This window comes from Rutilus rutilus (assembly GCF_951802725.1).
Source record: "Rutilus rutilus genome assembly, chromosome: 14".
Classification (NCBI taxonomy): Eukaryota; Metazoa; Chordata; class Actinopteri; order Cypriniformes; family Leuciscidae; genus Rutilus; species Rutilus rutilus.
In genome coordinates this window covers 16,383,755-16,527,933 of record NC_140219.1, presented here as the reverse complement: position 1 = coordinate 16,527,933, position 144,179 = coordinate 16,383,755, and the positions used below count along the sequence as shown (strand labels likewise).

The following is a 144,179-nucleotide window of genomic DNA, read 5'->3' as shown; positions in this document are numbered from 1 at the left end:
CTGAGCCTGATGTCTATAAAAGCTTTTATTGGACTAACAAGGTAGTTTTCAGTTCTGAAACTTACAGGATATTATTATAGTATGATGATCTCTTATATGTCAAAAGCTCAAGGAAACTTTGATTTCTCAGTTCATCACCCCTTTAAACGAAAGGTGATTTACTAAGGTTTGCACTAGTTAATTTACTGGTATTTGCGCCATTATTTACCATTACCACCCCAAAAAAGTATGTCTTAAACCTGATGCTAATTTGCGTTGTTGTTGGTAGATTGCGTTAGTCATTATGGAAATGATCCAGATTTGTCAGTGTTCTTTAATTTGCGCGTTGTTAGTAGATCAAGCACAGAACTTTCCACTCCCATTGGCGCTTTTTGGGAATTGCACTGTCAAACTAATTTGCCCTGTTTAGTAAATCTGGCCCTAAATCATTTTGGTGACAGACTTAGACTCAGACATTTCAGACTGAATAAAACAATGTAGATGGTTTGGAATGTGATTGGAGTTATAAAAAGGGGGGCATGGGAAGGCTAAGGGATAGTGTACAGTCACCAAAAGAAACCTCTTTTCAGGGTGATACAAGACCCCACGGTGAAATGATGCTGCTTATTATGCAGCTACTTGCTACATTATGTAATTATGTAAATAATTAAACACAAAAAAAAAATTTTATATTATATAATTTTTTTTTTTTTTTTTCAAGATGACTTGCAGTACCTGCTTGAGCAGTCTTTCATTACTTGTATTTGTTCTCAAGGAATAACATACCACTAGACGGCACGATTGAAGAGTCAGAATTGAGTATTACAGTGAGATGTGTAAAAATATCAATGAATAGTTCTGCACTAAGCATGGACACATTTCTGAAAGAACTGCCAGTGCCATGTAAACGTAAAGCAGACGATGAATCTACTTCAAACGTCACAACTACCCAAATAAAGTGTCTACACCAGACTTGAGTGGCGGGAAACAACAAAAGCAAATAGAACCCTTTTTATTTTATTTGTATTTTTTTGACACTTCCAGTGTAGACAGCTTATCAAGTGTGGCACGACAACCATCATGTCTGGTGAAGACACTGTTTTAAAGACAAGAAAATATGACTAGGCCTATCTCGGCCTCGAATTCACCAGTACAACGTTGGTAATGAAAAAAGACCAGTGTGTTGTGGGTCTCAAAATATGAACTTCTGACAGTATGAAGCCAAACAAGTTAAGATGGCACTTAGAGACTTCATATAGCCAACACAAAAGAAGCCCGTTGCAGTTGATTAGTAGTACTGTATCGATTACAATGTTTCAAATAAATCCTATAGGATTTTCCAAGTAAGGTCATGTCTGTGAGTGTCTTTATGTTGGTGCATGCAGGTGGGGGGTTTTCAAATATGTTTCTCTACTACAGCAGAAAAACCAACCTAATGTGCAACTTAAAATGTTGTAATGCTTCATTTTGACCATTCTTTAGCACAGTGGTGTTTTCACAGTTTGAACTGCTACATTGGCCAAATAAAACTTGTTTTGTCTTGTGAATGCATTGGAACAGTTTGCCCTGATTAGATATTCAAGATCTAGAACATGCAAGTTTAATTTAATACCTTAATCTCTACTTACTATTATCAATAACACAAAAATAACAAGATACCATATCTGAGACAGCCAATAATTTCACAGTTACCAGCATTTTTGTTTCTCTCTCACAATCAGTCTCTTGCTCTTATACTTTCAGGAGACACACTATTCATTGTTTTACGCAAGCAAAAGCTGATCTTCCTGCACTGGTATCATCACATCACAGTGTTGCTCTACTCATGGTACTCCTACAAGGACATGGTGGCCGGCGGGGGCTGGTTCATGACCATGAACTATCTGGTGCATGCCGTCATGTATTCTTACTACGCTCTTCGGGCCGCCGGCTTCAAAATCTCTCGCAAGTTCGCCATGTTCATCACCCTAACGCAGATCACCCAAATGGTGATGGGCTGCGTGGTCAACTACCTGGTGTATTCGTGGATGCAGCAAGGCCAAGAGTGCCCGTCCCACGTGCAGAACATTGTGTGGTCGTCCCTCATGTACCTCAGCTACTTTGTGCTCTTCTGTCAGTTCTTCTTCGAAGCCTACATCACAAAGACCAAATCCATCGCAGCCAGGAAAAGCCAATAAATCAAGAAAATGATTTTGAAAAGTGAATCAAGGAGAGCAAAGTGGACCAATGAATGGTTAGTGAATGGATGAGTCTTTACAGTTAGGGCTTATGGACTTGCAGAAGAAAGAAGAGAAGACCATGAGAGGCTACGATCAAAGCTTGTGCATACTGTACTACTAACATATAGAGATAAATCTCCCTGCCACTAGGGGTGCTCTATTGAGTTGCACTGAGAAATCATTATGATTATATCAGTTGAACAAAAAAGAACAAAAAAATGTGTCTTTATGTGATGTTTATGTGCCCAATTCAATTCTCTGCATTTAAAAAAAAAAAAAAAAAAAACAATTGTATAGATTTAAAAGGGATGCAAAATAAATTCAAACAGAATTAAGGAGAAGTTTAAATGGACTGGGACATTTGGGAAAAAAATTCAGAGAAAATTATATGGATAGAATCAATATTTGTGTGATTATGTCTAAACATTAAGTGTTACCGTTGCATTTTTATTTTGTATTGATTAGATACTAGAGTGTGTATGATAGTTTTGTATGAAAGCCATGTCAATGGATGACTGGTCAATGTTGAGCTAAAATTGCCACAGTGTGTTCAGCATCACATCACCAAAATCCTCTCAGGACTTAAGAGTTTTCCATTTGATGTTCATATCATTTTAGAACAAAAAAGAAAAGACATAAAAAAGGGCGAAATAGTTAAGGTAGTCAAATAGGCCTGAAATGTTTATGCCATTGGATCACACATACACAAGCAACCACACAAGTATTTTAAAAAAAAGAGAGAGAGAAGATAGAAGACAAAGACCAGTGAAGGCCGTTTTGAGAGGACATTTCAGCCAAATGATCATCAGAAGACCTGAGGCCCTTGTGGAGTATGAATCATCGGACCTCTCTGAATCTGTGGTTGTTCTGACCTCTGAAATGCCTGGCCTTCTTCCCATGGCTTAAGCTCATAATTATCATCTATTCCAAAGACCGACGGCATACAGAGTCCAAACAAGCCCTGTCTAAAGGACCATGAAGGCAAGCATACTTACACAAAATGTCTATATTCACTGTAACAAACCTGAATAACTGAATGGTGTCTATCGTGCTCTTGTGCATTTGCACTGTATACATGTAAAGCATCTATAGACGATTTTAACAAAGAGCCGTGAGTGCTGAAATAAGTGTCTGTGTTTTTTAATTCCATTTCTCCTTGTTTACCTTGGTAGGACTGTGAGATATTCTTTGTGGTACATATTTTGCTATCATCTCTGCAGGAAAGACATATGAACTGTCACTCTTGTGGTGAACAGGCTCAGCAACATGCCAGATGGGAGCACTATTGCCTCAGCAACAATGACATAAGACATTACACATAAGTTTAGACTGTCCTGCTTTCTAAAGCCATACTAAGCAGCATGTTGGGTCTGCTGACTGGGGTTGGGCAGTAAAAATGTGAGAAGGAGTGACTACAAAAGACATTTAAACCTTATGGAAATAGTGTTAAAAGTACTATGAAATGGTACAGAGCTGACAAATTTACATCACATAATGCCATATTTGCCTAGAAATCTTTGGACAGGAGATAGTGCAATAAAATGCTGTCCAATAAGAGTTCAAATTTAGTTATTAAAACAATCACAATATTACCACAATCTTACTTAAAATACTACAAATGTTATATAAAACAAAGATGCACTGCATTAAATTGAAAAACAATTGATGACACCAAAAGTACCAGAGGTAGATATCAGTTCTTCGAAGATTGTCTCAGATAAAGGCTCTGAAGTCAAAAAGTTTGAGATTTTGCCATTTTAAATGAACATCACAATTATAGGCCTGTGTAATAAATCAAAACCACCCACCTTTAAGTAACAGTTACAGTATGTCACTTCAAGAAAACATTTAAATGCTAATTAACCATTCCAGTGATGTAGACACAATGAGGGTATTCTGGTGTGTGCATAAAACTGTGTGAATTAACTTAGAATTAACTTCAATTTGGGTTGTACAAAATCAACTGAATTAAACAGATTTCATACATTTTTCTTTGTACACATTTTGTGTGTTGTTCCAGTATGTTCTACCTTGAGTCATCAGCAGGTTCTTTACCGTTTTCATTTTCTTTTTTTCATCCCTGCATGCTTATTGCTTCTCAAACAAAACAAAAAAACTGGTGAAAATTAAAAACAAAATGTGTCTGACATGTTGAAAGTTCAGCCCTTCCGGACTGTTAACACCCTTTCAACCAATCACTGGCTACAGGAAAAATTCCTTGTTACTACAGTGCACGATTTGAAGTATTCAGCACCGGGGTGGGGGTTGGGGAAGGGTTGGGGTTGGGGAAGAAGTAAAGGGTTGGGAAAGAAGTAAACCAGTCTCATCTAGACATAGACATACATTATATACTTCCTCAGACAATAATATGTTCTCTGAAATCTAGTGTCACTGTCAACTGAGTTATCTTCCCTTGTGACACCAAAGTATTTCATTCATGTCTTTGCATTACAGTCACGTGTAAGGCAATGAACTTGATTTGACTCACTCACTGCCCTATGGAGAATGCCACAAAAAGCCTTAGGTCAGATGTGCCATGCTCTGTCTAGCTCACAAAATATCAGTTATCATTTTGAAAGGTCAAAGACTCCACAAACTGTGCAGCATGTCAGTCAGGACTGGGACAGATTTAAAATTGAACTGCTTCCAGAAATAATAATAATAATAATAATAATAAATTGAATTTATATAGCGCTTTTCTCTAACTCAAAGTCGCTTTACAGGGCAGATAAAAAAAAATAAAAAATGTTTGCATAGTTATTTATAAGCGACTGTAATGAATGAAAACTACAAAAAAAATAACTAATTGTTTTACTAGCTACTTTTTATGGATGTAACTTTTTCTCGTCTTATTCTTGGCAAATGTAAAAGCCCTTTAACACCAAAAAACAAACGAATAAGCCTGCAGGCTGAAGGACATACAAAATCACAACTGTACAGTTGAGAGTGCAGCTCAAACAAACCTTTCAGTTGTACTGCCATTCTGGATTGCAGAAAAATAGCGTGCAGGAGAAGAAAGTTCACCACTCTTACTTCACACAACACCTCTTCCTCTTACCCCTGAATTCCCTCAAGGACTCAAGGGGTATCAATCTATAAATGGAAAACAAAGTAACTTGCGTTACTATTTGAAAAAGTAACTCAGATATTTTGTTGTAAATTTAAAAGTAATGCATTACTTTACTAGTTACTAGAAAAAAAAGTATTCTGATTACATAACTCGCATTACTTGTAATGTGTTACCCCAACACTACTCATATAAGTCAGAATAAATATACTTAATATACACTGGTTATGTACAGAATTTAAGAATATAGTTAGCTACTGATTAGTGTGCACTTTATACTGCTAATACAAATAAGTATACAAATATATGAATAAAAATTTGATTTGATTCATCCATCTCATTTTCTATTCTTGCATCCTTCCCTCGCCTCCTAACGGGGGTGGAGCAGAGACGTGAGGAACGGAAGTGAGGAAAGGAAATGAGGATGCACAAATAAAAAATGAGTTAGTACCCCAAAATAAGGTTTTTAAAGTAAGCATGCTACATTGCCACATGGCCATCATGCTCAATTTAGTGAATGAAATTCAATTACAATTTCCAATAGATGTTTTTCAATTTCTAATCAAATTTGGTTTAAAAATGTCTTAACATTTGCAGTCTGATCAAATAATGAGTAAAGAAAAAGAATCCCAGTTGATATTTTGTCTGGTTAAATCACACAGAAAATGGTATGTTGTGTTAATAAGCACACTACATTATGGAGTATGGTACACTGCAGTGTTGCACAGTGCTTATTTAGGCAAATGTAGCATATAGTTAAAGTTACAATTTGTAGTTTTTTTTCGCCACTAGGGGTCGCTAACCTCTTAAAATAACAAAGGAGTAGATTGATGACGCAGTGATAAGCGGAATGATGGGACTTGCTGTCATACTGATGGATCTAATAATGTTTATGGATGAGTGAAAACATTCATGCTTTTTAACATGACTGTGGTATGAAGCAGGTCGCGATTAAGAGACAAAATATCAGCGCCACACGCGAGTCCCGCGGATATGAAGTAATAAGGTGAATAAGGTTCAGCAAGTGCTGAATTACTACTCACACAGGTCAGTTTATTTGACGAATCAAACTTGAGTTAACGCAGCACTTTCATTTGGTCTAACGTTACACTATCATACTAAACAGCATTTGAGTGAGTTGAAAGTTATAATGTTGTTCTATGTGTTAGTTTGTTTGCTATATGAGACTAGCAGTAAGCTAGATCAACATTAGAATAACATACTGATCATACTCTAACATTTCATCATGTTGAGCTGTATAACTTTGATTTGTTTTATGTACATTTGCTCACCTGTCTAATAAAGTATGCAAGAGCGGTGTCGTGTCCCTGTCAAGTCGTGACTCGTGAAGCTGTCAAGTCCAAGTTAGTCGCGGACGTGGAGCTCTCGGCATCTTGAAAACGCCACGCTGATATTGATCCTGGTTTTAGTTCTCCTTTTGTCCTAAAGTCTGTTTGCCATGGTCCATAATGTTTGAACGAAACAACAGCTAGACGCCACGCACTACGCAGTTGTCCTTGTCCACGTCTGTCGCCATGGTTACTATGGCAGTACAAGCAGAAACCAGGGATAACGCGGATATTACGTCATTGACAGGCGACAAGTAAAAAAAGGGACGCGCACTTTTTAAAATTGTGAATTTCTCTGAATTTACAAATTCATGGAAACATTTAGGATAATGGAAGTACACAATTGAAAGAAATACATAACACTGTTCAAGTGATTTTTGGATATTTTGATACAAAATTCTTACATATTGCAGCCTACCTTTAAGCAATAAGGTAACTTACGAGAGGCTGTGCTGTATCGTGAATAAGTCACGGCTGAAGGGCGTTGTTAGGCACGACGCAAACCTCAACTCCTTTTAGCCATGACTTATTCATGATATAGCACTAGCCTCGAGTAAGTTACCTTATTGCTTTTATAAATCGGTTACCACACAATGTAAATATTAAAGTAAAAAAAAAAAAATTATTAGTGCAACTTTCATTAAGTAAAATCATTAAAATCCTTCCTTCCGTTGTCATACCTGACCAGAAGATGTTCAAATAAATGTCACATTAGACAAGGAAGTTGTAGGTTGTGTTTGAATAATTACGTAGGCTATCTTATTTAGCTGAGGTAAATTAAACAAAATTCTCACGTATCCTTGCTTGATGAAGAATGAGACGGCACAACGGTCAGTTGAAATTTAAAAGGCTGATTTTCGCGCTTCAGGGCAGTGACGAGTGCATATCGTCCAGTGGTTGCCAGACACCCAAGGCACAACCTTAAACAATGGCCCTGAACGGTGGTTCAATGTCAACACTGACAACGCTGTAATAACCTTCACCACACAACATAATTATAGCAACCTTTTGGCCATGTTGTTAAAACGTTGTTAGAAGGTTGGGTACGTTGTGCCAACGTTTTGTGTTTGCTGGGCGATACCATATAGCCGGTTTAGCCAGGTATGTTTCAGTTTAGTTTGCGCCAACCCTGGGTTTTAGGCACCATGAAAGTGGTTTGGCTTTTAGCAGTGTTTATCGCTATAGTAACTTACGCTCCACGGCTAACCTGGTCCGGCTATGTTCCAGGTAAGATCGCAAACCGAACTTGGACCAATCAGCTGTGAGCAAGTGACACATGTCTGATGCGATAAAGTCACTCAACCTGTTTCTACTCCAAATTAAAGGTCACTAACGTTACATAGCAAATGATATTTAAAGACAAAATCGTCTTTTAGTCATGCTTATTTAGAATAAAAATAGTGTTTGTCTTTGATATTATTTATGTAACTAGATGTACCGCATGGCGGTACAAAATATGACCGCCGCTCAGGCCTGCACGGGCTAAATAAATGACGTGGAGCAATTTGGCTGTATTGCGTGTTTATGTATATAAGTTGTATATTTTAAAAGACTGTCTGGAGTATTCCTGTGGATCATGGATAATTTAGAGATTTGTAATTATTTGCTATTACTATTTAAGTTTTATATCAAAAGTCATTAGTTTAGACACAACATCCGTAATGTGAAAATGTCACATTCATAACAGTGGTTTTCCCTACATAATGTATTATAAAAAATGATTTTCAAAAACACACTTATTGTGTTCAAGCAAGTCTTTTTCATGCTACATTGGTAACAACAAACAGCTTTTTAAACAAAAAAACTAACAAAATTAAACTCATTCCCACTGTACCAAGTAGAACACTTAAGTAAATGTCCCATTGAAATTAATGGATTTAGGTGAAGAAAGTGTACACATAATACATTTTGGTCTGTACCATGAAGAGAAAACTGATTCAACTATATAAACTATATATTTTCTGAAAGCGTAGACTCTCAGGATGTGATCTAACATGGCATGAAACATGTCCCACCCACCTCATTAGTATACTGCCCAAGCATAACACATTGGGTATTGGTAAATTGGGTATATGGCTGATACCTAAAAAAAGTAGTAGTATGTGCTTGTCTGTCTGTGTGTGTGTGTATGTATGTGTGTGTGTTTGTGTATGTGTGTGTCTGTGCGTGTATGTATGCGTGCGTACATGTGTGTGCACGTGTGTGTTTGTGTGTGTGTGTGTCTGTGCGTGTGGATGTCAGTGTGTGTGCATGCTTGCGTTTGTTTGTATTCCTGCATGTGTGTGTGTGACAGTATCATCCTAAACCAGCAACCCTTCGCTCAACACCAGCATCTACAGGCCGATGAGTGTACAGTCACTAAATGTGCACATAAATGAATTTATTTTATACCCCCCCATGGATGAAATTCTACGAAACTTAGCATACCCCCGGGGACCAAACGAAATTTTTCCGTAAAAGTCTAGTGGGGCTACATGCCCACCAAATTTCATGTTCCCCGGTGTTTCGGTGTCCCTGGTATCGTTGACGGAAAATTCAGTAGATGACGAAAAAAAAAAAACTTTGACAATCCCTATATGACCGCTTTCGCTAGCTACGCTAGCGGCGGTCATAATTATTATACCCTTAATCGATCACACATGCACAATTTTAGTGTATCAATTATTATTACGCGCAGTTTTAACAAATACATATATAAAGGTAATATAAATAGCGTTAGAATCAATAGATGAAGCTATAAAATGACATGTGAGCTTAAATGTTCAATTCTCTCTATACCTCTTAACTAACTTCACAACTTTTACTTGCACTGATATAGCAAGACTTTTTCTTTTAGTTGTCCTCTTTCATAGACAGATATTTTCTTCTTGCTGTGTAAATTTGCAGTTTCACTCTTTCTCAGCATGTGATTGGCTGTTCTGATGTCACTCCTAAACTCAGGATCAAAGCCTGAGTTGACAGAGAAAGTTGATGATCAGCATCAAGGTACCAACAAAGCCTGGTTGGATCGGTTTGGTTTTGTCAACTCGTAACTAATCCTGTAACACTGAGTTTGTTCAACAAACAAACATACACATTTAATATCCTACCTGTTCCAACTTCCACATGTTCCTCGATACTCTACAAGGGCTGTTACACATGAAAATGACTCACGCCACATCTTAATGCTGTTTCACATCGCCCTCTACTGGACAGGTGACACTAACGTATGCCTTCTCTCTCTAACGGAGAGTCCTTCTTCGGTTTTATGGCGGGTGGCATCAACGTTTAGGTGAATTATCTATTGTGTTGAAGTGTGGACCAGTTTACTCATTTCATAAAAAAAAACAAAAAAACTACTTAAATCTAAATTCTCTTAATTAGCTCTGTTCTCTTCAAATAATGAAATACACTCTCTGATCCATAAGTAAGTAGCCTATATTTTTAAGCTAGTTCTTCCACTCCACCTTTCTAAGTTTTCTCTTCAGTATTTCTCGTTCATACTTTTGACAGACACAAATAAGCAGTAGCCTATATTCCACAGAGCTCACATAATCCTGTTGGACGTTTATTTTCTAATTTTAAAGTTGTATTAAGCTTGATGTGCTCAATTAATTTGTTCATATATTTCCGTTGTACACTATAGGCTGTTATTTATTTCCTTTTCGGAGCCCTCAGTTATGCTTCAGTAACACAGTCCTGATAGTGCGTTAAAGGTGGACTCAATTCCCCTCATTAGAAACACCATTACATTTTTTAAATAAAATAAAAAGTTCTGAGAAACAGTTTTAAATTAGCAGCCTATAAGTTTTGAGATCGCATGACAATTTACCAGAGATGGGTCGTTTGTGACCAATTCGGTACACGTTGTTCAACTGTGCAGTGACAAATTTGGAACGAAAACGCGACCTTAGGTCTACTGTTGCTGGGTAAAGGCTAATGTTGCTCATTAATTACCTCAAATGTCCCTTGTGAATATTTTATTTATATTGATTGCATTTTATGTTGCAACGGAAGAGAGTAAAGGTGCAGGCACATTTGCGAAATTTCAGTGAAATTACATGGGCAAGAAGGTCAATTCTAATACGTAACGACATAATGTATGAAGCTCAGACAGAAGTCAGTTTCTGTTGGTCAATACTTCGTTTCAACATAAAATCCAATCAATATAAATAAAATATTCACAAAGGACATTTGAGGTAGTAAAAAGTTCCAACAGCTTCGTTTTCTGCCAGGGTTCTTTTTTCCTTGCTTCCGGTAGATGGTCAAGGCACTTAAATGATTTTCAGGTCTAGAAGAGGTTTAGTTGTTCAGCATACTATGCCAAGATCCCTGCAAAGTACACATTTTACTGTTAGTAATGTTATGAAAGTGATAACTGGGAAAATAATTTCCTCAGCCTTGTGATGTTCCAAAACTATTTGTCTTTCTGTCTGTAGAAACCAAAAGCAGATCTCAGGCATAATGCAACCCCAGTCACTATTCACTTTCATTGCATGAAACACAAGCAGGGGGAAAAAATGCGCAAAAAAATTAATGAATCCATTCTTATCTACACTCGTCTCATTCAATTCAATGCAACCGTTTATGTATTCTGTTGAGCTCCAAAAACGTCTAAGAAAAGATCCAAAGTAGCAAATGAATCCACATGTGTTGTTAGGCTAAGTCTTAGTCAGATTATGTTACTTTAAATGTGTAATGTAATGGATTGCATTACTAACTGCAGTTTTCTTCATGTAATTTGAAATCAGTAATGGATTACAATATGTAAGTAATCTACCCAGCACTGCTGACAAACATCCTCGTCGATAGAATTGAGCCTTCAGCACATGTGGCTGTGCCCAAATTCATGCATTATCCCTTGTGCTAAATCTACTCAAAGCCTAGCAAAGCAGCACAGCTCTGGGCAGGTCACAGGCCACAAGGGCTCTGCGCTGACCTGGAGGATCAACAACAAAGCCTTTGAGTGGGCATCTAATGCCTTATTTAGTCTCCTCATCTGTGCACCTTTTGCACAGACCAACTGCTTCCTGTCTGATGGGAGGGGAAAGGATGGGGGGGGGGGGGGGGTAAGAATGCTGTAAGCAAGACACTGATCCGTTTTCGCAGGCCAGCAGCAAACACCTTTGTTCAAACACTTTTCCTCTTTCCCTCTCTCTCTCTTATCGTCTTTCTCTTTCACTCTGAGGTAGATTAACTCTCTCATCCTTTGATCCCCCCATTTTAATTCCCTACAGCTGAGAGAGGGAGTGTGGCCAGATTGTTTCAGATCTTGATTCACATTTTGTCAGTTGGAAAAAGTGGGAAAACTTGGCTCGTTCCAGGGCATACTGAAATTGTTAGGAGGGATAATTATTAGGAGGGAAAATAAAATAAATGCATTGCTGTGATATCAGTTATTCTATAATTTAGGGTACATTTAATTTCCATTGATGATAATTATACTCTAAAAATTTTCTTTGCAGAAATCATATTTTATCCATTAAGGGAAAGCATACAATCTCACACAAAGATTGTGTGCACCTTATAATTAAGTTTGTTTAAAAATTATTTATTTGTTTTTTGCAGTGTCTGCTTTTGAAATGGTGAGTGATTCTTCGGTTCAAAATAATGAAAAAAGTCAACTTATATAAAATGTATTTCTAAAATCTAAATACTTCATTGAGTTTAAATATAATTTTCTTTAATTTTAGAAAAAAAAATCTTTGATACCAAATAACCCCCTGCAACTAGTTTATCACAACAGCATGTGACCAGCATAATATATAATATCGTTGGTGGGTTGAGACCATTGAAAAAATTTAGATGGTAAAATGCTGTGAGGTTAAAGAAAACAAGTCCACTCATTTTGGAGTCTCTTGGCTTTTGGGAGATGTATTATCAGAGAAACTGACGTAGGTTCAATTTCATCTCTATTACAAGCTCCATTCCCCCCACTTTGGAGTGCAACAGGGCTCCAGTGTTCATCATATCAGAGAGCAGTATATAGATAAGTGGACCCTCTCTGAAAATCAATAGATATGTGGGAAAGTGACAGCAAGAAAAAGAGATTAAAAGAGAGAGAGTGTGCTAAGTGTGTGGGTTGTTCTTCCCTCCAAACAAAAGGCTAGCTAACAGATAGATGACCTTAGTCAAGAGGTCAGATGTTGCTCATTATCTCCACCTGTACTTCTGCTGTAGAACATTAGTATGGTGGTGCTACTTGTATTGTGTTCTTCCTTTAATTGCTTCAGCTTATTTTCATTTGTATGCGCCATTGGATACAAGTGTCTACTAAATAAATAAATGGAATTGTAAATTTAAAAGATGAGGCTACCATATACACTTTGCATTAAAAAGAAATTCTTCTCTGTGAGTGTGTGGTTCCTGAAGTAATAGTCTGTACCAGTGTATTTATAATATACATTCTATGGAAGTAGAACAAGAAAAGAACTTTCAGTGAAATGCTAATGTGTTCAAACTCTCATGACCATTTGTTTCCTTCATAGATCTTTATTCCCTGAAAAAAGACATGCACTGATCAATTACACCAATACAGCAGCTGCAGCCAATAGAAGAAATCATCACAAGTAGGCTGACAATAGATGTTAAAGGGATAGTTCACCCAAAAATGAAAATTAGCCCTTGATTTACTCACCCTGAAGCCATCCTAGCTGTATATGACATTCTTCTTTCAGAGGAATACAATAGGAGTTATATAAAAAAATGTCCTGGCTCTTCCAAGTCTTATAATGGGAGTCAATGGGTATATTTTTTTGGAAGTACATCAAAGCGCATTCATCCATGATTAAAGTGCTCGAAACGGCTCAGCGGGGGTTAATAAAGGCCCAGCAACCAGCAATTTTGAAAGTTGCTGGTTGTCATCACGTTTGAGACACGGAATCCAAAACCCTTTCACAAAAAGTGACAAAGTTGTATTGCATACTAGCCATACAACTTGTCACTTTTTGTGAAAGGGTTTTGAATTCCGTGTCTCAAACGTGATGACAACCAGCAACTTTCAAAATCACACGAACAGGACCTTTAGATGACCTCAACACATCCAATAGCTCTTATATTTTGCACAAAACAATTTGAGGGATATGCGCTGTTTTTACAGATGCATGGCTCATCTCCTTACTTCAAAATGACCAGATGTCAGGGTCACTATCGTCAAAGATGATTAACAATAAACATACAGTTTGGATTGGTGGTATTGTTCTGTACTGGGCAAGAACTCCATGCAACCTAGCATCGATAAGAGCATGAAGTGCAGCGATAACACTCTTAAGAGTAAACAGAATATAATCAACATGTATTGCAGATATCATTAATGTTCTTAATGACAATAATTGAATGTGACAACACAATATAACTATCTGATTTGAAGAGGAATATCAGGACTGTGGAGAAGGGAGATCAGGCAACAGGATAAAGCTGCTGATAATACTAAATTGACCTTATATGCAGTGATAGGCGTTGTATTCCTATTGGTAGACGTGGATCAGCTGAGAGTCAGCATGACTGGTGTATTTATATCTGACCAGGAGTAACGTTTCACTTATGAAATCTGAAATGTGGAAACTTGTTCAACGACCTCATTTTGAACGCACTCCCACATTTGGCTGTGCTGTAACACTGAATGATAGTGACTTGAAAATTGAACGTATTGACATTAGCAGGTAATGGGTCAGCCTCCAATTAAGAATTTTTATGGTGAATCACTGGGGTGAACCCTGAGGGTCTTCTAAGGAGATGAGATAATCGGTGGTCTTCTCTGTAACCAGCAATTTGTGCACATCGCAGGATACAGAGCAGTTGGCAATATCCAGACCACAGTCGTCCCTCTGTAGCTTCTCAGTCTCTTCTGAAGCAAAACTGTCTCCTAGTTAAAAAAATAAAATAATATATATATATAAGAACTCAGAGGAAGCAGGTAGGTCAGTGACATGACAACTTTTCTTGTCTGAATCTATTCATTTATTCAAAATTACATTCAAAATGCAATTCATACATACAATGGGGATATTCTGGGGATATTTAATTTGATTTTATCAATCAATAAATTCCACTAGAAACAAACCTTGTTGTATTATTTTAATTTAATACTGTGAAGCTGCTTTGATACAATCTGTATTGTGAAAAGCGCTATACAAATATACTTGACTTGACTTGACTTGACAATTACTTAAATAGACCTCTATAATTTCTGAATTAAAACAACATTTTTGTTTGATCATTTTGGGGGCATAAAGACATGTCCTGATGTCATAATGAAGAAAAAATTCTTCATTTTTCTTTTCTCCGTTATGATATCAGGACACTTTTTTCACACTAAATTAGTCATGTGGTTATATATATATATATATATATATATATATATATATATATATATATATATATATATATATATATATATATATATAATAAATATAATATATAATATATATATTATTATTATTATTATTTTACTTTTAGAACAACTGAAAGAAATGGCTGTAATTTATGGGAGAAGATAGGAAAGGGGATTATTCTTACCAGCATCTGAAGAGCAAGTGGGGCATATTGTTGTTCTGGGACACCCTACAACATGAAGTACCTTTTCATCACCGCAGGTAGAGGTGTCCAAAACCACATAGACCTACATACACACAATGTGTACATCTACAATACTGTCCAATAAAAGCAAAGAAGTCGCTCACTGAAAAATCAAAAACTGACATTAGGTACAAGCATCTTACCTGTGGAGTGGCTGTTGTCGTCTCTGTGAAACTGTCCTCACTTATGCTTATGTCACCCACATCATCCTCTGAGGGACATGTTCCAAAATGTCTTTTAGACCTGATAAACAGCAAAACATTGACATTGTCTGCTTTAGTTATGAAGTCTGTAGATTCAATTACCTCTGAATACATTTCTTTTGTTTGCTTGTTTCTGAAAGGCTAAATGTCAAATTCATTGAACTGGCTCCTATGAAATGTATTATAGCCACATAAGCCTCATATCTATGTAAATAGTAATCTGAGGTGTTTTGATTTTTTCCGTTCATGGATTGGCACCCTGCTAACTGACACCAAGGGCAAAACCAATCTCTGGATCCTGTTGAGTGAGAATGAAATACCTGCAGTGAGACGTGAAGGTATAATAAGTAGCATTATTACAAGCATGTGTATTTGATATGTGTGTCTCACCCCTGCACCTGGGGCAATAATGGGCTTTGGGATAAACCAAACCAGTGTCGTGTTTGTGTGTATGTATGTGAGAGAGTTAAAGTGTGTGGAAAGTTGATATAGATAGAAAAATGGAAGAAAAATAAAATGGAAACACGAGTAACCAAGTGAAAAACGCAATTTTAGACAGAAAAATTGCCACCCATGTAGCTATTAAATAAGGTTATAGATCACTGGGTCCATTTTGGGTCATAGGAATGACCTATTTTGATGTGTAATTGCTGTAGTACAAGCTAAACCAAGCATGTAATTGAAAGCGTGCAACTGCTGCATTGAAGTGCAGGGGCCAGAGGAACCCGACATAAGTATGCTGCTTTAGAAAACACCACACCATGGCTCAATGTCACTAAACCCCCTAAACACAGGCATTGAGAATTAGATACTTAGCCAGGGCGAGGAAAATATCACCCAGCTGTTTTGATGTGTGTGTGTGTGTTTAAAGTCTTCTGACACATGCTCAAGGGGATGAAAACATCTTTAAATGTTTCATTGGCTTTAGCTCCAGCCTTCTCTCCTAATAAACAATTTAATGCCACTTTTACACGCTGTTCACCCGATAAAGCAGGGAAATGAACCCAGACCAGCAGCAATCGAACCATTACAGGTTTTTGATGAAATGGAAAAAGGCTGTTTTCAAGCCATTTTTATCACAGTCTCTATTTTCATCTTGTCCCTTGAATCCACTACAAATCAAAGGCATTAAGGTTGAAAATGTGGTGGATGCTTTGGTTTTGTACATTTTTCAATTTTATATTTTTCGTTTTTCATGACCATAATACATTATGTGGCAGGGCTGTGCACAATCAGAATTGAAGAACTAGTCCCTTTAATTTGAACTGATGAGAACATGAAATTTGAATGCATATGACAGGATGAGGAATTTACTGAATTGCAATTCAAAGAAATGTAACACAGATGATGTTTTTCTGGAAATGAAGTTTCTTGTTCATCTTAAATAATTATATCTATCTACACTGTAAAAAAAAATATATGATCATTAACTTATGTGATTACATTGCAATATTCAAGTTATACAATATTCAACTATTTTTGTTAGTTTAATGTAGTCAGTTTAATGTAATTTAAGTTTAAATCACTTAGGCCCGGTTTCACAGACAGGTCTTAGACTAAGCCAGGATTAGACCATAGATCAATTAGGACATTTAAGTAATTTTTATAAACATGCTTAGAAAAAAAACATTACCGATGTGCATCTTAAAACTAAAAAGGCACTGATATATTTTTAAGATCAGTCAGTGCAAGTTTATTTCAGTGGAAACAGCTCAGACTTACATTTTAGTCTAGGACTAGTCTTAAGCCCTGTCTGTGAAACCAGGGGTCAAACATCCAAGTTGATTGTACTTAAAAATTTAAGGTAGCAACCTTAAATCCGACAATGATATTATTTCTTGAGTCTTGACCAACTTTGCTTTTCTAAAAAAATATATATATATATATATACTTCAAAAGTTGTATTAATTACATTTATATTTAATTACATTTGTTTATTATAATTCAAATTGCAATTCTGTAACCTCTAATCAAGTTCCATTGAAATTCAGGAACTGAGCTGGAAAGTTGGAATTTAAAAGTTGGCGTCCACAAACCTGTGTTGTGGTCATGTAGATTAAGATATTATTTAAGATATTATTATTTCCCCCAAAAACATTAATCATTTAGATTATTTTTTCTCTGAAAATCCATTGCCTCCATTACTTAAAGGAGAACTCCGGTCAATTTTAACATTGAGCTCATTTTTTTGTACATTTGGAGTGCTGTCAGTACAGAGAACAACGACAAAAATCGGTGTTGCCTACACCGTGTTATCCTCTTTAGAAAATTTGCACCCTGTTGACTTCAATGGGGCAAGTTTTAAACCTGCTTTTAGCCTCTTAACATCCTTGATGTGTCATTACAAGTGCACAGGTCATGTGAGTGATTCCTTCGGAGTGAACGCGGGTGAATCTGACTGCAGTAGATGTGAAAGATATGAATAAAAATGATGTTTATTCAGCCAGCGCACATACCTGTATTTACATCCTGTTTTCGGTCGAAGTCCACAGTAGTCGATTGTCGAGTTCACGCGCATAGGTTTAGTACCTATGATCACGCGCGTGAACTCGACAATCGACTACTGTCGACTACTAAATTTTCAAAAGAGGATAACTCGGTGTAGGCAACACCGATTTTTGTCGTTGTTCTCTGTGCTGACAGCACTCCAAATGTACAAAAAAATGAGCTCAATGTTAAAATTGACCGGAGTTCTCCTTTAAGAATAAGAGAAATTAATATGTGTGCTAATAACGTGCATCTCTGACCCCTTGATAGCCGTGCCTCTCACCCGTAGCAGTAAGAGATGCAGGCAGCGATGGACAGAAGGGTGATGAAGAGCACAATGCACACTGCTATAGTCATATTCCTCCTCTTCTCTTCTTCAGCCTGCTGCAACTCCCACCATTCAAGATCACTGAACTGACAGCGCTCCCCCATGTAACCTAACACACAGCTGCAGCACACACACGCATACAGATCATCATTAAATGCAATATTCATTATTTCAGTCAGTACACATACAGAACAGAATATAGGAATAAAATGGTCTATGGGATATGCTTAACGTGTGTCCTTTTTGTCAAGGGCAAATGTTCAATAAAAAGCCAAATTATTTTTAGTACAAGACTGCCATCTACTGCTTGTTAACCACACTTTAAAAATCAGCTTAGCTTTTAATAATTGGAAATTGTGGAATATGCAAAAACAGATAATGAAAATATAAAAAAAATCAGGTTAAAGTTTCTGTATGACAAAAGCTACAGTATAAGCAAACACTTGCTTGCAGGCATAAGTCTCCATCTCAGGGAAATAGAAGCACACTCCGTCATACAGACAGTACGAGTCGTGAGTGGAAGGACAGCTCTGCATAACATTATTGTGTTTCCATGGCGATGTGACATTAAGTGGACTGCCGGTACTCGGCCAAGAGGAGGCGCCCTTAAACTCCTCTGCAACGAAACAGAGCATAAAAATGAGGTCACTATTATGTTTCATCATACATTTCTACTAAATGTCAGTACATTACTCTTTTGCACAAACTCAGCTTAGCAGGTCCTATCAAATAACTGCTCATGGTATCAAGCCATAATGGCACATAATACATGAAGCTGAGAAGATACTGTTTCAGTTTAAACATTCAGATGATGAATCTTACCCTGACAGCTGAATCCAGTGCCTGTGAACCCAGATCGGCATCTACACTGATATGTTCCTACTGCATTCAAACACTCTGCGTTTACGCCGCAGTCGTGCATGTCTAATCTGCACTCATCTATATCTGTAAAATACACATAAAGATCTCTGTATTTAGGAAAAATATGTAAAGTATTTGTATGCATGCAAGCATATACTGTATATATATACACACACACACACACACACACACACAAACACACACACACACACTACTGTTCAAAAGTTTCAGGTCAGTACGTGTTTTTGAAAAAAGTCTCTTATGCTCACCAAAGCTGCATTTATTTGATCAAAAATACAGTAAAATATTATTACAGTTTAAAAATAATTTTTCTATTTTAACAATCAAAGTTTTTTATTTATTTCTGTGATTGTTAATATGAATTTTCAGCATCATTACTCCAGTCATCAGCGTCACATGATCCTTCAGAAATCATTCTAATATGCTGATTTGGTGCTAAAGAAACATTTCTTATTATTATTCATTTTTCATGATTCTTTGATGAAAAGAAATTTCAAAAGAACAACATTTATTTGAAATCGAAATCTTTGACTCTAAACTTTTGAACGGTAGTTATCATAACTGATATTCAGACCAATGTGAATGTTGCCTTTATACAGCAGTTCAGTAAACAAGTTGAAATTGAATAACTTCACAATATTGCCACTACTTTGCTTTGCATGCAGTCTATCACCATCAATGAATATCGTTGCAAACAAATCCAATGCCGAATTAACTAAATATTAATTATTCGAATATTTCAAGAAACTCAGAATGAGTCTCCGTAGTGATGTTACTGTATGAATCAATGTTTCTGAAATTAATCAGTTGAGTGAATGATTCAAAAGACAGTAACAAGCCACAAATACACAAAACTGTTTGGAATGCGCCAACACAGACAAGCGAAGTGATAAAAATAGTAAAAAGTCCCAGTGCTGTTAAACCGTTATATCGGTACATTTGGAACGCTACAAGACCAGATTTGACGACCGAAACTAACTGTAATTGGTTAGTGCAAATACATACACATACATATACATATATGTATATATATATGTATATACACACACACACACACACACATATACATATATATATATATGTGTGTGTGTGTGTGTGTGTGTGTGTGTGTGTGTGTGTGTGTGTGTGTGTGTGTGTGTGTGTGTGTGTGTGTGTGTGTGTTGTCGTACCCATACAGTGCTGACCATCTCCACTGAATCCAGTCTTGCATTGGCAGAAATATCCACCTGCTGTGTTCATACACTCAGCCTCAGAAATACTACAATCTGCCAGGCCTGCTTTGCATTCATCAATGTCTATACAAACACACACAAACACATATTGTCAATACTGTATGTGCTCATCTAAACAAACCTATATTTACATAAAGACTGATCAATACATCCAATAACAGGTGCATACGGCACCCACATAAACATCAATATCCCTACACTCAAATTCAGTTTCACACATACATCACAAACCTGCTGCTTCAGTCTATACGAAATCAAAATCATCTGACATGTAGTGCAAACACACACAGACTTACACACACTTACCCACACACAGTTCCCCATCTCCAGTGAAACCTCTCACACACTGACACACGGCTCTGCCCTCCTGCAGCACACACTGAGCGTTCACATCACATCTGAGAGAGTAGCAGTCATCCTGGTCTAAATGAAATGAACATCATTCTCAAGTTCATTTATTAGGAATGAGTCAATCACAGTATTCAGCAACCACAAAAATTTGAATAATGAAAATGAGTAATAAATATCTCGTCTATGATGAATGAAGTTGTGAATATTGTTCTACCCGAAATCATCTCCTCTGTGTAAACCAAGGCCAGTGGTGTGCTCTCATCATTCAGTGTTTTATTTCTCAGACGAACACTTGATTCACCATCATCTGATTCTATGTGGAAAAAAAAACAGCTCTTTGTTTTAAAAACAGCTCTTTTTATTTTTTTTTAGGAATCTTTTTTATTATTTGTATTTTAACTCAATTCTCATCACACTGACCAGTGAATGATGTATTAATCGCCAGACAGTCTTTTCCATCAGCTGAAAGAACGTGCTTTGAGTGACATGAGCAATGAGCCAATCCCAGTCTGCTCTCACACACTTGGGCACATCCTCCGTTTTCATGAAGACAAACATCTGCTCCTAGGAGAAAGAAACATGCAGTGCACAATCTGTTGAGTCAAAGATGTATAAGATGGAAATTATAGTAGTTCACTTTATCACAATAAGTGCAAATTCAGTGGAATTTTAAATAATATCACTACATTAGTTTGAGCGGATGTTGCCATTTTTGTCTGTCAAACTGTCAATTTATCATGTTAAAAGAGTTAAGAGAAATATTTTATTATTGTGTAAATAATCACGTTATTATTAATGAAGTTTACGTGCCTGAGCTTGACCAGGGCAAATTTCATATTTTCACATATTTGGTGTACACTTTTCCAAAAATACACTACCGTTCTACTCTACCATTCGTTTAAATCACATTAAACCATCAAAAGTTTGGGGTCAGTAATAAGAAATTAAATACAGCAAAGATGCATTAAATTGATCAAAAGAGACAGTAAAAACATTTACATTTGTATTCTATTCATGCTGTAAATCACAGGAATAAGTTATATTTTAAAATATTTCAATCTGTAACAATATTTCACAATATTACGGTTTTACAGTAGCAAATAAATGCAGTCTTGGTGAGTACAAGAGACTTCTTAAAAAACTTTTTAACATCTTAACGATCCCAAATTTTTGAAAGAGTGTGTACTTTCATAGACTAAAACAAAGGCATATTTTTTTTTTAAACATTATGGAGTTAATGTATAAAAGGAATGATCCAGTCCAATCTGTTTTCCGCTTTAGTTACACACTAAAGAGTAACAACCTCCATTCCCTTATGCACTTACTAAAAACAATGGTTAAAAATATGCTAATAATAGGACACAGCATCTGTACCCGGTTTGGCAAGAGGGTGGACAATAACCAGAGAAGCTGGTTGGATAGAGTCATCATGGACATGTTCAAGGTTTCGTCCAGTTCTTCTCATGTCCAGCCGGTAAAGTAAGTGACCCTCCCAGTCACTGACCCAGAGCACATTCTCAAATACTGCAACGTCAAATGGGCGACCTGAGCCAAAGCAAAAATAATCAACAGAAAACATATTACACACAGAAAAAAAAACATTGTCTATAGGGTTTTTTTGTCATAAACCAGCATAAAATCACATAAGTTTGTGCTCACTTCCATCATGTATACATTCAGTATTTGCTTGTGTACTGAAAGTGTGTGCGTGCTTTTGGCAGAGAAGCCTCACCTACTTGGTTTTCACTTAGTATATGGCGATTAGACCCGTCCAGCTTGGCCGACTCAATCACACCTCTGCTCACGTCACACCAGTACAGACGCTGGGAGCCGTGATCCACGGCTAGTCCACTAGGAGACACCAGACCGTTGTTGACCACAACTTCACGCATGTCTCTGTTCAAACCTGACCGCTCCACTGCAGGACGACTACCCATGTCTGTCCAATATACCTTCCTCCAGACACAAAGACAAGAAGTTCATGTATAATTACGAGTCAAGATCCATTTGAATGTTTAAGAAAAGTGCTGCTTGGAATAACATGAGGGTGATTAAATAATGATTTTTTTATTTTTTTATTTTTTGCTGAACTCTTCCAAGAAAAAAGATATTCAGAATAAAATGACTGTGTCCACTGTACAATTTTAAGTTTATATGATATAGGCAAATCGCATAGAAGAAACATGCGGTTTCAAAAGTCTTACTGCGCCTGAGGATGTAGGGCAATGCCTCTGGGTTTTTGGATGTCTTTCTCTATAAAAATCTCCCTGTCAAGGCCATTTAAACTGCTGCGGGAAATAGAGGATAATCTGAAATGCAGAACGTTAAAGTCAGTTGAGCAAATAAGTAAGATGTTAAGGAAGAGTGTCTGTATTGATCTGTAGCCCACCCTCTATCAGTCCAGTATAGCTTGCGATGGACCCAGTCCACAGCCAGACCCTCGGGTGAGTCGAGTCCAGCGGAGAAAAGCATCTCTCTGAAGCCTCCATCCAGTGAAGCCCTCTCAATACGCTTCAGGCCTTTATCTGCAAAATACATCTAAACAAACAAACAAACCCAAGTGACTACTTCCATATGAGACATTATCATTATTTGGTTGCAATTTCAAGGATTTCAAGGACATATTTAAAGACAAATTATCTTAAATAAATAAGTAAATAAATAAATATGTTCTAATTTTAGATGATAATAATAAGAGTAATCCCAATAACTTTATTCTATTGACAACCACTATTTTCAACAGTACATTTAGCACATAGAGAGAAAAAAAAAACTGTATTTCTCCCTCCATTGAATATGTGGGAGTATTTTTTTGTGGATTTATTTAATTATTTGTGGATTCATTTTATATGTTTTTATAAAATAAATTCACATTTTGAATGGGCCTGAAAAAGGCCCTGAATCTATGTACTTTGTAAAATGTGTACATGAATGAAAGGGAAAAAGTGTATCCTCTTGCACTCTGTGGCCACTAGATGACAGTAAAATACAGTATTTTAAACAGTATCAACAGGAGCCCATGAACTTTATTCTTGTTTCCTTACATCACACGACATTTACATCTTATGTCCACTAGAAGGCAGTTGTAAACACATAATCACTGCAGTGGCCATCGATTAAACTCTCACGGCACACTTTCTTCAGCCATGTGTGTGGCTGTGTTTGTGTGATATTTTACCCTTTTCTGCACTGGATCATAATCCACAGCAATGATGGAGCCTCTCGGTTCCTCCAGTAGCTTTCTGCTCCTTTTGCCATTTGTGGTAATCTTTCTTATATCCACTACATTGGCAAACAACAGGTACGTTGGAGGTCCTGCTTGAAAAAAAAGGAAATAGATTCCAGAAGATTCCAGACGTTCTAGGTCACTGGAAGAAAATACACTTAAATACTGATTAACTACATGCTTAACCCAATAATTCTAGCAGACAAAATGTGGGAGACAGACAGGCACCCTGGCAGAATGTAGAATATAAAGAAAGTTTGTTGGACTTGCCTGTGGCAGCACAGTGTTTACCATCAGACTGTAGCTGGTATCCAGGCTGGCACTCACACACCAACCTGCCTGGAAATAAAGTCACACACAACTGACTGCAGCCCCCCTGATCTGCAGACAAACAGCCTGAAACACACAGACAATGATGAAGAAAACAGTCATATTTGCATTCATTAAATAAGGCTTTTAACATACTTTGATTTGAAAAAATAAAACACACACACACACACACACCTGTGCATGAACGGCCATCAGAATTTAGCACAGATCCCTCTGGACACACACACACATCTCCTTCTGTTGTGTGTACACATGCATGATCACAAGCTGTAACATTCTCCACACATGGTTTAGTCTCTGTAGATGCACAGGGAGAAAGGTAAGCAGGCCATTTTTTCTGTATTTACAACAATATATTACAAAAAAAAGAATACAATATATATACAAAAATGACCAAATTAACCAAATTTGTATGTGTGTATTTTTTCCACATATATTTTATATATATATATATATATATACATACATATACATACATTTTACATATGTTATAAATACAATCATATTTTCTAAAATATATTTTAAAATACCCCCCCAAAAAAGACATTTTAAAACAGGTTAAATAAGCTTTTAAAGATTTTAGGTATTTTATTGCCCCTTAAAGTACATTTTGTAATAATTTGGAATAATATCATATTATATTTTTCATTTGAATAATATACATGCAGGGAATTCTCACATGCACATATTTTGTTTACTGTAAATTATTCTACAAAAACTAACAAAAAACAGCATTACTTGAAATGATACTGTTTATCTTTCAACTTGGTTTTGATTAGTTAAGAGAAATGTAATAAATAACATAGATATAATAAAATAAAAAGTTCATTTCAAAATTACAAACATAACAATAAGGTCAATATCAACTGTTATAACCCTGCCATTTCAATTTAATTGTCACTTCACATATTTTTGTGCAGCCGAGCGGTAATATGATGGCGTGGGTCATTTCAGGAAATGGAATGACCTGTTGGATGACAAGATAATGCAAATGGCCTCAATCTTTAATTTCCAAAATCCCTGTCCCTAGATGATCAATTCTCACCTCAATGTTTCCACGAACACCTCTCTGAACCAACAGACCTTGTGGCACTGTGCCTATCAGGCAGTCCTTATTCTGACACCTAATAATCCCAAATCCAATCATCCTATATTTACAAAACACCAGTCCTGATATCAATTAAGCGTGTCTAGAAAATGTTGCTTTATTCACGTTAACAATGGATACATATAAAAACAGTGCCTCCTGTTCAGTTACATTACATAATGAGAGCAGTTCAAACAGATATAAATACAGATTTAACTCCAGAGAGCATCAGAATAAGGAGCTGTTTGTATCTGGAATGGTACTGTCACCAGTGCTGATGATTGAGTCTGAAGAAGCCATATGGTGGGAAACAAGCTTCTTATCTGGACACTCTCCAATCCTGTAATGATGTCAGGACCATAATCCCACCCACAAAGGTCATAGTGCGAAAGGGAACCATTGCTTAGAGTGAGTGAAAGCATGTGATGCTCTGAGGCAGTTAACAAGAAGAATAGGCTATGTGACAATTTCACTCTCAAACTAAGCTTAAAATCATGAAATAAAAACTGATTTGAATTTTTTATGGAATATTGCTGTATTTATTATAAATGATTTATCTGGGCGGGACGTCCTGTGACTCACATGACATCACAGCAATAGCAAACCACAACCATTTAATGATCCAATAAATTCATGATGGACAAAATCAGGTCCCAACCTAAAAGAAAAAATCTTGTTCAAGCGGCTGTTTCACTCGATATATGTCAAAATAGGGAAGAAAAGACTATCGCAAGTTTCAGGCCAACTTTAAAATAATCTCATTTTTGCCATAAATTTACATCTGCATTCAAAACTTAAATGTATTTATTATCCTAAATGAATTATTCACAATACTCCATTATTTCTTTTATAATTCTATAACATCTATATTCTTTTATTGTCATTTCCTCATCACTAATCATTCTGAATATTCCGACAGCCAGAAAACATGACAACAAACTTGATTGCATGTGTGTATGAGTGTCCGCAGGTGTGAGAACTGTTTGGAGGGTTAATCTCGCTGTTGCTTTGCTCCTGACCTGCTTAGCCAGGCAAAGCTGCTGACTAAATATGTTCCTTATTACTGATGTCACCTCATTATCTTATGGCACTGCGCTGTCCGGCTCTGCTTCAATGCACAATTAGAGCATAAGCAATGAAGTCTAGAGATGCTCTCTGTCTTTTTCTAGCACTTTTTCTTTTATAAATCTCTCTCTCTATGACACACGACTTCCAGCTAGGGTTGGGCGATATGGCAAAAATATAATATCACGATTTTTTTTCTGGAAAATCACAATTCATGATTTTATCACGATTCTTTTTCATGTTGGTTTTGCTATGACAAAAATGTCTGTTTAGTCGAGTATACTCATAAGGGCAGTCTTAAATGAGTTAAATAAAGTCCTAAATGAACGTAAAGAGTTGTGAGAAAATGAGAATGAAATGTTTAAAGGCTTTAAAGCATATGCAAATAATGAACTTTTGTGAATGGGAGTATCCCGTGAGTGTAACTCGACCTCTGCGTTAACATGTGATGTGAATGTACATCGCATTGTACAGTTTGTTGGGACAGAGATGCCAGAACTGCACCTGATAGAATATACTATAGCACAATACTATGATATTTCTTCAAAAGCAGATCGTGGAGACATTTTAATCATCCATGATCAAACATCGTGATATCGTACACGCCTGCTTCCAGCTCATTGATATGATATGTATGCTACTACCAGTCCTACCTTGGCAGGTCTTCAAATCGGGCAGTAATAGGTAACCCTTAGGGCAGGTGCAGAAGTAAGAGCCCGGAACGTTCTCACATCCCAGTGAGCAGCCGTGATTCCACAGGGCGCATTCATTGATATCTAAAAGAGAAGGAGAGATTTTTCAGACGAATACATTATGAACAAAAGAATAAGAAAGCTGTGAATTTCTACACTAATGCTATCATGTATCTTAGGAAACGGAGGCTGTACCTTCACAGTAGTTGCCTTGTTTACTGAGGGAAAAACCATCCCTGCAGCGGCACAGACCAGTGTCACTGTGACTTTCACACACTTTCACACACTCTCCTGTGTGTTGATTGCAGCCTGCACAAGAACAAACAGCATTTCCTTCCATGCACAGACCACCAATATGTTATGAAGTTGCTCTTTATGTGATGTTTAAGATAATTATAAGAAATCATGTTAACTCTTTCCCTGCCAGCGTTAAAAAAAAAAAGAAGGGTGGAAAAATTGGAATAATAAAATAATTGTTACAAATAATTACAATAATTGTTTTGTTTAGCTATTTTGAATGCACATACTCCAGCATACTTTATTATCATATTTTATTAAAGCAATTAATCATTTAATCTTTTCATTACCAACCTGGAGTGAATGGAGTTGGAATTTCCACCACCGGCTGATTGATGGGATGTACCACTTTGAGATCAGTAAGGGGGTGCGGCATCCTTTTGGAATTGACATTCTCCCCTCGGCCCCCTGTGTACTTGTTTACTCGTGTTATTCTTTTTGACTTAAAGTCTATTAGGTACACATAATCCAGGAAAATCGTCATCCTCAGAGCCTGTGGTCTAGAGGTAGAGCAAAGAGGACATCTTTACTGTAAAAATACTTCTTTCTTTACTATAATAGTGTAATATGTGAAAATGTTATCCTTTACATAAAGGATAGATCTCAATTTTACCTGAAGGGCTGATTAAATACGTTGATAATGTTGCCATCATAGTTGCAGGAGCCCATTGCAGTGTGCCCTTCTTGACCTTGCTGAACCCAGAACAGTCTCCTGTCCCGGTGGTCTATAGCCAAAACCTTCAGTGACTGTAACTCTGCAACTTTCAGCACTGTCGCCTTCTTCCCACCTGTCATGTCTGAACGCTGGATACTGGGAGTCAACCCATCTGACAACCAGAAAATATATCTGGGAAAAAAAGTTGTACATATAAGTGTAACATCGTTAAAAATCATAGATCATCTCACATCTCTGTAACCTTCAACTTATTCTGCAAAATTGTAAATGATACATTTAGATGAATTCAGATTATATGTCACTATGAAAAAATGGCATCAAAATAAATGTAAAGTGAAAGTTTTTAATATATAAATATATACTAGGAAGGCACAATATAATGCTACCATATCACTTATCGGCTGAATACATTTTTAATGTATTGTATCAATGGATATTGGATATTATTATTACACTTCTATTCACACCTCTATTATTACACTTAGATATAGATTGCCTTCACGCTCACATAAAGTTAATCTTTAAGAAAACAAATTACTTAATACTATTAAATATAATCTTTAACAAATATCAAAATTAATATCCTTTTTCATACTGTACATTATAATGTTGCGATGCACACTCAAAATCACTGAAAAAGTATTTTGGTTTTTAGTGTTGTATGTATTTAGCCAAAATAGTATAGAATTTAATGCAAGCCATTTTCAGTTACTGGCCATGACATATTTTGTATTTTTAATTATCGGCATATCAACCAGACATTTATATCAGTGCATCCCTAATATAAATATTGCATATTATATATCAAATAAATATAATAAAAACAGTGTTTTTAAGTTAAAATATATAAATTAAATGACCCAATCTCCATCAATACAAATATTGAATTGCGACTGGAAAAAAAAACCTTTCCAGTTTCCAAAATGAATATGTAATAGTGTTGATTTAATTGTATTGAAAAACAAAATGATTGCTTATTTAAAACTTGTTTATCTCTTCAGACTACTCCTTCGACTTAAAAGTGAGGCCAGTGTGCTGTAGAATGCTGTTGGAGAGACCCTGTTAAAACTGCACCTATGTGCCAGTCATGTTCGAAAGAATGTGAACGTCTTAAAGCTCCAGCATTTATAGCTAGCAGGCAAACTAGGATTTGAGCAACACAGTCCTGAGAAGAACTGTGAAAATGACGAAGTCTTTAGTCATCCTCGTTCTCCCCCAAAAGTCAATATGCACACTACTGAGAGAACAGAGGAAAAAATGTAAAACATGTTGTTGTGGGTAAAAAGGTATGACCTATTGCTCCACAAGCTGTCTCAATATGATAACAACTGTATTGCCATTTAAGTTTATGTTCTTTTATGTCGTTTTTTTTTTTTTTATACGACATAAAATATTTTTTATATTTGTTTAAAAATAAAAAATGCATTTAATGCTTATATCACTATAATTGTGCATTTGATCAACCTAAAATGAGTACATTATTCCAATTCTTGCATTTTTCCTTTCCATGAACTGGTTTTAGTATTATAATTATGTATAGTTTTGTATTATAATTATGTTTACCTCTCATTTGGATCAACAACAACACTTTTGGGCTGAGATAGGTCTCTCAAGACAGTGTTTTCATTCCTCCCATCTGTGTCCATTCTGTGTATCGTTCCTTTATCTGCATTGCTCCAGAGGACTGAGTTTTCAATCCAGTTCACAGCGAGACCAGTGATTTTTTTCACTGATGAGAGAAGTTTCTGAAAGAATAAACCAAAGGCTTGGAACAGGCTCCAAACAATCACTGATGACATTAAATATTAAAATACTGTATTTACAATATTTATACTGTATATGTAAAAAAAAAAAAAAAAAATCGAATAAGTAAATAAAACTAACATTAATAGGTCTTCAATAGTACCTGTCTGCCTGTTCCATCCAGTCCTGCCCTGTTGATTTGTCCTGCATGTGTGTCAGCCCAAAACATTGTCCCCTCACTTAAATGGAAGTCCAATAAGATAGACCTTCCCACCCTAGATATGATCCTTCTCCGGTCCCCACCATCAAGGTTTATCCTCTGGATGCCATTTCCAAGGCCAAGTAACAGATAAGGCTCAGGATCTTTGAAGACACAAATACAAGCTCTGACAAACCTAATCAAAATGATACTAACTGAATGCAGTGAACACAGACATCATTTTGATCCTTATTTGAAGTTAACAACCATTTTAACAAGTTTCAGTACACGTCATTTTCCTGTTCAAATCAAACTGATTTTAAAGCCAATCTTAAATTAAACTGCATAGCCACAAATAATTGACAATATCAAATAAAACATGATTTACAAAAGCGGAACATGCTTAGATGTTTGTTTTTCCTGGGACACCATTTCTATCACCCAGCCAATCACAGCCATCTGATGTTTGGGGAACATTTATTGTTTTAAATGAATGTTAAGAGTTGTGAGAAAATAGGATGTGTCAGGTCCACATGCTATACATACGAGTTTCCTAGTTAAACCCAGATTCCCGAGATGGACGTGCCACAAGCTTTAAACATAGCGGAGTAGAACTTGTCGCTAAAGTAGTGCATATTTACATATATGAATATTTTGAAGCGTATTGTATTATACACAGTGTAAATAGCCTGCATTTGACCGAAATGCCAGAATCATCAGTAAGCTGATTATAGATAGCATGGTGAATGTTTATGGTTGTCAATGAATGGGACCCTAAATCATTTTGGCTTTAAAATGATCATTTGTTTTATCAATATTTATATGTGAATAAATGCCTAAATTAAATCTGTTCATCATATGAAGCGAGCCTCTTCAAAAAATTTGGACTAAACTGCTCAACTCATATGGATTAGTTTTACGGTCTCTTTTATGAACATTTTGAATAAGGAGGGACAGAAAGCTTAGATTTCATCAAAAAGATCTTCATTTGTGTTCCAAAGATGAACAAAAGACTTACAGGTTTGGAACGACATGAGGGTGAGTAATTAGTGAAATATTTTAAATATTTGGATGAACTATACCTTTAATAAGATTTTCCCAATAGGCAAGAATTAACCTGGTCTCCTAATGATGGTTCTGTTCTTTCTGACAACAATGCACTTGAATGCGACAAGCTCGTTCAGAAGTGGGAAGTAAGACATTTCCAATAACATTTGAAGGCAGCATTAAAGTGACAGCGGCCTAATAAACCCTCTGTTGTCTGTCATTAAAGGGTAGGCAATTTCTGACAGGCTAGCAATAACAAGCCAGCTTTGAAAGCATGAGATCCCACCCTCCCTTTAGAGCGTCTCCAAAGCCATGTCTCCTTCAAAACACATGAACGCACACAGCAGTGCCTGCAAAGCACCATGAGATAGTAGAGACAGTGTTAAATTACCTCATGTCTCAAAGCACATAACATTACAATAATAATAGACGTAAACCACTTACAGAGCTCTTGATGTACCACATGACTGCTGCAGATTCATTTCATAAATCCGAGTCTGAGGATGTGAACAACTCCAGGTAGAACGTCACGGGTTGCCATCTCGTAATTACGGTTAGATATATAATTGTTTTCAATTTTGCTTACATTTTTGTTTCTCTGTTGTAGTGAATATGTATTAATAATTGTAACAGTCTGTAAGGACTTATATTTTAATGTTAGCCTACAATGTTCTGCAATAAAAAGGTAGAGTCATGAACATAGTTTAATTGTTTAAATAATATAAGCTAGTGTGTCCATGTAAATAATATAGACACATTTCAGCAGAAATGTAATTCTTATGAAAGTACCACTCTGAAGGATTAAATATATAATACTGTCTCACAAGTGGTCTGTAAAGATTAAATAAAAAAATACATTAAAAGATATTGAATAAGTAGGTGCAAGATATAAGCTCAGTTGTGAGGAAGAAGACTTTATGTCAATTTTATTGTATGTTAGTGGCTGCATTCGCTAAATGAAATTAAATAGCTTTAACATGAAACCTCCCTGAAACCTTATGGTGTTGTGACCCTAAAATGAAGCTTGATAAATGAGGCCTGTCGGCTTACAAATACATTCTTTCTTGGTCATAAAATTGCTAATTATTTTCTCTTTATTCCATATCAGCACCTAATGTCATTCAGAATGTGAATTATTGTTGCTGTGTAACAGGTATTTTCATGCTCTAATGGGGAGAGGTTCACACATCTATCTCACAGATGCCTGCAGAAATCAAGCAACTGTATCCTAGCAACACAAACCATAGTGGAGGCCTTCGAAGTTGTTTGAGTGGATTACACAAACGCACAGCCATGTTGCTAGGGTATGTAGAGACAAATAAGGAAAAAGGTTCAACATGGTTTTGGTTACAGTCAATAGCCACTAATTTACAACAACATTTAGATGAGTAGCCTATATTAAAGCAATTAAATTCTGATGTTCCAGCTAAGCACATCAAAAAATAACTTAACAATATCAAAACTTTAAAGGGAGTTTTTCTTTATATTGAGGATGCACTCAATAGATATTTAACAGACTTACAGTGAAGGGAGGGTAAAGTTATTTTCTCACAGCAGCAAAAATCTGGGCATTGAGTCCAAAAGCACTGATTTAGTGTTTCCTAAAATTATTTGTTTAAAAAAAGTTATCTCTTTATAGACATGTAATGGCCACCATTTTAAATATTAAAGTAATAGGTCAATGGTCATTACTCATCCCTATGCAATTCAATCCTGTGAGTGTTTATGGAGCTTATTTTCATACAATGAAAATGGGTGGTAACTACAAATTAAAGTGCCATAAAATAGCTTTATTTCAAGTCTTCTGAGACCATTTGATATTTTTGTATACATTTTTTATTTCGTTTTTTAATTTGCTGTAAATATCCCCCTCTGCGGTAGCTCTCAAATCTCATTTGAGCTTGTGCACATTTAAAAATGCTCTCATATATAGAGTAGCCTACTCGCAGATCATATGAAAAGTACACTTTTATGGCTGTTTCTTAATACACTTCATACACTTTTAAAAAGTGCACTTTGTAATAATTTGTAATTAAATAAAAAAAATTAGGCCTAATGATTGTATTATAATGCTTGTCATGCTTTAAAGAAGTAGCCTACCCATATTTTGATGTGTTGTTGACTAGCATACTGAAGCACATACGATTAAAGTACTTAATTTTAACCATAGTGTTAACTGTAGTTTATCATAAATTCTTGTCAATGTATTTGGCAGTACATTTTAACCATAACTGAGTTCAACTAATATAAATATAAACTATATAATACATTTTCATTTTATGGTAAATAACATGCATTTAAGTGTCTGAAAACATTATATTCAGTTCGCACTTAAGTGTATTCTTTTTAAAGTAATTATTTTCATAATACACTCATTTTAAAAGTAGGCCTATGCTAGTGTGTTTTTAAGAATGGTCCTTATAACCTGTCATAATACAACCCTTAACATTGTATTAAACATCTCACGTTCAAAACTTCAATGATGCACTTACCCACACAGCTGAAGTTTCCAGCAGCCCAGGCTCGTCCACCCCAGCATAGTGTTTCCTCAGCAGGGCCTGAAGCTCTGGCAGGGCCCATACTCACCGTCCAGAACCACAAGAGAAACGCGGCCGCTATCGTCCTCCAGTACATAATCCTATCTCAGTTTCCACAGGGCTCTCCTCTTAGGTATTTCCTCGATCACTGAGCCACACCATGCAGCCGTAACCCCCACACATCTTACACACACAGCCAACCAGCTTCAACTAAATGACAACCTGGGTGAAAAGACTCCAGAAAGTGCATCTATAATATCCCAGAGGTGTCTTTTTTACAGAGCTGGTTGAAAGTGAGAGTCCTGTAGGAAGGCACACACACAGAGCCTCAATCTCTCCAGTCCTCCTGTTCTCTAGCTGTTTTGGAAGCAAAGTATGAAATTCCTGACAGTCCCATGGTAAATTTGACACATGGTGAGACCAGCAAGGGCTCAGAGGAGGGTTTTCCCTGATGTAAGACTCAGAGCCTGAACTCAAGCAACACAAAAACTGCACTTCTACAACTTAAAAGTCACCCTGAGTTCACCTCCTGGCCTTTCTCAGTCCAAGCATGTGATTTAGAAAGAGTGGACACACCTTGTGTGCTGCTCATGAGTAATGGGATGCTCCCTCACACACACACACACACACACACACACACACACCATAATGTGTCGTTGTGTCTGCATATAGTCTGTCAGGACCCCAGAGTGAAGAATCACAAGGGGTTGCGATGGGGGCGGGGCTTCTAAATGCCGCTACACGCAATCTTATTATACGAATAACTGTCATATTGTCATATGAATTAGACGCACTGCTCTGGGAAAAATGCGTCAGGTGGGCAGGCACAACAGCTGCTCTGTTGTTCTACTTAAGCAGGACAGGAAATGCAGCACAATGTCCTCTCTGATACACACTCACAGGATGTCAAGCCGGGCAGAATTCACGAACTAATTGAACTGACATTTAAACTTGATAGATAGACTAGTACTGAAAAAAGATAATCACTGTTTTCTATTTGAATACATATTAAAATGTAATATATTCCTGTGATGGCATCATGGCAAAGCTGAATTTTCAGCATCATTACTCCAGTCTTCAGTGCCACATGATTATTCAGAAATCATGCTGATATGCTTATCATAATTATCATCATCATATGATCTTATTATCATCATTGTTGAAAACTGCTTAACCGTGATAACTTTTCATGGATTTTTTGATGAATAGAATTTGAAATACTTTTTTCTGTATCAATGTAAATGCATTTAATCTAATTTTTGATCAATTTAATGCATCCTTGTGGAAAAAAGGAATTATTATTAATATTATTTTTACTGGTATTAAATTTCTTTAATGGTAGTGCACATGACATGAGTGGCATATACTAGATTGTGCATATGTGACCCTGGACCACAAAACCACTCTTATGTGTAATTTTTTTAAAATTGAGATTTATACATCATCTGAAAGCTGAATACATAATCTTTCCATTGATGTATGGTTTGTTAGGATAGGACAATATTTGGCCGAGATACAACTATTTGAAAATCTGGAATCTGAGGGTACAGAAAAATCGAAACATGAATAAAATCGCCTTTAAAGTTGACCATTTCTATTGGCGATAGTGCTGCATCCATTCACAAAAAATAATGTTTTATATATTTAAGGTGGGAAATTTACAAAATATCTTCATGGAACATGATCTTTACTTAATATCCTAATGATTTTTGGCATAAAAGAAAAATCTATCATTTTGACCCATACAATGTTTTGTTGGCTATTGCCACAAATATACCCGTGCAACATAAGACTGGTTTTGTGATCCAGGGTCACATATAATCATTCTAACGAAAGAAATTACAAACAAAATGGATAAATAAATTATTTACACAGAAATTCGTCAATATGGGAAAATATGAGGGGGCCATTAATAATTGATGTTATACTGTATGTATGCAATACATGCACTAGATGATCTTTGATATTTTTTCTGTTTGTATCATTGTATCGTCTTGCTGGTTTTTCAGCTTCTTGTCTCACAAATTTACAGTATTCAACGTGACCATCTTGAAAACGAGACACATTAAACAGCGTCACATTAAAAACATTTCATAGCAGGTCTCAGGACTATGCAGTGTTCAGGTCTCATGCTGTGCTGTATCATTTGTGAATGGCCCCTGACACTAATTTCATGCTAATGGAACAAAGTGGATATTTCAATGACATGCCTGGCATACAACACACAAAAACATTTGCTGTGCACACAAAAAGTGCACATAAATATCCTATTAAAAAACCTGTAAAGAAACAACAAATTAAGAGAGGACATAAACATTAAACGCACCTGTTGCATTTAGAGGAACGCATACTATAGCCTAATCATTTAAACACACATCAGCTCGACATTATATATGATCCTTGTAACAAAGATAACATATATTTTAGGCAGTAGAAATGTTTAATAACATTTATCATGAATCTATATAACACTATTTCATCATATGTTGGCATATACAATAATACACGATTTACATTTATGTACACTGCATTTCATAAAAAGAAATACATAATTGCGTGTGATTGGGTGAAGAATATGGCTTTTAAAAATGGGAAATGAGACAGAAAACGCAACGTGGAGTCAAAATAACTCTTGTAAGGCATTGAGTTTGACAGCATATCAAGAGCTTGTCTTTTAAAACCGATGTTTCCACAGCTTGTGTGTGGAAAGGATAACACACAAAGCCAATATGCCATTCATTAGCACAGGTACTCGGATCTAGAGCTGTCACTCTTGTACGTCATCTGAGAGTCAATGCTTGAACGTGAGCACAGGAGCATCCTCTCTGAATCCTGAGTCTGCCTTCGTGCCCACAAATCATTCGCCTGCCCGTTCAGAGTCCTTTGTTTCATGGTGAGCGTCTCGAACTTTACGTACGTCTCTTTTGAAAGGTCTTCATCTGGTCCACTGTTCCTGCTACTGTTTCCTTTACAGTACAGACACAAGATCTTGTAGAGCAACACCACAATGAGAGGCACCGCAACTGCGCATGCGATCCCGCTGGCGATCATCAGGACTTTGTTCTGCCCATCGTCATCACCGTTATCCAGAGTACTGAAATCCACACATTGCTCTTTCCCAGACGCCGAACCCTTAGTAACCAAACACACCGTGTAGAGCAGGTTAGGCATCAGATACTCCAAGAGCAGCTTCCCTTGACCAACTTCCGTATCGACCGACTCCTTATTCTCTTTCGCATCATATGGAAAGTAGACCACTGTTAGGGGCGCATCGCTTGGCAAACCTTCAGCGGTCCATAATAAGACCGCCGTGTCACTTGTCTCCTCCACTACCTCAATGTCTTTAATATCAGCTTTCTTTTTGAACTTGTCACTCATCATTAAACCTTTGTCGCCTTTGCTTTGCTGGACCTTAGCTGGTTTGTCTCCAGCAGGTGGGGACCTCTGAACTCCTTCGCCTGGTCCCAGACTCTTCCTGGTTGACAGCGGTGGCATTGTGGTCATGGCAGCTCTGGTTGTAAGTGTGGGGCTTAAGGAAGTATTCAATGGCATCCTAGTCTCTGCAAAAGAAGTCACAGGTTGACTATCGGGCTGCTTGGTTATGGTTATCGGTGGGGACTGCGTTGTGACCTGCATCCCATCCACAGACAGGGTGATGGATGCCTCGGCCTTCCCAGCGACATTCTTTGCCTTGCAGAGGTAATCGCCTGCATCCTTAAACACGATACTGTGCAAACTGAGGATGGACCAATGAACCCCCTCACCTGGAGATTGCTGCACAACTACAAAGACATGAAATAGTGAGTAACAACCTGAACAATAGGTTCATAAGAAAAAGGTGAAATTATGCTTTATATTTTGCTATAACTAAGTAGGTTTACATTTTGATGAACCGATATTAATATTCTGCCTAAGTTATGTCAAATACAGAGATGTAGATCTGATGAAATACATACACTACCGTTGCGTCTGTAAGATTTGTTAATGCTTTTGAAAGAAATATCTTATGCTCATCAAGGCTGCATTTATTTGCATTATTAGGGATGAACCGACATTATAATTCTGCCAGAAATTGTTTTTATGTTATGGTCTTTTTTTTGCAGAATGAACTGATGTATATATTAAAATGTAAATAAATATTTATATAATATTTATATTACATATAATATCCAATATTTATAATAGGGATGCACCGATATATACAATTGTGGCCGATATGCCAGTAATAATTTTGATGTTGGCCAGTCATTAAAATTGGCTGATATTAAAATTCTATATTATTTTGCCTAATCTGTAAAAAAAACAAAAAAACACTAAAGACTCAAATCAATCATTTTAAAAGATATATAGGCATCACAAAATTATAATGTACAGTATGAAAACTGTACGTTCGTTTTGAGATTTGCTAAAGATTACATTTAACAGTGTTATTAAATTATTAGTTAGATAAACTTTAAGTGGGCGTTAGATGACGGCAAAGGTAATGAAAATGAGCATGAACAATTTAATTTCCAATATCAATAAAACAATTTAAACAAAATCTCTAATATCATGCAGCTCTAGTTTACATGCTCTTTAAAAGTTACATTTCAGACAAACACAATAATTTGTCTTTTTAAAAATTCATGTAAACACATTAGTCCGATTGTAATTTTACTAGTCTGACTTTGTCCAGCATGTGTGCATGTTAATTGGTCTACAACTGGCACACACTCAAAGACAGACGTGAACGTGTATTTAATAATCCCTCAAATATTTCAGTTATGTTTGATGTCATTTTTACTTGGACAGACAGAGACCTGCGAGACCTCATACCTGTGTTGTTGAATGCAGATCCATCAGCTCTAGTCCAGAGAAGGGTGGGGGTAGGGAAACCAGTGGCGTCACACCGCAGAATCACATTGCTGCCTAGTGATGACGTGATCTTAGTGGCTGAAATCATAACTGATGGCTTGAGGCACTGATCCAGTTCAGCCCGCTGGAACAGAACACCAGCTAAGTTCTCCGGTCCACTGCATGTTAGAAACTGATCCATCAACGCCACAGGTATGCTGCTCATCTTAGACAACTCAATGAGCTTGGAAATCCGACAGTCACAGTACCAGGGATTGTCCTGCAGACCTGCAAATATTGAAAAATCTGCTTAGAATATGCAATATGTTAAATACAGGAATGTAAATCTCCTTTCAGTTTAGGGGACAGGAAAAGCAATGTGTTAAATATGATCTATCCGTCCGTCTGTCCATCCATCCAACTATCTATCTATCGTCATGTTTGATTCCCATGTGAATGCATGAACTGATAAAAAGTATACCTTCAATGCAATGTCAGTCATTTTAGATAAAATCATAATGCATAAATGTAAATGCAATGGTGAAGGACGACTTTAATTATTGATGATCTCAGCATACTGAAATAAAGACCACAGGTTTACTTATTCAACTACTAACACAGCAGTTTATTGCCATCAAATAAGGTGTAAATCTTGCTGTAAATCCTAAAGCCAGGATGTCTTGTCTGGCTCGCACGCATACATCAGGTGTTGGACATTAAAACCACAGTCCACCCATAATTCTGTCTATGGCAGGATGAAGATCAGTTGACTGTAAACACGGAATTAGACGGTCCACTGATGCAACTCAACAGCTGGATGGTGGCAACTGCTAATATCCAGATGATACAGGGTAATGCCGGTCACATTGTGCATTTGTGCTTATCTCTACACTTGAATGGCACCTATAGTGAAAGTAAAGAATATGCAGTTGCAGTTTCACACGAGCACAAATGGTGTGTATTGTCGTGCCTAATGAAAAAAACACAGTCACTCTGATATTCAGACACACTGACATGATTGCGACTGTGATTTTGCTTTTAAACATGTTAAATATGTTAAGTAACTTACAATTTAAACACAATGCTGCCAATTATATCACCAAATAAAATGATATCTCCAAGCAAAACACTATAGCGGCATTCTTGAACAAACAAGTTGATTGGATGATTCAATGACTCACTCATTAATGAGGGATTCTGAATTCGGAACAGCATATTACAGTTTCTATTACAGTTTCAGTCATATAAAGATATTGCAGAAATACTAAGAGTTGTAGGCTATGCTGGTGTGCTGTTCCGAATTCACTGGTTTCAATATTGCAAGAATTGATTTATTAACTCACTTATAGTCACTCCCTGAATGTTGCAGCGTTTTTGAACGAATTGGTTGAATAAATGATTGATGGCTTGGTTGAATAAACACTCTCATAAAGTCTCTGGTCACCACATTTTGGCGTAACCTGTTTCCTAACTTAACTAACTGTTAAGTATTTTTCTAATGTAATGTAAACTACAGGGGGGAAAAAATCATTGAAATATCCTCTCCTTCAAGATGGCTGAAAATTTTAGATTGATCTGTGTAGATCGGCCAACCGTGATCAGTTTTGTTGGAGCCTACTGTAAATCGCTAAATGAAAACTGAGAAAAAACTTTCACCATCATATCATATCATCAAGTACCAACTACAACTGCTAAAGTATTCTATACTTTAACCAAGTGCCATACAAGAGTACTTTCACTTTTTCTTTCGTCCAGTAGGTCGAGCACACATGAATCTATCAAATTGTTAACTTTCTCTTCGGCAATCTGTTCTTTAAATGTCACTAAGCAAACACATGAATCATCCTCTTCTCAGATGAGCTCTTCAAAGAAACTTAAATCTCAGATCCTCAGACACAGTTGGAAGCGCCATTAGAAGATTAGCTTGTACTTAACTTGGGAGAGCCCAATGAGACATAGGCTAGATTTAGATATTTAAAGATCACACTTGGAATTACAAAGACATGGTAAAGAGAGGGATATTGCTGATTCTTGCTTTCAATTTGAAATACTATATACAGTATCCACCCATATTCTTTGCATTTTAGCATTTTAGGAAGAGCCCACCCTTGTTAAAAAAGAAGAAGTACACATCAGCATACTTTTTAAAAATGTAATTATTAAAGAAATAATATAAAAATATGATCAAATGAAAACTTAATTTTCGGACACTTCATTGCATGTATTTTACAATTAAATTAAAATGTATTATTGCCTGAATGTATATTCAATCCAGTTAGTTGACTACAGTAAAGTTGAAATTTAGTACATTTCAAATATATTCACTTTAAATGTAATTTTATAAATCAATACACTTTTTAAACATAGAAACAAGAAACATAGTAAAGAAAGTCATGAAAACTTTACACTTAAGTGGCCTTTTTATTTAATTAATAATATTATATTATCTGCAAGTTTTAAAAAATATACTTTTAAGATATGAAGTACACTACAAGTGTACATTCAATACAATTAAGCACACTTCTATTTCACAAGGGAAAGCTCATACCAGTAATTTGACTCTTTAAAGGGATAGTTCACCCAAAAAATGTAATTGAAAAAAATTCTGTCATCATTTACTCACCCTTAAGTTTTTCCAAATCTGTATTCATTTCTTTGTTCTACTGAACACAAAGGAAGATATTTTGAAGAAAGTTTGTAACCAGGCCGCTTTGGGGCACCACTGACTTACACAGTATGTAAGTCAATGGTGCCCCAGAATTGGTCAGTTTCCCACATTCTTCAGAATATCTTCTTTTGTGTTCAACGGAACAAATCAATTTATACAGGTTTGTAACAACCTGAAGGTGAGTAAATGATGACAGAATTTGAACTATCCCTTTAACTACAGAGTTTCTTTTGCTGGCTTAGTTTATGTCAACAAAGTAAGCTAAGGTAATTTAGAAGGAATTTTTTTTTTTTTTTTACTTGTCAATGCAATTTGAATAGTGCCTGTTCAACACCATTTCGCATATTTAAGGTGTATCATCATAATTTTTACCCACCTAGAACAATCTTTTGTGAGGCATTGGTACTAGGCAGGATGCCTGAAAATGGAGGCCAGATGTCCACCAAGTCAGAGGGGAGGGTAGTTAGCTTGTTACTAGAAATATCTAGGTAGGTGATGTTAACCAGGTAAGGTGCTGCCTCCACAGGAACATTAGTCAAGCGGTTGTTGTGCAGGTCCAAGGTCCTCAGACTGGGCATCTCTTTCAGAGACTCCCAGGGAAAGATAGCGATCATGTTCCCATCCAGTCGTAGCTCATGAAGAACTTTCAGATTGTAGAAACTGCCAGGATCCACAGAGGTGATTGAATTGTACGTTATCCACAGGTAGCGTAACTCTGACAGGTAGTAGAAGGCCTCAGTGGGCACTCGACGCACAGCTGTCTTCTCCACCCGCAGCTTCACCGTGTCCAAGGGGACGTTGACTGGAATATCTGACATGTCAGGGTCATTGCATAAAACAGACCTGTGGCAGATTTTCAGAGCATAGATTAATCACTTCAACCAGTATGAGCCTATGCGTGGTGATGTTCATTCATTTTGAGTTTTATTAGTATATATGAGGAATATAGCCTGACACAAAATAAAATTCAAGGAATTATTTTCCATGTATAATTCATGTTCACACTGGTCTGATTCTGTTATACCTTTTACAAAACATTTCGATGATTCAAAATGGTTTCCTGTATCGTGAGTGTTTACACTCTCAGGCTAAGCTCTTAAGATAAACACAAGATAATACCCCACGTGATAGTTAATCTATTTTTGGTTTTTATTTATTTATGACTCCTTAGGATGTTTGATATCTAATATATTTATTTAAATATATATGTGAATAATTATAATAATATAAATCTATACATTTACATATTAGACTGTAATGTAATGACAAATTAAAATGCTTTAAAAGACAAAAAATCCAAAACTTAAAACTTAAAAATATTATTATAACAATTTACGAATAAAACATTTAATTTAACAAACGTTTCAGATAGCCTACATTAGGAAATAAACAGATTTCCCTTCAGTGTTGTCAATCTGTCAAAACAAGATGTATTGCCAATAATGTTTATATAGGCCTATTGGCCTAAATGTATATAGCCTATCTAGAGTATAAAGGAACATGCATAATTTAAAGTAGCTACTTCATAAAAAGTTAGGCCTAGCTACTATTATTAAAACTTATAGGGCCTATTGATATTTCTCAAATGCTATTAATTTTCAGTTTATTCCAGTTCAACCTATTTCTTATACTGTATATCTGTCTACTTATTCAAGAATTTATGCAATGGACCTAAATTATGCCTTTTGCGAGGTTATGCTAAATAGGCTATATCTTACACAAAAAGTTTACATTTTATTAAACTTTATTACAGCCTATATTTATTCTACTTTTTAAACTTTTTTAAAGTATTATTATTATTATTATTATTATTATTATTATAGTGAAATAGTGTCCTTACCTGCTGCCAGTGCCATCGCTGCGTCCGTGGTACACGCAGGTGCACTGCGACGGACAGAAGGGTTGTGCCACACTCCAGCAGCCCAGGAGAACCTGGGCCACCAGCAGACGATACATCCTTCAGTCACGGACACACACACTCACACTCACACACATCAGATCCCAATCGATCATCAGTGAACAAAAATCCCTTTAGCAGTCCTCGGGGAGAATGAATAAAAGCAAGAAAAGTTCATTGCCGCATGCATCCTGTTTAGCATGCTAACAGGTGAGCAGGAAGTTGAGAAGAACTGGAGGATTGGGAGGTGCGCGCGCCGAGATTAGAAAGAGGATTTCTCAAGGCTGAGTAGGTCACTAAAGTTGAACAGTGTTGAATGGGAAGTAAGTGTGTGTGTGTGTGTGTGTGTGTGTGTGTGTGTGTGAGAGAGAGAGAGACTGTGCGTTCGAGAAGAAGGATAAGCCCACACGCTATAATCGGCTAACGTCAAGGTTCTCTCAGCATCGTCACGTGACCGCTTGCTCCCAGACACTTTTCCATCCTGCACCTCCTGTCTGATTTTGGCTTCCGTCACCTCCCTCGCCTCACGCTGTTAAATGTTGCGTGCATTGTGGGTAGATGACACCTGTGTGTAAGCTGACGTTCAGGTCATGATTTACTAAGAGTATAGGCCAGGTGGCAGACAGGCCAAACTGTTCTGTCCGAGTTGAGAGATGACAGGGATGTCAACTTTTGAGTTCAGCTTGAAGTGAGAATTGGGGGATATAGCCATGGAAAAAAACTCTCAACTAATGTTGTAAACTATGACCTACAATCGGATTAACCAAATTGGGCAAGTGCCCATGGGGCACCACGCAAATATATTTTTTTTCTCTTTTAAAACAAGCAATTCATTCTCAAACGTATTTCTAGCCTAGGCCTATATATAGGCCTACCATTTCATCAGAATGTGGATGTTTTGTTGAAAGTTTATTATTTTCATAATTTTATTTAATATTATTATGTTTGACGCGCGCGTTTCATTTCAACACTATTAGCCTACACTATAATTGTATTACGTGTCTTTTGGCACTAAGCAGAGCATCAGCCTTGCACTTTCATGTTGAATTTTGCAAAAAAAGTTTCAGAAAGAGGCAGAGTGTTAACGAGTGAGTTTTTAAAATGTTATTTTCAATTCAAAACCTCACAAAGCCAATTGCAAGGTGTCAGTGCCGAAAGTTGGGTTGACGTCAGAACTCAGTGTCAGACTGACGTCAACATCCGACGTCGGACAGACATTGGATTTTGGTTGGAAATGAAAGTTGGGTTGACGTCAGAACCCAACGTCAGACTGACGTCAGAACCCAACATCATATTGGCGTCATCATCCGACGTCGTACAGACATTGGAGTTTGGTTGGAAATTAAAGTTGTAATAATAATAATAGTAATAATAATAACTGAATGTATTACTCAACCTGCCACTGCCTACAATCTGTCAGCGTGATAGCCTACATTATTATTAAAGGATAATTTACTATTTAATTTACAAATTATTTGTAAAAATGCATAAGGCCGTTTCTTTAATAATAACGTTATAATGATTACTTTTAATGGTATTAGAGTAAAAATATAATAATATAGTGCTTGAATGGCTTTTCTGAGGTAAATGTAACGTTATGTGACACTGTTTACAAGCTGTTTTATCCGCGAATATTGAAACACTGATTCAGCGATAAACATGAGAGATGATACATTTCAGTATGTTGTACTGGTTCTTTCAACCCTCTAATGTTCATTTATGTTTATTTGGTACTTTCACTGTAAAAAATAATAGTTGGTTTAACTTAAAAAGTAAGTAACCTGGTTGCCTTCATTTTTAGTTAATTGAAATTAAAAATTTGAGTTAATACAAAGGAGATTGGTTTAATCAATAGAAACTCCAAATATTATGTTATCTGAAATACTCTAATCTGAAAAACTATAATAATAAAATTATCTGAGTTGATTTGACAAAAGAAAAAAGTTGTGATAAATCATGACATTTTTTTTTACAGTGTAATAATAAAGAGGAAGATTGCACTCCCACTTCGCTTGAACTGAGGCCATATATGACCTGCCACATTAAGAGCACTTTTGTAATAAAACTGACATATTTTTTAAGTGAGACTGTTATATCAAAATAGCTGTATCAATATCAAATTATATCAAATAGCCTGCTCTTTCTTATGTGAGTACATTGTTCCGATCTGTGGTCTGGTGGCGTGAGAGAGTGAGAACAGAGTCAGTTGTGTGACAGCCCTGATAAGGACCTCAGAAAATATTGAGAAGTGAATAACCTACTGGCCTACTGACTAACAATGTGTGAATAAAAAGTACATATCTCAACTGCTTAAGGTACAGGGAATAAACAGATTTCCACGTAGTACCAATTTGTCAAATCAGAATTATTCCCAAGGGTATGTTTATACATGCCAATAAATGTACACCCCTTGAGAATGAATGGAAAATATGCACAATTAAAAACATGTGTCCATCCTTATGTTGTAGCAACATCTGGTTAGCATGCATTTACCATAATCTCATTCATTTCTTCTAAAACAAAGATGTCTTCCTTTTGATTTTTTCATCAGCAAATTCTGTTTAAAAGCTTTTCTTCTTTTTAGTTTTAGTACAAATTTATGTCAATTTTAGTAGGTTTGGGTTGAGGTTTGTAAATATGTTTACATGTATGTTTTTATGTTAAATGAACATATAGATTTGCTGTAAAAAAAAAAAAAATATATATATATATATATATAATGTCCTTTTGTAGCCTGCCTCCATGTGGTTTCAATAAAAATAGCAGACCTGTAGAAACATTACCATTCAAAAGTTTGGGATATAGTTTTAAGTTTTGGAAAAACAATTATTATACTAATACTTTTATTCTGCAAGGATGCATTTAATTGGTCAAAAGTGACAGTGAAGACTTTTACATCGTTACAAAAGATTTCTATTTAAAATAAATGCTGGTTTTTTTTTAACACAACTGTTTTCAACATTGAATATTCCACAATATTTCTGTTTTACTGTATTTTTGGCTAAATAAATGTATATAAGATACTTTTTTCAAAAACATGTAAAAACTGACCCCAAACTTTTGAACCTGTGAGTTCTAAATATTAAATGTAAAATAAATGTAAATAACATGTAAGTTTATAAATGTAAATTGTGTCATCATTTACTCACCCTCAAGTTGTTCCAAACCTGTATGAATTTCTTTCTTCTGCTGAACACGAAGAAAGATATTTTGAGGAATATGGGCAACCAAACAGTTGATGGACCCCTTCCAATGGGGCCCATCAACTAACATTCTTCAAAGTATCTTTTGAGGGTGAGTAAATGATAGAATTTAAATTTTTTGGGTGAATTATCCCTTTTTTCCTGTTATTTTTGTTGTAAATTTATCTAAAACTTTGAAGACATTTGTCGCATAGAGTAAGTTGTCATATCACATGCAGTATAGTAATGTGAAACATAGGCTATACCACATGCAAATACTTTAAAATGGTGCAATTGTTCTCTCAAAGTGCTTTATTTATTTTTCATTTGATCTTTACAAATTACTTTCATTTGTGTAACCCATTTTAGTTCGATTATTTTGCTAAGTAAAACCAATTCATTTCAATTTATGAAAAATATTTAGAATGTATGTGAATTCCAACATGATACACTGTCAAGAACAACAACAACCGTAGAGTATTTATTAACAAGTACACCAGTGTAGTTTATTTATGCAAGCAGTTTGTCCCTACAGATCAGAAAAGCCACTGTCAAGCGGTTGGCACATTTATGTACAAAACAAATGAATGGTACAGCTTTCTACTAAGCATTCTTTAGTGAGAGTACAAAAAGACTAGTATACGAGGACAGAGGGAGTGAGTCAGAGAGAGAGAGAGAGAGAGAGAGAGAGAGGGGTGAGGGTTAGAGAAAGCATCAAGTTAGGGGCTCAACAAGCACTAGTAATAGAAAGGTGAGAGGAGGACTCGGAGGGAGTTAGAGAGATCACCACAAAGTAAACAGGCACAAATCAAACACTAAACCATCGAAGAGTAGGAGTTTCAGCGCAATGTATTCAGCATAGGATTCAAATTACTTCACATTATGAGAAAGGGAATGACCCAGCAAGACAGTCGCATATAACAAACTCATAAAAAGATGGAATGAAAACTGTTTTTCTTGTTTTGTTTTTTTTCTTCGATTTTTTTTCATTATTATTATTATCATCATTATTATTTTTTTGATCCAGTAAAAACGATTACCATTGAATGCATGACCATGCCACAAATAACACTTAGGTTCACAGTCTTTACCTAACATTACAGGGGTCTGACTCGGAAGCCGGTACCCCAATGCACTTACACCAAGAAAGAGCTCACAAAATGGCCAAATAAGTGCACGAAACTAGCTCTTAGAAACACTGACGGAACATGACTTGCCAGGCATTAAAAGAATGAGAAGACATCTCCATCATCCAATATAATAATGACTTGTTAGCAAGACAACGAGTAACTGTCATTGAGATAATAGTATAAGCTCTTTAAATATTTGTTTTCATAGTCGTATTCCCCTTTGTAAAGAAAAAACCCACCGAAAGAAAGTGATCTGTCACAAAACGTTCCTGTGCCTCACCTCCTTCTTTTTTCTTAGGCTTTCAGAAGAACACCCTCCCTCTGCCCACCCTATCCTGTCATGGAATGTGTTTTCAGTCTAATACGAATTCACCTGAAGTTTAAGTGCTAACTTACAGTACATACATTTACACATTGACTTTGTACAAAAGCTGAAAACAAAAAGCGTCAAATTAAAACCCTGAAGGCTTTACTGTGTCTATATCTATTGGTGTAGGAAAATAAAAAAGAGGGGGTCATAACGCTGTAGGCTTGTGCATGTGTCACTTGCTTCCAGTAAAGGGAGAGTTGCATTGCTGCCGAAGAGGGGGTCGCTGACACTACAGTAAGATTTAAATGTCAGAAAGATCCTCTCCCTCTCAGAGAAGTTACAACGCCACCTACTGGCACGATGCGGTCTGAAAACTTGACTGGCACGGCAAGCAAATAATAACCATTTTGTTCTTTTGTAATCATCTTGATAAGCTATGCAATGACATCTGTAGAAAAATAATAAATAAACACTTTATGGTACATCTGTTATATCTTAATTTTGTTTTTTTGTCTTTTCTGTCTCAGTTTTATTTTTTTTATTTTTTTTAACCAAAATAATGCAGAATGAGCAAGCCATCTGCTGGTATCGGGCTTCATACCTTCTGATGATTAAAAAAGGAGAGAAAGAGAAATAGAGAGAGAGAGAGAGAGAGAAAGAGAGAGAGAATTGTTTTGTTTACCTAATTTCTTTTCATGATTTAAGTCTTTGATAATGAGACCTTAAGAGACAGACACACATGAAAAATGTGCTTTTCCCCCAAAAACCGAACCTCTACATAAGAATGATTCATGTATTGATGCTAAAATGTTTAAAAAAGAAATATATTTAAAAAATTGTAATATGTGGTGGAAAAAAGAACCAGCACAATCTCTTAAAAATTAAATACATTAATGTGAAAAAACTACAACACTACTGCTAGCACTAATAATAATAATAATAATAATAATAATAATAATGTTTGTGCGAGAGGTAATGGGTTGGCCATGGGGTTGGTCATACGACACACCACCTGGACTGCACCAGTGCCAAAACTCCCTTCAACAGGAAGTGAAAGCACTGAGGGTCCTCCCGTCCCGCTGCTGCTTCCTGTCTTATGTGTAGGCATTGAGCCGTTCCTTGGAGCGCGTAGAGTGGATGTCATGCAGCTCCTGCTCCTCCTTGGACTTGCAGTCCTCATATTTCTGCATTTTACATGCATCCTTCACATAGGCCCAGTTGGCAGACAGCACCATCAGGTAGTGGATCTGAAACAACACCGTATAATATTAAATACCGTCAACACAGTCCACTAAACCTTTGCATTTATATTACTCTAATAAAATGGTTCTTATGAAAAATACTTACACTTATAAATCTCATAAAAGGATTATTATTATTATTCAAAAATCTATTTATTATTGAAATAACATCAACAAAGTCAACTAAACATTTACAATTGTATTATTCTGACGCTTATTTACTTATTCATTTTATTTTTATTTGTACATAATATATATAAATATATCACAAAACTCTGGACTTTTGGTTGTACTGAGTCCACTAAACGAGGCAGAGCTTTTTCACATTTTGCTCCTAAACTCTAGAATAGCCTTCCTGATAAAGTTCGCGGCTCAGACACACTCTCAGTTTCTCCAACCATTCACATAATGCATCTCATAATCTTGCACTCCAGTTATATTAGATCAAAGCATATGACTATGTACTACTTGAGATGTTATGAACAGTAGCTATGCTTTTTTTTTCTGTCTCAACTAGAGAGTAGGCTACAAAAGCTTCGGTTTGGATCCAGCCTCTTATGAAGACTTCAGATGACCCAACACCTTTAAAGAGATGACCAACTCCTGCCAGGACTTCAGATGACGCCAACTCTGAATCAACATGCACCGCTCCCAGATCCTATATATATTGTAATCATTACGAACACAACTTGTAATAATTGCTTTAATGAGCTCATAGAGTGCAACAGTCGGGTTCCGGAAGTAAAAACGCCATTCATTTTCTCCAAAGGGAAATTTTAACGATAACTTATAAACCTTAGACAGACATACTGTGGTATTTGCTTCTGCTGAAGCCCCATTATTTCAGCTTATTTTTAAAATAATCATGTTTAACAGTGGAATTCCTGTTTTAGTGGAAAACATTACCCATGATGCTATACAGAAAATTACACCAATCAAAGTTGAACCATTAAAGTTACATTTTCCTTCCTTCTATTTTTACTATAACAACCCCCCTCACCCCCGAAACATCCCTTCCCTGGGCAGCTTAAATACAACAGAATAACATAACGTCTGGTTACAAAGGCAAAATATAACAATTATGTCATTACACCTTTGTAATACCCATGCATACCAAAACATAAGTACTGATGATAAAAGTATCATTATTACAGTGTAAATGCATAGAGAGAGAAAAAAGAAAAAACTATTTTGCCATTCTGTGAGACAGACTACACTGAGGTCAAAACAGCAAATACAGCGTCACAAAAAGGTGTAAAGAGAGAGATACATGGAAAATAAGTTAACAACTGGGTAATTCTTTCAGATAATTCTGTATATATAATTCACATATAAAATATGACAAAATAGGTTCCCATTTCGAATAAAATCTGTCCACAGATCCCCTTAAATGTATATTTTGTCTTTTCTAATTTTAAAAAGAACATCACATCTTCTAGCCAAACTGTTGCAGAGGGATGGGTAGGGGATTTCCAACTTAACAAAATTCTTCTGCAGGCCAATAAAGAAGTATAAGCAATGATGTATGGAAGCTTGTTTCCGCCACAAAATTAAAAAAATTAAATGATAATTGCGACTTTTTATCTCACAATTGCGAGTTTACATCTCACAATTCTGACTTTATTTCTCAGAATTGCGAGATACAAAGTCAGAATTGCGTGAAATAAAGTCGCAATTGCGTGTTATAAAGTCAGAATTGCGAGATATTAATTCAGAATTGCGTGAAATAAAGTCACAATTGCGTGTTATAAAGTCAGAATTGCGAGATATAAAGTCGCAATTGCGTGTTATAAAGTCACAATTCTGACTTTTTTTCTCGCAATTGCGACTTTATATCACGCAATTCTGACTTTATATCTCAGAATTCTGACTTTATAACACGCAATTGTGACTTTATTTCACGCAATTCTGACTTTATAACACGCAATTGCTAGTTTATATCTAGCAATTCTGACATATTTTCTCAGAATTGTGAGATAAAAACTCACAAAAAGACGGACTTTTTTTTTTTTTACCTCAGAATAGTTTCTCTCACAATTCTGACTTTTATTTCATGCAATTCTGACTTTATATCTCGCAATTCTGACTTTATAACACGCAATTGCGACTTTATTTCACGCAATTCTGACTTTATATCTCAAAATTCTGACTTTATAACAAGCAATTGCGACTTTATTTCACGCAATTCTGACTTTATAACTCAAAATTCTGAGAAATTAAGTCAGAATTGCGAGATGTAAACTCGCAATTGTGAGATAAAAAGTCACAATTATCTCTTAAAATGTTTTATTCTGTGGCGGAAACAAGCTTCCATAATGATGTCCCTCTGGGTCGCAGTTAAGGTAATCGTTATAGTGTAAAAAAAAAATAGCTATTGAAGAGTGTCTTCCCCGTTGTTTTTAGTTAAATGATGCTTCATCGGATTGTAGTTCTTTCCCTCACCAAAGCCGTTAGGTACACAGCCTACCTTTCTATTTTTTAATTCTTGTAGCCTACCTCCAATTTTCAAAAACTGTTTTGCTTCAAATCAAAGTTTTTAGTGTTGTGATTCACCTCGTAGCTGATTGGCTTAATGCTTTAACAAAGACTTCTTTGAAATCTCTATGGGAGAAATTAATGGAAAAAGTACTTCCGTAACCAGCGGCACTGAAAAAGGGGGTGGGCACTGTTGCACTCTATTGTTCCTGCAAATGAATACATGATGTTAGCTATCTGCATTTATTTATACAGGTAAATTGACTGAGAACGAGTTCTCATTTACAGCAACGACCTGTGTAGGTGACACAGAAAAAAGAGAAATACAGCCAGGAATGCAATATACAGTAAAACAAGCTAAATAAATTAAAAGCAATTAAAAAGAAAGCCAAAACAATCACAGGAAACAAACACAATCAGTAATAAAATGATCCTTAAGCAGACATCTAAAATGCTGTACAGGCACCAGATCATCCAGTTTAATAGTACATTATAATTCATTCCAAATGTGAGGGGCAGAAAAACTAAAAGCAGATCTTTTTTCAAAACAGCAGGTTTTGTGTCTCTATAATCAATGACAGGTAAAAAAGTGGATTCAACCATTTGTTTTCTATTATTTAGAGTCAAACAAGATTTGTTTCTATAAAAGAAACCCACTCTAACTCTTAGTTGCTACCAACTCATCAACATGCATTTTAAAGGAGAGCCTGTCATCAATCCAGACCCCCAAATATTTATAAACATGAACACGGTCAATAGAGGCACCATCCAATGTGCAAATTCATAAATCATCACCTATTTTCTGTTGTCTATTTGAAAAAAAGCATATACTTTGTTTTGCCCATGTTAACTACCAGATTCAATTCAACAAAGACCTTCTATATGGCTGTAAAGGCAGATTGGAGCTCAAAATGGGCCTGGGGAGCTGTAGCGGCAAAAGTATAAACAACCGTATCATCAGCATAGAGGTGGAGTTGACAATTTTTTATAGCTGAACCAATATTGTTGATATAAATAGAAAAAAGAACCGGACCTAAAATCGATCCCTGTGGAACGCCCTTCAAAAGATCAAGAAAACCTGATTTGATACCATCAGTGGAAACTTTCTTTCTTTTTTTGCATGATTTGTATTATCTTAGAACTGAACATTTCTGACAAATGGACATTATTTTGACAGTCACCTCTGATAACAGATCACTCTAAATTGTAAATAAAAACCTGCATTTTCTGTAAAGCTGCTTTGAAACGATATGTAGCCTATTGTGAAAAGCACTAGCCTATACAAATAAATGTGAACACTACTAGTCAAAAGTTTGGAATCATTACGATTTTTTTTGTCATGTTTTTGAAAGAGGTCTCTTATGGTTACCAAGGGTGCATTTATTTGATTGAAAAAATGCTAATATGCTCAATTGTGTATTTGGAATAAGATCTTAGCAGACTGCGATGACGCATGTTTGCCACTCTAAAATTAGCAGTGACACCAGCAGGAGGCAGCATTGTAAAGCAGCCAGACTCCTCTCATATGTGTGCTGGAAAACCTATGCACAAAAATACCTTGATGAAGGCCCTGGCATTGTTCTTATTATGAAATATAGTAAAGGTTTTACATGTGTGTAAGGGGGGGGGGGGGGGGGGGGGGGGGGTGTTATCCCAACACTATATGAAATCATGGGGTCTAACACTATATGAACTCAAAGTAAGTGTGTGGGGTTATAGCAGTGTTGATTTTATATATAATAGGTTAAGAGGGAACTGCTGTCCTGCATGAGAGCATAGACTATATTTTGTTTACTTCAGTGCACCATTATGCAAATCAGATTTACATTATGCATGCTCATTAGAATAGGACCACACCCTGAATTCCTCTTCTTGACAAAGGAAAAGCTTGGTTATTATTACCCTTCCCAGAGAGTGTAAGGACGCATTGTTTAACAATCAGTTACATTTTCTCTTTCCACAGCAGGAGATTGAAAAGCTCTTTCTATAATTTGCTACATCATCCCAGACTAACAACCACATTCTCTTTTTCAGAAAATGGTTCCTCGCAAATTACTGAGTGCTGCTTTCTACAAGCTCTAGGGCCTTTCTTCCCCTAGTTTCCATGACAACAGAACGTGCCCAGCGTCTCTCCGTGTGTGCGAGAGAGAGAGACACAGAGAGAGAGAGAGAGAGAGAGAGACGGAGGGGGTGGGTGGGGTGGGGACAGGCACAAAGATGTTAAATAATAACAAAGAGAAGGCAATATGAGAGAGCTGACAACACCCCAATGCTCAAATATTTCATGACTTTAGTTTGATCCCATTTCAGTTTAGAAGAAGGTGATGTCATTAATTCAGCTCGCATCATCACACAAATAAACAAGCTGTTGCCAGTTTAAAAGGACGAAATTAACATTCTCTCCCCCTTAACATATTTCTCACTTTCAGTCACAGTGATATCAAATATTATGTTAAAAGGGAAAAATGATTTGCATTGAATTCATTTAAAAATGCCTGAAAAAAATACTTGCTATGAATAAGCAAGCAACTGAATAGTGTTTGTAACATATTTAAAAAATATAAATTAATTCCAAAAAGAGATGGAGCAAGTTACATTTTATATATAACTAAGTCGTTGTTGTTTTTTTTTAACATATTTTGTCATGATCCATACTTTAAAAATCCCATAAAATTATTGATGTACAAAGTGATATTCTTTAAATGTTACATTTAGGTAGTTCATTTTAATGTGCGAGGAACACTAAAACATTCAGCTGAACTTTAGTAATTAACTTAATTTTGTTTTGTTTTTGTAAATGCATTTTTTCCCCATATAAAAATTAGTTTAAGACATTAGTTTCAGTACTGAATCCATATGTAAAACCTCTTCTCTAAAGGCTAGAATACATGACCTTAGCTTATATTTTCGCCCTGATTTGCACACTACAATACGTGCCGGAAGTCCGCAGATTTTGGGCAGTCGGAGTTGACAAATTTCACAGAAAATATGTATGATGGGCACAGAATCAGATTTTGTAGCTTCAGACTATAATTTCATCCAGTCAGGGGATATCAAAACATATTTGATATTTTGAACACGTATCGTAATGTGTGAGCTTTCAGCTTTCAATCTGATTTCAAGAGTGGTGTAGTGTATTCCAGATGCTATGTATAATTGTAGGTATTGGTCAAAACTCACCATGGCAATGACTGCAGCTCCAGCCCCAGCCAGCGCACACACAAACAGATGGAAAGTCATATCCAGCTTTCAGAAAGAAATATTGAGAGAGAGAAACGAGTCTTGGATTGCTTTTCATTGTTGAAATGATATATACAACTATTTGAAAACATTAGAATTGTGAGTCTAGTGAACTTGTCTATACTTCATACTGACCTCATTCGATTCGCACATTTTGAAGAACTTCTCTGATCCTGCACATACAGTCTTCTCCTCTCCAAAGGGCACAACACCTTAAATAAATAGCTTTTGTCATTTCTCAACAGCAATCTGTGTGTTTAGGGTATATGAGGTTATAGCAATGGATATTACACATTTTTAATTTGGATATCCAACCAGTAAGAATAAAATTACAGCAACAAAACAAATGATCACTGAAACTTCTTTGTAACCACACCTAAACATCTAGCAGTGAAACCCACAGATTATGAAACATACCAAACTGGCGTGGGTCAAGACATAAACTTGCTCCCTCCAGAACGGTCATGTTTTGGCAAATGGTCCAGATGTTGAAATACATGAAGACAGGCAAAGAGGTGAACGCTGTCACACCCAGCCAAGCCAACATGAAGATGTACGTCAGCATGATGAACTGAAGGAAAAGAAGGATTAAGACTAATGCCCAAATCCCCGATCAAACTCTAAATTAGAAAATAATTTAGAATACAAGAGAATTAAATAAAAGGCACAATTATAAGCATCAAGAATTTCATATAAACTCCGAAAACTCAACATGTAAGGTAAGATACATAGAAAGGAATGTCTCTATTAAAGGAAAATTAAACGAAATCTGGAACAGTGTGCAGAGTTTAGCTATCAGTGTTATAAATTAATTACAATAACAGCAACCACACCATAACATTTCACACTGCATAAATGAGAGGAGAATAACTCGCAGAGTTCACTGCTTTTATAGCCTGTAAACAGATGCAATGTTTATGTGCGGCAGTTACTCTTAGTGGCTTTATCGTTGCCCTTTTGTACATTCCAATGCATGAAGTTCTCCCAGTGATTTCTCACCCATGCACTGACGCAGCGTCCACAGGCGGTGATTTTGAAGTCTCCATACAGGTCCTTGATGGCCCCACTGGTGAAGAAGCCTTCGACCATCAGAAGAATGCCATACACAAAGAACGCTGAGGCAATGCCATAGATCACATACTTGATAATGTCAATGCTGTGGGAAATGGAGGAAATAAAGTAAATGATTATATATGCATGGGTAAAAAAAGACTCATACATTTCTAATCTAAAAACCATTAACAAAAGTAATCATGTGACCACAAATTAAGGCAGTATTGTTCACATTACTCAATCTATATTGGACTCAATCACACGGAGAGAGTTGTAAACAAACCAGAACACACTTTTTTTTTTTTTGTCTTGCCAAGTGAATTCAGCATGTTACTTAAGTAATCAATCTTGTATCTTAAAGGGATACTCCACTTTTTTCGGAAATATGCTCATTTTACATCTCCCCCAGAGTTAAACAGTTGAGTTTTACCGTTTTAGAATCCATTCAGCCGAACTCCGGGTCTGACGGTACCACTTTTAGCATAGCTTAGCACAGATCATTGATTCTGATGAGTCCAGTAGCATTTCTTTCAAAATGACCAAAGAGTTTCAATATTTTTCCTATTTAAAACTTGACTCTTCTGTAGTTAAACCGTGTACTAAGATCGACGGAAAATGAAAAGTTGCGATTTTCTAAGCCTATATGACTAGGAACTACTCTCATTCCGGCGTAATAATCAAGGAACTGTGCGGCTGTACCATGAGTGCAGCAGGCGTAATGATATGACGCAGCGCCTGAAAATAGGTCTAATAGGTTAGACAAACTTAGTCCCGGTCACGTTGGAAGAAGTTACCGAGCTGGGGACTATTTTCAGGCGCTGCGTCATATCATTACGCCTGCTGCACCCATGGTACAGCCGCACAGTTCCTTGATTATTACGCTGGAATGAGAGTAGTTCCTAGCCATATAGGCTTAGAAAATCGCAACTTTTCATTTTCCGTCGATCTTAGTACACGGTTTAACTACAGAAGAGTCAAGTTTTAAATAGGAAAAATATTGAAACTCTTTGGTCATTTTGAAAGAAATGCTACTGGACTAATCAGAATCAATGATCTGTGCTAAGCTATGCTAAAAGTGGTACCGTCAGACCCGGAGTTCGGCTGAATGGATTCTAAAACGGTAAAACTCAACTGTTTAACTCTGGGGGAGATGTAAAATGAGCTTATTTCCGAAAAAAGTGGAGTATCCCTTTAAATAAAATAGATGATTTGGATATTATTACATTAATTTAAAGGTGCAGTAAGCAATTTCTGAGAAACGATGTTGAAAGAGGATCGGACCGAGTGCCACAACACATATGTAGCCAATCAGCAGTAGGGGGCGTGTCCACTCATGATGGGGGAGGAGAGAGTGTGAGCAAGAGGGAGATTTGAAGAAATACTGTAGAAAGAGAGATGGCTGAAAGACATTACAAAAGAGAAAAGGTAAGAGGAACATCATTGGAAAAATAAGGGATATGATCAGGCAAGAGTTTAGGAACCACATTAATATTAGAAAATCTTTCCAGCACTGGAGATACCTAAGCAGGAAGACGTGAAAACGGATGCAGAGGTTGTGTTGTTTCTGCTCCATACGGGAGTAACATTGGTTTCACAAAGCATTATTTTGTTTCACTTCAGCTATGATAAAGAGACATACACTCTTGCATTGCGTGCAGCAATGAAGGGAGGGGTGTGTTTGTTTGGGTTGATTTCAAACATCTAAAGTGTTCAACAATGATTCTCAGAAATCTCTTGCTGCACCTTTAAATCAGTGTAAACTACAATACATGGTCATAAACTTAGCATGACTGTGGATCTAAGCCAATGTGTGAAATATTTTTGTCAAAATGGAGGTTTGTGAGTTAGTCATGTTGAGTCAAAAGCTTAATTTGACTCAACATGAGTCCCCCCCCCAAATGTCACCAGGCTGTGTATGTGTGTAAATGTGTTTTTAAATGATATTTTTTTATATTCTACAGATAAGATTAATATGACAAGGCAGTACAAAAAAAGACAAATAGAGAGATTGTCCACTACACATAAACATTTACACGCATATGCACTCGTGCCCAAACACACACAAGCGCGCACACACTCTCTCTTTTTGTGTGACACCATTGCGTACAAGTTCATGTTAATGTTTGCTGTTATTAATGGTACAATATTGAAGTAACAAATACCTAATTATTGACAAATGTTAAGTTTAAGCCACTCACAAACAAGCTGTACATATAGAAAGCTCATTTACTCACATCCTTTCTGTAGTTAACACACAAAGATAAATTTAATCTTTACTGGATAAACACTTAAAAGTATGAGTTTTTGCCTTTACCCCTACCAGTTAAATGGATGGCATTAATCAAGTTCAAAATTTATTTTAATATCAGTATTTAACAGTTGCATTATTTACCCAAATTCCCATGCTCTTTTTACCTGTGCATTTAAACAAGTTGTGCCATAGGACTAACTTTTTTGATGTTCTAAAACCATAATAATTACATGACTTGTTTTTGCGTACACACACAACAACCTGAACTATTTGAAACAAATACACTTGTATTTTTCAGCAAATCATCAAATGTAAAAAGTGGCTTATTTTACCCTGTGCTTAAATTCAGAAAAAAATTATCATAATAATTAAAGAAAACATAATTCCACAAACAGTAGCTGTCAAAAGTTTGGAAACATTAATATATATTTTTAATGTTTTTGAAAGAAGTCTCTAATGCTCACCAAGGTTGCATTTATTTAATCAAAAATACAGAAAAAAAACCCAGTAATATTGCAAAATATTACAACAAATTAAAATAATTGTTTTCTATTTTAATATAATTTATTGCTGTGATCACAAAGCTGAATTTTCAGCATCATTACTCCAGTCTTCAGTGTCACATGATCCTTCAGAGATCATTCTAATATGCTGATTCGACGCTCAAGAAACATTTATTATTATTGTTATTATTATTAATGTTGAAAACAGTTGAGCTGCTTAACATTTTTGTGTGGAAATTGTGATAGACGTGGCACTCAAATGTACTTTAACAACAACAGAACGACAACTTGTTCCAGCAGTTATTTGAAACTTGCTTACGTCTTCAGAACAAAAGGCTGACTAAAATCCAAGATATAGATCTGCCATATATACCGGTATATTTGAAAAAGCAAAGAAATATTAATAAATTAACAAATAAATGTGGGCATCTGATAATGCACAGCTCTCTAAAGGTCAGCAACAATTGCTTCTCTAAGATCATTGCTGATGTCTTTTCTTCTTTTGGCATTGTGTAAACACACACCTGAATGCTCTAGACCAGCAAACTGCCAAAACTACTACTTTTATAGAAGTGATCACACTTGCTGATGATCAATTAATCAAAGACATTTTATTAGTAGCGCCTAACTGCTACGTACTGCCTTAAATCCTATGGAAGCAGTAATGGTGTACTTAGTTGTCACCCATGGCTTTTCCATTTTGGCTTTATTTTTGTTGAATAAATAATGACTAAATGTAATATGTCATGTGTAAAATATGTAATTTAAGATCTGCTAAGAACCAGATGATTTTTTATTATGTCCTGATATATAAAACCATAGAATTGAATAGGGTGTCCTTTCTTTTTCACATGACAGTATATGACTAACCAACAGGAGGAATATATATTTTTTTCTATTCTGTCATGCCAATGTGTCTTGAGCATCAAATCAGGATCATTTGACACTGAAGACTGGAGTAATGATGCTGAAAATACAGCTTTGCCATCACAGAAATAACTTCCATTTATTAAAATAGAAAACAAATTATTTTAAAATTTAATAATATTTCACAATATAACTGTTTTTACAGTATTATTGATCAAATAAATGCAGCCTTGGTGGGCATAAGGGACTTCTTTTAAAAAACATTAAAAAAAATTATAATGCTTCCAAGTCATATTTTATTCAAAATGATTTTCAAATAAGATATTTTCAATATTTTTGCTGCTTTTAAAAATAATTTTGCTGTAAAGCAATTATACATATAGATTTTTTTTTATTAATAATAATAATAATATAGTTTATCATTAACTGACTAACTAACATTATTTTAATTATTATTTTGATATATATATTTATTATTATTTTATTTAATTTTTTTTGGCAGTGTGGCACTTGCGTATGTAAAATTGATATATGTGGAAATCTACAGTGAGAAATGGCCGGTTCAGTGTGCTGCTCTCACTTACATTGTAAACACATCCAGACCATCTCCAGGTCCCCTGATCACCTCAAAGTAGTTCTGGAGGATGGTGACCGTTCCAGAAAGAGCTTCATGTCCACATCCACAGAAGAGCGCCACTCCAGCATACAGCAGGATGGTGGCAATCAGGGATGGATAAGGGATGCCTCCTAGACATTTCAGACAACACTCCATACATCCTGAGAGAAAGACAAAAAAAGGTCATGTTTTTCATCTGAAAGGCACAGTTGGTGAGAACAAGGTGCTTTTTAATCATCAAGATCTTCGAAGATGTTTTGTGTGTCTGTGTTTGATTCCATTTTTTCATCAACAGTTTCATTTCAGCTGTTTCTACAGTATGTCATTTAAGAAAGCAGTATCATTGCACAGAAAGCAAAGCTAGTGTAAGTCGTCTTCTGTGCTCTTCTTAGTTTCTAGCCTCTGCCTGACAAGACTAACAAGTACCCAGACGGTTGGAAGTAAATCCTCAGTCCATTCATTCTGACAGTCCAGTGAGGTCCAGTTCATTCTGTGTGTGTGTGTGTGTGTGTGTGTGTGTGTGTGTGTGTGCGTGTGTGTGTGTGTGTGTGTGTGTGTGTGTGTGTGTGTGTGTGTGTGTATTTGTTGCTCTCCAATGATGTGCAAAATTGTCCCTGCAGCAGACTATTTAAAATTCTCCCCTTGGCATCATATATCAGAGTGAATCATAACAGTATGATTCATGAATAACAAAATGGATGGTAGAATTAGAGGACGGACTTTGACAGTAGGTCATTTTGATTGAGTTTTTCCAAACGATTGCCTTCATGTGTTTCATTTCAAAGTTTCATTATTTTGAGTTTAGCTTTCACACGGACAAGTGTGTTATGTTTCGAACAAAACAAACTTTGCAGTTCATTTTCATTATGTCTTTTTTTTAATTAGTATACTAATTTCACTGTAAAAATAAATAAATAAATACATAATTTGTTCCCAACTCCTTGTATGCCAGTCCTTATAAAATGAGTGCAGGAACCATGTTACAACCATGTTTGGTTGAGGCTATTGCTCCCATTTCAGGCCTTTGGATGTAAATGATTTAATACTGTCAAATATGGTAATAATGATGCAGTAATGAACCTCAGACCTGGCTTTACAGTGGATTTGGCAAGGGATCAACCTGTTGCCGTAGCAACTGCTGTGGATCAAGAAATGTGAGAATATAGAGAGTATCTGATTCTTTGTAGTGTTTAATAGATCTACAGATTTGCCATGTTCTTTTTTTTTATTATTAAAATGATTTTAAAAATCATTGAAAATGATTTTAAAAATCATTGAAAATGATTTTGTTGTCTTAAACATGTTGCAAGCATTTAAGCATTTTAAAAAGTTTTTAATAATAATATATATTTTATATTTGACCATTGGTGCATCCTTATGGACATTTGTGTGTGTTTTTTTAATAACTTTGCCTGTGTTTATGCAAACTGCATAAACAGGTGTGTATTTTTATTGGAATTGTACTATTTCACCCATTTCTTTAAAAATATATATTTTTGCACTAGGTACACAAAATACTTCCTCTCAGCGCCTTTTGGACAAAAATGTCCGCATTGAAACCCATTAAAACTGCAATTTAATCCCAGGGCCATTTAACTATATAATGATGCAATCTTTGTTAAGAGGCTTTCATTCTGTTGGCAAGGCTTCAAAATTAAAATTTTTACTATTTTTTCCCGGATGGTGCCATTTTCTCAGGTTTGGCCTGAGATATAAAGCAAATACTCGCTTTATTCCTGTTTTCTGCTTCGGCATATTATAGAGCCAATTGGATAAATTATGCAGCGATAATTGTGTGGGTGTGTTGGTATGGATGTCTGAGTGTGGTTTGTATGGGTGTAATAATAAAAAAAAAGTGTGCGTGTGTGTACTTGTAAAATTTGAGAGAGAAAAACTCTACTGCAAATAACAAATCAAACCTCTGTGTGACCAGTGGATTTTTGCTGGTATACAATGGGGAAAATGTGTTACTGTGTCCAAACAAAATCTTACTGAAAGCTCATTTTTTTAGATATCAACCTCAAATTTGGAACACAACTTGTTTAGATTTATAGCTTTGATTTTCTAGCCGTTTTAGAGTTCAATATGTTTCATAAAATATACATTTTATATAAAATAATGTTCATAAATCATACTTAAGCAATAATCTGCCAAGGGTCTTCTTTAAAATGAGACCAAACTTAAGTCTGTGCTTCTAAGCTTAAAAAAAAACAGACATTTTTGTCTACTATGGACCTATGTGTAACTTTTTTTAATTGATGCACAAGGGTTAACAGACCAACACACTCCCTGCATAGTAATACATTATTTTAAATGTTACATACAGAATGTTCTTATTATTTAAAATAATACATGTTCATGTGCCTATAGTTTTACTCAACTACATAACCGTATTAGCATTTACACAATACTGCTTGCAATTTTGATCCTGTTATGAGATTCTTTGAACTGTTGAAAAACCACTGCATGTCTCCTGATTGGCTGAGAATAATCACATGTTCTAAAGCCAACACAAATTGCTTTACATTACAATGCAGCCTTACATTCATCACTTAAGGGTATTAGATGAAACAGCATTAAAATGCATGCAGATTGCACACTTTGTTAATACAGGATCTGATTTACAATACAAATTCTCACAGGATAGCCTCACTGGCAAGATTCACAATAGATCACGTGCAGACAAACTGTTGCAATCTCATGTTCTTATAGTGCAGCCAAAGACCAGACCAATGCAACTCTCCATTATGAAAGTCAAGTCAAGTCAGGTCACCTTTATTTATATAGCGCTTTTTACAATACAGATTGTTTCAAAGCAGCTTTACAGAGATAACAGAAACATAATGCAACAAAGTTTGTTTCCAGAAGAACATAGCATCACAGCAGCTTTTAAGTAAGTTCAGTGATGTTTCATTTTTGTTGTAAAAACGTCATTAATTTAGTTAATTTATATATATAGCCGCTCTGGAGAAAATCGTGATGTCATTTCAGCTCAGTTCAGTTCTCATATAATGGTGTCAATGCAGGCAGATCGATATTATTGTTGAATATTGAAATTAAATGTTAAATTTAATGTCCCCAACTAAGCAAGCCAAAAGCCAATGGCAACAAAGGCAGAAAAGGCGACAGTAGAAAGCAACCAAAATGCAGCCCAAGATACTAAACTGAACCATAAAATCAGTGCAAACATGCTTAAACATTAATGAATAATGTTCACCTGCCAACTATTTGTACATAAGATACAGTGAGTTTCAAGACAATACTCCTTTTTATTAACAAACATAAGCTAAAACCATGTGTGACAGGTTGAGAGTCTCGGCCCCATTTACACTGCATGGTTCAAGTGACCCAATTCCGATTTTTTCCTCTCATGTGGCACAGATCGGATATGACTGCCGAACGTGTAAGCAGGAAAAAAGCACATGGATTCCGATATTCTCAGTCATATGTGGAAATAAATCGGATATGAATCGGATACGTGCGTTTGGGTCTGCCATGTAAGCAGACAAATCGGATATTCCCCAGTAAATGCGAGTCGTACGTCATTAAAAAAGGGACGTCAATGACGAAGGCTCAACACAGTGGAGTAATGCGGAGGTTGTATGTCTTTTTAGCCTTTGGGGCGAAGAGACAGTGCAGGCAAAAATGCAAGGTTGTTACCAAAATAAATCGGTGTTTTAGCTGTGTTTTGACAACATATCAAAAGTTTCTCGTCTCATACGAAAGTTGCTGACCCACTGTTCCTGACCCCAGGTTCCAACAACTCGATCCCACCAATCTTGAGTCCTTTGCCGCATCCAAACGTCCCTCTGAACCGACGATCATCGCTAAATTCGCCCAGGCTGCAACAAGGGCTCTCCTCTTTTTTCTCCGCCTTACGAGAGCAATGTTTTGCTGACCTTTGAAAATAGTGCGGAAAGCAAACCACTGGATAATCATTTTGTCTGCATCTGCATCCATTTTGAACTGCTGAACGACCGAGTGTTTAAATACGATTCTGCCCTATCGGTCTGTATGATATGTGATGAAGTTTTGGACATTTTTGTCTTTTGGGCTATTAAATTGAACTAATATGCCTGTAGTCTGGTTCCTTAAAACAGCTTGAACGATTTTAAATATTAATTGTGATTTAAATATTGTGTCGTTTGGATTGTTTATGTATTTTCCTTTTTTTGGTCTCTTTTGTTGGTATGACGGGTTTCTTTGCCAGTGTATATCCACATGTGAATGCTTGATGACTGTGATACTGAAGCTTAACAGAAGGGGAGAGTGAATTTGTTTTCTTTTGGTATTGTTCCTTTATTTTGTTTATCACTTGCTTCAAGAAGCTTTATTCACAGATTTGCTGTGTGGTTTGTCCCTTCTGTTAAAGTTGGGTTGATTATGGTCTCTTATTAACTGTGGGTATTTAATTGGTAAACTGGGCAAGAGATCTATGTTTAGAATGTTTTAGAATAATGATTTGTGTGAAATATTTGTATCATTTTGTAAAGTCACGTCTCTGTCTTTAATCCAACCCGAACCAGCAGGGTCCTTCATATGATTGTAACTCCTTTTGGTTTAATTATTTTTAGGGGATTTTTATTTTCCTGGGCGGAGAAATAACCTAGGTGGCGTAGTCGGGTTTCTTAAGTACTTTTAGCCAAAGGTTACACATGCATGTATTTTCCATGCATTCGGATCATGAATGGTAAATCACTACTTTTAATTTTTTTATCATTGCATAAAAACTTCTTTATAGCTTCTTTTATAATTGGAATGTTGAACTTAAGATTCACTGATGCTTAATGTAATTATCACATATACGCAGTTTAACATCTGCAGTTTGAGGAGCCAGTCTGAAATTTCATTAATAAAATATACATAGATATACTTAATCTACTACACAATAAAACTAAGCAAACTTTTCAGATGAACTTCACTTTAATGCGTTCATTAGCGTTGAATAAAACTACACAAAAAAAAATCGATAATTTAAAGAATTGTAATAAGTTACACCTCGTCCGCATTATTTTCCAATTATTCCGCTTAAACCACGGCTACCACACCTCAAGACATTGTTCAGATGATGTATTTTGAAGACATTTGTCAGGTTTTAGTCCTTAAAACGCTCTTATGTGTAGAACTAATTTCTTCTGCATCTCATCCCAAGCCTCCGTTGCTAATGTCATTTTGCCGCTAGTAACGGAGACTTGAGTCATTGATGGCAGATTAATGCAGTTATTAGAGAGAGAGAAAGTTACCCAAGTCACTTTTGGCAGCAGCGTCTATACTAATAGCGAAACTAAGTTTATCTGCTTTGAGAACAGCGCCGTAATTACCTCGCTAGTGAGAAATGTCATGCAGCTTTTAAGTTGCTAAACTATTTTATAAAAAAAAAAAAAAAGTCATCAGAGCAGCACTAACAACGCGTTTCTGTGCGAGTGTGTTACAGTACTATAGCTTTAATGGGAGTGAGAGTTAGAGTGTGATTGCCGGACATAAAACATAATTTTGTGGCAAAAACATGAACATTTTTATCCTATTGTTTAACTCTATATTTATTTGCTTGGTGGTCAGTGTCATTGTGGGTTTTGGTTCTTTTGCTGTATAGGCTGTCTTTGAAATAACTGATCTAAATCTTTGAAATATCTGAAAAAAACTTGATAAAAAAGTTTTTTATCTTGATAAAAAAAAAAACTTGATAAAAAATTAGAAATGTTGCATTTGCAACTAACTGAAATCAAATAGGCCGAATTACTGTCACATTACTAAATCTAAAACTGAAATAAATAAAAGTAAAGCTAAACAGAAAAATTTGATAAAACAAATTTAACTGAAAAAAAGCACACAAAAATACTAAAAGTTCAACTCAAATTAAAATGAAATATTAATATTAATAAATGTTATAATAAATACTATAATAATATATAAATAATACTAAAATAACACTGGTATTTGGATATTGTTTTCAGATTTTAAACCAAAAATGATGCACACAAAAGACAGGCCTAACCCAAACAACATAAACAAAAGCACTATCCCAGAGGGTCCTCTAATAATAAAGCAATGGCCGCTCCCACCCCACTTCCCCCAAACCTCCCCCCACGTCCCTCGATCACCCCACCCAACCCCAACACCCATCTGTCAGTCTGACAGCCTCAGTGCCACTCCCGCCTCGCCCCACCCCCAACCTCCAATTAATCCCTGGAACTGTGGGCTCACTGCGAACCAGTGCTCACCCTGATATCCACACATGTTCAGAGGGGAAACATTCTCACAGGACACTCAAAGACCGTACACAACAAAAGGCTGCTAACGCTAATCCGCAGCACAGAAGGGAGAGAGAAAGGGAGAGTGAACAGATAAGAGATTGCGACAGATGAAAGAAAAACAGTGGAAGAGAAACAGGCAGATGGAGAGGAAAACAGACGCAAGTGTTGGTTATCATGCAGCGAACAAAGCTTTGTTTTGCCGTTTAATGTGACCTTTTTACACCCACAGTCAAATACTCTCCATTCATAACCAGCTCAATTGGACCCTCTTCGGCCTTTGTTTTAACAGTATTCAAAAGGATTTGAATAATTTGTCAATTTAAAGTGATTAGCATTTCATTACCCATAATGCCGTTTTTCTGTTCAGATAAAAAGAATTCAAATTCAGTTGAATTCAAATCACATCAAGTGGCTACATGAGGGGCGCTGTGTGTCTCTATCACTGGCCCCTCCCTGAAAGCGAACGGGTTTTCATCACCGCACGTCTACGCGACTTCTCTGCGCATGTTTAATCAACCAGCAGGGTTGCCATGGCGATGGAGGTGCGGGCCCTGAGAATGGGCCGGGCCTTTGCAAGCACCATGACCCACTTACAGCGGCAAACGGGCTGAATGGGAGACACATTCACAAGGATTACGGGGGGGGGGGGACAGTCCAGCGCAGAACGCAGCAGGAACGGCGAAGACTACACGACTTTATCCCTGACGGGACAGCTAGAAGGTTCTCGTACTTCCAACATCTTCCAAGATACCTTCCCTCAGCAGAAAAGAACACATTTAGAAGCCATTTGTATGTAGCTCATTTGTATCTGGATTTGAAATGTACCAAATGTGTAGAAAACAGAATTCTTGCAAAATATTCAACATGTTCTCATGGTCATTTGACCTGTTGGAAACAATAGGGAGAACAATAGTGCACTGAATTCACTTTCTATTATTAGCTATATGATTCAATTTTGAGGACAATTAGTGAAACTTCAGTGTCCCTGAGAGGTTTGACCGGAGTGTGGGAACAATAGGAGTGTCCAGATTAGAGAGTTGCCTCTGGATCACAGAAGGTTGTGTATTTGAAAAAAAAAAAAAAAAAAAAAACAGGAAGGAAACAAGATCACCAGATAACGTGCATCCCGCAGAGGTATAGAATTCAATCACAATTTCATTTCCATTTCAACACAGCAGCTTAAAACAATGCGGTGCTTTGCAGATCCATCACAACTATGTATGTAAGTATGTTTACACCACAGGGTTAATACTGATGGCATAATTCAAAGATTCGATGCATGGATAAAATATAAATGCACTCAAAGATGCGCAATGCATCTGACAATCATAACTCGATTTGGGCATTAATAATGAATCAGGAGCTTGTTTCATGCTGAGCTACTAAAGATAGCACAAGAGGCATCACAACATGCAATGATGTGCTCAAAAATATCTTATATAAGTGAGTGTAAGTTAACAAAATACAGGTGACCATTAAAAATCAGCTCATTACATCTGACTATGCAAGCAAACGTTACCATGAGATTTTGAAATTGCCCAGTTTTCGTCAGTTTCTGACATCAGAACGTAAACACATGCGCAGAAGACATGGGGGTATTGACTTGGCAGACAAAACACCTGTGAGGTAATGAGCAGAAACCTGTGTGTTAAACCATTTATCTTTTTTTGATAGAATAAGAAGTATTTACATGGCTACATGTATGTGTAAATGACCTCACACTGTATCATTTTGTGAGATTCTATAACACTCACTTTTATGAACACCTCCGATCAGAATTTTATCATGTCAAAACTGTCAGTAGGGACTGCTAAGAGCCCATCTAACAAACTGCACTCTGTCAACAGTGGAGATGACAGAAATTTGGAGGTAAAAGCTATAAATAAAAGACGAGGAGTGGGATGGTATCTGTGTGTGTTAACGGCCTAATGTCCTCTAATCCAATAATCATGAGAGGTAATGAAATGTCTATTCTCCCATGAGGCCGCTTAGTTCCCCACTTCATCTATTGTGCAGCGATAGGGTCAGCGCACCGGTCAATGCACGTCTGTGAATAAACTACAGCTGATGATCGGACTTCAGCTTTTCTTTTATGGAGTTAAGAAACTAGTATTTTGCAGTTACTGCAGCATTAGTAAGTATTATGTAAAATGTCACTGAATTAGGGAAATGTGCATTAAATATGCATACATTTCCTTTTATTACTAGCCTAAATATTAAGGCATTACAGTAGCTCAAATTGGTTTGAATCCAAATGGAATACATGAATTGAAGGAAAAAAAGTATACATTACATGCAAAGTTAGTCACAAAATCTATAAACGTAAATGACACAATGTTGAACACCTCAAATGTTTTAATAATAATAATACCAGTAAGAATATTTATGGAACTAAATTGTGCATCAGTCAAAGCTCTTGTGAAGTTCTCATGTAGTCTCGCTTTTTGGGATTCCCAGATTCCAACAGATCGATTTGGAATTCTCACTCAGTACATATGAAAACATATTAAACGAAAACCAGGTCAAATGAGACATACGTCATATCCTAGACTTGCATTTTTATCTGGTGCACTTTATGGACAATAAGCATTTTCTATATAAACAAAACAAACAAACATCTAGCTATTAAATGCAAAACATATTAAAAATACAGAAAAGAGAAACAAAATAGATCAGTGTTAACAGGCTTTATGCATTTGTGATTCTCAGATTAAATGACTAGATCCAGCCAATCATGGCATCTATTGGTTCAAGAAATCAAACAAACAATAAATACGAAAATAAAACACCAAATCACCCTGGCAGGTTGAGCATAAATCAGTGTTCCTCCAATATTTAATGTGCTAAATATCACACAAGCTCACTGACAGTCTAAGCACAGCAGACCTGACATGGCTGCTATCATCACACTGCTTTAGAAGGGAGGAGGGGAAGAAAAAAACCCTGAAATATAAAGAGCCGTCATAGATGGAGCGAGAGGAGGTGGAAATAGTTCAGAAAGCTGGTATTTTGATTATTTTTATTCCCATTCCTTTAGCTTCTCGCCAAATATTTTCTCTATAGACCACAAAAGAAGAAAAAAAAGACAATGATTTCCTCGCGAGCTCGAAATTCAGCCCCTGCAAATGGTGGTATTATAAATAGCAAGCTCCCTCTCACACAAAGCAAACAAATGCTCCTGCACACAAAGGAGGAGCAAGCAAAGGAACATGAAATGAAAGAGGGGGAAACAATGGCAGAATTTAGACAATTATATAAATGTCCACTGCATCCAGAAGACGGATCTGTCTCCTGCCTCCTTCAGACAGACTGACAGAATGCGCGGCAAACAAAGACAGACCCATCAGATGGTCCACACACACACACACACACACACACACACACACACAGGAGCAGCCCCTGCACACACCCCTCTACATAATCACTGTCCTATCTAAAATCTATCAATAATTTTTTTCTTTAAAGGATCATATTTGCTCCGCCACGTTATTTTCATAATTTCAAAGAATAAAAACTCATGCAATGCATCACAGTGCATGAAATACATCATCGGTGAATTAATTAAAAAAATTCCCATTAAAAATATGGCAGAAAACACTTCTCCCAGCACACACAAAACAACCTATTCAGATCATTTTCATAACCTAATTTTATAATCCACAAGATCAAAGACAATGAAAAGCAGTGACGGATTAGGCACAAAGGTAAACAACACAATCGGAAAGATGGACGGGGAAACAAAGGAGATAAAAGGCATTCCTTTACCCTTCTGGGTCTGTCCTTCATCCAGGTCCTCCTCCATGTTGCCTTGTCCTTTGATTTCGGGGGTTTCTACAGCAGTGACCAGTGTTGCGCCTGTGGGTTTAAAGTCCGCTCCTTAAACGCCTTCCCTTGCCTGCTTTCCACAATAGAGGCTGAGGCTGGCTCTCAGTGCACAAGTCTCTCTCTCTCTCTCTCTCTCTCTCTCTCCCTTCCTCCTCCCTCTCTCGCTCCTGCTACTACCCTGTTCCTCACCGAGGAGAGCTGCTGTCAACACTGATTTTTTTCAGTTGACTTCTCTTGTGTGAGGAGGTTCAGTGTGGCATCTCAGTGGAGGCTTGTGCAAACCAGTGAGTGTTAAGACATTCAGACCTCTATATATTCTATTTATGTGTTTATATACGAGGTAACACAAGCTCAAGTGTGGGATACAAAAGCAACAAATCGACAACCACCCAAAAAAATGGATCAGCACACTATAGGCGGACAGAGAAAGGTGGGTTTTTGGGGGAGTCAAGCTGCAAGCCAGTAAAAGCCTCCAGTTTACACCCCTCCTCTAAAAGAATGGTCAATGCTGGTTACATCTCTGCTGCATTAAACTCGAGATAAAAACAATAAATATTCAATTCATATTCTGTATGAATATATAAATGCACACATAATTAATAATCTTGAGTGTTTTTTTTTTCCTGCTTCGCTGCTTCTGTGCGCAACATGGATGAAATATAACTGCTTATGATGAATATAACATCATATGGCATGCACGCTCACGTGATTTTTATGTATGTGTGTGTGTGTGTGTGATGAAACAGTGTGTCATTCGGGTGACAAAAACACAAGGTATAAAAAGGCAAGAATTTTTGTTTTGTCAAATTTTATGCACTTAATCAGCCATATTTGTTAGAACATGCAATTTAGCATAGATGTGTCATTAAAATTTTATTAAAATGTATTTCCTTCTCTGTACAACCAACAATTTGTGGATTAATTTGCAATTAATCAACTGTTGGTGGTTATGTGACAAAAAGTTATCTAAGACAACCAGTGCATGGTTATAATGCTCATCTCATGTAATCCCTAATTTATAAAATATTAATCACTAGAAAATGTGTTTAAACAGCTCTTTTAAATCATTTCTAATACAGAAATGCCAGGCAATCGTTATGGATGTTTATCTGCAGTCTAGAAATGACTCTATTTGCGTTGCAATGAGTACTTTAGTTTTTACTGGCCCCATTACTTTAAATACTGGCTTATGATCTGCTGACACTTTGAAAGATACATCAACATGTCCTGGCCGAAATGCTGACAGATTTACTTTCTACAGGCAGTTTTAAGTTCTAAAATTGTGAAGGTCGACTTTCTTAGTTAGAATCCAAGAATAGCATTTAGTATGCCACTGGGGTGCAGTTGCTACTGAAAGTGTCTTAGGGGCTGCTCACACAGGACACATTCTGTGTGAAGAGCCCCTAACTCTACCCCCCACCATGCATGTCTTCTGACAATAACAATTTGTCTGATGTGTTGATACTGCTACGCCATGTTTAACATTCTTGCCTTGAGTGCCCACATATATAGTGATCTATTTCAAGAATAGCATCACTGCACAGGCACAAAACACCAAATGCAGACTATAATATTTGACACTAAATATAATTGGATACAAGGCTTTCTGTGCTCTATTATCACACAAGGCATTTAAGACTGTTTTTTCAGGAGGCACATTAACAGTACACGTTTTCTAATCAACTCTTTCTAATCAAACACATCTGATTCAACTCATCAGCTCAATGGCGGAGACTCCAATACATCACATGGATGGATCAGATAAGGGAGACATCCAAAATGTTGCCTTTAGGCATTAATTGTTAAAAAAGCTGTTAAAAATCTTCTTTTGTCAATTACAAAATCTACTTGTAAATTAATAATAGTATATTTTCAGACAATTTAATTAATATGTAATGATATAATCAAATATTATATATATATATATATATATATATATATATATATACACACACACATATATATATTATATATTATATATATATATATATATATACAGTGGGTACGGAAAGTATTCATTTTTTTCCCTCATTATTGTACACACAGCACCCCATATTGACAGAAAAACACAGAATTGTTGACATTTTTGCACATTTATTAAAAAAGAAAAACTGAAATATCACATGGTCTTAAGTATTCAGACCCTTTGCTGTGACACTCATACATTTAACTCAGGTGCTGTCCATTTCTTCTGATCATCCTTGAGATGGTTCTACACCTTCATTTGAGTCCAGCTGTGTTTGATTATACTGATTGGACTTGATTAGGAAAGCCACACACCTGTCTATATAAGACCTTACAGCTCACAGTGCATGTCAGAGCAAATGAGAATCATGAGGTCAAAGGAACTGCCTGAAGAGCTCAGAGACAGAATTGTGGCAAGGCACAGATCTGGCCAAGGTTACAAAAAAAATTCTGCTGCACTTAAGGTTCCTAAGAGCACAGTGGCCTCCATAATCCTTAAATGGAAGACGTTTGGGACGACCAGAACCCGACGGAAGCCTCTCCTCAGTGCAAGACACATGAAAGCACACCTGAATGACTCCAAGATGGTGATAAATAAGATTCTCTGGTCTGATGAGACCAAGATAGAACTTTTTGGCCTTAATTCTAAGCGGTATGTGTGGAGAAAACCAGGCACTGCTCATCACCTGTCCAATACAGTCTCAACAGTGAAGCATGGTGGTGGCAGCATCATGCTGTGGGGGTGTTTTTCAGCTGCAGGGACAGGACAACTGGTTGCAATCGAGGGAAAGATGAATGCGGCCAAGTACAGGGATATCCTGGACGAAAACCTTCTCCAGAGTGCTCTGGACCTCAGACTGGGCTGAAGGTTCACCTTCCAACAAGACAATGACCCTAAGCACACAGCTAAAATAACGAAGGAGTGGCTTCACAACAACTCCGTGACTGTTCTTGAATGGCCCAGCCAGAGCCCTGACTTAAACCCAATTGAGCATCTCTGGAGAGACCTGAAAATGGCGGTCCACCAATGTTTACCATCCAACCTGACAGAACTGGAGAGGATCTGCAAGGAGGAATGGCAGAGGATACCCAAATCCAGGTGTGAAAAACTTGTTGCATCTTTCCCAAAAAGACTCATGGCTGTATTAGATCAAAAGGGTGCTTCGACTAAATACTGAGCAAAGGGTCTGAATACTTAGGACCATGTGATATTTCAGTTTTTCTTTTTTAATAAATGTGCAAAAATGTTAACAATTCTGTGTTTTTCTGTCAATATGGGGTGCTGTGTGTACAATAATGAGGAAAAAAAGTTAACTTAAATGATTTTAGCAAATGGCTGCAATATAACAAAGAGTGAAAAATGTAAGGGGGTCTGAATACTTTCCGTACCCACTGTGTATATATATATATATATATATATACACACACACACACACACACACACACACATATATATATATATATACATATATACACTGCATATAAAATATTTGATGGTGATATATGATGATATTTAATAATATCTAATTTAATGATAGCAAATAAAATATCTAATATACAGTGACGCTATATATTAGACATTTTATATTTATTATATATACACACTACTGTTCAAAAGTTTTAGATCGGTAAGACTTTTTAAAATATTTTTAAAATAAGTCTCTTATGCTCACCTATGCTGCATTTATTTGATACAGCAAAAATAGTAATATTGTGAAATATTTTTACAATGTAAAATATCTGTTTTATATTTGTAAATGTAATTTATTCCTGTGATGTCAAAGCTGAATTTTCAGCATCATTACTCCAGTCTTCAGTATCACATGATCCTTCAAAAATCATTCTGATACTGATTTGATGTTCAAGAAACATTTATTACTATTATTTTTACTATTGTGTAAAAAAATCTGCTCTTATTCAAATATTGAATATTATTAAATTATATATAAATTGTATACATAATTTATGTTATTTAATAAATTCTAGAATTGAATTATACCAAATTAAATGTATTGATATAACTTCATCAGGAATTAACAGAAGAAAAAAAATGACCTCCAATGTGATTGCCACATGTCATGGAGTCTATGCCGGCACAAATACAGCCACACCCTGGTCCCTGATGATGCTGCTTTTCTGGGAAGGTGGTGGGAGAGAGACGTTGGCTCTTGCGCCAAGTGTGTGTGTTGTTCGTATGTGCATGTGTTAATGTGTGATGCACAGGCAATGAGAATGGGGTGTGTTTTAGAGGGGAAAACCAAAAGTTAATGAGCGATACTTTAACACCCAATCCCCTTCTGGCTAATCATGTTCATGTCTGGATTAAACACATGAATCCCCCCTCTTCTAACTCTCAAATACATGCATCCTCCTTATTTTGCACTGCAGGCCCAGATGAAAAAAAACACACAACAGATGGCTAAGATGGCCTCTACAAGGGCATCTAGCCGTCTACATGCAGTTAGTTGGCACTGGAAAGCATCACACAAAATGTGTTCCAGAGTGCGTTTATTCTGAAATGCTTGCAGTGAGCGCCACCATCTCCCGCACGATTGTAGCTCTAGCTGACTTGTTACCATAGAAACCTACTTTAGATATCGCCTGTTCAAGAGGCAGCGCATACACACATACATGTACGCACAGAGCACACAATGTTCAGAGAGCACAGAACATCATGCTTAATATGTAAGTTAATGCAAAATAAACCTTGACAGGGGTCTCCTTTGCTTCCCGTCAGGGTCTAGTATCACCCTGAAGGGGTTTATTGTATGATGACGCCTGAATTAATATACACAGCTAAATAAATAAATAAATAAATAAAGACATATAGTTCAAATTATTACATGATCTTACTTGCAGATTATCATAAGGATTTAGCTACAAGTCCATTAAAACAGAAAAAAAAAAAAAAAAAACTGCAACAGTATTAATAATCCAATCTGAGATATAGTACCATTCAGAAGTTTGGGGTCATTAAGATTTTATTTTTAATTAAATACAATTTAAAGAAATAATACTTTTATTTGGCAAGGATGCATTAAATTGATCAAAAGTGACAGTAAAGACTTACGTTGTTACAAAAAATAAATAAATGCTGATCTTTTGAACTCTTTGTTCATCGAAGAATCCTGAAAAATGAATCAAGGTTTCCACAAAAATATTAAGCAACACAACTGTTAGTAAATAATAATAATAATATTAATAATAATAATAATAAATGTTTCTTGAGCAGCAAATCAGCATAATAGAATGATTTCTGAAGGATCACGTGACACTGAAGACTGGAGTATTGCTGCTGAAAATTCAGCTTTGACATCACAGGAATAAATTACATTTTTAAATATTTCTATGATAGAAATCAGTTATTTTATATATTTTTTTTATTTTTTTTATTATTTTATTTATGCAGATTTTTTACATACATAATACAAACAATACAAAAATAAACAAACACAAACAGCCAGCAATCGCACATAATATAAAAAGGAAAAGGTATACATATACGTGTCCATTCACTGAGCAGATGCCCTAAAACGTCCACAGATTAAGTCAAGGAAGCCTGTACCTGAGGGGAGTGAGGGACTCAGTGAGGATAAAAAATAAATAGAATAAAAAAAAAATATATAAAAATGAATAAATTAGGTCCCAGTTTGTGGGCTCTTCTTCCTGATGTAATCTATGAAAGGGCCCCAGATCTTCTTGAATTTATCTAGAGAGTTAGACATAGAAAACCGTATTTCTTCAAGGTATAAACAGGAAACCATATCATTAAGCCACCACTTGAAACAAGGAGGGGAAGCTGATTTCCACTCCTTTAGGATAACTCGTTTTGCGATGGTCATACCAAACATGAGGGCTTGTTGTAAAGCAGAAGGAAGAGCCAAAGAATCGTTGGAGCAGCCCAATATCACTAAGAGACAGTCAGGAGCCAGTTGTCTATTATAAACAGCACTGTACAAACTGAAAATGTCAACCCAGAATCTTGTGAGCTTAGAGCAGGACCAGAAAAGATGCCCAAGAGTTCCCTCAGCTGATTTGCATTTATCACAAGTTGGGGAAACAGCAGGAAAAAATTTATTCAGTCTAGTCTTGGAATAGTGCAACCTATGAACTACTTTAAACTGGATAAGCTGAAGTCGAGCATTAATAGAGCATGATTTTATCCTGTTTAAACCTATCGCCCATAACTCATCAGATATAACTTCGCCAGTGTCCTTGATCCACGCCTCTTTAATATGGAGAGATGGGGTTGCCACAACGAAGAGATTAACCAACCGAGAGACCAAATGTTTGGAGGTGGGAGGGGTGGTCATTATATCAAAAAAGTCATGTTGCATGGGGGTCGCATTTAGAGGAGAAGAAGTATGCTTGACAAAATTCCTAATTTGTAGATAACGAAAAAATTGATTAGTAGAGAGTTTAAATTTAGCCTGGAGTTGGGCAAAAGAAGCAAAGTGATTATCAATGTAGAGATCTCTGATAGTAGTTATACCTTTATTTGACCACTGCATAAAACCAGCATCCATCATACCAGGCTTGAAACAGGGGTTCTGACATATGGGGGCATGAATTGACTTTTCTGGGAGGTTCAGAATTACCTTGATTTGCTTTAAAATTTTTATAGAGTTGCAGAGTAAGAAATTATTCCATAACGATTTAATTTTAATATCAGGTTTTGAGAATAAAATGGCTGACAAGGAGGCACCAGTAAGTGACACAGCATTACTAAGCTCAATCTCAGGCCATCTAGGGCCGGGACCGCACACCTCTGACCCCACAGCCATGGACTGATTCCAGAAAACCCATGCTCTGGCGTTACAGGCCCAGTAGTAATGCCGAAAGACAGGCAAGCCTAAACCACCCTCCTCCGTGGACTTCTGTAAGTGGGCCTTTGAAATACGGGCAGGCTTGGAGGCCCAGACGAAGGGCATGATAATAGAGTCTAACGTCTTGAAAAAGGAAGAAGTGAGGAAGATGGGCACATTCTGAAATAAATAAGTAAATTTTGGGAGCACAACCATTTTAACAATGTTGACACGGCCAATCAATGAGAGGGGGAGAAGTTTCCACTTATCTATCATACACTTAAGCCTGCCAATCAGATCCATATAATTAAGTTTAAAGAGAAGTTTTGGATTTCTGGGGATGTTAATCCCCAGGTAAGAAAAATGTTCATGGGATACTCTAAAGGGCAGATTATGAAGAAAAATGGAGTCAAGACCATTAGATAAAGGCATAAAAACAGATTTCTCCCAGTTTATAGTAAATCCAGAGAGTCGTCCAAAGCCATCTATCAGATTAAGAAGGGGTGAAAGGGATGTTTTTACATCTGAAAGGGTCAGAATTATATCATCTGCGTATAGACCAATGGTGCACTCGGATGTGCCGCACCTTATGCCGGAAATTTGGGGGTTGACTCTAATGGCAATGGCCAGCGGCTCAAGAGCTAAAGCAAAGAGCATTGGAGAGAGGCAGCAGCCCTGCCTGGTGCCGCGGTGTAATGGGAACGGTGGAGATCTTTCGTGGTTGGTTAGAACAGAAGATTGGGGAGCAGCATAAAGCATTTTTAATAAATTCATAAATTTCGACCCAAATCCAAATTTGTCAAGTGCAGCGAACATATATTTCCATTCCACCTGATCAAAGGCCTGCTGGGCATCAAGAGAGATCACAGCAGAGTGGGGCAGTTTAGTTGAATACATTAAATTAAGCAAACACCTTGTGTTTGAAAAGGAAAATCTATCGGGAATGAAACCTGATTGATCAGGATGAATTAAAGTGGCAATATATTTTTTTAACCGGTTGGACAGGACTTTAGCTATAATTTTTTGGTCGGAGTTAAGAAGGGATAGGGGACGATACGAAGAGACATTTGTTTCGTCTCTGTCCTTTTTTAATAGGACACAGATGTGGGCGTCGTATAGAGTATGGGGGAAAGTACCCTTTTTCACTGAGCAATTGACCATCCGCAGTAGGAGTGGGGCAATAACGTCTATGTGTGTCTTATAAAATTCTATCCCGAACCCATCTGGACCGCATGCTTTGCCACCGGGAAAAGAACGAATAGCGTTTCTGATCTCCTCCAGTGTAAATTCAGATTCCAATTCTAGTCTTGCAAACTCAGAAAGAACTGGAATGTTTAGAGTATGAAGAAAATTGGCAATATCTGTATCCGTGGCAATAGATCTGGAAATATATAGCTGGCTATAAAAACTAAAAAATCTGTCGTTAATCTGCTTGTGGTCAGTTAATAGCTGACCGGTGGAGGAGGAAATTTTATGTATTGCCCTATCAGAAATGACGCCCTTCAGTTGCCTAGCGAGCAATTTATCAGCCTTCTCACCCAACTCAAAGTGCTTCTGCTTTAGTTTGCGAATATAGTTCCCAACCTGCTCACCCAGAATATGGTTGTATTCGTATTTCACTTTCAAAATAGAGCTAAGAGTATCTTCAGAGCCTGAGTTTTGATATTCCTTCTCCAGTTTAGCTAGTTCAGCCTCAATATCAGTGCGATGCCTGATCCTGGCCCTTTTGCGAGAAGACTGATATGAGATGATGTGCCCTCTTATCACGGCTTTAAACGACTCCCACAAAGTAGAATCAGAGACAGCGCCGTTGTCATTAGTGAGCATAAAATCAACAATTTTGGTTGATATATAGGCCCTGAACGTGTCATCCAGATATAGAGAAGGGTTGAATTTCCAGCTATATTGAGGGGCATAAAGTTTAAAGTCAATCACCAATGAAAGGGGCGCATGGTCGGAAATTAAGATACTGTGGTAAGTTGAGCTTATTACATTTGAAATAAGTCTGGAGTCAACCAGCATATAATCAATTCTAGTGAAACTGCCATGCACAGGGGAGAAAAAAGAAAATTTCTTTTCTAGGGGGTGCTGGTGTCTCCATATGTCAACCAAATCTAAAGAATTGGCAAGGTTATTGAGAACAGAGACCGATTTCAATAATGGGGCCACGGATGAGGAGGACCTATCCAATAGCGGATCAAAATAGCAATTAAAGTCGCCGCCGATAATTATGTTGAAATCAGTTATTTTATATTTTAATCGTATTTTACGATATTACTGTATTTTCCATGAAATGCAGCTTTGGTGAGCATAAGAGACTTCTTTCTAAAACATCTATTTTAAGTTTAACTGGAGACTCCTAAGCGTCTAGCCATCCTTTAAAGTGTTTAGCTAACTATAAAATTAATACAGATGTTCTCAGAGGTCTTTTTTATTTTATTTTTTATATTCTTTTTAATATTCTTCTTTTTAGTTATTTCAAACAAAACATATTAAAACAAAAAAACACAGCACAGAAAACAATATTAATAACCATATCTATGGGCATGTGGACAATTTACATACAGCATCTCGTCATATGGTTGTACATATACATTTTATCCAATTTGTGTTTATGACCTTTTAATCTTCAGACACTTTAGAATATTCTCCCATTTTTTAAACAGGTGCGCTTTACCATTGAGACAATACCTCAATCTTTCTAGAGTTACAACTTCAGATATCAGAGATTTCCACATCTGAGTAGAGGGGGCAATCTCAGAGGTCATTTTTAAAACAATACGTAGCCACATAGAGTGGTGCGGGGAGTCGGGGACAATGTATTTGTCGGCCAAAACCCAGAAATGAATTCGTATTTTAGCACTTCCCGTTCCATTGACCTGAAGTCAATGTGTTTTTGAATGTGTTTTTTGTTAAATCCTTGAAATAAGGTCTGTGGTGAACAAGCTCAAGATATTTCCATGTTTTTTTTTTTCAATGTCTTGCAAATGTCTTGTTTTTTCAGTGTCTAAATGGGACTACAGAGGTCATTAAACGTCTTCAGCCGACCATCTACACACAAGTCCGCTTTCACAGCCTCGTTGTGCTTATAATTGCGCTCTTGCAAACTATTATAACTCAAACTTTAAGGAAAATCGTTTTTTAACAAAGAGTTGTCGGAAGCTTAGTGATGGTGACGCTGAAATCATGCGAATGTGGTGTAGTTCTCCACTCTGTTGAGCCGCATGATGGCACAAATGACAAGAGAGACAGCAGTGTGATATGTGAGATATGAAAGTAGCACCGGCACAATGAAAGTTGCCTTGGAAAACAGTCAGTTTATTAAACAAAAAGATTGAATTCTGCAATGTACTTATTAGAATGAAGCATTCGAAAGAGCTGTTTAACATAGCATAGACGTAATGCATATATGCAAATGGCGCTGGTTTATTTTCCTAAAGGAATAATTCAACCAGATTTAAACATTTTGTCGTCATTTTTTCACCCTCATGTTGTTCCAGCACTGACTTTATTTCTTCTGTGGAACATAAAAGATATTGTAACATTGGACTCCATTAAAACACAGTGAAACATGTTTCATGGAAGAAAGAAAGTCATACAGGTTTAGAATTACAACAGAAATGTTAGGTCACTAAAACAAATCATAATTTAATAGATGAATGTTTTTTTTCCCTACTTTCATTTCCTGTTATTGTTGACCATCAATGAGAGCAGAGACTGATTTTAATAACATTAAATGACTGCATTCACATCTCATGACATTTTATTTCTGCACAATGCCTATTATTTGGTTTTTAAATGCCCATACCAGACATAAAACAACTTGGGGAGGAGGGTGAGAAAAACAGAGCGAGCGTGAGAGAGACGAGGCGGTCTAAAAAGTTCATTTCTGGGCACATTCATGAAAAGCAGTATGCTCGCCTCAGATATCCATGGCAACCTTATGCTATGAATTGAGTCTGAAAGATGCATGGTAACACGACAGATACACTCTTTATGTTTGACAGCGGTAGCGACCGTGTGAGAGTGAAAGAGACTGTGTGACACTATGTGTTTGTGTGTGTACAAGGGGGAGAGAAGCAGAGGGGGTAAACAGGCACCCGGGCAACTTGCCTAAAACCTGCCTGTCTCACGGTGGGTTTGCTAAATGAAGGTCTAATTTGCAGTGGGCCTTGGGTGAAGCGGGGAAGAGAACATGCTGCGGCTTTCAAAGAAAGCAGAGCCCTCTCAATACAGAGATAACAGAGATGCAACAACAGGCCTGAGAGCTGCTGGGGTTAAACAATAAATGCTGAATTTATGCTTTCCCAAAGAGACAATCAAACCTCATGCTTGTTTAATTGCCATTTTATGATACTAGCTCCAGAAAGTGTGCTCAAATGATGTTATAAACCTATACGATTTATTTATTTGGAACACCAAAGAAGATTTCAAGGAAAATGGCCAGAGAGCTCTTTTTCATAGAGCAAGAGTGACCAACTCTTCAAAGCTCCAAAGACAAAAACCATAATAGACAATAAGTAAGAAAAAAGTTTCCTATATTATTGTTTCCTGTTGCTCACTGTTATTACTCATGGAGAATAAACATAGAAACATCACATAAGGAGAAAGAGGAAAATAATTGTTCATAAACTTTGTTGGTTCAAATATCATGATATATTGGGTCTGAATTAGCAAAAGCATGAATAAGATCTATGGATGAAAACAGACTGAGTCAATAATTTCAATTCCACTCTGTTCCTTTTAATTTGGCTTTATAAGACCATATGAAAAATGTGTGCAGACTTTTATGGCCCTTTCTGGAGCAGCTGGGGTTACCAATCTCAGATAATCTGATATACTAATATTTTATATATATATATATATATATATATATATATATATATATATATATATATATATATATATATATATATATATATATATTTATTTTTTTTTTTTTTTACATATTGTACTCTTGCCTTCTACAGAAGAAAAAATATATATATTTATGAATCAATGAAATAAAAAAAAGTTTTGGTTCAACTATTCCTTTAACAAATTAATGAACATCAGTTCTTCTGAAAAATATGAAAAATTTGAAGCACTGAATATTTATGATTATTTGTTGACCCGTATGGCGAAGCTATTCCAATGTAGAAAATTCTAATCCAATGCCAAACTGAACAACCCTTTAGAACCTGATAAACAAATTTTTTTTTTTTTTTTTTTTAATGTGTTCTGTTCAAGCATTGACAACAAAAGCAGCATCCATACTGATGTGTATGCTTGTTAGACTTTTTTTTTATTGTGGGAATGAATCTTGTGCTCAGATATCTAGGGCCTCATTCTGAATGTGCTTTGAAGACCTTCGTTGGACATCTACCTTAAACAGTCTCATTATTTGCCTCCAATATCCGCAAAGCATTTGCTTCTGAATCCAGACGCCACTGAACCTGCACAAAAACACAAACATTCCCTTAATACAATACAGATAAATACAACAACAACAAAAAAACTCTGCTGCCCAACACTGGTCTCAAATGTATAGTATTATTTATGCACTATTATAGCATTTATCAATTAGCTTTTATCTTTTCGTTGTGTGCTTTTAGCATTTTTTTTATTGTGTTTTTTTATTTTTTATATATTTCTAGCTTTCATTTATTTTTATGTTTTAGTTTTAGTAATTATTTTAGCAATTTAACTTAAACATTTTATTTCAGTAGTAACATTTCTATTTAATTTTTCTCATCTAATATTAATGTTTTATTTCAGCTAATGAAAACAAATTGTAATAGTTTTAGTTCACAATGGCAACACTGTTGGGCAGTAGTGTTGCTACCACCAGTAATCAATTATTTGTAGATTAGTCTAATGACATTTCTCCACAGAAATGTTTTAAACCATTAGAGACTAAAACTGTTCAACAGAGAAGTTATTTTATTTAAGTAGTGCGATAACATTGACACTCTCTACAACATCAAATTTTTTCACACAATATTTCAGCAATCATTCCTGTATTTTGAAACTGCCTGTTTTAAAGCATAACTAGTGCAAATGAATAACTCTTTTGAGTCCTTTCATTTCAAACAGTTAAGCAAAATGGTCTGAAATATTTTGCCATGTACAGTAGTTTGTAGTATAAGTAGCTACTTCCTCTAGGGTAGACCTCAGATCATCTTAGTTCATTTGTAGTAGTTAGTAGCTTACTAGCTTTGCTAGCTAAAAATTTTGAATAGCTTACCCAACACTGCTTGTGACTCTGCTCTGTAAAAAACAAACAAAAAAACACGACAAACAACATGGTTTGTTTAAATTAAGTATTTAGACCAAGGCTGCATCCAAAACAGCATACTTCCCTACTATATAGTAGGCTAAAAACAGTATGTGAAAAGTAGTATGTCCGAATTCACAGTACTCATAAAAGAGTAGAAACCCTATACAATGCAAGTAGGGGTGTAACGATTCATCAACTACATCGATGTATCGATTCATATTCTTAATGATCCAACTACATCGATCTGTGCTCGGCAAGTTATATCGATCTAGACATATATCGATCTAACATCGTTTTAAAAGGTAATGAATCGATTGTATCGATACTATGAAATAACGCATTGGATTTAAGCACGTCAGACTTTATAAGGATGTTTTTTTCTTAGCACTTTTAATGATAAAGGCGTTAAACGTTAGAAGTGATCGCCATGCGTGGCGCGCCAGCAGCAGCGCAAAGACAACAAGCAGCGCAAAGTCTCTCACCTCAGAAAGACTTTCCTGTCCTCTCAGCCGCTATACTGCAGTAGCGCGCACTCTTCAATTGCACGCGCAAATGCGGCGGCGCGCGCTGCAGGCTTATATCGTTTCACTAGCCTATATAAAGCACAAAATAAACTACAAGCATGCAACGTCGTTACAAATTAGAAAAAAACGTGTTGTCCAGATTCAGTATCTGCGGTCAGATGATGTTGTCAGGCTATATGTCAGTGTCATTATTCTATCATTATTTTCATAACTTGAAACGAAATAAAGTCTCTCACCTCAGAAAAACGAAATCTCATGTCCTGTCATCCTGTGCTCGTAGCGTGCACTCTTTAATTGCACGCGCATAATTAATTGATACCTGATTCCCTTTCAAGAAATTTTGGTTAAAAAGTCACTGAATCGATTTCAAGTCACTGAATCGTTTCGGATCGTATCGTTCTAAATGAACCAATATCGTCCTTGAATCGTATCGACAACCACGAATCGCGATACGAATCGAATCGTTGTTAAAACGAATCGTTACACCCCTAAATGCAAGTAATTCACTTGAATATGTGACAACATTTTAGGCGACTAAATAAGGTTTATCACTAGCCCTTGGCTAATGAGTTGTTAGACTTAACTCGCCAGTGTTTGAGTTAGAAGTATCACTCGCCTTCACTCTGACTGAGTGCTTGAGACTTTCACTATTGCAATTCAACTCAATGGATGTGCACTTTATGCAGTGTACAGTATTTGATGCACCTTAAACTGAAGTGTGAAGGCATCAGACCTTAGCGTGTTTTATATTGTTATTAGCAGTAGAATTAGTAGTATCATTTTATCAGTTAATTGTTCTTTTTTCATCAACAGCCCTAAGTTCTGTTAAAATGACAAATATGCATTTTCATTCACACATGGTTACTTCCGGTGAGATTCTGAAGTGTGCACACGATGGACACTTTACTATCCCATGAGGCCACAGCAGAGGATTTGTGAATGGCAGTGAAGCGACACAACTGACGCTGGTAGATCACATGATAATGACAACATGGCACATGTAGTATGTCCGGATTACATTCATACTATTTAGAACATACCTTTTTAGCGGTTGTGAAGTAATTACTTGTTTAAAATGAGTACCTACTCAAGATAGTATGCAATTTCGGACGCAGCAAATGGTTCCTCAAATCTTGCCCTGGAGGGCCAATGCCCTGCAGTTCAGCGCCAACACTGATCAAACACACCCGAGCAAACTAATCAAGGTCTTCAGGATCACCCCCCTACCCTTAAATAGGGAAGTCTGCTGTGGAGCTCGCTTCAGTGTAGGCTCTGACAAAGTGCGAATCGAGGGCGCATCTCGACCGCAAAGGGGGTCTTGAAGGCAACCCTTCTGAAACCTAAAATGACAAATGGGACATCCTACGGTCTCATAGACTAAACAGACACCCGTGCGTGGCAGCCATTGTCCACAAGACCGTAAGTGCATAAGTGTGGGACAGGGCCATACACTCAACGGCTAGAGAATACCCATAATGCACTGTGTAATGGTCATGCCGAATGAATTCCCGTATCTGACCTGAAGATGGCGCCCACAGCTGAATCATCCATTTTCCAAACCGCTGGTCCAATGTGGCTACAGTGTGATATCATACAGGTATAATTTTCTTTTTACTTGATTATTAAATTGTTTGATTAAGGTTTATACATGCAAATTTCCATGAAAGAGTTCAAGATAAATCTTTTCATCTTACTACTGGAGCTTCCAGTTTGCTTAGGTTCAAAAGATTATTTGTTTTTCATTCGGGTTTTCATTCACTCCTTCAAGTGGACTATATTAGTGGAGTAATGTAGGGAATAGTGAATGAGGGTATAGGGGGCGATTGCGAACACAGCCACAAGTAGGTGAGTTTTCAGAGTTTGAGCTAAACTCTGTAGGGCAGTGGCCCTTCAGGACCGGATTTGAGGAACCCTGATTAAGACTTTTGGCTTACGTATATCTCATCCTTCTGTTGGGAACGCAGGGTCAGGCACTTAACAAGCTGCTTGACGGGTGTTCATCAGCAAGTTTGGCTCGCTCTTGTGGGCTAACAGTGGAGACAATCTGACAGCCTGTTCTCCAAGAGTGGGCTTAACATCGAATCGTTCTGTCAAGAAGTACACAGAAAACTCAATGTACTGTTTACTGAAAATATGACATGAACTATACAATAACACATCCTTTCACATGACACACATCTTGAGGCAAACAGAAATGAGTCAACGAGTGTTACTCACTTGGGTCTTGGGTTCTCTCCTCTTTTCTCTGTTCTATGTGCCTGTGTATGATTGCAAGGACCTTGCACTGGTTGGTGAAAATGTTTGGTTCAGCTATAACCTCACTGAGTCTCAAGTTGCTCTTTATGGCCACTGAGGCTGTGGAACGAGCCACCATGGGCAACTGGTCTTGATAAGCCTTGTCTGTGAAGCCTTGCTCCACCTTCTGGATGGTTTGGATCCTACAGGAAGCATAAAACAAGCCAAATGAAGACAAGGTGTGACATTAATTAGTCCTTAGCCTTTGCAGCATATGTGACTCATTACAAAATCATGGCTGCAAGTCAATTTGCATATTTATATTACACACTTAAAGCATTTATTTTTATCCATCGGAAATGGATTAGGCCTATATCATGAGAAGTGGGCTTAATATACCAGAATAGAGAAAAACAAAATGTGAGTTTTCAACAACAATGGCAAAAATGCAATTTGGTTATAATTTGGTTTACATAATCTGATGAGAAAGTAAAAAGGAAAGCTCACCTTCTGTTGGTCAGAATGCTGTAAATCTCCTGCACAAGAAGCTCTGCAGCTCCAGGTTTACAGTGGATTGTGCCATCTATGACCTCCTTCATCAGACTGATGTTTTGCTTCACAATAAACTTTTAAACAACCAAAGAGGCAAGATCTTTATTAAACTGGAATATTTTAAGAAAAAAAAAAAATGCCAAAGCATAATAGACATATCAAAGAACATTAATAAAAATTAAATTAACAATTATTTTCATGTCATTTGGTGATCATTTCTGCAGGGTATCAAACTCACTTTCTCAATCTGGGACCAGTTTGATTGTTTGGTAGCCAAGGAAGTTCCATTGTCATAGGAGTGCATATGAAAATCCTCTGGGAAATACCAGGAAAATATTTCCGCCACTAGGTATCCGTTGGAAAAGTCTCTTTGGTCCAAAAAGAGAGCAAGGCACGTGTATAGCACATTTCATCCTTAATGGTAATTCATATTTGTTTATTTTTCATTCAAATTTGTCCTTTCATTAAACCAAGTGTTTCATTTGTTAAAAAAATAGCCGGAAGTTGACTAAACAGGGAAATAGAACTGAAATTATGAGTTATACTTGATTAGAAATACCATATTTAAGATTTTATGTTCAAATACATTGAGATCCACTAAATTGTTAAAACTTGTGCGACTGCAAAGATGTTATCTTCTCAAACGTAACGTTACTCACCTGCGCACGTTTTTTGGAAAAAACGATAAATCAAGACTTTGCAGCCATTTCAAAACCTCTCGTGGTATACCAGCCTTCTTAGGCGACTGTGAATAGGCCATTTCTAAGTAACGTCGTTTGTTTGGCGAAGAGAGTTGCATGGAAACGAGCCTGGGGACACGCGCTGAAGTTGATGTGCTGCCACCTGCTGGCAGATCATATGATTGATCTGTACAGACCTTATTCACAGCAGCGCCATCTTTGATTTTTGACGGAAATGAGAGCATGGCTGTGAGGGATAGACTGCTGCGTCTCAGTTCGCCTACATATACTACGCCCTAAAAGTATGTCATCTTTTTGTGAAGAAAAAGTACATACCTTTGAGAGTGTAGCAGAAGAGTAGACATGCTTTGAGACGTACTAGCACGTCATACAATTCAGTCTTTAACGGTTGCTCTCTGTCGCTTTGTTACACGCATCCTGTCACGTAAACTGATCTGTCAGTCATCTTGTCAAAGATAAAATCCTCCACATTTCATTTCGTTTTCTACTGTATCGGAGAGAAATGCAGCACGCTGATCTGCAGTCAGGGATCTTTCATGCGGAGACTCTCCTCATTTTCATATAACGATGCATTTAAAAGTTAATGTCCAAACGGATCTTTATAAAAGTTCACGTTGTTGTTGCAGATGAAATATAACACGGATAACATTGCATAAATATTTTTTATCAGCTTAAATGTTGATCATTAGTCACTCAGGCAAACCCCTTTATCTAAACCTCTCTTAACCGTCGGCGGCGCACATCCGCCATGTTTTGTTGTTTTATGAACACTTTTTACTCGTGATTGTAGGTCTGATCTGGGCTGCGTTTCCAGATAACGATGGATCTTAGCACTTACGAGGATTTTCTGCGAGCGACTTTACGAACGTTCGTGTTCATTTCACGTGCGTTTCACAAAAATGCACTTAGCACGATCGTTCGCAGCTGTGCTTTAAGTGTTACTTAAGAGTCGCTGTCCGTTTGTCAAGTGCTGAAATGTCACCTTGTAGAATGGCTTGTAATTGCAGCACACGCTTGCAATTTTAAATGTTTAACCTAACTGTTTTCACCTGATGTGCATTTTGCACGAGGCCAATAATCTATAAAAGCACAAACCTACCAGTGGAGACACCAGCAAAATGGCTGAACCAAAAAAAAAAAAATACAAATAATAATACCTTTTTTTTTTTTATTAAAAGAGGAGATTAAGGTAATTTTAGAGGAGGTGGAGTTATACAAACATATTATTTTCAGCAGGTTTAAGGGAAGTCATACAAATAAACAAAAACAAAAAATCTGGGAGGATTTTGCTAGAAAACTGACTGCAACTAGGGGCATTAAAAGATCAGGGAAGGAGGTCAGGAAGAAGTGGCAGGACTTTGCCAGCCTTGGTAAAAGGAAAAGGGCTCTGCGGAGGATAACATTTAATAAAACAGGTGGTGGGACCAATGATGGCCAACCAAGAAATGCCCAATACATGCTGGTTTACGTGCATGTCAGCAAGTCATTGACAGATTTTTTTTTGTTCATCCCTATTTTTCCCAGTCTTTGAAGCATATTACATATTTTATTTATTTTTTTGTTCATTCATTTAATTTTGATTAAAAATTAAAAAACTATCCATTTTTTTGTTTTGTTTTCTGACCTTTTTAATTATTTAATTTATACATTAATTTAACCAAAAAAAAAAGAGTAATAAAGTGTACAATAAAGTACAATCAAAACCTTATATTTTAATCACATTGCATTTGAATAAAGTTAAAGGTGTAATCTGCCGGTTGTCCTGGAGGTGACCTCATAACTCTTTTAAGTGCTACTTAAGTTACGATGCTTAATATGGGAAACAGACCGTAATATTAAAGCTGCATTATGCAGCTTTCCGATTTCTTCGCTGTTTTTTCGATTTTTGCTCGCGGGTTTCTCTATAGAGCTCCCCCTACAGCTTCAGAATAGATATTTGACAACACTGTCGTCAAAACTCGTTGGCTCGTCCCATCTTCTCCCGCTGGTCATGTGCATTTGTTTTCAAAGAACCCGGCGAACGCACGGAGCCATGTCCATTTTGGGCGGCCCGCCGGCCCAAAGTTGCAAGGGTGGTTTTTCGTCTCACAGGCGCTCGAGGGGTGCGAGAAGACCACCATTCAACCCGAAAACAGTCATATAACCATTCCAATGACTCCGAAGCTGTTCGGTTAAGATAAAATAGTTACTTAGTTTACCTTTAAGATCAGTCGTACGATCGTTTTTACGATCTACTTAGGCTTACGATGCTTGGGAAACGCAGCCCTGGATCCTCCAAAGCGCAATGGCCAATAGTAGCTGTACTGTAACATACTGTAGTGAGCACGGATCCACACTTCGAAAATCCACCAGAAATAGTAGACTAGACCATCCGGGGACTTCTGGCATAGGCCTACTCTTTTCAACATGTGCTTTGGGACACACTTATTTTAATCTCAAATACTGTTTAGGATGGATATGGGAAATATATAAGTCCCGGATGGTCTACTATTTCCAGTAGATTTTCGAAGTGTGCTTTGGAGGATTTTAGTTTTTTGAACGGTAAAAAGTGTTACATAGCGGATTTGTGCGAACAACGGTTAAATAGAGAGGTTTAGATAAAGGGGTTTGAGTTCATCATTTAATCTGATAAAATAATAAAAAATAAATTATGTTATCCGCATTATATTTCACCTGAAACAACAATGTGAACTTTTATAAAGACACGTTTGGCCATTAACTTTTAAATGCATCGTTATGCATTATTATGAGGAGAGTTATCTGCATAGTGCACGTGCAACTTCTTTTCTCCAATACGGTAGGAAATTAAATGAAATCAAATGTGGAAGATTTTAACTGTGACAAGATGATTGACATGCCAGTTTATGGCGACATGATGCGTGTAGCAACAGAGAGAAAACGTTAAAATGCAATTTTATGACGTGATAGTATGTCCCAAAGCTTGCCTACTCTTCTGCTGCACACTCAAAAGTATGTACTTTTTCTTCACAAAAAGAGTACATACATTTAGGGCATAGTATAAGTAGGCGAATTGGGATGCAGCACATATCCCTCATATCTGTCATGGCGCTGCTCTGTATATGGTCTATTGATGGGCTGCGTTCCAATTTCCAAACGTGATAAATCGACCTCTGAAGGGCACTTCAGAGTCAGAACAATCATTGCCTCAATATTGAAGGGTCGTGCTCAAAACTGGTCACTTCAAAGGGCTCTTTGGAATGAAAGATTTCGAACGGTAGCCCTACAACTGACGGACACTTTTCTCCCATGATTCTTTGTGCAGGTTTATTTTGTTTGGCCCCAAAGAACAGCAAATGTGACAGGCTCGGAGTTCAACACCTATAAATAGCTAGACGATCAGACTTCGCTCAATATGCTTTTTAGTTTTAAAGACGGCATGCAATGGAAGTTGCAATAGTCTTTTCTCCCCCTATTGTGACGTATACCCGAGTAAAATGGCTTCTGAACAAGAAAAAAAAATATGTAGGGTGGGACTACTTTGTTTTGCTATTGCTGCAATCTTTTTTTTAATGCTTTATTATCAACAAATAGCATGTACACGGGTAACTTCCATATTACATCAGAAGAACATATCACATGCTTCACAATACTGTAACAGTCTCATGTGAGTGACAAGGGGTGCCTCCCAATCAGCTCCCTAGTTCAGTAGATCAGGGAGTCGGCCATTTTCAGCGCCGTCTCAATCACAAAATCCTTCCAGTGCCCTGGAATGTTAGCTCCGTCCGAAATTACACACTTCCCTACTATATAATAGACAAAAAAACAGTATGTGACAAAAGCAGTATGTCCAAATTCACAGTAGGCTACTGATAAAAGACTACTGTAGGTAAAAAAGATACGGTGGTCACTGGTCTGTCTCCAGCGAGATATGGTGTGCATATGATACTATATAGAACATATTTTTTTTAGCAGCCCTGAAGTAATTACTCAAATTCAAAATAAGTACCTACTCAAAAGAGTATGCGATTTCGGACGCAGCCGTTCTCTCCCTATAAAGTCCCACAATGCATCATGAAAACCAGGAAGCATTGATGCTCACTAACGAAAGTTCTAAAGCGAGCCAACTCACACATAATGACATGCAATAGATGTTTTTACAATACAAACTATTATTTAAAAATATGTCAGCATAAACATTCATCGCTAGACAGGTACTGAACATAATAGCAAACATTTATTATTCATTTATGGCTGAAATTGAGACAGCACATTAAGCCAGCAGCCGTATCACCCTGTAGCCAAAGACTGGTCGCCCACTGACGCCAAGCAGGGTTGAGTCTGGTTATGAATAAAAAAAAAGTTAAATAATAATGTGTACGAATAAATAATTTAATAAATGCTGCAATATTCTGTAAAAAAATAAGAATTGTCAATTTTTATTTCATGGTGACTTTAAATGGACACTCATTGGAATTAGATAGTTTAAAGTGGAAAAAGTTAAAGTAAGATAAACAAGATGAGGTACCTTTATTTAAGTATTTATTGACATCATTGGCTTCTTGTCAAATCAGGCCACAAAGATTATTATTAATTGGAAAAAAGTGAAACAGCTTTTATTTAAAACTATCAAACAATACGATAATCCTAAAATGGCCTGCTAGTAAACATAATGAGATCATCTATATTGTAGAAAGTTCTTCATAGCATTAGGGAGGGGTAAATGTGGTAGAAGATGTAGTCGGGAGCGTCCCAAACTCTCCCTGATTTGCTGACGGCACAGCTGGCGTAGAGAACGGGGTGTCGCTGCAAAAGGAACAAGCTGGTGAGGGCTGATGCAGTAAAACATGCAAAAGTCAAAACAAAACATCAGTGACTTTTGAGTCTATAATGCTGCTGCACATTTAACTCACCTTCATAAATCAATAGGAAGCCCTCTGTAAGGCTCCCTGGAGGAGCAACATCTACGGGCCGTTTATACTCCAGGTTGCGTGCATTTACATCTGCCCCAAATTCCAGCAGAAGCTTAACTATGCTTACACAGTCTTTCTGGGCTGCTGCATGTAGAGGAGTCTCCATATGTGCGCCTTTCTGCACATTTGCACCTGTGATGGTGAAGATACAGTAAAATATTAGTACAGTATGGGTTAATTTACGAATATTAAGCCTAACTTTTTGTGTGAATTAGTAGCGGGCAATATATCGGTTAAAACAATACACAGATAGAATAGAACAGATATAGGCCTATAAGCGTTTCATTTCTATCACAGTTATATTAGTTTAACCTAATGAATCTGCAATGAATCTTCAGCTCTACGCATGGCACAAGAAATCATATTCTTACCCTTACCTGTTAGGTTTCAAATTGATTTTCAAATTCTTTGATTAGTTTATAAGGCACTACATAGACTTGCACCATGACTTTTAAAGGAGCTGTATGTAAGAAATGTATTTCAATTAATCAAAAAATGGCCCTGATATGTCACTAGACATTAAGAAATCATGTTCATTTCAAATGCTTATATCACAGTAGTCCGGCCAGGATATTGTCATTTAAAAAGTGAAGTTGCAGCCCTCAACTGATGTTGATGTTGTCATGTTGTGTTTTGGCCTGAAGCGCCACCCTCCACCTATCTACCAATCACGAAGTCAGTAGTGTTTCGGCATCCGGGTTGCCAGCTCTGCTCTAGTTACCACAGCTGCAGCTACAAACGTGTCAGCCTATACGTTCCTGCTGGATCCTGCAGCCTATCTGGCAACCTCGAGTCAGGGGGGAGGGGGAGGGGATACACTGCTCTACAGTAATTTGAAAGTGATTGCAGTACCAGTTTTGGCCACAATCTTACATACGGCTCCTTTAAAAATGCTCTCAGTCTATAAAGCAGGAAAGCCCCTGAGATTGTCTGGTTCGTCTCTTATAGTTGTTACACAAAGTAGAACTAAAACATTTAGAGATGCTGTATTCAGCCATTATATTCCTAGAGGAAGTGAGAGGTGCAGAAAATATTGCTATTTTTAAACATAAACGCCTCTTATTTAGTTTGGCTTTTATGAAGCGTCTTAAAATTATATGCAGTATTAATTAACGTTGTCATCATTATTTATAATCCATTTTGATTTTCAAAATTTCATTGGTGATCTTTCTTTGTTTGAAATAATGTTCGATTGATTGATTGATTGAACTCAAGTTGTGAATGTGAGTTTACATTCTGTGATGGGATAGAAAGATTCACAACAAATGGCTCTTTAGAGCAGATTCTTTTTTATGAACTGTTTTCATTCACATTAACTGGTTTAAACCAGTCTGACACTGAGATGACACTCCGTCTAAATCAAATCAACTAAATCAACATCTGACTCGCTTACTGAACTCCACTTTATAGGCTATTTACTTTCAGCATTGTCCATATAAATATACTGACGTACTGACTCTCCACTTAAGTTGAAAAATGAATTACTCATTGTCAGGTTGTCATAAAACTGCTGTTTGTTTGTCCGCACAGCTAATGTGAATTTTGACATGTTTACCTCCATCAAGCAGCATGCGGGCACATATGAACTCCTTACACCGACAAGCACTATAGAGAGGGGTGCCCATGTGAGGGATTTCATAATCCACATCCACACCCCATGCAACCAGCTCCTCCACACACTTGCTGTGACCTTTTGAAAGAGACCATATAAAACCATGTCAAATTAAAAACTTCAAAAGTCTATAAGGAAGTCAGCCCTAATTTTGATTTGTGTGGGACTATGGTACTCTAGTGTCAATTTTATACTCACCCATGCTGACTGCCTCATGGATGGGTGAAGGCTGGAATATAGCCAGGGCATGTGGTCTGGCATCACTCTGCAAGAGCAGCTCTAGACATGCCAAACTGCCAGCTGAGCAGGCATGAAACAATGGAGTCACACCATCTATCGTTGTCACATTTACCTGAACACACAGAACAGCATGTTTAAAAAAAAAAACACTTCTCACATTTTATGGTTTAAGTTATTACCAAATAATATAATATAATATAATATAATATAATATAATATAATGATAAAAAATTACATAATTATTAGGCTATATAACAAAAAAGCTACTGTATTTCTATAGAATCCATAATTGAATTGATACAATAAAATATATTTTAACATACATAATAAGTTAAACAAAATAAATAAACATATACTGTATTTCAGTGTAACACAGACAATATATTTAGCAAATATGCTAAACCCAGTAAAAGAAGCCTAGGCCATTGCTAATCAAGACCTCTGAAATGAAAGTGTTACCAAGCAGCCCTGCAGAGACTAACGTTGGCTCCGGCATCTATCAGGGTTCTGGCACAGGCAACATGGCTCCCTATGCATGCCTCATGAAGAGGGCTAATGTGGTCTATTGTCAGCACATTCACGCTGTGGCCCTGAGGACAGATTAAGAGAAATTAATATTGCATTTGAATGTGCAGGATTCTTTTATTCCAGATGGTGGCAGCAATGCCCTTTCACTAAGGTGCATAATGGATTGCAGCGTTCACCTCTACACCAAATGTGTATTTCATTACTAATCCAGTAGAGTGCATGTGACTACATGATATAAATACAACACACATTAATACAAGTACATATTTCTTATCTAACAGTTGAAGTAAAGGTCATTTAAAGAAATTACCTGAGCAATGAGGGTCTTGAGGGCCAGCAGACGTCCTTGGCTGGCAGCATCATGAAGAGGAGAACGGTCTGCCCAAGACCCTGGAGAAGAATAAAAACAGTGATTTGCCCGGAAATGTAGAAATGAATTGTGTGTGTGTGTGTGTGTGTGTGTGTGTGTGTGTGTGTATTTTCAATGTGACTACATGGTATAAATACCACAAATATATATATATAACAGGGTTAGTTCACCCAAAAATGAAAATTCTGTCATCATTTACTCACCCATATGTCGTTCCAAACCTGTAAGACTTTCGTTCATATTCATAACACAAATTAAGATCTTTTTGATGAAATCTGAGAGCTTTCTGTCCTCCATAGACAGCTACACAACTGACACTTTGACTTTTAAAAAAGTTCATAAAGAGATCGCAAAACTAATCCAAATGAATTGAGCGGTTTAGTCTAAATTTTCTCAAGAGACACAATTGCTTTATATGATGAACATTTTTAATTTGGGTTTTTATTCACATAAACATTGATCAGAGAATGTAAAGCTCAACTTAACCTGCTCGAGGCGTGAGATCAAACCTCATTGGTTCTTGCGGAAGCTCAAATGTGCTGGGTAACATGAGAATGAACCTCATTGGTTCTTGCGCATCAAGTGAACATGCTTGAGCTTCCGTTTACCACAACTGATGTGTGCATTTATGAAAGCTTATAATATAAACATATAAACATTATGTGAATAAAAGCCTAAATTCAATCTGTTCATCCTATAAAGAAATTGTGTCTCTTCAGACAATTTGGACTAAACCGCTCAATTCATATGGATTGTTTTATGATCTCTTTATGAACTTCTTGAAGCGTCAAAGTGGTAGTTGCATACAGTAGCTGTTAATGAAGGGATAGAAATCTCTCATATTTCATTAAAAATGTCTTCATTTGTTTTCCGAAGATGAACGAAAGTCTTACGGATTTGGAGCGACAAATTTGAGGTTGAGTCATTTTTGAGTGAACTATCCTTTTCATATTTAATGTTAATATACTGTCACTATGTTTCTTTATTTTAAAACATTAATTTCTGTTTATTTTCAGATGTACCGGTAAGTGGGATTTTTCTAGATTTTCACTGCATACATATATAGCACCATCAGAAAAGCTGAAAAGCTGATATGTGTACACACCTGAGTCAATATCCAGTATAACTGCTGATGCATTCCACACGTCATCATCGTCACCTCCCTTCATCACTCACTCAACTATAGTATAACATTATCCTTCGAGCTCGAAACATAAATAGGACCAACTCTCTGTTGACTATCTGTATCTTTAAATTCTTCTTCTTTTAGTCTGCACATTCAAGAACACAGCTCACTTTTGCACTCAGGATATTGTAAGTCAATCCACGTACACACAAAAACATCTCAAAGTACCAACCTTGGCTGGTTAACCAGCTCAGCAAGACTTCCACTTTGACAGAGCTCGTGTCCCTTCAGGAAAATGTTTTCTCCTTTTATAATTTTCTTCAAAAAATGCTTTAAAAGAGTCACAGCTGTCTGGTGTTTTTATCTCAGTTGCCCTACTTAAGTTGCTTAGTAAATGCCAGACTACAGCAATCCCCTGTGACTATCCCCCATCTCTGTTCCTCTCTCCCTGATCTTAAACTTGGAGAAGCAGTTTTGTGAGATCCTCTGCGAGACAACTTGTTTACACCAAAAGCCCTCACTACTGTGGCAACGACTGCACTACTCAAACTTTAGCAGACAAGCGTCTGGCTGCACAAATGCTTGACAGACTCATGATAACTGCTTTCTTGTGTAGTCAAAGGGGACGGGGGTGCATGGCCTCAATTCTATTTATACAACACTGTAAACAGCAGCCTGGCAGCCATTCCTGGGCTTTGGTTGCATGCATACTTTGTGAACTTCAATGTGCTTGATGTCGCATGTTTAGGATCTATGGTCATGTGATCGTAGGTTGCCTGCTGTGATGCAAAGCACACAAATATGAATCTTAAGTGTGTGCTTTGTAATGCAGAAATGATACCTCGTGAACTGAAGTGTTTAAAAAGCTTACCTAAAATACCATAATGTAAACTGGTACTCCCTGTTGTGGTCCTTATCACATGCAATGACAGCTATTATGAATAAATAAATCTACACTGCAATAAAACCATTGTGCAATAATAATATTCCCCATGCTCCATGTATATCCTCCTAGCAAGCATGCCATCTTAAAAGGGCAAAATGCTGGCAATAGGAAATGAAATCCACAGCAGTGATGTAAGCGCACGCTCTACTTACCATGCCCTTGGCCTTGACCATTCTCATAGAAGTCAGCTGAAATCCGGGCAGCCTCCTTGCGGTTGCCTTTGATGATGTAGAAGTGTGTGAGTAGATTAAGGGTAATTCTTATGAAAAGTTTGAAGCAGAAGAGGGCCAGGATGGTGAGGTAAACATTGGACAGCTGTGCTGCGAATGGCCTGTATTCCTCAGTGGTCTCTGTCATGGCTGTTTTAAGAATGTTTTGTGGCAGGATAAGCAGAGTGACCTGCTGTATGCCACCCCAACAGCACCCCCCATGCACTTGGGTCCTTACTGCAGCTCAAGTAAGATTTGAATATAAATTGTTTCAAAGGAAAAGTTCTGCAAAAATGAAACTTCTGTGTGGATTCACAATCACAACCGTGCTGTTATATTTTTTGTTTCCGTGGAACACTAAAGACAGGTCTCCAAAAAGGCAACCAAGAACATGGTCTTGGACTCTGTGATGAGAAGGACCTTCTCACTGGGGGCAGAGGAGAGGGTCCTGACCTGTCCTGCACACAAAAGCCCAGACAGTAACCACTTCTGAGTTAAATTGAGTAGAATAACACTGAACTTCTTTTCACTGTTTATTTCAGCCAAACATAGGCTACTGACTGAAGTATTTGCAGTAACTCAAGAAGTGAATACATTGATCATGTACACTTGACAGAGCATATTTTTTTCACTGAATAAATTGTGATGAGGCTTCTAAGGATATATAGCCTGTAGTAATACTTTAATATAGGCCCACACCTTAACTTTACTGTGTTAAATATTAAATATCAATCAGTTTATTCAGTGAAAATAGCCTAAATGTATTCAGTAAAATTATTCAATGGAATGGTATGTCCAATAGGCTATTTCCCTAAGAAATATACTTATTTGAATATAGGCCTATTTATTTATTCACAAATAGGCTACTTATTATATAATCACATTGAACATGTAAAAAAAATATATATATAATAATAATAAATTGGTAGATTCTTAGACAGATTAATTACATCCTGGGTAAGGTTTATAATATAATGAAGTTACTGTTTATTAGACAACACAGCTTTTTAATGCTTAAAACAATACACAAGTAATAACAGATAACAACAGAATAAAAAAAATAAAAAATAAAAACAATGGGGGAAATAATATAAATTAAACATTAACAAATTATGAGAATTACATGACATTGAAAAAAGGAAAAGAGTTACAAACAGATAATGTTTTTAAGGCTTTTTTATTCTCAGACAACTTAATTGAGAAGAAGTATTTTTCAAGTTCTTTCACAAATATAAGAAAGAGAGGTTTAGTATTAAGATATTTAGATTTATGAATATGGAATTTTGCTAGCAACAAGATCAGATTAATCACATAAAAATGCCATTTTTTAGATTGGTCAAAATCAACAAAGCCTAGGACCACATTCTTCCAATAAAACACACATTCATTATAGATTTCAGACCTAATAAATCCTAAAACATCTTGCCAAAACATTTTCGTAAATGGACAATGCCAAAAAAGATGAACTACAGTTTCGTCAGAGATGTCACAGAAAGAGCAACTGGAGGAAATATCCTTTTTAAACTTTTTCATGTATTGATTTGCAGGGTAGCATTTATGAATTATTTTAAAAGAGATCTCTTTTACTTTATTGGTTAAAAAAAAAGAGATGTGGAAGCAACCACACTTTTTTCCAGCAGATATTATCAACTACATTATTCCAGTAAGCGGTCACAGGCGGTAAAGTAAAAATGTCTTGCTGAAATAGTGAACGGACTGATCTATTATTGTTTTTATAAGAAAAAGCAAAGCACAATTTGCCAACAGAAGTATTAACCAAACTCAAAGAGACTGGAAGTAGAGATTGAGTTCCTCTCAGTAAAGCAAGAGCACCTGATGGGATTGAACCCATAACTATTGAAAATTCTTTGGGAGAAACAGGAAATTGAAAATGATCTAGAAATTCCTTATATGAAAACAACAATCCTTGAGAATTAATTAATTGACTAACTAACAAGATATCAGATTTATCAAACCAATTCTGAAAAAATATAGATTTATTCTTGTACAAAATATTACAGTTATTCCAAATAAAATATCTATGAGGTGAAAAGTTGTGCTTAAATATCAAAGACCAAGCCAAAAGAGACTGCCTATGAAAAGCAGATAAAATTGCGGGTAATTTTTCAATTTTGTAGTTACATAACAGAAGAAAATCCAGACCACCAAACTGAGAAAAAATATAATTAGGAATAAAGTTCCACAAAGACCCTGGGTTCTTTCTAAACTGTTTCAACCAATTAACTTTAAAGGTATAACGTTAGTTTAAAGTACTAAAATCCAAAATATTAAGAACACCCTTTTCACTAATATGCATTACAACGGATTTTCTAATATAATGAATTGAGTTTTTCCACAAAAACTTAAAGAGTATCTGGTCAATATTTTTACCGAGCTTTGACTCCAAATGAACAGATTGAGCAGCATAAATAAGCCTTGAGAGGCCTTCAGCCACCCTGCCTCTCAAAGAGAGATCTTTTTGTAGCCACTGGTTAAATCTCTTCTGAATTTTATCCGTAAGGGGTTGAAAATTAAAAATGCATTTTTCTTTTTGGTCCTTCACTATATAAACTCCTAAATAACAAACCTTTTCTTTCACAGGAATACCGTGAATAAAGGAGTCAGCTTACCCTTGTAAGCAAGTTACGTTTTTACGTCGTGACGCCTGTACTGACGTATCGACGCATGTCGCATGCGCAGCCGCAGATTTGAATTATCTGGCGGGTTCTTTCTGCTCGTTTGTTGGAACAAACACTAGCGACCTTTTTGATATTCGATCAGATTTGTTCGTTCATTGCTTATAGAGACTGATACATTTCGCGATGGTCGAGGGTCCGGGATGCACTTTAAATGGAGAGAAGATTCGTGCAAGAGTTCAAAAGGGACAGAAAGTTTTAGACATACGAGGAAATGAAAGCAATAAATCAGTAAGTGCATGAAAGTTCAGCTGATGATGTAGCAGACCTGCGTAAATGACAAATATTTGAATGTTTACTTGTTTTCTTTCTATTTCAGTCTGAGGCCAGTACCAGGAGCTCTTTCCAAAGCTTAATGGGCTGTGAGTTCACCGGGGTGGAGACACTGGGAAAAGAGCTGTTCATGTATTTTGGCTTCAGAGCTCTGAGGTTTGTAGTAAACGCAAATTAATTCATTTCTGCTTTGTGTTTTAAATTATTGTTTTATGTAGTGATTTGTTAGAGGTCATGGACCAAATGAAAGTTTCTTTCCCAATGAAGGCAGATTGAAATTTTCTGGCTTGCTTCCCAGAGCCCTGTTTAGATTTGAAAAGCACTCAAGTCATGAAATTATGTTCTGATTTATCATTACAATGCTATGCAGACTGTAGCAGGGCATAATTTTTTTTTATATATATATTTTTTGGAATTTTAAAGGGCAACTGACAGTATAGTGTGTGTATATATATATATATATATATATATATATATATATATATATATATATATATACATACATACATACATACACACACACACACACATATATACATACATGTGTGTGTATATATATATATATACACACACACACACACACACACACACACACATATTTATTTATTTAATTAATTAATGTTCTCAAATATTTATAAAATCATTAGATGTTGGTTTGGTATACAGTTTCCACTGTCGTGGAAAACCTGGAAATATCAATGAAAATTTCACAAAGTCATGAAAAAGTCAAAAATATCTATAGGCTGAGTGAATACATTTTCCTAGTCTCTCTTGTTGTGCTCTAAAATATTTCATTGCCTAGATTTTCTTTGTAAGTGCTGAGTTTGCTCTCTAGCAGGTTAGTGTGATTAGCATCAGTCTGTCCTTTGAGGGTAACTGTCTGTGTGATTGATCGTGAGGCAAATGTTTCTAGCTAATATCTCTTTCATATGGGCCTCAAAGTGGTTTAAATCTAAACATGTGTACTTGACCTACAAATGAAAATCTGTCACATATTTAATAAATGATATATGAAAATCCTTTTCCAGTAATCACAAATGATAGAAATGAATTTTCATAAAAAAAAGGGTAATCCTTTTAAGTTCACTTTATATGTGTTTTGGGTTTAGACTGCACTTCGGTATGAATGGTTCCTTGAGGATAAACCCCCTGGAGAAAGACTTGAAAGGAAAAAACCCAGTGCTGGTTATTCAACTTACCAATGATGCTGTCTGTTTCTTTGACACAACTGCAGAAATCAGGTGAAATGTCTTCTAATGGCTCAAATTATGGTTATAACATTTGTCTTATGGGATAAATATAACATTTAATCCTGGATTAGATTGCATCTTTAAAAGTCCTTCCATGTGAAGAACTTTATTCTAATGTACATCTTGGAGGTCAGTTTATCAAGTGCAGGTTTCAAGCAGGCAACTTCCCTGTCACAGAAACGCTGGCCATGCTGGATTAAATTCCAGGCTATCATAACTCAGCGTGATCCAGACAGCCTGAACTCTTTTCATTTTTACACTGAGCCTGCAACGATTCTGACTCCCCAGGAAATAGTAATTCTGTTTGCTTCCCCTAGACTCTCAGATGACTGTGAGCAGAAAGTTAAAGCCATGGAGGCACTCGATATCTGTTCACCTAAATTTAGTTTCTCTCGGGCGGTGGAAGCTGTAAAGAGGGAGAGTGCGAGAATGCTCTGTGATGTTCTGTTGGATCAGGCTGTCCTACCTGGTGTAGGAAACATAATTAAAAACGAAGCGCTCTTCGACAGTGGCCTTAACCCTGCTGTCAAGGTACATTTTGCTTTGTGCAGTTCCAACACAAAAATCAATATCTCTGTTGGATGTTACAGTTGAATGGATGTTTTACACCTTATTTCAAATATTTTTAGGGTGTTTTTATTTTATTATTTCTTCTGCGCTTTTAAAGGTCAAGCAGTTGACAAGTGAACAAGTTCATCATCTTGTGAAGATGACACGAGATTTCACACTCCTATTTTATAAGGTATTTTTTTATTATTTATTATTTTATTATTCTGGACAACAAATTTGCGATTTTATGTTTTTTTTGTCAGATCTGTGTTATTTTTATTTCTGTTCTTTCCAAAACAGTGTAGAAAGAATGGATCCCCACTTTACAAGCATTACAAGGTGTATAAACGTCCAAACTGTGGCCAGTGCAGCGGAACTGTCACCGTCTGTCGACTGGGAGACAACGGTAGAATGACATACTACTGTCAGCGCTGTCAAACAGGTGATCCAAGTGAAGTGAACATCAGGTTAGCTGCACCTCATCTCATGGCTACTAGGGGAGTACCAATACACTTGTGTCATGATTCAGTTCGATACATGATATACTGCTCTCATAATACATTGCAAAGCCAAAATAAAGTTTACAATGTTTTTTGTTTTTGTTTTTTATTACTTCTAACACAGTTAACATAACAAAAAGTACTGTTCATTAAAATGCTAAATTTGGTATTACATCAGGGGTGGACTTGGTTCGTCTTCCCATTCACAGGGTAATGGTGACACCAGAATAGACATGTTCATGATTCTGCTTAGCTAAAAATACAGAATTATGGTATAAACAAATGCCTTTCCCTGACTACATGCATTTAAAGTTTTAAATTACCACACAACCTGTTTGTCAAAAAACAGAAGGTACTAATTTGGCCAGGGATTTTTACGTGGGTTGGGTGAGAAAAACACTGATATTATGGATTCGGACGGCACTAAAATCACCGACTTACCCCTGTAAATGTTTAAAATACCGGACGAGCCCATGAGAAACAATATTAGCGTCCGAATAGGACTTAACTGACAGTAGCCTAGCCTATGCTTTCACTGGCCTTTAAAAGAGCGTTTTAATTAAATTAATAATATTGTATAATAATATAATTAAAAATCTAACAACAATCAGTGTAATGACAATTTTATTCTTTGCATGAAAACACTTGAATTAGCCTAATTTAATACTGTCTGGGTGCATTAAAACTTCAGAATTATATTCATATAGACCTGCAACAGTGATAAGGTAAAGCTAAGAGTGGTCCAGACCAACCTTACGAAAGTGTGACTTACAGAAGATATACTTAGCGAGCGAACGTTTCGGGAATCGTGCCATAAGGTTAAGAGAGAGGTTAAGGAATAGGTTAAGAACTACTTAGAGATAAGAACGCTTTGGGAAACCGGGCCCTGATCCTCACACACTTTCTGTGTGCGTGGATCAGCAAAGTATACTTGGGGTTTCAGGCGTGCGCCTAAACGGTCAAATATACACAAAAATGTCAATGTCCGTCTTGGCGAGTAGTTGCATAATAACAGTCAGTTATGTCTAAAGTGAATAAACAATTGAGAAAGAAATTGGATGCGTGTCATTATATTAGATCCATGCATGTGGTCTTAAAGCCTAATGCAAATACCTGCTGCTGTCTGTCAATGTTAAACAAAAGACAAAATCACTCACTGCTCTTGACTGAATAATAAGAATCAAAGTATATTTAATTCATACAGTTAAGACCATGCAATGTTTCAAAGTTTAACTCTGCGTTTAATGACTATTTTGACAACTGATTGTTTAATGCAATACTGTATTTTAAATTGTGCAAATAGATAAGTCCATAGGCTTGTTCCAGTCTGGATATTCTTGAAAGTACATCTCAAAATTGGGAAGATCACAATTCAGATTGTGGATCGAGATTGTGAAATTAAATTTTGGGAAGATCGCCACCCCTACCATATCTGATGCTAAATTAATTGTCTTAACTTTCTTTTTGGATTAACTATCCATCAGGACACATTGTAACTATCCATTATCCATAATACACATTGTTGCATTTTTGTACTGCAATATATTGTTACACCCCTAATAGCCACCTATTCATATACACACATTTACACATGAGAATCCAGTTGCTGATTCTTTACTTTGACAGTAAACTCCCAACTCGCAACAGTCTGATTGGATGGGCTTATCAGGGAGGAATGAGCAACAATGATGATGTGGCGAAACGAGAAGAGGAAGAGTGGGCATGTTCCCTTTGCACTCTAATCAACAGACCAATCAACAAGTATTGTGATGCTTGTATGAGCCCTAGACCAGAGGGTGAGTTTCAAACCTGCGCATTCAAAGTGAAAGATTTCAAACATTGTTCATATCTAACTTTCTCTCTCTTTTCTGAGTACTTACAGAGCCCATAAAGCTGGAACATTCACCTTTGAGTCAAGACCTGATCCGCTACCCCTGCAACAGTTTTAGCAAACCCCTGCAGGAAATAAAGATGAATCGTAGGACTGCATTTGGGACCACCACTCTAGTCCTAACCAACCTCAGTGCAAAACCTGACTCTCCTTCACGTCCTGCCATTAACCAGGCACACGCACCAGAGACAATGAGGGGTCTGAGCACACACGACTACTGGCAGAAGAGGAGTCCCGGTAATGGCGAGAGTGGGATGCAATTCAAAGGCAATGAGCCCTATAAGAGAGAATCTCTAGCAGACCATAGTCAGCCTAACAAGAGAATGAAAACCACGAATGGAGCGCTTTCTGTAGGCTCCTCAAGGTGAGCGAGTGCAGTTAGTGTTTTGCCTATGATAAGATGTGTCAGTGAAGTACTGATATTTTCATTCATTAATAAAACTAAAGAATACCAGCAGGTATGATTTATGACAAGATATAAAAATATATACTAAGAATAAATATAATTCACCTGTCATCATGTATTCACCCTCATGTCATTTCAAACCTGTACGACTTTGTTTATTCTGTGGTACATAGAGGAAAAAAAACTATATTTTGAAATTTATACATGTATAACTTTTTTATTGTCCATACATTAAAATTGAATGGGGTCCAGACAGTGTTGTTTTGGACCCCATTGACTTGAATTGCATGGACAAAGACATTCTTCAAAATATCTTTTGTTCTACTGAAAGATAAATATACAGGTTTGAGGGGGAGTATTATTATGACAGAATTTGTGGGTGAACAATTTCTTTGTTGAATGGAACAATGTAAAATAAATAATACAGTTGATTTTGAATAAAATAACATCTCACTCAACTAATCAGGGGCACACAGAGTAATGAAGCATCCCTACCCACAACCCCCTGCTGCAGTAGTCATCACCGACCATGCAACCTGAGGGTGGTCAATAAGGAAGGAGAAAACAAAGGCAGGCAGTTCTACACCTGCTCCTTACCCCGAGGGACTCAGTGTAACTTCTTTGAGGTAAGTTTCAAAGAATTTTTTTTGTAAAATGAAATCAATTTTATTTGAACCTAAAACTAGAATTGGAGGTTTGTACAGTACTTATTTCAACTGTGATTCTTGCAACAGTGGGCAGACCTGCATTTTCCCACGTGTCATCATGGCAAACGGACTCTTATGAAGACCGTTCTAAAACTGGGACCGAATAACGGCCGCAACTTCTACACATGCCCAGTTAAAATGGGCAAGCAATGTAACTTCTTCCAGTGGGCTGAGAACGGCCCTGGCATCTCAATTCTGCCTGGCTGCTGAATCCACAACATGAGTTGGACATTGCATCTTTTATTCAAATGTATTAAAAATACTTTCTTGTTTATGTTGAGATGATGAAAACACAAGTTGTGTTTTGTCATTGTAAATCTTTAATACAAATTTGTTTTGAAAAAGCATTTCCAATTAACATCTTTTCCTGATTTCTGTGGAAACATATAGTTGTGCAAGTTAAAAGACATCCCAGAGCTTAATGTATTTCTCAGATCTTACAACAGATTTTTAACAAATTAAAGTTTTTATATATATATATATATATATATATATATATATATATATAGTGCAATGTGAACAATGATCATAAGGCATATACCAATCAAAAATTCATTAACAACCTTTAAGAAGCATGTAAACAAAACAAAATGCTGGCAATTAAAAGCAGTCCACCTTATGCAACTGAGGTTGGTTTGTCTGTGGGTTAACCACCATGAAGGGGAATTGGCTGAATCCAGGACGCTTGTTACAAGCTGCACCTTTGAATAAAAGAAGGGTTTTTTGACAATGAATTTCATGATTCTTATAACACTTTTTATACTAATTCTGAATAAGAAGCAAATATTAGACATTAGCATTTACCATATCCACCAGTAGTATTGGCACAAATAAGTGCTCCAAAGAAATCGGGGTAGTACTTCTTGATTCTGGATATGGCCATCTTACAGGCAACAGTGGGTTGGGTTCCATTTCTCATTAAATCAACAGCTAGAAAACTTTGACCAAAAACAAACATTTTTAATAAAAGGTTTCAATTAGATATTTCTATAGAATCACATTTATTTTATCAATGCACTTCATACCAGTTTTTCTTTTCTGTTGATGCTAATAAAAATGACCTCAAGAATGATAATTACCTAGGAAGGAAACGCATCATGATGTCTCCATCCCCTGTGGCAGCCGCTCCCCCCGCTGTACTGTCGGCATAAGCCCCAGCTCCAGCCACTGGTGAATCGCCTACACGACTACATAGTCCAGTTGGGTAGTGCACATATTAAATAATACCATTACCGAGGTGATAAAAGCACCAAATTTTACATGAAGCCTCTTTAGGACCTCCTAATTGATTTCAGCCTAGGAGCTCAGCTTAAATATTGAAATTTTGTGTTAAATCACTTAAAAAACAATATTCATGAAAAGTTTTTTTTTTTTTTTTTGTAAAACTTTCAGGGTAATGGCCTTTTAAGACCACTGAATATGCTTCCTTTTGTTAATTTGTGCTCAAGCCAGTAAATCCTCCAAATTATAAGTGTAAAACTTTTTTTTTATAAAAAACCCCCTCAAAAAGCCCTGTATAGGCGGAATTATTAAAAAAGGCAGCAAAAATGCCTAAATGTTAAGAGATCTTGGTTTTCTCTTTTATTTTTCAATTCAACTAGGTCATTCATATAGCTATCTACTGAGTTCATAGTTTGGTCATTAGTTTTATGTTAGGCTGCATCACATCACATTAAATCCTATTTGTGTGTGACAGTACATAGCTAGATGTACGTTCAGTTATTTTGGTTGCCTATTGTAGACGTGTTGCAGGTCAGAATTCGTTCGTTCTTTTATGCTTAATGTCCAACTAAGGAATACACTTGGCGACCTCTTAGAGCAGCGGTTTCGAGACTTAAAATATGGGTCGCCAGGATGATTTAAGGAAAATATAATTAAATTAAAAAAAAATTGTTTTCATAAAATCATAGTCTATAGGCCTATATAAAAGAAACACGCGAAATATGGCTATTTAAACAATTAATAGATTAATAAAACGAAAGAAAAAACTGACAGCATGCTGCTGAGTTTGGTTCATTTCTGAGGCGCGGCGCCTCACAAACAAGTTGACGGAAAGGAAACCGAGACGGCAGTTTGTTTGTTTTCTTTATTTTACAAAAGCACGATGTTGTGTTTTATTGCGAGTGTACACAAATATAAATAAATACTTTGCAGTTTCGAATGATGTCCTGTATGAACAAAATAACGGAGTATATTTTTATGATTCCATCGCCTCACACACACACACAACATATTCCAGCATTGCAATCTTGACATCGCAGCCGGTTCATTATCAAAATAAAATAGTCAACCTAACATAAAAATTACACTGGTCTGTTTAAATAGTCAGTAGCCTACAATTCGTGCCATTCAGCGTAAGCAACGCTCCACTGTGATGTTTCCAAGCACATTTTTGCGCATGTGAAGAGGGTGATTTTTTTGAAGAGGGATCGATATTGGATCTATTCGGATCTATTGGATCAGGCGATACGTCCGCGATAATTAATGTGATATGGCTCAGCTTGTCAGTTAACTACGGCTCTGTGTTGTAAATGCCGCTCCATCTGAAAGCAGGTGATGGCGATTTACTACTATTATGTCCTTAGTAAGAAGGAATGAAAGGCTTCTCAAATAAGAACTTATTTAATGAACAATAGGAATAGCAAATAGAACAGCATAGATAGCAGCTGATGCAACACTTCAGACTCTCTCATTCCTCAGTTCTCAATATCACATATTACAAACCTCTACCGCCACCTACTGGCCAATATGCACAGAAGAACACAACATATTCCCCCATCACTTAAAGCAAACTGTCTACCCAGATTTTTAAGAACAAAAGGAACACAATAACAAAGTTACAAAATTACCAAAGCATTCACTTGGTTATGTAACATAACTACTTATCTCAATCAGACTAAAGAACAAAATAAGTTTCACGATAATCACAAGAATGTAGTATTCATATTAAAATAAACAACCAGGTGACTTAATGAATTACTCATCCTTTATATTCTCGCAATGCAAGAGACTAATTAACACAGTCTTCCAGCCAACGAGGAGGTCGTCTCACACGGGTAGAACCCCTTTGAAGAGCTTCAGGAGCTTGAGGAGCCTGAGGAGCTTGAGGCACCGGAGGAGGAGGAGGACAAAACTGAAATGACAAGTCCACAGCATCCATATCAGTAGTCTCCGAAACAGGTGCAACAGAACGAGCCAGGTGAGAAGCATGCCAGTTCTTCCCGTCTGATAACAGGTAAGTACACGCACCCAGTTTACGCACAATTTGACGTGGGTTGGTAAATCTTGGATGCGCTTTCGGAACGTGAGTTGGAATGCGCACACGCACCCAATCTCCCACTTTGAAATCAGGAGTGCGAGCCACACGTCTGGAGTCAGCGTATGCTTTCATTTTCTGTTGTTTCAAAGAAACTCGCTGAAGAAGCGCAGGAGCATCCTGACGTGTGGTGAGAAGAGGAAGAACATTAAGACGCGTTCGCATCCTTCTACCATGAAGCAACTCAAACGGGGATAGTCCTGTGGCAGAATGTGGTGTAGCACGATACACTTGGAGAAATTCCGTGACTGTAGATTTCCACGGCTTCGTTCCCAGAACAGCAGACTGAATGCAGCCTTTCAGCACGCGATGAAAGCGTTCCACAGCTCCATTCGCAGAAGGGTGGTAGACAGAAGTACGTATGTGTTGAATGTTTCTCTCTTTTAGGAATGTAGCAAATTCCACTGACGTGAATTGGGTTCCATTATCAGACACGATAGAACATGGATTGCCGTATCTACTAAACACAGATGACAAGAAGGCGATAACATTTTGAGTAGTGATGGAAGCGGTGAAAGCGACTTCAGGCCACTTACTGTGATAATCAACTAATGTCAGCGCATAACGACAGTCCCACACAGCGGTTTCAAATGGACCCACCACATCTACAGCTACCTTGTCCCACGGTACAGACGGAAAAGGCACTGGCTGCAGCGGCGCAGCAGAGGTGTTGGCAGTTTTGTCAGAGGACAGACACATTTGACAGGTCTGTATGTGCTCTTTAACCAGACAATCTATGCCTGGCCACCAGTACAGTTCACGAAGGCGTTGTTTTGTGCGCACAATTCCCTGGTGGCCTTCATGAGCTAACTTCACCATCGTGTGCCTTAGCGCAACAGGCACAACCAGACGTGATCCTCTGAACACATAATCGTGCTGCACACTCAATTCGTCACGTAGTTTGAAGTATGGACGTAGAATATTATCCACAGAAGTTGAAGAGGAAGGCCAACCGCGAGCTATTTGTGTGCGTAATGCACTCAGTTCAGAGCATGTCGCGGAGGCAGAAGCAAACTCAGCAGGTGACAGAGCTGACATTGCAGGAGACATAAACGCCACAAACTCAGGTTCAGCGTCCATGCAGTCTTCATCCGAAGCAGGCAAAGGCAGACGAGAAAGACAGTCGGCAGTGCAATTTTGAGCCCCAGGCCGGTAAATCACATCATAGTTGAAGCACAGTAACCGTGCTGCCCAGCGCGCAATGCGCATTCCGGCGCGATCAGTACCTTTGGATGAGAGGAGCACAGTTAATGCCTGGTGGTCCGTCCGCAGGAGGAATTTACGACCCCACAAGTAGGTTCGCCACTTTTCAACTGCCCAGACACACGCAAGTGCTTCCTTTTCAATGGTTGAGTACTTGCGTTCAGCAGGCGACAATGTCCGGGATGCAAAAGCGACGACGCGCTCAGTCTTATTCTCATGAACTTGAGCGAGAACAGCGCCCAGACCATAATCAGAGGCATCTGTAGATACCACCGTAGGCAAATCGGGGTCGAACAATGAAAGTGCAGGACTGTCAATGAGCAACTTTTTTACAGCATCAAAGCATTGCTGAGCTTCCTCCGACCAGACGAAATCTGAGCCCTGCCTGATGCACGCACGCAGAGGTTCAACTACCGTGGCAAAGTTGGGAATAAACTTATTGTACCACGATAGTAGCCCGATGAAAGAGCGGAGTTGAGGTGCATCTTTTGGAGCGGGTGCATGAAGAATGGCAGAAAGGTGATCCTCATCAGGTTGAATTCCTTGCGCATTCACCAGATGGCCCAGGAAGCGCAGACTGGTTTTGTTGAACTGACATTTCGATTGATTCAGCTTCAGTCCAGCATCCTGTAAGCGCTGAACAACGGCTTTGAGCGTGTGATCATGTTCAGTTTGCGTACGTCCCCAGAGAATGATATCATCAAGGTAATTGGCAACATTCGTAAGTCCCTGCAAAACTGTTACCAACATTCTCTGAAAAGCAGAAGGTGCTGAAGCAAGTCCGTACGGTACGCGGCAAAATCTGAAAAGTCCTTCGTGAGTAATGAAGGCGGTCAGATCGCGGCTCTCCTCATGTAAGGGCAACTGAAAATAAGCACTCTCCAAATCGATAGTGGAAAATACAGTCGCTCCCCTTAACAAAGACAAAAGTTCCTCAATATGTGGTAGTGGGTAGCTATCCGTAACTACAGCCTTGTTGGGTTCTCGCAGATCCACGCACATTCGAATGGCACCCGACTTTTTCTGTACTACTACTATCGGGGAGACCCACAGCGAAGCGTCCACTCTCTCTATAATGTCAGACTCGAGAAGGCGATGAATTTCCTCACTGACTGCGGCTCTAACAGACAACGGTAAGCGGCGGAGTTTCTGGCGCACAGGAGCAACTGCTGGAGAAGTCTTTACTCTGTGCACAAAGCCTTTTGCACATCCCAAAGCAGCTGAAGGCGTCAACGCAGACAATCGCAGCACAGGTGTTGATGACTGCGCTGGCAAAATTGAATTGCCTTCAAAACGAAGATGTAAGCCATTAATAAGATCCATCCCAAGCAGAGCTGTGCCAGATTCCACCACAAAGAATGACGTGGAGCAGGTGATGTCATCCATAGAGACAGTGGCAGGTAAGCAGCCAAGTACAGGAATCGGAGCACGAGAATACGTCACCAGTTTCAATGAAGGAGGCAGCAGAGCATCTTTCTGGAAGTGTGTATCATACACAATTTTAGGCAATATAGAAACAGATGACCCAGAATCCACGGTAAGCTCGATAGGCACAGACGTAGTTGCGGTCGCAATGAGAGCAGTGCACCGAATTTTATCAGTAAGTGAGTCATGCATATAAAGGATCTGAACTTCAGGCAAGTCAATTTCACGCACTGAGCAAGCTTGTCCTGAACGACACACCCGCGAATAATGTCCCATCTTTTGACAGTTATTACACTGTGCCGATGCAGCAGGACAACTACGATCATTCGCGAGGTGTTTCTTAGATCCACAACGATAGCATTCACGAGAGGACGAAGCAGGTGCAGTAGGTGACGAAGGCTTTGAAGAACGCATTGTAGACAGTGGTTTTAAAGGTGGTCTACGACGGAAACGTCCAGCTGCAGGTGGAGGCTTTGCATGTATCACTTGCACAGGAACTGAACGAGTATTCGATAATAATTTGGCTTGTTCACCAGCAGCTTCTGTTTGGGTGGCTATAGTAATGGCTTTTTCCAGAGTCAATTCAGATTCCAAAAGCAGTCTCTCACGAATCCGATGACTGGACACATTCTCCACGAGCTGATCACGCAACATGTCGTCCAAAGTAGCTGCAAAGTCACAAGTAACTGCTAAATCCCGTAGAGCAGCTACGTACTGAATTATAGTTTCTCCTGGTGCCTGAACACGTTTCCTGAAAGCATGGCGCTCAGCCACTATGTTCCGTCGAGGGTTAAAATGCGCTTTCAAGGCCGCAATCGCATCTTCCATCGTATCACCTTGATTCGGCAAGGAATAGAATAATCTTTGTCCTTCAGTCCCCAGACAATGTAGCAGTAGTGCTCGTTTGCGCTCAACTGGCCATGCATCTCCAGAAGCACCAACAACAAGCAAATAATTCTGGAACATCCGTAGCCACGTGTCGAAAGGAATAGTTGGTTCACCAGGACATGGCAAAAATGGCGTGGAAAAAGTAGAAACAGCTGCCATCTTCAAAAAAAAGTACCTCGTCGCCAATTTATTATGTCCTTAGTAAGAAGGAATGAAAGGCTTCTCAAATAAGAACTTATTTAATGAACAATAGGAATAGCAAATAGAACAGCATAGATAGCAGCTGATGCAACACTTCAGACTCTCTCATTCCTCAGTTCTCAATATCACATATTACAAACCTCTACCGCCACCTACTGGCCAATATGCACAGAAGAACACAACAACTACTAATCAAGGAACCGGCTTTACTGACGAGATGCGCATAACAATGTCATGCGATATATCGCCCAGCCCTAGCGGATACTCTAATTCGTTCTGGTGAAATCACAAAACATAATGCACACAAACGTGTCCCTGCTTGACATACAACCACTGATGAACATAATCGGTTTTGATGAGGAAAAAAAACTATACGAGAAAAAAAAAAAAAAACGATATGAGTACGGATGAGAACCCAGAACCTCTGACACGGTTGGCGAAAGGTCTACCACTGGACCATTAAAGTAGGACAATGGAGAAACTGCCACCCACCAAGATACTCAACTGCAGCACATCAGATGGGCAGTTTATCAGACTGGAATCTGGGCGACCAGCACACTCTCACAGCAAGGTATTCCTTCTCTAAGGGACTATGGATGGACCTAGGAATCAGGGTCTTGGGAACCAGTTTGGATGACACTTCCAGAAGTCCCCACAGCCTGCAGAGAACTTATCAAATGTTGCTGTAAGGGGGATTGTTCAACCTGCAAATGTGGCAAAGCAAGTCTAGACTGCTCACCTCTTTGCAAATGCAACTGTAACGACTCAAAATGATCAATTACAGGGCCAATAAAGACCATATTGCTAATACTTTAACATGTATTGAAGCTATAGTTATGTAAAAGTTCATAAACATAAATAAACATATCAAAATGTTAACTTTGGGATTCATTTGAATACTTTATCTTGTGCAGGAACTTGAAAATCTCTGTCTTTTTAAGCATATTTCATTGATAATGATATACTTCTAATATGACGTTACAACATTTATTTCCGAGGGCTCCTAGGCCAAAATTACACTATAGACCCTAAGGAAACACCATGCAAAATTTGGTGCTTTTATCACCTCTGTAACGGTATTTGCACTACACCACCGGACTAACATATCAGCATACATATACTTGACTAAAGCTCTGTTGACAGGGGACTGGAAACCCATTTCTGTCACTACTGAACAACAGCAAAGCTAAAATCACAGTGAAGTTTCTTGAAACACTAATGCATTCTGACTTCAATAGGACACTTGAGACATTCTAACAAGCTGTCATACTCACCCTGGTATCTTATGTGTTGCTCCATTGGTGGACGTTGCAGCAGCCACCTGTCCGTTCTTACCAATCACAACCATTCCTAATCAAAATTACCGGTGAAAATGTAACATCATCTAAGATCATATGCATCAATGGATTGAAACAAGCAGTGGTTTTCAAATATGTCCTCAAGGCATTCAGCCCATTTATCATGCTTCCTTTTCACTATGCAAATGAAAACTAATGAGCTTGATACTCTGTGGACCCAAATCTGCATTAAGAAAAACACGTTTGCACCAACAGATTTCTTTGTCTTAAGACTTATCATCTATCTATCCATCCATCTATCTAATCTTGGCTTTACAATAAATAAACAATAAATAATCTTAAGAATAATTACCAATTGTGTCATGAGAACTGGGGTCAAAATTTCCCTTCGAATGCTTTGGCCTCCACGACTTGGCGTTGGGCTTGTACGGCCCACATGATTTGGAAGGGTCTGGAAAAACATTCTGTAAAATAAAAAGACACCAAGTGATGTTGCTTCAAATCATGCTTTGATCTGGGACACAGAACAAAGTTGTTTTTTTATGACTAACGTTTTAAAATTAGCATTACATAAGCAAGGCTATCCATTTTTCATGTTGCTCCCTGATTTGCTTTATCCACCTTCAAGTTTTCTGGGGAAATTCAGATTTTTGAAGTTCTGATTTATATAGCCAACAAACCTTACAGTTTAATCTGACTATGAAAACACACAAAATAATGTATTCAGAGCATTGTTTCACATATTCCCATAGGGCTTTGATTGTGCCAATAGCAGAATGTAGGAATCAACCATTGTATTCTTCATGAATCTCACTATGCATTATTCATTGCTTTGTTTCACGGTGCATAATTTCTAGTGAGTGATTACAATGATATCCTTCCAAAACTTCTCAACAAATCCTGCATGAATTGAGGTAAACATGACTGCTTCTCAATGTAAAGCAAGTCTCGTAAAGCACATGTAATTCTGGTTCTAATCATAACACACTGACTGAAACTTAAAAAAAAAGAAGAAATCTTTCAAAGGTGTTTGGTTCATTTGAAGTATATCAAAACTGTTTATCTGCCACAGATCATCTTCTAAATCCATGTTTGAAGTTGCCAAAGGTGCTTAAGAACTTAAAAGGGAAACCCTGCAGTAATGATTACACCGAGGTTCCTGGTTTTAGGGACTCACCTTTCTATAGTTGGGTTGACAATTCTGCTGCAACCACTTGGAGAAAATAGCTATTGATTGGTTGGCTGACAATTCCTCAGACATGAAGCCCATGTTTTGTGCAAAGATTGTGGCTGCATGAAGACAGAAAAAAAGGTTATTTTCAGTGCTACGAAACTTCATATAGCAGGGGAGATTTGAACAAACTGAATCACATAGTAGAGCTGATTTGAAATAAACATTAGACACAGGAAAGAGCAAAAATGGAGCAGGGGAGGCTTACTCAGCCTTTTTTATTGTAATGTGGATGTTAAGCAGCCATGCATACAGAAAGAAAGCTGTTTTAGTACTCTAATTTTAATTAAGAGAGCAGATGGAATTAATAGAATGGCACAACATTATAAATGGAACTACAAAGTGTAAAGCTGATATCAAATCTGAATATCTAGTATCTACATAATTTAGAGAAATAAATAGTTGAAAAGAAATGTTTAATTCTTAAATCGCTCCATCTGTGATTACATTTTTCCCCCGGCCGAACCTCTTGATCACTGAGTTGCAGCCACATGATTTATTTGTGAATGGAGTGACTAAATGTACAGTCCCTACCTGATTCGCCCACTATGAAGGTGTGCTCTGTGTATTCCATCACGGCTCGGGCAACACCAACAGCATTTTTGACCCTGCGTAGGTCTCCCACTGCCCCCACTTCCATTGTGTCACTGAACATGGGACATATAGCAAACAAACACAAGGCTGATACAGTAACTAGGCAAACTATAATGACAAACACTTAATGTAAAAACTTCATAATTAGTTTGCAATTTATCATTGTGCAAAAGTACAAGCGTTTGTGTTATGTTATGTTGTAATGCTAAACATAACGGTAGATGTGTGTGTATAACCACCCACCGTAATCAGAGAGGTTCCTGAATCTCAATTGATTTTTATGATTGGTTAAAATAAATGAATGGTATAAATAAAATAAATATATAAATAAATATATAAATAAAAAATAAATAAATGGTCACAATTGTTTTTTTTGACATTTCTTTTTATTTTAAGTCACCATGATATCAAAATTGACAATTCTTATTTTTTATGGAATATTACATTTATTATATATGATTTATCTGTAGAGATAAAAAATAAAATATTTCATGTGATCTCAGACTTTTATCAAAGTAACTTCTCCTTCTTCTCGGCTGTGTCTGAAATCGCATACTCTCTTGAGTAGGTATTTATTTTGAAAAAGTAATTACTTCATGACAGCTAAAAAAGTATGTTGTATATAGTAAGAATTTGTGTAGTATGAATGTAATCTGGGCGTACTACATTCGTCATGCTTTCATTATCCGTTAGTTGCGTCGCTTCAGCGTCATTCACAAATCCTCCCCTGTGGCCTCATGGGATAGTGTCATCATGTGCACACTTCTGAATCTCGCTGGAACTAGGAGGTCATCCAAGTACTTTTTTGCCAAGTACTCTTATGACTACTATGAAATTTTTTCACATACTGTTTTTCGCCAACTACAAAGAAAGGAAGTATGCAGTGTCGGATGCAGCCCCCTTCTCTGATTACGTGTTTTTCGGCGCAAGGGCGGAATAACCTGAGACACGGACATGTGAGATCGCTTCGCTGCAATAGAGTGCAACAGTGCCTGCCAAAATTTTCAGAGATGCTGGTTCTGGAAGTATTTTTTTCCATTCATTTTTACCATAGGGATTTATAAAAAAAGTCTTTGATAAAGCATTGTAAGCCATAAATCCAGCCAATCACAACACCACAAAATTTGATTTGAAGCAAAGATGTAGGCCTATTTGAAAATCTGACAAAATACAAAGGTACAATCCCATGAAGCATTGCGAACAGCAGGATAGAATTATAAACAATGGATAAATATAAAATTACTTATTTCATTTTATACACACACACATATATATATATATATATATATATACATACACTACACAAATACACATATACATACAGTGCAATGCATAAGTTAATACACCCATGCTAAAGTTGACTAAAAAGAGGAATAAAAAAATCATATTTTGGAAATTGAACTTAATGCCTTAATTAAAAAGATTAGGAAAAATCCAACCGTTAAGGACACCAATTTTCTTTGTGAATGAATAATGTATCGTAAATAAATAAATGTTCTTCCTTAAAATACATGGTGCATAAGTTAGTACACCCCTATGTTAAATTCCCATAGAGGCAGGCAGATTTTTATTTTTAAAGGCCAGTTACTTCATGGATCCAGGATACTATGCATCCTCTCAATGCTAATCAAACTAGCTTTTAGGCTAACTGAAATAAAACCATGCCAATCTCTAGGTATGGTGAATGCTATGTGATGATGTGGGGCTATTTTAATTCCAAAGGCCAAGGGAACTTTATCAGGATGCATAGTATCCTGGATCCATGAAGTAACTGGCCTTTAAAAATAAAAATCTGCCTGCCTCTATGGGAATTTAACATAGGGGTATACTAACTTATGCACCATGTATTTTAAGGAAGAACATTTATTTATTTACGATACATTATTCATTCACAAAGAAAATTGGTGTCCTTAAAGGTTGGATTTTTCCTAATTTTTTAAATTAAGGCATTAAGTTCAATTTCCAAAATATGATTTTTTATTCCTCTTTTTAGTCAACTTTAGCATGGGTGTATTAACTTATGCATTGCACTGTATATATATATATATATATATATATATATACACACACTACCGTTCAAAATATTGGGGTCAGTAAGATTTTTAATGTTTTTAAAAGAAGTATCTTCTGCTCACCAAGGCTGCATTTATTTGATAAAAAACAATAAAAAAAAAAACAGTAATATTGTGAAATATTATGATAATTTAAAAATGACTGTTTTCTATGTGAATATACAGTAAAGTGTAATCAAAGCTGAATTTTCAGCATCATTACTCCAGTCTTCAGTGTCACATGATCCTTCAGAAATCATTCTAATATGATGATTGGATGCTCAAGAAACATTCATTATTATTATCAATGTTGAAAACAGTTGTGTACATTTTTTTTTCAAAATTCTTTGATGAATAGAAAGTTCAAAAGAACAGCATTTATTTAAAATAGAATATTTTCTAACATTATAAATGTCTTTACTGTAACTTTTGATCAGTTTAACTCATCCTTGATGAATAAAAGTATTGATTTATTTTATTTCTTTCCCCCAAAAATAAAATTCAAATTCTTACTGACCCCAAACTTTTGAACGGTAGTGTTTAATGTTACAAAAGCTTTAGATTTCAGATAAATGCTGTTCTTTTGAACTTTCTATTCATCAAAGAATTTTGAAAAAGCTTCAAATCAAATTTGAGCATCAAATCATCATATTAGAATGATTTCTGAAGGATTATGTGACACTGAAGACTGGAGTAATGATGCTGAAAATTCAGCTTTGATCACAGGAATAAATTACACTTTACTGTATATTCACATAGAAAACAGCTGTTTTAAATTGTAATGATATTTCACAATATTACTGTTTTTGTTTGTATTTTTAATCAAATAAATGCAGCCTTGGTGAGCAGAAAACTTACTTCTTTTAAAAACACTAAAAGTCTTACTGACCCCAAACTTTTGAACGGTAGTGTATATGTATTTTGAAACCATAGGGAGTCCATTACTGAATTTGGAATCCCATACTAGCCTAACGTTACTCTTACTACTATTTACCACATCTTTTTATGGCAGAAATAGTAAGAGTATGCTAGTATGCAGTTACGAATTCAGTACGACTCACTGCTTCGAGTGGGCGGAGCTAAATAGCTATTTTTGTTGTATAATATTATAATTGTATATTATTATTTTTCAATGTGTGCAAATGCCTAGTTAAGCATACTAATATATTTGCCCTAGAACCTACCCATTCATGATCATCGCGTCAAGGGTGGTCTCTCCCCGCTCATCCGGGCTCCCGCCGAACCCGACGCTGCCATCACACTGCTCGAGCTCACACTGCGCGCAACCGCTCTCCACCGCGTCCAGAACCGAGCCACCCTTCTGAAGCGAGCTCCAGGCTACAGAGAGAAACCATAGAAGATCCTACACATCCCTCAGAGCTATACACGGTGCAGTCATGGTCATGGTCTCAGACTCTCACCTGCTCCAGCTGCATTTTCAAAATGCCAAGTGTTGATCACCAAGGGAAGAGCAGCTTGATTTAGAGGAAGCAAACAAATGATGGCCAATACTATTTGAATCATATTACAATACTCAATAGACATAATACAATTCCTTCACATTATAAGGGCATCCTGATCACGAGATCTGTCATGCAACTTTTCACATCCGTGTTTTGTCACATGACAGCGTTGTGTTAATGAATATTTAAAGGGACCGCGCAGTCAAAATAGTTACGTTATATTTTCATGTGATGATGAGACTATATTTTGAGCAAACGCATGGATTGAATTCGATCTGAGTTGTCATGTTTATATCCTAGGGGTTGAATTTTATCAAAATAAAACATGTTAAACCTTTTCTTTCTTACCAAGGAGACATCAGTGTCTCTTGATGTGAGACTTGATGTGTGAAGAAAATGAAGACTCGAAATCAAGGTAAATACCACTTGTGAGCAGTTTTGTCAAATGAATCAAAAAATATTATTTCAACATTTGTATTTAGGACACAAATTAGCAATGAAACTAGCCTATCAATTGAGATGGTAAAAATTCAGAAAAAACAAACAAATATGACAGAATTCTCCTGTGAATGATGCATAGCCTGGTAATACCAAACTCTTCTATTTTGCTTTGCTTCGTAGACAGAGTCTGGAAGGGCGTAATTGAAAAATGTTTTCTTTCTCGCGGGGAGGTGCTTGTCTGAAGTTTAAAATAATTGGTTACCTGTAAGCCAATCACATAACGTTTGGTTATGGCGTGTGTTATGGGCATGCTCAGCCGTATCTAACTTCCACTGTAAACACATGTATGATGCGAAAACAAAGCCATTGAGCGAAATACCGGAGTGAACATGGCTGTGAACGACTTTTGCAGATATGTGAAGTAAATCTTCGCATCCACGGTACAATCAGCGTCTACGTTACGGCTCTCAGCCCGTCCTCTGTTCGTTGATTGGCCCGGCTGTTTTGAGGCCGGAGGAAAACGGGCAAAATGGTCGCTATCTCAGACTGAGTACAGAAGCGAACTGAAATTGAGCGGAAGTACGAAGTCTGACGTAGTCAGGCTAGCATGTATCTAGGCTATACACTAAATAAATCAGTTTGAGTGTGAAAAGTGTTTTAAGGGATTCCCCTGAGGCCTTGAAAGTTATTATTTATTTTTTTAAACAATACCTTATACAGTATTAAAGACAGATGTACTTTGAGGTGGAAGTTTTATATTTTTGATGACATTTGTTTACATTATTTCGCTTTTTTTTTTTAAATGATTGTAAAAAAAAAATTAAAATAGGTGTAGCTACACATCCAAAACCCGAAATAGGCTCAGGTGCATAAAAAGATCAATGTCTGCAAACTAAAATTACAGTACAGCTCCAGAAAGTTTATAAAAGAGCTCAAAAATTCAACCAGTCAAGTCTTGTGGACTGTGTCTGTTGAAGACCTGACTGGCTGAAATGTTTCATAAATTAGCTTACTAAATCTGCAATTTCAGTGTGCAGACATTATCTTTTTTCAAAAACAACATTATCCATGATTCTGCAAAATAGACACAAGCAAATTGTATCAAAAGAACGTGAATCACTGAATGATGTAGGAGATTTAGTAGAAGCAAATCAACATAGGGATTTCCTCGAACGTCAGAAGTTATTACTTCTACAAATCCGTTTTTGACTTTCTGTGAGAGAGTGTATGAATGAAACATACGAGAGTGTTCGGGCTATATAATAATCAAATCGCCTTGTTTTGGATAAAAATAAAATGACAGGTCATGCATAGACTATCTTGTCTCTTTGAATTTAATTCTAGATCTGTAGTTCTTTCCCTAATGAAAGCCTTAAAGTCTTTGAACCTTGAACCTTTTTCTTTTTCCTTTTTCTTGATTCACCTTGAAGCTGATTGATTTGGTTCATGGCTTATAACTCTTTAACAAAGAATATGAAAAAAATTATGAAAAAAAGTTATTCTGGAAACAAGGCTGCTGTGAGGATGGGATTTACACTATACACCATACACTTTACACCAGCTACAGTAACAAAATACTGGCTATTTAAAAACTCTTCTTATATAGTGAGTGCCACATTGTTCATCACATGGCATTTAGTCACCTGGTTAAATAACGCATAGTATATCTTATAGTAAATCCAGCAGGAACATTAGCACAGAAAATGAAAAGGGGCACAATTATGTGGCCTGCCCTCTTATATGCTGAACATGACAGCAGTAGTACATACAGCACAGGTCTTGACAAAGTGTTGCTCTAACCAGAGAAAGAATGCAAAGATATTGAATTTCTTGTTACATTATTCATAGAAAGAATATACAGTTTTATACCATATTTTATTCATGGATTTGCCCTCATACAATAATGCCTTATAAAAGAGTCTGTATGGAACAGAGGCGTGTGCTGGAGCTTAGTGCAGGACAGCTCTGAAAGGCCAGTAATAGGAGTTATTAAATGCACAGAAAGCAGAGACGGATCTAATACTAACTTAAATACTGACATAAGCAGAGTTTCTAGGAATGTATCACAGAGCCAAACATCAATTTCTTTATGATAATAATGTAATGTATGTTGGCTTACCAGTATACCAGACAAACAAGTAAAAAGACCTGTCTTATAATAGAGAAAATAAGCAATGTCCAATAGTTAACATTTAATATGTTTGGAGTTTGGACACTCAATCAAAAGATCAAAATGTTGGTTTGTGAGAAGAATGTCCCTTGACGCACTGCAGACAGTTTCTGAAAGGAAAACACTTAGCAACATGCACGCTTGCAGAAAGCATCCCGCTTCCTAAATGCATTCAGAAGAACACTGATTGGACCACTATGCCATTAAGAATGACACCATTGATCATGTGATATCGTCATATATATAGATCTCATATATCATATATGCTCTTCTGTCTTAGTTAGACCATTTGTATTTATTTAATCTTCTATTTTAATGTAGTGTTATTTATGTATAAATTTTTTCAATTGGCTTTTAACTGAAATGTAAAGATTTCGTTTTGATTTCAGTTTAAGTTTTAGTAATTTTGTTATACTTTTGTCATTTTTATTTATTTTTTATTTAGCTTTATTTTATTTCAGTTTCAGTACTTTAGTTAAAAAAAAAATTTCTAACATTCATTTAAGTTTAATCTTTCTCTAGTTTAAGCAATCTATATATATTTTCTATTTGAGCTTTTTTCCAATTAACAGAAACTATTTTTAATAGTTTTAATTTTAGTTAAAAATAACAACTCTGGTTCTTAATGGTCTTAATAATTCAGACATTATGATTTCATCTCAGGGATCAATTAAATGCTGTCTTTTTTATCTTATCTTATGGTCTTAATGAGAGGTATTTGAGTAAAAAAACAAAAATATTACAAATGTACAGTATTTTCTAATGAAGGCAAAGATGGCACTGAAATTATACCAGCATGCCTTGAAATCATACCAACATAAGGGTGCAAGTGCATTGGATAACTTGCATTGGAATCAGGTTATTATATACAAGCTGTAAAAAAGATGTGCTTCCATGTGTTAAAAAAAGAAAGAAAAGAAAAGTCACACAGATGGTGGAATGTGTTTATTAATGTGCCAGACTTTGAAAATACATTTGAATTTCATGAAGTTCTTTTTAAATTGGGAGTCAGTCAAAACACACGCTGAGTAAAACTGCAGGTGAGGTGGCACTATAACACAGTCACCTGATGAATGGGGAAAATTGAAATCAAATTTCAATATTTGGCATAGGAATACATATTCAGCAATGACAGATCTGTCATCAGAGAATTTTAAATGTTGATGACCAAATGTTTGGGAACTGAACTGAACTGAAAGATGTGTCTATATAAGTCTTTATTTGGGCCTAAAAAGGGACTTTTAAAATAATGGCAATCATATGCCAACAACAATGTTAATTATAAAAATGTTGCAGCAATGAGGCATGTATTTGTCTATTTTTAGGCCAGTAAGCAATTAAATATATTCTTTAAAGTGAGATTTTGAAGACTAAATGTCAACTAATAGGGAAAAACTTACTGTCCCTCATGTTTAAATAACTAGGCTATCTAACAGATTGTGACCTACTTTCATAAAGATTTAAATTGAAATTTAAAAATTATACATATTTTTGTGTTGTTCTTGTCTTAAACAACAACAAAGATTAGACTATTGCTGACTATTGCATTTTGCAAAGGCGTCTTTTATATTTTTCTACATAAACGTTATTGAAATTATGTACGAATTGCTCTGAGAGGAAGATACATTCAGGATATTTCGGAATATTTAAAAAGAAAAATTTAATTTCAAGCCAAAAACATTATAAGCAATGCCTTGAGCATAAACTGACACAAAATATGCGTCAACATGACTAATTCCAGGATGTTTAACAACAACAATATAGCATAATGTGAGATTAAATATGCTTTACGTGGAAAAAGCCTGTATTTAAAGCCATTCTGACATTAGTACAGTGTCTTTATACAACATTCGCCATGGCTGTCAGCACTAAATCTTCTACCATTTTACAGGAGACTCTACAGTAGTTGAAATTAGATTATGTTACTTGGGTATTACATGGAGATCACATTAGTCTTAGGCCTGACAAAATATAGTATTTTTTCAAATAAATGATCCTGAATAATTTACATAAATTATCTTATATCCTCAAAATATGTTTCTTCGTTTCATTCTTATTCAGATCATGCCATGATTCTGAAGCAGTGTTCACCACAGGGAGATGTGGATGACATCAGAAACTTTAAGAAGCTATGAACCTTTCATAAAAAGATAGGAGAGTGAAAGAAAACCTTTAATCCAATAAATGCTGGATAAAAAGAAGCATTTAGAAACGTGATAGCGAAAAGACAAACAAACCAACAATATATTCCTGAGAAACAATGCTCTGGTGTTTTCCCACAGGTGTCCAGTATGAGCTGTCAGTTGCAGTTGCTTTACATTCATCCAGTGAATGACCTTCTGGGGCAATTCATGTCTCATTGAGGACCTAAAGGTCAGTGATTGAAGCTGTTGTAATGTCACATATATAGCCACCCTGTCTTGTATGTGTCAGCTGTCCAGTCAGGGACTGTGATTTCTGTTTTGAACAGGAAGTCAACCCTGGAGCAGCTCCATTTTTCAGCTATATATCTGGGTTCATTCCTGCCTAACTCCCAGCAACTACCATTAATGTAGAATGAATGCCTCTGGCAAAACATGAGCTACCGGAATCTGCCGGGTCTGAGTTTACCAGCATGCATCCATCTCTGCTGCATTAGAAAGAAAAAAGAAAGAGGGAGACTTTCAGGGCCGTAGCAGAGAGGCTGGAGATGGGTTGATTGAATTTAAACATCCACACAAAGCACAACAACAATTCATATTCCTAAATTATTCCCAAATGTTAAGTTCAACTGCAGTATATCTTTTGTTGCATTGTTTTGACCTTCAATTCCCTCAAAATAAAAAAAAATCTGCCCTGATGATTTTTAAAATATCCCAGTCACAGTTCCAGAGTGTATAAATAAAGAGTGGTGTTATTTTCTCATTGTTGTCTCTGTCTTTGCAGCTCAGAAAGTTGTGAATGTCAACAGAACAGCTGCATTAAACTATTCATGCAATTTTCCCTAAAGCATGTTTCTGATAGCCACTTATTTTCAGATGGAGAACAAAAGAATGTTTGATGCCCTGCTTCCATTTAATAGCCTAAGGAAGTTCCAGTAATGCTAAACTATTTAGCTGGTCTCCCAGACTGGATTTAGAAGGGTTTTGGACACTATTGTTAGCTGACCAGGCTGGTTAAGCTAGCAGACCAGCTAAAACCAGATGAACACCAGCTAAGACCAGCTAAGACCAGCCAACCAGCTGGGGGCCATAGAAGAACAGTGATGCCATAGAAGAACCATTTGCTTCCTCAAACAGCCTTTAGTGATTTTAGAAATCTAAAGGACATTTTTCCACTATAAAGAGCCTTTTGTAGAACATAAAGTTTCCATGGATGTTAAAGGTTCTTCTATAGCTAGCTACAACTATAGCTAGATGCCAGTAAATAATCTTTTTTTAAGAGTGTATGCGCTCCTCTTGTATTGATGTTCATTCCTTTATTGGTTTCAAGGCCAGTTATATATACGCTTTATTAATCAGTGCATCATCAAAAGAGATGCAGAAAAGAGTTCTTTCATGAGATATCCTCAGTAGGAGGTCATATAATTCTTATGCTTTGTGTTTGACCCTTTATGCTTTATACCAGTGGTTCTCAAAGTGTGGTACGCAGGCTCCGTCTAGTGGTACGCAGAGGAATCACTGAATTTCGCACGTAAGATCAAACCGGTGTGATCTTTTATTGTCATCAGTCTTGGCTGGTCCCTGTAGCGTACGATACAATTACACCGGTGTGAGTAGAACGGCCAGTGCATCACGTGATCAAGTCAACCGCTAAATTCAAATGTGCTTTCGCAATCGCAGTTGGATGGCGCTGAGCCAGAGATGGACGTGCGCCACTCAGGCGCTGTCAAATATCACAATTATTCAGTGTTTTAACCACATAATGTTTATTTTAGGTTTCAGACATTTAAATTCACATAAGTACTAAAAAAACAATACATTTAGAATTTGTACAATACACACTGATGTCTATGGAAGCGGAAATAATAATAATTTCCATTATAATTAGACGACACGTTTTATTCATATCAGATTGTGTAAGTTACACATTGTGTAAGTAACTTTAAAGTTAAAGGTATAGCGGAGGATTTTCTTTTTCCGGGTGGATCATCAAGACTATTGGTTCTCCTAAGTGTCAATCATTCTGGTGATATGTTTACGTAAGGCCGTCATACGTGCTCGTGCACATTCACAGGATGGCGTGCGCTCAAAACACAGGTTGGGCTTCCCACTGATGCCTCAGTCGCGAAGTTTCTACTTGACAGGTAAAGTTTGGCATGCTATTTGGAGAAATCCATTTAAAATCACTGCTAGTAAAAGTTAATGTAAGCTATGATTAGCTCGTGCATGCTCTCTCGTGCACACGTTTAATAGGCGTTCCCTCTCGGGAGCAGGTAGAGTGTTGCCCATGTGCATTTTTTCAAAAAGTGGAGAGGGCGGTTCTTTTCTAAAATTCGGGAAAATCCTCCGCTACTGCTATACCTTTAACTCTATTCTTCTCCCAGATCACCGGCCACTTACTTTCACGTATTTCGGGAGAAGTGGATGAATTCACGTGCTGTAAATCCAACAGATCCGATTCTCTGAACAGTGGCACAAACTAACATGACGGCGCATATATAGCTCAACTAACGCGGTCGTTATAAAGGTGTTTAAACAACATAACACTTCCACTTGCATATATTTGACAATCGGAATATCAAATATTTCATGCCATAGCTAACAAATTAGTGAATATTTTGAATAAAAAAATGAAATAAAACTGCGGTGTGTCACGTGACAAGCAATGACGCGTCACCATGGAAACAATAAAGTGATCAGTTCTAAATAATGATCGCCTTGAAAAACTCACGGGTCAGCCAGAATATTTTAAATGTACGTTTAAAAGGGTTAAATATGAATACACAGCCTGTTTTTTTTATTTATTTTTTATTAATATTTTAAGTATTAGGCTGTAGGCTACAGTTTTTCTTTCACTTTTAGGTGCAATACATTTGAATTGAATCATTATTTAAGTTTTTTATTTACCTGTATGTAAGCAGCACAGTGCAGTGTTAATGTTCAAACTGTGTTTTTACAATGTTTAAAGTGGCTGACAATAATAAATATTCTTATTAGAAATTAAGCTGCCTCATTTTTGAGCTGTGCATAACTGTAGCTGAATAGTTAGGCCTACTACGCTACTGTATTTTCATATTGGTCATTATGGTGGTACTTGGAGAGCCAAATATTTTCTGAGGTGGTACTTGGTGTAAAAAGTTTGAGAACCACTGCTTTATACCCTTTATCTATTCTTTCTCTCCTCTGGTCTATGACAGGAAAATGGCGAGCCACGTATCACACTGTAGGTGTCAAAAAATTGCATTTCAAGGTGTGTATTCATCTGATTGTTAATTAAAGGGTTAGGCCTACAGCTTTCCATTTAGGTGTCTCTATTAGCCAGCTCTATCAAGATACATGCTGACTAAACTAAAGTTTTATGAATATGTCACCTGCACAATACAATGAAAAAACGTGCCCTGGGAGCCGTTGCTGACGTTTCGTTCTGTTGGGTTTTGCTTTAACCAAGTGTTCTCAGAAAGAATAAAGCCGACGATTTCATCTCCTCTTACTAGAATACGGCTTTCATTACAAAGCTTCGTGTGCACGTTGATGTGACTGATCCAATGAATCTCCACAGATAAAGAATTCAAGGAAATGTGAGGACATGTCTGTTCCTGTTCCGATGCCGTAAAAAACCTGACGGGGAAAGTCACAACTTGTGGGGTGGTAGGCATTGCGTCTTGTGGGTTTCTGTTTTATCCAAATCTGAAAAGGCTTCAGGCCTTTAAAGTTAAATAATTTGGTCAAATCTGTCCTAACTGTCATAGAGTGTTGGGGTGCACATTCCCAAGCTGTTCCTAATTTAAAGTAAAATTACAAAAGTAAAATTACAGCCAAACAGTAGCAATACTACACTGAAGTTATTTATACCAAAAATACATTTTAATTATAGTTAAATTCTTTAATGAATTGCAAACAGTAATAAACAACGTAAAATGCTTTGCCGAAACTTGTGTCAGTATTATTATAGTATTTATTCATATTTTAAATGAGCTTTTATAATTTACTCACCCCAATGCCATCCAAGATATCCATGTCTTTCTTTCCTCAGTGGGAGAGAAATTATGTTTTTTGAGGAAAACATTTCTGGATTTTTCTTCTAACAATGGACTTCATTGGTTCCCATCGTTTTTAAGTCCAAATCAATGCAGTTTCAAAAGTCTTTGAAGTGTTTAAATGGGCTGTACGCGATCACAGCTGAAGAAGAGGTTGTTATCTAGAGAAACGATAGGTCATTTTAATAAAAAAAATTTTTTTTATATTATTTTACCTTCAATAGTTCTGATTGAGCTGATCAACAAACGGACAGGGAACTACGTCATCACGTTGAAAGGTCACGCCGGCGCCGGCAATACTATTTGAACTACTATTCATATTCGTCAGAATGTTATTCATATTCTATTCATATTCATATTCACTGAATAATATTACTATATATATAATAGCAAACAATACTATCTGAACTATCCTTCTATGTAAGGTCGCAATGTAAACAGTGGGGCGGTACTTCTGCCGGCGCCGGCGTGACCTTTCAACGTGATGACGTAGTTCCCTGTCCGTTTGTTGATCAGCTCAATCCGAACTATTGAAGGTAAAAAGTCTATAAATTATATATATATTTTTTAAATGACCTATCGCTTCGCTAGATAACAACCTCTTCTTCAGCTGTGATCGCGTACAGCCCGTTTAAACACTTTGCATTGATTTGGACTTAAAAACGATGGGAACCAATGAAGTCCATTGTTAGAAGAAAAATCCAGAAATGGATCCATAATTTCTCTCCCACTGAGGAAAGAAAGACATGGATATCTTGGATGGCTTTGGGGTGAGTAAATTATTAGGAAATTTTCATTTTGGGGTGAACTAATCCTTTAAGTACTAAAATAGCTAAAACAGAAATAAAATAAATTAAAGCTAAATAGAAATTATAAAAAAAGATGAAAGCACAATGACTAAACCTTAAACTAAACTAGATATAAATAAAAGCTCATTTAAAATATTAATAAATACTATAATAATACTGACACAAGTTTCAGCAAAGCATTTTACGTTGTTCATTACGTTGAAGTTCGTTGATTTTGGGGTGAACTAATCCTTTAAGTTAGTTTCCCAGGCAACATGTTTAAGTCAATTTGTAAGTCTAAGTTTTCATCCAATATTTATATTTTATTTTATTTCAGCTTTACTTTAATTAACTACTTTAATAGTTATAATTTTAGTTAAAAATAACAATACAGTACATAAACCGAACAAAATGATTTGCTAAAATGAATTGGACTTCTCAAGTTAAAGGGATAGTCAAACAAAAAATGAAAATTCTGTCATCATTTACTCATGACGGTCATGAACCTGGATGGCTTGTTTTCATAAGATATTTTGTAGTTCAGTAAGTAAGTATTTGTCATTCAAAAGGTAACATTCAAAATGTCTTCTTTTGTGTTCTGCAGAACAAAGAAAGTCCTGCAGGTTTGGATCGACATGAGGGTGAGTAAATGATGACATTTTGGGTGAACTAGCTTTGCTGCTTTTAGTTAGTTACACTACTCTTCTACTTTTGTGTAGAAATTGTTTGTTTACAGTGTGTTGAATTAGGCAGTAAATGCACAGTGAGTTTGTTTTATAACAGCTTTTTCTTTGTAACAAGAGAAAAGTGAGTTTTTAGCTTTAGGACGTTGGGGCCTTTTGTGTCAGCCTTTTTTATCCTCATTTTACCAAATATTATTTATTTATATATTTTTGCAATGCTCCTCTGCAGCCGAGGACAGTTGCCATTAATTGAACAGGTTCTGGGAATGAAATGGGAGCTTTGACTTCATTTTTCTCATGAATAAGACTGCAGCGATGAGAAACAAGGCAGGCAGCACCTGTGAAGGTTTATTTTTTAAAGTGTTTTACATCTCTAAAGAACTGGTGTGAGATAATGAATGTACAGATTGTATTTTTGCTTGTCTACTGCTAAATGGATTTGTGTGCATATTTGAGATAGCAGTGACTGATTTTGTGAAGTTAATGAAAGGGCCCAATAAAAAAGGATTTTGCACTTTATAAATGCTTTTTCTTCTCATCCTATAAAGAAAACGACTTTGAGAGACATGGGCTTCAATGAGGGACATTAGACGCTTTTTTTTTTTTTTTAGCAGAACAGGGTTTAGGCTGCAGTCACGTAGCATTGTGAGCTAGTGTAGCCTATACGGTAAAGCGGCCACATGAACTCATTGAACTTGAGCGTATTACACATAATATAGACAGGTTGGTAGTGCTCACACCGCCTACAACGTCACCAAGGCCCGCCCCGATCGGCCTGACGGGTGCGCTACAGTGGTCAAAAGTATGAAATGCCTCTTAACTCCTAAACCGTTAGGCGTAGGCTCAAGTGTCTTATATAGTTGGAATCCTTGGCTCAGTAGAAGGTACACTTGACAGGTGACAGTGGCATTTTGTTAGATATCATATCTGCGTTGTCGATCTTGACAATTCAAACATGCTGGTAAACTGATTTAGAAAACAATTCTGGTTTGACAGTTTTCAAAATAGTGAACATTGAAACCTTTTACTTCTCTTGTTTAAAGTTTAGATAAAATGACTCAAAGCTATTTTAGTTTACCTAAGTAAATAACCCAGTGAATGTATCAGTTATAGTCCTGTTATTTTCAGCTCTTTTTTGAGAGCTATAAAATAGGATTAAGATATCAAGATTGTGTGATAGAATTGTTCTTGTCATCGAACAATCTGTTAGCCATTTTGTTTTCTATTATGTTTTGACAGTATTTTGCCAGATCTTTTAAAGTGTTCAATGTGTCATAAGCTGATGTTATCTAGCTGGTTGACATGGATGAGGTTTTGTAAAAAAAAAATGCAAGTGGGACTTAAGATGAAACATCAGTGTAGCATCAGTTAGAAAGATCTATAGTCTGACTAGGCTATCAGGAAAAAAATGCATATGGATATGTTTTCTTGGTTAAACCATCTTAAAATCAAAATTTATTGTAGATCAATATATTTTGGGCAAAAAAAAATATGACCCATGATATTTGTATGTCATTGCCCAAAGATGCAAAACATACAATTATTATATTTTATTTTTATTTACTAATACTTTTTATATTATCATTGTTATCTCGTATTTTAATGGCCAAACATTTTATTTGAGATCTAATACAAGCATGGATAGAAATGTGAACTGTTCTTACATCTCGCTAGTCTTTTCTTTTACCAGTTGATGGGGCTGTAGAGTCATCATTGGAACATGTAATAAATATAATTGGTCTAATTAGTGCTTCAGGATTGCATTAGGATTACATTAGTTTGCAAGGGAGTAAAAAAAAAGAAAAGAAATAATGCTGTAAATAATAGATAGGGCCCCGAACTGTTATAGCTGGTTACGTTTTTTGCTTCCTTTGAACTATATATTGCTGGCAAACAGGATAAATTATATTTGTAAGTAATCTGCTGCAGTGGTGTTTGTATATTTTAAGGTGTAATCTGTCTCAAACAGAAGAAAACACAAGGGCCTGCAGTGTTTGTGATCGCACTTGAATGGTTGACTTATTCCCCGCTGCTTCACTCTCTTCCACCTTCTGTCTGCTCACTGCAGATAAGGCTGGTGTTGTAAGAGCTGTAATATGTTGTATCTAAGGTTAAGGTTAGATATCGTACAAATAATCCTCCAGGGGCTTTTGAAAAGCTGTGTAATTCTTGTCATTCTCTTGTTGTCTTACTTTTAGCAGCTACTTGCCATTTAAAATGAGGAACGATAGCTTAACAATGCCAAATTAAAGCAAAGATTTGTTTCACGGTTTATTTGCGATTTGCCTTGTGATATTTTCCTTTTATTCGCTTTTATAACTGCAGTGTAGAAAAAAAAAAATGTAATTTTCATTTAGACCTTTAACACTTTAAAGGGTTATCACCCAAAAATGAAAATTCTGTCATTAATTACTCACCCTTATGTCGTTTCAATCATCTTCGGAACACAAATGTAGATCTTTTTAATTAAATCTGAGAGATTTCTGTCACTCCTTTGACAGCCTACGCAACTACCACTTTCAAGCCCCAGAAAGGTAGTAAAGACATCATTGAAGCAGCCCAAGCATACAGGCCTATAGGGGGAAGATATTGTAAATAATAAATAATAATAAAACAGTTCCATTGCGGATTCCTAATAATCAAGGGCTTATGGCATTCCATTTAAACATATTGCAAGGGTTCCTCCAGTAGTGGACACTCGTGCAATGTAAGCAATGACTTACATCCGAGTGAACGAGACAGAGGGAAGTTAGTGGAAGGGCATAAAAAAAATGTGTAAACGTATCCTAAGAAGTAACCTAGAGCTCCCCTATTATGGACAGCAAGCAAACCTATTTGCTTTGATTGTTTCTTTTAAGGATTAAAGGGATAGTTCACCCAAAAATGAAAATTCTGTCATTAATTACTCACCCTCATGTCGTTCCAAATCCGTAAGACTTTCGTTCATCTTCAGAACACAAATTAAGATCTTTTTGATGAAATCTGAGAGATTTCTGTCCCTCCATAGACAGCTATGCAACTGACACTGTGACGCTTCAAGAAGTTCATAAAGAGATCGTAAAATGAATCTATATATATTGAGCTGCTTAGTCCAAATTTTTCTGAAGAGACATGATCGCTTTATATGATGAACATATTGAATTTAGGCTTTTATTCACATCTACACATTCATCAACTCACATGTTGTGATAAACGGAAGCTTAAGCATGTTCGCTTGATGTGTGAGGGGAACTATCAGGGCCCTCTACGCCCTCAGAGAGGGCCTTGCCCTAAACTATTGTAAAAATAATATTTTAAAAAGTAAAAACATTTTTAATAAAAAGTCATCAGTTCTAATGTTATTTTAGGAATTTATAATTTGACAGTAAACATCTAAATCTTTGAGGAAATAAAAACGGCTAAAAACGGAACGCTTTCAGTTCTGTGATTGGTGGTTCAGCTGTGAAATTACAGAGGGCCAAGCCAATGAGAGACGAATTTCAAATGAAACAGGAAAATTGACCAATCATATCGTCCCTTTTAATGGGCGGGGCTTGTTATCGCCAGAGCCATAGAGATATCTCTCTAGCGAAGATCATGACGCGTTCCGCCCACTGTGTGCCCTCGAGGAACACAGAAAAATAAAGCGCTGATAAAATAGCTAGAGCTATTCGCTATGGAAACCGCAAGCAACATTAATGAGGAGGACATCGTTGCAAATTTATTATCCACGCCATTTTCAAGATTAACTTTTAAATAAAAGCTAGAGTTGATCAGCAGAGGAAGACCTACACCAGAGCTTAATTTTGTGCAGAAAGCCAAAGCTTTTTAGTAGGGGTTCAATCTTCAGCTGGCTGGCAGGAACCGCCACTGGCATGTCACGTGACCTGTCAGTGGCTGGCTGGCAGCTGGCAGTCTGATTCTGGCATGTCACGTGACCTGTCAGTGGCTGGCTGGCAGTCTGCCTTGGCATGTTTCAGAAACCATATATTTTTGCCAGTTTTGTGTTTTTAACTAAAACCTTGTGAAAGTGCTGCAGGGTTGCTAATTTCACCATCTCACCATGTTTCTAGCCATGTAGAGCTTTGTGTGTTTCAGAGAAAAAGGTTTAAATGCATGTCAAAAACAAACATTTCTCATTGTGTTTTAATACTAATGTCTGGTTGAAGTTATGCAGGCTGCCAAATGAGAAAGCAATAGCGAATGACAAAATAATCATCACTAAGACTTTATTATGCCACCACAGATACATTAATATCAAATTAAATTTTAAAGACCAAAGCAAAACAGAACTATAATACAAACAAACAAACAAACTCGTTACTGAAAATGGGTTCAGTAATCCTATGAGCGTGCACTAATATTTTTGTGGCGCTTTAACACAAAACAGGAAACTCGTGAATATTCATGTAAGCTCCGCCCAGTGTCACCGAAAATCTCAGACACCGAATATTTCAGAACACCGGTCAAGGTTAGAACGTCACGGTTCGCAAACCAATGAGGTTCATTCTCGTCTTACGCAGCACCTTTAAGCTTCCACAAGAGGTTTGTTCTCGTGTGTCAAGCAGGACCATTCGGTTGAGCTTCTGTTTATGTTCGCTGATCAATGTTTGTGAAAAACAGCATAAATTCAATGTTCATCATATAAAGCGATCGTTTCTCTTCAGAAAATTTGGCCTTAACCACTCTATGAACTTTTTTTTTTGAAGAGTCAAAGTGTCAGAAACATCTCCGATTTCATCAAAAAAAGATCTCCATTTGTGTTCCAAAGATGAACGAAAGTCTTACGGGTTAAATGAGGGTGAGTAATTACTGACAGAATTTACATTTTTGGGTGAACTATCCCTTTAATCTATATTATTATATTTTATGCCGTCTCTCTTGTTTAGATTTTCTTCAGCCGAACTGATTTGGCTAAATGAAGCTCTTTTGTCATCTGACAAAACATTATCGTCCCGACTCGTTCTCGGTGCTGCATATCACATTAGCATGTTGTGAGTGAGGTGCTGCCTAGAAATCAACAGGATTATATGCATCTGTGGCTCACTGGCCGCATCCTCTCAGTCCTCTTGTGAATTTTGCCAAGCTGGCATCTCTTCTGCAGTGTAATTTAATGCTTCTCCGTCTCTAAGAACAACCCCCTCCCCATACTCACCCAAAATAGCAGTGTTTTTCTGCACCCCACTGTGATATGAACACTGTTCGGATCATTATAGCTCAGAGGCAGAAATAAATGGCAATATCGCATGCGACGACAGTGTTGCGGACTGCATGAGATGGTCAAAAGCCATCTGTGAGAATTGTGCTTCTGGTGGGTGTTAACTTTCTCATGAAAAGCTCTTCCTCATATCTTTAATTAGTTAAAGAAGATTTAGTTAATAATAGCTGATGGTGAAACCCCAAGGGTGTCTGATATTAAAATGGTTCTCCTCGGTGAGGTATTCATTTTTTGTCCATTCAGTATTTTCCCTTTGGGCTTATAGTCCAATATCACATTTTACAGTGAACCTCTCAAGCTATGGGGGGTTCAGTGAAGACCGTCTTGGTTTGTGTCTGACAAGAATTTCAATCACACATCTGCTGATATTTGCTGCAGATTGCTGCATTGATCAATGTTTTTTTTATATAGAGAGAAATCATTGCTGAAAAGGCTCTTGCATGCTTTTTACAGACACATCATTCTTCAATTTTCTTTTTTTTCGATCCTGAAGGTCTGAACACTTCACTGAAAGAGTGACATTTAGGTGGACGTGACTGTTTTGTTCACAAAAGATTTAATTTTAAGAATCTAATTTATCTGTTCTATCTTGGTTTTACTTCTTGGACTGTAACACTTTGCTATAATTGAGAAATTTAATTGAATAATTATTCTCTGCAAGTTTTATTTATAAGGTGACATCTAATAACCCCTACTTTTGGGGGTTTACTAAATTACTAAAAATAAGAAATTTAACTTTATGCTTTACCTTTTCATTCAAGAAAATATGGAAATTGAACTGATTAAAAAATGTCTTCTGAAAATGTAGAAAAAGAGATATCTCCTAGACTCTAAAAAATGTGTTGGCTCAACAACAACAAAAATTAACGCAATAACGCATAATTTTTTTTGAGATATGACAACTTCGAATTTTTTTATTTTATAGAGTAATCCACTTAAAAAATTGTGTTATACCATAAATTAAGTCACTCAAACTACTTGAGTTGTAGCCCTAGAACCAGTTAATCTTAATTGTACACATTATTAAGTTAATGTAATGTTCAACATTATTATGTCAACAGAACCCCCAAAATAATGTTTGCAACTTGAATAAATGTATGGTTGCAAGTTATTGATTTATGGTGCCTTCACGTGCTATGGTAATTATGGTAAATACCAAAAGCCGACGTGGAAAATGCACATGAACACCCCCTCATGTGGTATTTTCCACTGGGCAACTCGTAGAATATTTTGTTGCACGAGTTGCCGAGATGAGATAACCTTTGACCTTTTCAAAATGGCGGAGAGCATCGCAAGAGTCGTGAATGATAAGCATTGTACCAGAGCCCGTCTACGGAGAGCCTTGGCACTCCCTATTCAGCCCTATTGTATTGATTTTGGTTGCAGTTCCATTAGAATTCCACTGGGGGTGATCGCGAGCGAGTGCAGACTGAATGGGAGTCAATGGGGCTATACGGCTAAATGTGTCTCTTTCACCCGATTGCCGTTGAGAAATCTCAGATTTTATTGTAGGCTTTGCAAGTTCAACATAGGTTATAGGTCGAAAGTTGAATGAACGAGTACTTATTTCTTTTCGATTTCTTACAGGTTGAGTTGTTGTTGCCCATAACACGCTAGCATTCTGCTAATGACGTCAGCATTCTGACGTCATTGACATTTTAAAAGACTTTTTAAACCAAATAAGTGGCTCTAAAAAATCTAACATCCAGCAATGTGTAATTTCTTTGCATCTCCTTTCGAATACAACATTCAAATTACTAGACAAAAAATTATATCCTGAGAAAAGTGGATTTTGAGGGTTTTTCGCCATAGACCTCCATTCATTCTGCACTCGCTCGCGAGCGCCCCCGCATGGACAAAGACGTGTTACTGCAGCCAGTCCAGAAACCGGAAGTAAGCAGAGAGTGCCAATTCTCTTCCTATTAGACATTCTCTGATTGTACACAACTAAACGTTTTTTGCTACTGTTAGCGGATAGTTTTTGTAGCCTATTCACCTTATTTTCGAACGCGGAAGTAAATATGGGTCCAGTTTCCGGTTTTTGTGCGGCACTTCCGTTTCCTCGCTTCTCTGGGCTAACTAACGATATCGATTGCGAAGGATTATGCAGAGTTGACAGAAAAATGTTACACATGCCGTAGCAGATGAATACAACAAAGAACTAAAGCCCCGCCTCACCCAGGTCGGGTTCTGGACCTGGTTGAAAACACTCATGCATCTAGCTGGCAGATTGCCAAAACTTCGCCGGCGCCTTCAGCACCGCCCTACACGGTCGAGCCAACGCTGGACTAAGTTAATATATCTATGGAGGTAGGCTATTTTGTCATGTCAAATGTATTAATAATGTCATCAGAATGCAACCACAGCACATGATAGCAATAAGTAGATCATAGATGGCTATAAATAATTATAAATCATACAAAATAAATGCCATGATGATCATGCCATGATGACTAGATTTTATACAGGGGTTACTATAATGATTTTGTTTCTCCTTGGAGTTTTTATTCAGACTTCGTAGCCCAGCCACTTTTCTGGTATCAGGTGATCTTCTGTAGGTCTTGTGTTCACGAAATTAAAAGAACAAACATACGGTCGTTTCTTCAAATGGGCTGCGTGGCCTGTCCGTTATTTCGGCTCCCATGTTAACCGGTTATTTAGAGCTTGCACACTGCCTGCGTGACACGCGCGTCTCAGGGAAAATGCGTGCATGCTAGAAATAGAATCGATGCCTATTTTTCACGCGACACGCAAGCGTTTCGGAAGCGTTTCCAGGCAAAATAGAATAGGAAAATATGTTTGTATGTCATTTTGATATGAATGCATATTAATGACATTTTGATGTTTGAATTTAGGTTTTGACATAAATGCAGATATAGCCTAAATGTAAATATATATATATATATATATATTATCGACTTTCAAATATTGCACCTGTCAATACAGAACGAAATATTCTGTAGCCTATTTTGCCGTCAACACTGCCGACGTTGTCTTTGCTGCTATATATTTATGTTTAACATTAAGTGCCTTCCACAACTCTCTCCCCATATGTCGAATATATCACCAATGAGGCTTATCATGTCACCTAGCAGCAGCAACGTTTCTGGTGTGCAAAGACATAGAAAACACCACGCAACAGAAACGCCACGCAGCCAGTGTGTCGCCGGTCGTATAGGGCGCCTGATTATTAAAATGTCAATAATTCGATGATTAAAACACTCCTGCTCCAAGTAAATCTTTCTTTTGTGCCAGTTATTATGACAACCTCTAACTGCACAAAAAATCCCGGTCTTCCTCGAAGCCATAACGATGAGTTTGTTGTTACGAACAACGCTCGCCAGTGACCGGAAGTGCCTTACCGGAAGTCTCGCACAAAATACCGTCAACTGGCTGCGTCCGTATTTCCGTTAAAAATAAGGTGAATACAATGTTGTGTCATTAACAATTGTAATATAATGCGTTAACACTCAGTGTCAGTTTTAAAAATACCGTTATGGCTTGGTGTTACCTACCCAGAGCAGATGCTAGCTAGCAGTCAATAGGAGCCTGGATCTGAGAGTCCATCTTTTCCCTACATTACGACAACAAAAGCACTTGAACACAACACTCTGGTAAATACCAGTTCACAAGTGGAAAACATCATCTTTTCCATAGCACGTGAAGGCACCATTAATTCAACCTTTTAAGTTGTGGTAACAGGCCCACTGATTTACATTTTAGAGTGTATATGTATCCTCCACTTCTATTTGATGTCTTCGTATGATTTTTAAATGTAAAACGTGTAATTTCTGCAAGGTTAGAATCTCCAAAAGTATTGGTAATGACTGTTTTCAAACAGGTTTTTCTGCACTCCCCTTGTTTTCCATTGGTTGGACAAACCCCAGAAGTCCCACCCCAAAGTGGTATACCTTGGAAACTTGGAACCTGGATAACGCTGTTCGTCTCAATGGCAGTCATTTGGCCAGTGCACACATCCAAGTATGTGATCTGTTAGCTGCCATCTTTGCTTCATGGGTTGTAAACTTTTATTTTATTTAAGTTGAAATGTGATTTATTCCTGTGAATTTTCAGCATCATTACTCCAGTTTTCAGTGTCACATCATCCTTCAGAAATCAGTGATTTTATAGTGAATTATGCTGATTTAGTGCTCAAGAAACATTTCTTATCATTATCAATGTTGAAAATCAAGCGTAGCGTCAGTTCTGGCAGTCAACTGACTGGTTAGTCAAGCTCGCATCAGCTGATCCACGTCTACCTATAGGAATTCGACGCCTATCACAGCATCCATAAGCTCCTAATTACCCTCCTCCATCCCCAGCTCCTCATCTCGTCCAGTCAGGATTTGGCATTCTGATTCGCTTTGAATCAGAATAAATTCTCGAATTATGTTGTACTTTAAAATCTTGAATTAATGATATCTGCAAAACATTCATGTTGGTTCTGTTCCATTTACCCTAAGGGGGGTTATTGCTGCTCTCCCTGCTCTTATCCATGCTAGGCTACATGGATGCGCAGGGAGTTCTTGCCCAGAACAGAACCACACCGCCAATCCAAACTATATGCTAACTGTCAATCGTATTTGACGATAGTGGTCCTGACAGAAACACTTGTGCTGCTTAATATTGTTTGTAGAAACTGAAAGAAACTCTTGTCTTTGAATCGCTGAGATAGGACAAGCATTATAACGTCAAACAAATTACACACAGAACCTTTTGAAATGGGTGACACACATGCACACGCACAGACAAGTGAAAGGTCATAAACAACTTTCATATCGCCTCATCCCCTTCTCCTTCCTCTCCCTCTCTCCTTTAATATTTGTAGCACGCTCATCAAGAGTGAACAACAGAATGAGTTTACATGACAGACATCTTTTGTCTTTGATATGGTACATATTGTCTCTGGATAAGGTTTCCATCGTTGGAACACTAGTGATTAGACTTGTGTAGCATGAGCGCAGGTGAAATTTTCTCATTTGTGTGTAAGCAGCAGGGGGCCTGTGAGATCCGTACCATCTTTGAACGCTGACTTTGAACATTCCTCATCTAAAGCTACAATGTAAATCAAGCTGTAACCTCAGCAAGGTGAACTCTGAAACGCAAAAGCCTTCGCTGCTATAGTAGCCACTCCTAGTCAGAACACGTACTTCCATATGTGAAAGAATAAATCTAAAATTGAGTTCTAAAATGAGGTGTAGTCAAGCTATAGCCTATATTTTATTTTATTTTATTATAAAATTGTTGTTTCCCTCTTGATGGTTTTTGAAAGAAGTCTCTTATTTGAAAATGTAATTTATTCCTGTGATGTAAAAAATTATGTTAATTTAATGTCATTGCTGAATAAAACTATTTCTTTCTTTCAAAAATAAAACATAAAAATCTTACTGACCCAAACTTTTGTCTTGTAAATGTGGTGAAATCAAGCTAGAAATATATAACAGGAAAGTTATATATAGGAACTCATTTAGTGTGGTCTATTAACAGCACAAATACTGCCATTTAACGTGTGAAAACAATCATGCACCCTGGAAAAAAATGTCTCCTGCTGTGCAACAAATATGTTCCCTCTTCTCGTCATATTCTCAAGGTGATTAATTAGCATAGGCTGAGGCATGCAACATTTATAATGGACACGCTTAAATAGGGTAAAACAACTGTGCATACAGGTAGATAAGGGACAGTTTTGTCCATCAAAGAGGATTTGCCGTGTTAAGATATGAACGTGTTATTTTGCCATCAAAGTCTTTAAATAAATATCGGCAAAGGTGTAATTTTCAGCATGATGTGAATGCACATGTGGTGACAGCAGATTTTTCACACCACTGGGTGGGTATGAGGTATATCTGTGCAAAGAAAATGTTGCATGGCCTTTGTTCTCCCATTGAAATTTACCCATTTTACTTCCTTTCCGATTCCCTGAAACCATCTGTCAAGTCAATCTGTTCAGAGTTTACCGAAACCTTTGCAGAAAACATTAGTCGCCATTGGGGGAACCTGTTTGCGACGACAATTTTGTCATTGTGACTATAGCAGCAAAATATTTTGTATGGCCATATGCATTTACTGGCTTTAATACCACTGTAACCAGTTGCCTTCTGTTTTAGTGAATGGATTGTCTTATGTCTTATTGGTTCATAAAAAGCATGCAGTTGGTGTTTGATTCAGCATGCTGTTCGTTTGTTCAAAGTAGATGACATCTGTTACATACTCTAGTAATGCCTCAAGGATGCTTTATGGTCTTCTCTGTCTAATTCTGAAAGCCAATCCGGAATTGTTCATAGACACGCTGCTCTCTCTGAGGCTTCAGATGCTCCAGCTATAGTGTTCACAGTGATTGAGGAGAACCTTGTATGGTGCATACCAGCTACATATGTCACACACAGAACCCTAAAACAAGTCTTTAGTAGCAGGGATAAGAACCAAGGTATTTTAGGTTTGTCCTGAGCAGAAACGATTATTGCTATATTTTCCAGCATTTTCAGTTTTTATTGCACATGCGATTCTTTATGACATCAAATTACCTTCATACGTACGTTTTGGAATTCATTAATTGAACATATATATATATATATATATATACTCACCTAAAGGATTATTAGGAACACCTGTTCAATTTCTCATTAATGCAATTATCTAATCAACCAATCACATGGCAGTTGCTTCAATGCATTTAGGGGTGTGGTCCTGGTCAAGACAATCTCCTGAACTCCAAACTGAATGTCAGAATGGGAAAGAAAGGTGATTTAAGCAATTTTGAGCGTGGCATGGTTGTTGGTGCCAGACGGGCCGGTCTGAGTATTTCACAATCTGCTCAGTTACTGGGTCACTAATGCTAGAGGTCAGAGGAGAATGGGCCGACTGATTCAAGCTGATAGAAGAGCAACTTTGACTGAAATAACCACTCGTTACAACCGAGGTATGCAGCAAAGCATTTGTGAAGCCACAACACGCACAACCTTGAGGCGGATGGGCTACAACAGCAGAAGACCCCACCGGGTACCACTCATCTCCACTACAAATAGGAAAAAGAGGCTACAATTTGCACGAGCTCACCAAAATTGGACAGTTGAAGACTGGAAAAATGTTGCCTGGTCTGATGAGTCTCGATTTCTGTTGAGACATTCAGATGGTAGAGTCAGAATTTGGCGTAAACAGAATGAGAACATGGATCCATCATGCCTTGTTACCACTGTGCAGGCTGGTGGTGGTGGTGTAATGGTGTGGGGGATGTTTTCTTGGCACACTTTAGGCCCCTTAGTGCCAATTGGGCATCGTTTAAATGCCACGGCCTACCTGAGCATTGTTTCTGACCATGTCCATCCTTTTATGACCACCATGTACCCATCCTCTGATGGATACTTCCAGCAGGATAATGCACCATGTCACAAAGCTCGAATCATTTCAAATTGGTTTCTTGAACATGACAATGAGTTCACTGTACTAAAATGGCCCCCACAGTCACCATCTTTGGGATGTGGTGGAATGGGAGCTTCGTGTCCTGGATGTGCATCCCACAAATCTCCATCAACTGCAAGATGCTATCCTATCAATATGGGCCAACATTTCTAAAGAATGCTTTCAGCACCTTGTTGAATCAATGCCACGTAGAATTAAGGCAGTTCTGAAGGCGAAAGGGGGTCAAACACAGTATTAGTATGGTGTTCCTAATAATCCTTTAGGTGAGTGTATATATATATATACAGACAATTCAATAAACAGACCAATAAACAGTAGCAAGTAAGGCAAGTATGTTCACTCAGTGGGTCGTCTTGTTAATGCCTCCAGGCAGCCAGTATCTTCTTGATGTTTTTCAAGATTGTTTCATATGCCATATAAGAAATAAAATCTGACTGCAGTAGTATTCTAAAGTATCTACATTTTGCTTCTTCAGCTCAAATACTGCTAAAACAATAATTTTCAGGCAACTTTCCAGTTAAGTACTGTGAACAAGGTGGAACTTCCATTTCCACAGCCACTGTATTGAGCATTTTGATTTCTCCCATTTATTTTTCCGTATGTGGTCCATCTCCTCCTCTTTGAACTGTCTGTGCCTGCAGAGGCTATGAAACAAGGACCCTTTACAGTTCTCAAACTTTTCCATTCTTTTGGACATTTGTTCATTAAGGAAGCATGAGAGCTTTGCATGGCATTTTACCTGAGGCTAGAGATGTGAATATTATTATTTGTTTGTCCAGTGTGCTCAAATCTAACAGTTACTGAATACCCGCCCCTCGTCATGCCCTTGTCACTGCATTTGTTAATAAGCCACAGGACTATTAGTTTTACCTGAGTCAGGTAATCATTACTAAACCAATTTAATTTCCGTGCTGGGGAAATTATTGGCAAGGAGAGAACGGGGCAGAGAGAGATGAATCTAAATTCCACTTATGTAATGAAATGTGTGTGGAGTATTGATCCCTAAGGTTGTTTTCCAGGTGCCTTGCACTAGTGTCTTGCTCTGCATTAAAGTAATGGCTTTATAATTTGGCATTTGTCTACCTCCTCCTTCCCTAGATGGATGCATTGTCATATAATATGATACACATGCAAATGAACATTTCTTTTACGTTTGTGAGGTGTCTATAATTCTATACAAACAGAACTAAATCGATTTGTAATTGCTTAACGTAGCAGTTCTCAACCTTTTTGGCTCGAAGGTCCCCTGTTGTACAACACAAAATTGTAAGGTTCCCCAATATAGGCTATTTCTGTAATTAATACAAAGCTGCGTGTTTTCAAAGCTGCTTGGGAGTATATTGAAATAGTAAAGGGATAGTTCTCTCAAAAATGACAATTCTGTCATTAATTACTCGTTCCAAACCCGTAAGGCATTCGTTCATCTTCGGAACACAGATGTATTTACAAAATATTAATCTCCAACGCATTATGTTTTTTGCGCAAACAAAGCACTCATGTTTCTTCAATAAATTGAGGATACATGAAAAACTTTGATGTATTTTCCCACTTTTTGGAGCTTGAAGGTGATAGTTAAGTAGGCTGTCAATGGAGGGACAGAAAGCTCTCAGATTTCATTAACCAGATCTACATTTGTGTTCCAAAGATGAACAAATGTCTTACAGGTTTGGAACGACATGAGGGTGAGTAATTAATGACAGAATACTTTTTTTTTTTGGTGAACTAACCCTTTAAATGAATTAACTTTGAATCATTTTGTGATTTCAGTAGTTTCAAAAACTGTGTGTTCTTCAATTAAAAACAAAAATATTTTTATTTATTTTTATTTGATCATTTATTATTTTTTATTATATTATGAAATTAGATATAAAATACATTTCATTTTACATCTTTAGAGCATTCTATTTCAAATTAGAGTGATTATTTTAATATATTATTAATAATTTATTAATTTAAATAGTTTTTAGTCATCTTGAGGGAGGCTCCCTTGGACTTTTGAGGCCCGGTTGGGATCCCCTGTTGTAAAAGTATTGTTCATACGAAAATGAAATAATTTGCTTAGCTTCATGTCATTCCAAACCTGTATGACATTCTGTCTTCTGCAAGCACAAAATAAGACATTTTGAAGAGTAATGGAGTCCAACAACATTGGACCCCAATGACTATCAATGACTTTTCTTTTGTTTTTTTCCACAGAAGAATAAGTTTTTAATGGTTTTAATGACATGAGGGCGTATAAAAAGATAACTTCATCTTTGATTGATGAATTTAAATTTTGGGGTGAACTACCTCTTTAGGCAGAAAAGACAGGGATACATGGATGGAATTGTCTTAAGAATGGATTTTGTGCAATGATAGAGATATAGAGAGTGTGAGAGTGAAGGACCATCTAAACTTTTAGATGTAATATGCTGATTCTTATCTTTCTGGAATCTAAATAAAAGACACAGTACATACATTC

General features: G+C 36.8%; 8 protein-coding genes across 17 annotated transcripts in view; 2 read left to right on the top strand and 6 right to left on the bottom strand.

The window, feature by feature from the left end:
• elovl6 (ELOVL fatty acid elongase 6) overlaps nt 1-2,830 on the top strand; it is a 21,224-nt gene extending 18,394 nt beyond the window's left edge. For all 7 annotated transcript variants that reach the window (XM_084431098.1, XM_084431099.1, XM_084431101.1 and 4 more), the window contains one exon: nt 1,723-2,830. In XM_084431098.1, the coding sequence (XP_084287224.1) occupies nt 1,723-2,156 (434 nt within the window). In that variant the 3' untranslated portion in view covers nt 2,157-2,830. The remainder of the gene's footprint in view (nt 1-1,722) is intronic.
• A 10,232-nt stretch (nt 2,831-13,062) lies between these two features.
• egf (epidermal growth factor) lies at nt 13,063-34,104 on the bottom strand. Its single transcript, XM_084429524.1, has 24 exons — nt 33,508-34,104; nt 29,933-30,132; nt 29,590-29,771; nt 27,964-28,197; nt 27,645-27,850; nt 27,249-27,362; nt 27,015-27,137; nt 24,384-24,506; nt 24,150-24,275; nt 23,832-23,968; nt 23,043-23,191; nt 22,858-22,962; nt 22,386-22,609; nt 22,028-22,198; nt 21,074-21,217; nt 20,868-20,966; nt 20,609-20,725; nt 20,240-20,365; nt 19,011-19,133; nt 18,636-18,804; nt 18,144-18,308; nt 15,314-15,413; nt 15,111-15,213; nt 13,063-14,457 (listed from the first exon to the last, which is right to left on the bottom strand). Exons 1-24 carry the CDS (start codon nt 33,647-33,649, stop codon nt 14,294-14,296), a joined length of 3,546 nt encoding a protein of 1,181 aa, XP_084285650.1. The 5' UTR covers nt 33,650-34,104; the 3' UTR covers nt 13,063-14,293.
• A 1,873-nt stretch (nt 34,105-35,977) lies between these two features.
• lrit3a (info leucine-rich repeat, immunoglobulin-like and transmembrane domains 3a) lies at nt 35,978-43,484 on the bottom strand. Its single transcript, XM_084430819.1, has 4 exons — nt 42,894-43,484; nt 41,430-41,896; nt 38,368-38,673; nt 35,978-37,334 (listed from the first exon to the last, which is right to left on the bottom strand). The coding sequence occupies exons 1-4, from the start codon at nt 43,007-43,009 to the stop codon at nt 36,292-36,294; spliced, it is 1,932 nt and encodes a 643-aa protein (XP_084286945.1). The 5' UTR covers nt 43,010-43,484; the 3' UTR covers nt 35,978-36,291.
• Nucleotides 43,485-48,067: 4,583 nt separating this feature from the next.
• gpm6aa (glycoprotein M6Aa) lies at nt 48,068-70,007 on the bottom strand. The gene is made up of 7 exons (XM_084430857.1): nt 69,838-70,007; nt 59,787-59,979; nt 55,528-55,684; nt 54,946-55,099; nt 54,664-54,740; nt 54,469-54,534; nt 48,068-48,819 (listed from the first exon to the last, which is right to left on the bottom strand). Exons 1-7 carry the CDS (start codon nt 69,872-69,874, stop codon nt 48,667-48,669), a joined length of 837 nt encoding a protein of 278 aa, XP_084286983.1. The 5' UTR covers nt 69,875-70,007; the 3' UTR covers nt 48,068-48,666.
• Nucleotides 70,008-81,879: 11,872 nt separating this feature from the next.
• On the bottom strand, nt 81,880-87,084 carry spata4 (spermatogenesis associated 4). Of its 2 annotated transcripts, XR_014629755.1 has the most exons (7): nt 86,897-87,084; nt 86,476-86,605; nt 86,193-86,311; nt 85,668-85,888; nt 85,385-85,537; nt 82,894-82,916; nt 81,957-82,102 (listed from the first exon to the last, which is right to left on the bottom strand). XR_014629755.1 is itself a non-coding variant. In XM_084429897.1 (6 exons), the coding sequence occupies exons 1-5, from the start codon at nt 87,034-87,036 to the stop codon at nt 85,425-85,427; spliced, it is 723 nt and encodes a 240-aa protein (XP_084286023.1). In that variant the 5' UTR covers nt 87,037-87,084; the 3' UTR covers nt 81,880-82,102; nt 85,385-85,424. The 2 variants fall into 2 exon arrangements, 1 of the variants encoding a protein (XP_084286023.1); XM_084429897.1 differs by lacking the exon at nt 82,894-82,916 and having other exon boundaries at nt 81,880-82,102.
• Nucleotides 87,085-91,527: 4,443 nt separating this feature from the next.
• On the bottom strand, nt 91,528-97,117 carry asb5a (ankyrin repeat and SOCS box containing 5a). Of its 3 annotated transcripts, XM_084429800.1 has the most exons (8): nt 95,978-96,347; nt 95,725-95,890; nt 94,560-94,639; nt 94,204-94,311; nt 93,680-93,833; nt 93,425-93,559; nt 91,810-92,001; nt 91,528-91,702 (listed from the first exon to the last, which is right to left on the bottom strand). In XM_084429800.1, exons 2-8 carry the CDS (start codon nt 95,786-95,788, stop codon nt 91,575-91,577), a joined length of 861 nt encoding a protein of 286 aa, XP_084285926.1. In that variant the 5' UTR covers nt 95,789-95,890; nt 95,978-96,347; the 3' UTR covers nt 91,528-91,574. The 3 variants fall into 3 exon arrangements, with proteins under 3 accessions (XP_084285926.1, XP_084285925.1, XP_084285927.1); XM_084429799.1 differs by lacking the exons at nt 95,725-95,890; nt 95,978-96,347 and adding an exon at nt 96,844-97,117; XM_084429801.1 differs by lacking the exon at nt 95,978-96,347 and having other exon boundaries at nt 95,725-95,905.
• A 2,424-nt stretch (nt 97,118-99,541) lies between these two features.
• neil3 (nei-like DNA glycosylase 3) lies at nt 99,542-105,570 on the top strand. The gene is made up of 10 exons (XM_084429522.1): nt 99,542-99,827; nt 99,916-100,025; nt 100,979-101,110; nt 101,437-101,650; nt 101,787-101,861; nt 101,969-102,135; nt 103,795-103,964; nt 104,051-104,423; nt 104,932-105,091; nt 105,200-105,570. The coding sequence occupies exons 1-10, from the start codon at nt 99,723-99,725 to the stop codon at nt 105,380-105,382; spliced, it is 1,689 nt and encodes a 562-aa protein (XP_084285648.1). The 5' UTR covers nt 99,542-99,722; the 3' UTR covers nt 105,383-105,570.
• A 98-nt stretch (nt 105,571-105,668) lies between these two features.
• Nucleotides 105,669-119,007, bottom strand: aga (aspartylglucosaminidase). Its single transcript, XM_084429523.1, has 9 exons — nt 118,801-119,007; nt 118,564-118,717; nt 115,269-115,381; nt 114,681-114,793; nt 113,856-113,967; nt 113,480-113,555; nt 106,252-106,359; nt 105,977-106,110; nt 105,669-105,873 (listed from the first exon to the last, which is right to left on the bottom strand). The coding sequence occupies exons 1-9, from the start codon at nt 118,922-118,924 to the stop codon at nt 105,773-105,775; spliced, it is 1,035 nt and encodes a 344-aa protein (XP_084285649.1). The 5' UTR covers nt 118,925-119,007; the 3' UTR covers nt 105,669-105,772.
• Nucleotides 119,008-144,179: the final 25,172 nt, after the last annotated feature.

What these genes read in the sequence shown, in the direction of transcription:
- egf (XM_084429524.1), bottom strand. Translation starts at nt 33,649, where the DNA reads ATGTACTGGAGGACGATAGCGGCCGCGTTTCTCTTGTGGTTCTGGACG. An exon ending in GTATTTAATCAGCCCTTCAG is followed by an intron (nt 27,851 to 27,963) that starts GTAAAATTGAGA and finishes CTCTACCTCTAG; the next exon opens with ACCACAGGCTCTGAGGATGA. An exon ending in CCACCCTCTTGCCAAACCGG is followed by an intron (nt 21,218 to 22,027) that starts GTACAGATGCTG and finishes TCTTTCTCCTAG; the next exon opens with GAGCAGATGTTTGTCTTCAT.
- lrit3a (XM_084430819.1), bottom strand. Translation starts at nt 43,009, where the DNA reads ATGTATCGTCTGCTGGTGGCCCAGGTTCTCCTGGGCTGCTGGAGTGTG. An exon ending in AGCGATGGCACTGGCAGCAG is followed by an intron (nt 41,897 to 42,893) that starts GTAAGGACACTA and finishes AATCTGCCACAG; the next exon opens with GTCTGTTTTATGCAATGACC. An exon ending in ATCTGCATTCAACAACACAG is followed by an intron (nt 37,335 to 38,367) that starts GTATGAGGTCTC and finishes ATGTCTTTGTAG; the next exon opens with TTGTGCAGCAATCTCCAGGT.
- gpm6aa (XM_084430857.1), bottom strand. Translation starts at nt 69,874, where the DNA reads ATGGAGGAGGACCTGGATGAAGGACAGACCCAGAAGG. An exon ending in GACGCTGCGTCAGTGCATGG is followed by an intron (nt 55,100 to 55,527) that starts GTGAGAAATCAC and finishes CTTTTCCTTCAG; the next exon opens with TTCATCATGCTGACGTACAT. An exon ending in TCTTGACCCACGCCAGTTTG is followed by an intron (nt 54,741 to 54,945) that starts GTATGTTTCATA and finishes TATTTATTTAAG; the next exon opens with GTGTTGTGCCCTTTGGAGAG.
- spata4 (XM_084429897.1), bottom strand. Translation starts at nt 87,036, where the DNA reads ATGCAACTCTCTTCGCCAAACAAACGACGTTACTTAGAAATGGCCTAT. An exon ending in TTTCCAAAAAACGTGCGCAG is followed by an intron (nt 86,606 to 86,896) that starts GTGAGTAACGTT and finishes TTTGGACCAAAG; the next exon opens with AGACTTTTCCAACGGATACC. An exon ending in ACTGGTCCCAGATTGAGAAA is followed by an intron (nt 86,312 to 86,475) that starts GTGAGTTTGATA and finishes GTTGTTTAAAAG; the next exon opens with TTTATTGTGAAGCAAAACAT.
- asb5a (XM_084429799.1), bottom strand. Translation starts at nt 97,048, where the DNA reads ATGACAGAGACCACTGAGGAATACAGGCCATTCGCAGCACAGCTGTCC. An exon ending in TGGTCAAGGCCAAGGGCATG is followed by an intron (nt 94,640 to 96,843) that starts GTAAGTAGAGCG and finishes ATTCTTCTCCAG; the next exon opens with GGTCTTGGGCAGACCGTTCT. An exon ending in CTTCCTATTGATTTATGAAG is followed by an intron (nt 91,703 to 91,809) that starts GTGAGTTAAATG and finishes TTCCTTTTGCAG; the next exon opens with CGACACCCCGTTCTCTACGC.
- neil3 (XM_084429522.1), top strand. Translation starts at nt 99,723, where the DNA reads ATGGTCGAGGGTCCGGGATGCACTTTAAATGGAGAGAAGATTCGTGCA. An exon ending in TCACACTCCTATTTTATAAG is followed by an intron (nt 101,862 to 101,968) that starts GTATTTTTTTAT and finishes TTTCCAAAACAG; the next exon opens with TGTAGAAAGAATGGATCCCC. An exon ending in TATGAGCCCTAGACCAGAGG is followed by an intron (nt 103,965 to 104,050) that starts GTGAGTTTCAAA and finishes GAGTACTTACAG; the next exon opens with AGCCCATAAAGCTGGAACAT.
- aga (XM_084429523.1), bottom strand. Translation starts at nt 118,924, where the DNA reads ATGTCTATTGAGTATTGTAATATGATTCAAATAGTATTGGCCATCATT. An exon ending in GTCAACCCAACTATAGAAAG is followed by an intron (nt 113,968 to 114,680) that starts GTGAGTCCCTAA and finishes TTTATTTTACAG; the next exon opens with AATGTTTTTCCAGACCCTTC. An exon ending in CAATACTACTGGTGGATATG is followed by an intron (nt 105,874 to 105,976) that starts GTAAATGCTAAT and finishes TTTTATTCAAAG; the next exon opens with GTGCAGCTTGTAACAAGCGT.